Source organism: Dipodomys merriami, unplaced genomic scaffold (assembly GCF_024711535.1).
Source record: "Dipodomys merriami isolate MVZ:Mamm:240054 unplaced genomic scaffold, mDipMer1.0.p SCAF_45, whole genome shotgun sequence".
Classification (NCBI taxonomy): Eukaryota; Metazoa; Chordata; class Mammalia; order Rodentia; family Heteromyidae; genus Dipodomys; species Dipodomys merriami.
Window position 1 is genome coordinate 9754398 of NW_027206013.1, and position 107329 is coordinate 9861726.

Genomic DNA, 107329 nt, shown 5'->3' on the forward strand with positions numbered 1-107329 from the left:
ACAAGTCAGACGGAGGGGCGTTCATCACCCGCGGGCCTGTGTGAATGGCCCTCACCAGGCCGGAAGGGTGGAAGCCTGCCTCAGCACTCCATCCCCGTCCCGGGGGCTGGTCCAGCACAGGGGAGTGGAAACCGCCCCCCCCTCCAGAAATCCTAGGTACTGATTGGCTAACTCAGGACAGGTGCTGGGAACTTGGATTTTAGTGTCCAGGTGGGCCTGAGAGTTCTGGTCTGGGAACTTCTCCTAAGGTCAAGAGTTATAGCTCTTACTTTTTGTCTTCCCTTCCACACACGCTGGGGGCAGAGCCTTCCTGGCCTTGGGGTGGGGGTGTGGAGAGGGGAGTCTCTGTCTGGGTCTCTTGGGGAAGATAAGGGGGGGCTGTGGCCCCGCCCAGCTAGGCCTCGATGACTGATAGGGCTCGGCTCCAATCAAGACCAGTGCCAGGAGCTGCGAACACGGCGCTTTGCTGACACCTGGTGGTCAAAATGGGAACCAGCTCCTGTGGGGAGGGGGGTGGTTCCGCACCCTGGGGGGTTCCACCGCACACAAAACCGCCTCCAGCAAGAACATGTGACATGTGGGTGCGTGTGGCGACGCGTACCTGTCACCTCAGCTACTCAGGAGGAGGAGACGGGGAAGATCAGGGTCCAAGGATCACCCCAAGTTAAACACATCAACCATCTCCAGACCTTCCACAAAGAAAAGCACAAGGGCGGAGGGGCGTGGCCCGGGGAGCAGAGCACCTGCTCACAAGCAGAAGGCCCTGAGTTCAATCTCTAGGGCCTCCATATTTTCCCCTCCCTTCCCTCAGCTCCAAGAAAAAGCCTTTAAATGTGAAGATCAAGGTGTTAACACGTTTAAGAAATAACGCAGTGGATACACTCATGCCCTGGGGTTTGCATTCTACTGAAAAAAACACACCCAAACCTATGGAACGGCGTGGGGGGGGGGTGCGGGGGAGCTTCATGGATAACAACGCTGGGGAGAAGCCAGCCAGACACACACCACCAACTCCTGCCCACAGTAGACACGTAGAAGCCGAGTCTCCAGAGACGGGCACCCACGGCCGGGGCCCCAGCCGCACCGTGCCAGTGCCAGGAGGCGCTGCCATTCTCCTGGCTTCCCCAGGTGGTGATGGCAGGGCTCTGGGAAAGCCACATGCCTGGCTGCCATCCCCCCAGCCCTACAAAACAGGCAGTCGGCCTCCAATCGCTGGCCTCTAGCAGCCAGGCCTCCAGCAGCCAAAGGATGAATGAGGGACCAGGGGATACACAGACACACAGGCAGGCGGTGGTAGGTAGGGTGGCATGGTGAGTTCTGGGCTCCCATACAAACCAACCAACCCCCTACCTCATAATGAGGAAAATGGCCACCAGTGGATGCATGGTTAAGGGCTGGAGTACCAGCCACCTGCTCCCTGAGGCTGATTATGCTCATCGTCCACATAGCACATGGCCTGGGAGGTCAGCTAAGCCAGCTACTTCAGAGGCAACCGGAGTTGTGAGTCTGGTAAAGGAACACAGGCTGGAGCTGGGCACCATGGCTCACATCTGTGACCCTAGCTACTCAGGAATCTGAGATCTAGAGGGCTGAGATTCAAAGCCAGCCTGGGTGGGGAAAATCCCTGAGACTCCATCTCCATGAACCTCCCCTCCAAAAAGAAAGACCACAGCCCGGCTGGAGGTGTGTGGCATTAACCAAGGGAGAGTGCCTGGCACCACCAGAAAACACAGAAGCTCAGAGAGGTGCATAATGTGGACAATGTCACACAGCTAAGGACTGTCTGTCTGTCTCTCTCACCAGGCCTTCGGTGGACAGAAGACCCAGAGCAGGCACATTGCAAGGCACGCTTTATTACTGGCTGGGGTGCGCCGCCGGGGGGCGGGGCGGGGCGGGGCGGGGCTCTAGTTGGAGGGGTGGAAGGCGCCCCGCTGGTGCCACTGCATGTCCCGGATGCGGCGCACCGACTGCACCTGGGGCTGCGGCGCCCCGAAGTCGCTGCTGTCCTTGTAGTCGCCCTTCTCCAGCAGGTACTGCAGCCCGCGGTAGCCGGGGAACTGGTAGCCCACCCACCTGCGGGGGGGGGGGGAGAGGTGTGGGGTGGGCCGGGCCTGCTCCTCCCCGCCCAGCCCCGCCGCTCGGGAGGCTGGGATCCGAGCCTCGCGGCCAGCGCCCGGGACGGGCACACGCGTGCGCACGCGCATACACACACACAGCCCTCGGCCCGGCCCGCTGTGTCCACGCGTTCTGCATCTACAACTCGAAGCAATGGATGGAAACCTCAAGGGAGAGCGGTTCTGCGCTCACTGGGCATGCGCAGACTCTACCGTGGAAAATAGACCAGCTCTGCACTCAGTGGGCATGCGCAGACTCTACCGTGGAAAATAGGCCCCCATCTCTGCGCTCAGTGGGCATGCGCAAACTATCATGGACCGCTCAAGACAGTGACTATGCTCAGTGGGCATGCGCAGACTCTATCATGGAAGGCTCAGGACGGTGACTATGCTCAGTGGGCATGCGCAGACTCTATCATGGAAGGCTCAGGACGGTGACTATGCTCAGTGGGCATGCGCAGACTATCATGGAAGGCTCAGGACGGTGACCGCGCTCAGTGGGCATGCGCAGACTCTATCATGGAAGGCTCAGGACGGTGACTATGCTCAGTGGGCATGCACAGACTCTATCATGGAAGGCTCAGGACGGTGACTATGCTCAGTGGGCATGCGCAGACTTTCTCTCGCCCTGTCCCTACACAAGCCAGGGTAGCCTCCACTCGTAGCGCGGCCACGCTGTCGGGAGTTCCGCGCGGGTGGCGGTGAGCGCAGGCCGGGCCTGTGCCGTGCCAGGACACTGGGGAGGCGCGTGGCCGGGTGGGAGGCGCGGGGCACTGGGGTGCGCGTGGCCGGGTGGGAGGCGCGGGGCACTGGGGTGCGCGTGGCCGGGTGGGAGGCGCGGGGCACCGGGGAGGCGCGGGGCACCGGGGAGGCGCGGGGCACCGGGGAGGCGCGGGGCACCGGGGAGGCGCGGGGCACTGGGGTGCGCGTGGCCGGGTGGGAGGCGCGGGGCACCGGGGAGGCGCGGGGCACCGGGGAGGCGCGGGGCACCGGGGAGGCGCGGGGCACTGGGGTGCGCGTGGCCGGGTGGGAGGCGCGGGGCACTGGGGTGCGCGTGGCCGGGTGGGAGGCGCGGGGCACTGGGGTGCGCGGGGCCGGGTGGGAGGCGCGGGGCACTGGGGTGCGCGGGGCCGGGTGGGAGGCGCGGGGCACCGGGGACGCACAGCTGGCCCGGCGCCATCCTTCCTGCCCGGGCTGGCTTCGAACCACAACCCTCAGGTCCCGGCCCCCTGAGCAGCTGGGCCGGCATGCGCGCGCCTCCCGTGGCCAGGCCGCGCCATCCCACGCCGCTGCCTCGACGTACCCCGTGGCCCCCAGCACCCCGGCCTGGGAAGAACTTCCGACGGCCCCCTGGGGCCTTGGCCCGCGCTGTGGGCCGTGGGGAGGGGGGTCGGCCGGGCCTTGGCCCGCGCTGGGGGGGGGGGGGGAGAGGGAGCACTCACGTGCCACTCTGCACGCGCACCGACGACACCTTCTCCTGGTAGCCGTGCGCGTGGAAACTCGGCACGTCGTCATCCACGATCTCCATCTTCTTCCCCGTGAAGTTGGGGTTCTCGTACAGAGTGATCTTGTGCTCCTGGCTGTCCTGGAGGGAGGAGGGGTGGCGACAGGTGAAGAGGGGTTCCCTCCCCCTTCTCTAAGTGGCAGCCGCTGCCCTCTCCACCCTCATGCTCCCCAGATATGGCTCTTTAGTCATTGCAGCCTCTCAGCGACTTTTATGAGCCGATGGGGGCTCAGAGAGGTAAAGAGCCTTGGCCAACGTCACACAGCTGGAAGCAGAAGGGCCAGTCACGCGGGATCCCTGCCCTGGGTGTGTGCCAAGGCCAATGTGGACCAGCCTTCCACAGGCCGGGAGGGGAGCTGGCCGGGCTTAGAAGGATGGTTGGTAGAGAATAGCAGGGCACTGCTGAGCCTTTGCTCCTCAACACCTCACACTCTAGTAAGAATCAGGACCAAAATGAAGGGACAAAGGGTCAACAAATGCAGCTGTGGTACTCACTGGATCCTATACAACTTGTGGTGGGGGTGGGAGGGAAAATCTGGGAGAGAAGGAAGGAAGAGGTGAAATGTGCTCTTTGCCTGACTTACATAACTGTAGCCCCTGTGTACATCACCTTTATAATAACAATTTAAATTTTAAAGAAAAAGAATCAGGAGGGAAGAGGTTTTGGAAGTTCTGGTGTGGAACACCCAGATTACTCTGTGCGTGCGTGCGTGCGTGCGTGCGTGCGTGCGTGCGTGTGTGTGTGTGTGTTGGTCCTGGGGCTTGAACTCAGGGCCTGTGCCTGAGCTGTTTTACCCAAGGCTGACCCTCTACCACTTGAGCTCTATTTCTGGCTTTTTGGTGGTTAGAGATAGGAGTCTCATGCACCCTGGGCTGGCTTTGAGCCCTGATGCTCAGATCTCAGCCTCCTGAGTAGCTGGGGTTATAGGCGTGAGCCACTGGCCCCCAACCCATCTTTTAATATTCCCATGGCTGTTTGTGGAGCAGCTGCTTTGTGACAGGATTCCTCCATCCCACGTCCACTTCCTGTGAAGGGAGCCAGCGCGGGATGGAGGCTGGGGAGGCCCACCTTGAGGAGTTTCCCTCGGAGGACATGGTAAGGTCAGCCAGGTGCCCCCCCCTGCCCCAGTACCTGGCCCCGAGGCACCCAGGGTGAGTGGAAGCAGTGAGCTCACCACTTTGATGGGCCTCAGGGAGCTGAGGGAGTCGGTCCTCCGGCTGCTGGTCCAGGAGTCCCAGCGGGGGTACTCGCCCTTCTCAAACACGAACTGCTCGCCCTTGCAGTTGGCCTGCTCGTAGCCCACCCAGCTGCCGAGGGGGAGGGAGGGGGGGTGCGGGTCAGGCATCCGCACGGGCAGGGCCCAACCTCTGCATCGCCCAGCAAGGAGAAACCCCATTATCCTTATCCAGAACCTGGGGCCTGGCTGCCGTCAACCCAGAGCCCATAAGGACAGGGTCCACAAACTGCCGCTCACCGATGCCTACTCACACCCTTCCCCTGCGCGCACGGCACGGGCGCGGCCAGGCTCAGAGCCAGCCTCAGAACACAAACCAAAACCGAATCGGTGGGATTGGTGGACCTGGTGGAATCGGCAACACCAGCCAATCCCCACCAAGCCCAGGCTCCCAGCCGCACCCCGGCCCTCCCTGCAGAGTCCTCGAACTTTCTACAAAACCTCACACATACCACGAGCTGATTGTTTATCATGCCGGTCTTAGGGTTTGAACTCAGGGCCTGGGCGCCATCCCTCAGCTGTTTTGCTCAGGGCCGGCGCTCTACCACTTGAGCCACAGCGCCACTATCAGCTTTTCTGGTGGTTTATTGGTGATAAGAGTCTCATGGAGTTTCCTGCCCGGGCTGGCTTTGAACTGTGAGCCTCAGATCTCAGCCTCCTGAGTAGCTAGAATGACAGGCGTGAGCCACCAGCATCTGGCAATTTTTGGCTTAAAAGAAATTCTAACTATATACATAGTAAAAAGGCAACATTTACTCCAAAATCATCACCATGAGTACTTTTGAATGGTAAAGTTGGCGTCTGTGTGGTGCTCTAAATCCTTAATTTCACATATTAATTTTGAACAATAAACAATGGTTATTTGCTTTAATCATGCCTCTCAGGAGGTTGAAGCAGGAAGATTCCATGTCTGAGGCCAGTGTGGGTCAAAGACAAATGAAAAAAACAAAACCCAAGTCAAAACAAAGTGATACTGATCTTAAAATTTTAAGATTTATATTTTCAGAAAGAAAGGTGTGGAAAATCTGAGAGGTTTGGGACGTCTGGGGCAGAGCATTCATTCAGCCAGTATGAGCTCCACGAGAACCGCCCCCAAACCAACCACACACACCAAAACACCTCAGGTAAATCATGTTGGAGAAATACAGCCACCAAAATGTTAAAAGATAACTAAAGCAGCGGGCTGTAATGGCTCACGCTACTCAGGAGGCTGAGATCTGAGGGTCGCAGTTTGAAGCCAGCCCAGGGAAGGAAAGTCTGCAAGACTCTTCAATAAACCAGCAGAAAACCAGAAGTGGCACTGTGGCTCAAAGTGGTAGAGAGCTCGCCTTGAGCTAAAGAGCTTAGGGACGGCGCCCAGGCCCTGAGTTCAAGCCCCAGGACTGACAAAAATATTTTTAAAATGACTGAAAGATAATGAAAACTCAGATAACAGCACTCCTATGAGCAAGGCTTCATTTGTCCAGAAAGGGGGGCCTGGGGTGCCACCTACCACTGGGGCATTTCCCTTGGGGGTCCCGCATCTCCCAGGCTACACCCATGGGACCCTGTCCTCAGCAAGTTCCCCTGGACCTCAAGGCGAGGTGCGGGTCAGCCTGGACCCCAGTATTCCACTCTCCTCAGCTGTTGGGGGTCCCGGGTCCCCCCATTCCTGAGGATCCCACAGAAGATGGGGCCTGAGCTCACACACCCCCTCCCTCACAGACCTGAGCCCCCGATGTGCCCTGAAATCTGTGAGGGCTTGGGTCGGAGACGCGGGGGGCTCCAAGCTGGGGCTTCCGGCTGTGAACCTCCCCAGGGAGAGACAAGCCCACAGCCAGAGTCCGGCCATTCGAGACATATCCAATGGCCGTTCTAGAAACATCCAGGATGTGTCTGGGAAGCACACCCCACAAGGGGCAACAGTTTTCCCACCCCCCCCCAAATAAAAAGGCCTAATAACTCCCCTCCTCTCAGGGACACCCCTCCACCCCCAAGTGTGCGGCTGAGATTCAAACCCAGTGCTGTTTGCTCCCAAAGCATCAGTGCTTGCCAAAGGCCGCCAGACCCCCCACATCCTGACCCCCTAAGTCAGGCATCTACGGGCTCAGAGAGGGAACTCCCGCCCCCAGCCCCCCAGCCCTGTACACACGGTCCGGCCTGCACCAGGACGGAGCCCGCCTTCTCCACGCCCGTGTCCTTCAGGTTGGGGCAAGGCCCGCTGAGCTCGTGCGAGTGGCCCTGGAAGTTCTCCTGCTCGAACACGATGATCTGCAACGGGAAGGGAGGACGGTGACGGGAGGGAGGGGAGGGCGACCAGGGAGGAGAAGGGCCCGGGGCCAGGCACCTGCAGGGAGTCCCAGCCTGAGATGTCACCACAACCTTCCAGCTCTAAGGCAGAAAACAGAAGCGGCTTGCAGGGCACTCGTGGGGGGGCCGCTGAGCCCGAGGGCCTGGAGACAGCGTTTCCCCCACCAGAGCTGGCCTGGTAGAATCACACACGCACCTGCGCACAACTGCGCACCTGAGCCTTTCCTCTAAGCCCCACCCCTCCGGGGTAGTCCTCTACTGCCTCCCTTCCTTCCTTCCTTCCTTCCTCCCTCCCTCCCTCCTTTCCTTCCTTCCTTCCTTCCTTCCTTCCTTCCTTCCTTCCTTCCTTCCTTCCTTCCTTCCTTCCTTCCTTCCTTCCTTCCTTCCTTCCTCCCTCCCTCCCTCCTTTCCTTCCTTCCTTCCTTCCTTCCTTCCCTCTTTCTTTCCTTCCCTTCTTTTCTCCTCCCTCTCCCTCTCCTCCTCCTCCTCCTTCTCTTTCTTCTATGTGCTCTACCGCTTGAGCCACACCATACAGCATTGGTTATTACTCAATCATGTCCTCAGTCTGCCCAGGCCCAGGTGGCCTGAGCTGCCATCCTCCTCCAGTGCGTCCTCATGTTGCTGGGGATGATACACACATAGCACCTTGCCCAGCCCTTGGTTGAGATGTATGTATGTGTGTGTGTCTGTGTGTCTGTGTGTGTCTGTGCATGCCAGTCTGGGGCTTGAACTCAGAATCCTGTACTCTTGTGTGGCTCTTTTGTTCAAGGCTAGCACTCTACGGCGTGAGCCACAGCTCTGCTTCCAGCTTCCTGGTGGTTCATTGGAGATCGGAGTCTCACAAGCTTTCCTACCCAGGCTGGCTTTGAACTGCGATGCTTGGATCTCAGCCTCCCATGTAGCCGGGATGACAGGCCAGAGCCACCGCACTGCACCGGGCGACCTACCAGGAACATGACTCCGAGTCATGGCAGCAGCCCTGAGAAGGGAGCCCCGGGATCCTCCATCAGAGAAACAGAACGGCTCCCCCCACAAAACAAAAGGAAGCGAGAGAGTCACCGACGACTCCCAGCCAAGTGCTGACTGGAGGGCCCGTGAGAAGCAGGGGCCAGGGCTGCCCCTACCTCCCCAGCATGGCCTCTGGAGAGAGAAGAGAGCGCAGGGCCCCGGGCTGGGAGGGGGCACAACACGGAGCCACTGAGGCAGCCAGGGGCCGCGCCAAGCCCCAGATTAGCAGAACAAAGGAAGCCCAGAGAGCGGCCTGCATTCCAGGCCGTCTGTCCAGCTCTGGTGCTCGCTGACCTGGCCGCCTGGGGTCAGGAGAGGGGCGCGGCGGCCTCCACCTGCTGTGCAACCCTAGGAAGAACTTGACTCCTCTGGGCCTCACTTCTCCCATCGGCTGGGCGGAAGATCGAGCCTTAGAGAACAATCTGGAAGCATCTGGGGGCTTTTGTTTGTGGTGTTCCTGGCCCGGGAGGTGCTGGCCCTGAGGAAGTGCAGCCAGCCCAGCATTTGCCTCTGAAGACCATGAGGATGGATCTAGAATCTTCCACACTGTCCAGGCATTTTGGTTTGTTTTTTTTTGGTGCCACTGAGGTTTGAACTCAGGGCCTTGCATTTTGCTCAAGGCTTGCTAGCTCCATGGCGGGCACTCTACCACCGAGCCACACCTTCAGCCCAGGTTTTTGCTGGCCCATCCAAGATGAGAGACCTTTCTCAGACCTTTCTAGGGTCCTCAGATCTCAGCCTCCTGAGTGGCTGGGATTACAGGTGTGAGCCACTACCCCCTGCCAAGTGGCTGAATCTTCTAAGCCTGCAGTTTCGAATATGGTATGACCAACCAGGTCCACGTGGCTGGTGAGCAGGGGAAGCCAGCCCACGTTAAGATGTTCTGTAAGCAGAAAAATCCACATCTACTTTCCTTAGACGTCGTGTGAAGGGGGAATTCTTAGGTTAATTGTCCATTAAAGGCTCACAGTCGGCTTGTGGTGACTGTGAACAAACTATTAGGTGAAAATTCATTTCACCTGTGTTGGTTTTCTTCCTTTTTTTATTTTGGTGATGTGACTTCTGGAAAGCTCTGATTAAGCTCACAGCTTCAAATGAGTTTAGAGCCTGTTCGCGCTGTTCCTCAGATCCACCCATGCTCACTAGCAACCCCGGGGCCTTTGCACATGCTGCTCACCACCCTTACCAGGATTCTCATCGACCTCTGCCTCCAGTTCTCCTCACATCTCCAGGCAGGTCTCTGTGCACATGTCATCTCCTCGGAGGGCCTGGGACCCCTCCCTACCCCCTCCCTGTTGGCTCTGGGGAGACTCTTACCCTGTGAAGACTTCTCACTCCTGGTATTTGTTTGCTTATTGTCTGTCTGTCCTCTGAGCACACAGAGCCCAAAGGACAGACAGAGCAGGCGGGGGCTGGACCAGCTCTGCCCAGCCAGGTCAGGCACGGAGGCAGACATGGCGGGGGGAGGGGGGGAGTCCTCGTGGGACCCTCCCCCCCACCCCACTCTGGAGCAGAATAACAGAGAGGCAGTGGGTTGGGGGGCAGCTGGCAGGGGCCTGGGGTCACCAGGATCCACCCCACCTCCTTAGGAGGGGGGCTCTCGGCGGGCACTGGCTGATGGGCACTGAAGGCAGGCCAGGTGTAGGCTCAGCCTGATCTCTCCACCTCTTCACAGCCACCCTGCCTGTCAGTCTGACAGAGGCAGGAACCAGGGCCCAGAGAGGTCAAGTGACTGGCCCTGGGTCACACAGCAGGACCGGGTCTGAATATCGCATGCTAACCTCCATCTCCAACAGGGACATAGAACCAAGCCCAGTGCACAGATCAGGGAAACTGAGGCCCAGAGAGGAAAAGGGGTGGTAGGGGTACTGGCAGAAAGGAAACAGTCCGTAGGAGGATTGCTCGTCCCCTCCCCCCCAGTACCTTGGGGTTGAGGGGCTGCGGCTTGCCCGCCTGGGTCTGATGGTCTGCAGCCATGGTGGGGTATCCGTGCAGGTGTCACCTGGAAAACACAAGAACTGTGGGACCCCGGGGGACCCCGCTGCTCCCAGCCCATCCTGGAACACGGCGTTCGGAGGGGGCTGCTGCCTGCAAACCTTGGCTTCCCTCCTGACTGACCAGACCGGCACTGGGCGGACGGGGAGTGGGGTCCCCCAATAGTGCGGGGCTCAACTAGAGCCCCCGGTGAGGTCCCGGCCCCCCACTTGCCAAGGAGAGGCAGAGCCCGGGGGGACACACCCCACCCGCGCCCACAGTGAACCCCTGCCTCTTGCCCCCCCCATTCCTCCCCTCTGCGCCTTTGCCTGTCTCCCCAACACCCAGACCCGAGACAGGATAGAAGGCCAGCCCGGGGCAGGTGGGGACGGGGACTCCTCCATCAATCCAGGGCTCCCACACACACACCCAGCCTCCCCCCCCCACAGAAAGAAGAAAATCAGTTCAATGGCTTGGGAGCTGGTCCATCCTGGAATCCAGCCTTCGGAGCTGTGGGGTGCTGGGTCCCAGCCCACCCCTCTCTGTCTCTGTCTCTGTCTCTCTCTCTGTCTGTCTCTCTCACACACACACAGCTACGGGAGGTTCCTCAGGCTCAAGGTGGCAAAGCTCCATTGTCCAACGCGGGCAGCGATCCTGCCACCTTGGGCGGCCCCGGCTCCCTTCCTTCCTCCCTGATCCATCTGCACACGGGGCTGCAGCGGCGCCTCAGAGAATCTGTGCGCGGGGCCGAGGCGCCTGGAGGCGCAGCACCCCCACCCCCACCCCTGCTCAACACTGCTACGTGGCAGAGCTCGGTGGCACCGAATCACCTGCCCCCCCAGACATGCGATTCCCCAAGACTGCCCACAGAGGGGGCATCTGGGGCGGGGAGTGGGGGCACGGCCCCGGGAGCCATCAACGCCGATGGCAGGCTCGCCAGACCTTCCGTGGATTTGCCCGCACACGGGCCAGGAGAACGCGGGTGTTGGCCAAGGGCTTTATATTTATAAGGGGGTCCCCAGGCCGTTCGCCCAGGGCCCCCCATCCCCCGTGATGGCGGAGGAGTGAGGACACACAAAGAAGGAGAGGCAGGGCCAGCCCTGAAGTCTCTGCCCAAGCCGGCCTCTAGGCGACAGGCAGGCGGGCCCCCGGGAAGGGGAGGGAAGGAGGGCGGAGGGGAGCTTACCCGCGTACCCGAACACCAGCCCCGGGAGTGCCCTGGAGCCCGGCGGCAGGCGGTGGCCTTTATACCTTCCCCAGCGGCGCCCATGCCAAGACGGGGATCGCTGCGTGCCCGCCGAGCGCAGGGCGAGAATGCGGGATTAGCTTCGCATCCAAGCGCGGTCAGCAAATGCCCGCGGCCATTGTCTCCACACAATAATGTCATTAGCTGTCAGACCGGCCGCGCCAGGGTGGTCATGCGGATGGGCAAGGAGATGCCCGCTTTGCATGCATCAGCCCTCCGGCTGCCAGGACAGGGCCGTGCCAGGTTCACAGGCCCGGTCACCGCACCCCCCGGGGCATGGAACACAAAAGGCATCTCAGGGGCGCTGGGTACAGACGATGGGCATCCCCCAGAGCCCCACATTTACCCCTCCACCTGCCCATGCAAAACACATGAGTCCACCCACCCCTGACCGTCCATCCACTATCCATCCATCCACCCATCCATCCACCCATCCATCCATCCACCCATCCATCCATCCATCCATCCATCCACCCATCCATCCACCCATCCATCCACCCATCCATCCATCCACCATCCATCCATCCACCCATCCATCCACCCATCCATCCATCCATCCACCCATCCATCCACCCATCCATCCATCCACCCATCCATCCATCCATCCATCCATCCACCCACCCATCCATCCATCCATCCATCCATCCATCCACCCATCCATCCACCCACCCATCCATCCATCCATCCATCCACCCATCCACCCATCCACCCATCCATCCATCCATCCACCCATCCATCCATCCACCCATCCATCCACCCATCCATCCACCCACCCATCCATCCATCCATCCATCCACCCATCCATCCATCCACCCACCCATCCATCCATCCATCCATCCACCCATCCACCCATCCACCCATCCATCCACCCATCCATCCATCCACCCATCCATCCACCCATCCATCCACCCACCCATCCATCCATCCATCCACCCATGCATCCATTCACTCCTGTCTACCCACCTGTCCACCTATCTGTCTATCCATCCATGTCCATCTATTCATCTATACATCCTTCCACCCACCTGTCCATCCACCCATCCACTCACCCATCTGACCAGCCATCATGTCCATCTGTTCACTTGTCCACCCATCCATCCATCCACCCACCTGTCCACCCATCCATCCATCCACCCACCTGTCTATCCATCCATATAGTTACCTGTCTACCCACTTGCCCATCCACATACCCACCCATTCATTCATCTATCCACTCAGTGTCCGTACATCTATCCACTGTCTGTCTCTCCACCCACCCATCCATTCACCTGCTTGTCTGTCCATCCATCCACCTATCCATCCATCTATCTACCCATACAATAAATAATACCTCTTGGACTTGCAGTCTGTGCAAGCTGTGTTCTAGGGGTCAGGGTTAGGCAGGAGATGGCCCCCCGCCTGGCCCATCCAGGGAGAGAAGTTAGCCCAGAAACACAGCATGGAGGAGAGCTGGGGAGCTGGATCTGTGCGTTCAGAGAGTCTCCCAAAGCAGGTCTCATTGCTTAGATGTGGCCTGCAAAGCCCAGAGCCACGGTGGGCAGGGTCCCGGGCATGCAGGCAGGGCCCAGGAGGCCCGCTGAAGAAAGTAGACTTCTTCAGGGCCCCTGGGATCCTGGACACAGAGGTCTGGAGAAACTTCCGGGATCTCTTCCCACTGCACTGTGCTGGTGGACACTTCCTGTCCCCCACCACGCTATGGCTGTGGGCACTTCCTGTCCTTCCCCCCACCGCACTGCACTGGTGGGCACTTCCTGTCCCTCCCCCCACCACACTGCACTGGGGGGCACTTCCTGTCCCTCCCCCTACCACACTGCATTGGGGGGCACTTCCTGTCCCTCCTCCACTGCACTGCACTAGTGGGTACTTCCTGTCCCTCCCCAACCGCACTGCACTAGTGGGCACTTCCTGTCCCTCCCCCCACCACACCGCCTCTGCAGACCAGGCCTTCGCTTCACCTTGAGGCCAAGGTCAGGAGCCATGCTGGGTTTGGAAACCTAGGATTGTAGATACCGCTTTCCACCCCCACCCCGTCCACACGTGCATGCTCACAGCACGCACGGACACACACGTGTACCTCACATTCACGTGTGCACCCGCGTTCCTTCTCTCTGGGCCCCTGTCGCCCTCGATTTTCCTTTTCTCCATCAGCAGGTGGGGTCTGCAGATCCCAGGACCGACACATCCTAAGGGCTGTGTCCTGTTCTAGATGATGACAACACACCACAGGCTGGGGGGGGGGGACAACAGAAACCTGGGGAGGGAGGGGGCGAAATATGGCAGCTGCTGTGGAGAGCTGTGCACAGAACACACACAGGAAGACTGCAGGACCCAGGAACCCCACCCACGCTGCCCCGAAGAACAGAAGGCAGGAAGCCTGCGTGCCCACCTTCCAGGCCCCCCGTCACAGGAGTGGACAGGCGGAGAAGGTGCGAGTAAGCCCTTGCTACACAGAACTAGTACGCGGAGTGGAATATTACTCGGCTGTTAAGAGGGAGGGAATTGGAAGTCATGCGATCACCTGGCTGCACTGTGCCAAGGTTTTGTGGGAGTCAGTGTCGTGGGCCCCCAAGAACAATGGAGGATGATCCATGTTAGAGTGAATTAGACTTTTCCAGAGAACCACGCAGACATCCAGGTACACAGAACAAAGAAAAGGTTTATTGCTGGGAAAGGGACGGGCAAGACCCCTTCTCCCAAGAGAGACGTAGTGCTGGCTATTGTCTGAGGCGGTCTATCTAGGAGGTTTAGAAGGCGGAGACCTGGTGTGGACTTGAAGGCCAGGGGCTTCATCATGGTGGATTAGGATTCATGGCTACCGTCCACCTAGTAATAAGGAGCTTGCAGCTGCCCAGACCTGAAGGTTGCTCTAAGGGGCTCTTGCTGCTTTATATGGGGTAGCAGCCCCAGAGCAGTGCATCCCAAGGTAAAGGGGGGTGGGGGCTGATTATTTACTGCCTTTACTACATGGACCTGGTGTTGCTGGGAAGGGAGCGTGCGAAGCTGTGGAAAGGAGCGTACTGGGCGAACATTCTGCCTATTGGGGGCTGCTAGAGAAGGAGAGCTCCCAGCCAGGGTGGTACACGCAGCCGGGGGGGGGGCAGGTGCCAGGGACTGAGCTTGCGTTTGGAAGGACGGGGCTCTGGGGGCCAATGGTGGAGATGGCGGCCCCATGTCACAGACCCTTGAAGGGACACGCCCTGCGAGTATTTTACCATGAAAATCCACTGCCAGGCCCCCCCGCCCGTCCAGTTCAGTGTCTGCAACAAGAGTGAAGCCGACAGCTTTGGACTTGGGGACTAGAAAAGCATCGGTTTCACCCCAGCCCTTCCCCCGCCTCGGTTTCCTCCCCTCCCCACGACAGAAGACTCCTCTTCCTTCCGCCTGGGAGGGTCCAGGTATTCCAGAGCATGGAGACGAAAACTCTCAAGGGGGATTCTTTGGGAAACCTGCTGCTCTGTGGCCCCAATACAGGAGCCCCAACCCCAGGAAGCTCCCACAGCCACAGCTGACTCATTCACCCTCCACGTGGTCAGAAACATGGGGCTAGGCCTTCTGTCTCTCCTTCCCTCCCCTCTTTCCTCCCCTACCTTTCTTCCTCCCTTCTTTCCAGCTTTCTTTGTGTGTGTCGATCCTAGAGCTTAGACTCAGGGCCTGGGCGCTCTCCCTGAACTTTTCCACTCAAGGCTTGTGCTCTACCTCTTGAGCCACAGCTCCACTTCTGGCCATGTTGCTGGTGAACTGGAGATAAGAGACTCATGGACTTTCCTGCCTGGGATGGCCTCAAACCACAATCCTCAGATCTCAGCCTCCAGAGTAACTCCTGGCCTGGTATTTTTCTTTTGCAGCCTCTAGTTCAGAATAGGCGTCAGGACAGAGATGACCAGCAAACAAAGCCTTTCTCTCCACCCATCCATCCATCCATCCATCCCCCATCCATCCACCCATCCATTTATTCACTCATCTATTCATTCATCCACCCTCACACACATTCACCATACATCGTCTTTCTTTCCTCTGTCCAGCCAGGCCTTGACTGCTGGCTGGTGTTAGAGGCGTGCCTCGCCACACCCACCTGTGGGTTCTTCAGATCTCCAAGCCCTTGGCTTTTAGCGTGACCTGAGCCATTGGCTTATTTAAACAACGAGCTGGGTGAAGCAGAGCCGGGGGCTGCTCCGGAGCCCTCTGGGCTCGGTGCACAGAGCAGGCTGGGCGGGCTGAATCCACGATAAGGCAGAGGCGAAGCGGGAGATGCCAGGTCCCGGCTCTTCCAGGAGGATGAGTCATTTGGGATGGGAGGGTGGGCGGTAGGGGTCCGGGGAAGGGAGGCAGCGCGGGGTCTTCCTGGGGTTTGATCCCAGGCTGGGGAGCGAGCTGTGGGGAAGCTGCGGGGAGGCCTCGTGGGGCGGCACCCGGGAGAGGAGCCGGCCTGGGGCTGTTTGTTACGCAGCAGAGCTGGGCCGATGCACCGAGGAGAAGTGAGGCCCGGCAGCAGGGAGGACACCGCGCCATCGCTGCGGGGGAAGGGCACGGAATGGCCTCCAGGGCTTTCCCAGCGTGGATGGAGGCCTCCCCCAGCCCCCAGCCTCTGACCCCCGCGGGGGGGCCGGGGTACCAGGCAGCACGCCATCGAGTTGGCCCTTGGAGCCCTTGGCTGTGTGACGCCAGCGCTTGGTTTGCCCTCTCTGAGCCTCCCACAGGGAGGGCCGAGCACGGTCAGTCTCGGAGGCCTCGCTGGCAGGTCGTTATGGTGGGAGTTGGAGGCTTTGGGCGGGGGTGCTTGTGCACCACTGGCCACCCTGAGTTGTCCTAGATTTGGGGGTCCCACTGAGCCCCACATCTAGAGTCAGCCCAGCTCCAGCCCTAGCACTGCCCCTGGCCGGGGGGGGGGGGGGAGGCCACCTCCCTGCACCGGCCCCCCATCGAGCCTCCCTCCAGCCGCAATGCCTGGCCCGGGCCTGGGGGCTGTGCACGGAGACCAGGCGCGGGGGAACACAGGTTGGCCCATTACCGGCACTGACACCGCAGTGTGGAAGGCCTCCGGCCCGGGGGAAGGCCCGCGGGACCCCCCCCGCTGGCCCTCAGCCCTCTCCCACCTGATGGCTGGGCGGCCCCAGTCCATCCAAACCCCCCCGAGGCCGCCCGGCCTGCCCCGCCCACCGAAGCACACAGCCAAGCGGCTGCCGGGGTGCGAGTCAGCTTCCCTGCCGGGTGTCCTGTTCCCTGGGGGTCTCCCGTCCCCCCTGCACCCGCCGCTGCCGGAGGGACCGGGGGGGGGGGCTGACGGGGGCTCCAAGGGAGAGCAAGGCCGCAACACACGCAGGCTGGGCTCGAACCGGTGGGCAGACGGAGGTCCCTGAATGCGCTGGAAAAGTCAGCCCTCAGCCGCTGTCAGCCCCCACGGTGTCCCCCCCCGGCCCCCACCACCCCACGGGACGCAGAGGCTCCGCAGAGGCCGGGGATGGGGGGGGGACCGGCCTCCACCCCGGCCCCCAGCCTCCCCCTCACTCCATCCCAGACCCATCGGGTCCCGGGTCTTCTCCCCACCACTCAGGCACCGTCCTGCCTCAGGCTTCCACCGGCTCTTTCTGGAATGTTCTGGAATGTTCTCCCCCTCCATCGTGTCTTGCGCCCAGTGTCACCAGCACACCCCACAACTGCTGCTCTCCCTCAGCACTGGGGACTTTCAAACCTACTTGGTCCAAACCTACGTGTTCGCGCTTCTCCCTCGCCCCCACCCAAAGGCCAGGTCCTAGTACGCTGGGCCCGAGGCCTTGGACAGACACCCACTGCGGACATGATGCCCAGCAGTGTTGGTGACGACGGAGATCCGGGAGAGGAAGACAGGTGCATGGGGGGGGGGGTGCGGGGAGCAGGATTAACAGATGGTGGATGGTGGACAGATGAGTAGATGGATGATGGATGGATGGATGGATGATGGACAGATGATGGATGATGGATATGTGTGATGGACAGATGGGTGGGGGATGGATGGATAAGTGCGTGGGTACGGGATGTCTGGAAGGACGGGTGGACAGATGAGTAGAGGGAGGGATGGATAGTTGACGGACAGACCGATGTGTGGGTCAGGAATGGAGGCACAGAGGTTCCGGTGGAGGGAGACAACGCTACAGTCATGGCGGGAGACGCACGAGCCTTGCTGAGAACCGGTCCCCGGCGTCCACCCGGCCCTCCACGTGTGCTTGGGGGGGTCTCCGGACCCTCCAGCCCGGCCCAGGAGAAGAGACAGAGCGGCATGGCAGGGGGGGTGGGACCCCAGGCTTTATTGAGCAGGTTCTGGGCGGGGAGGAGGTGGGCGGGGCGCGGCCGGGGCGGCCCTGCGCGGCGGTGCGCTGCGGTGCGGCGGCCCGGGCTCAGCTGCTGAGGAAGCAGCCCCGCTTGTGCCACTTCTGGTCCCGGATGCGGCGCACGGACTGCAGCTGCGGCTGGCCCGCCTCCCACTCGTTCCAGTGGCGCAGCTCCCCCCGCTCCAGCACGTACTGCCGCCCGCGGTAGCCCGGGAACTCGTAGCCGACCCACCTGCCGGGGGAGGCCGCAAGGGGTTAGCCCCCAGACACGGTGCCTCTGAGCCCTGGGATTCTGTTCCTGCTGCCTTTTCCTTCCCATCCTCTGGTTTTGTTTCGTTTTGCTGGTCCTGGGGCTTGAACTCAGGGCCTGGGCGCTGTCCCCGAGAGTCTTAGTGCTCAAGGCTAGCGCTCTACCACTTGAGCCATTGCACCACTTCTGGATTTTTCTGAGTAGTTCATTGGACGTAAGAAGCGTGTGGACTTTTCTGCCCGGGGCTGGCTTTTGAACCGCGATCCTCAGATCGCAGCCTCCTGAGTAGCTAGGATGACAGGCGTGAGCCACCGACAGCCTGGCCCTTTCCATCCTTCCTAATGCAGTTTTCTTGTCTCTTTCTCCATGTGGCCCCTCCTGCCCCCCATCTCCACCCCTAGGCTGAATCAAGATCCCCTTGGGGTTCTCAGAACTCCGGGGTGTCCGCACAGTAAGCCTGGAACACATTTCCTCATCCAGCCCCAACACCAGGCCCAAAGGACAGAGTCGCTGAGCGGATGACCAGGGCCCAGGAACCACGCCCAGCAACGTGACCCTGGGTGACATCACGCCTAGAAGGAGGGTGGTGAGAAGCCTGTCCTGTGTCCTGCTCAGGTGATTGACAGCTGTCAATCTCCACGGGACCGTGGGTCACAGACCCTGCCAGGTGGGGGCTTTGTGGTACTCAAAGTGCCAGGGATCGAATCCCAGGGCGTCTCACATGCTAAGGAAGCACTCTACCACTGGGCTACCCCCCACACGCTCTGGCTCTGTCATCTAAACTGGCCTGCGACTAGAGATTCTCCTGCCTCAGCTTCCCAAGGGCCGGGATGACAGGCGTGCACCGCCACACTTGTCCAACATTCAACAGTCTGTTGAATGGATAGTGTGGCTGGCAGGAGGCCGGGGCGGGGGAACACGTGGGGACGGGGTCCCTTACGTCCCGTTGATGACGCGGATACTGGCCACGCGGTCCTGGAAGCCGTGAGCCCACAGGCTGGGCACGTCATCGTCCACTATCTCCATCTTGCGGCCACTGAACGCTGGGTTCTCGAACAGGTGCAGCTTGTGATCCGGGCTGTCCTGGGGGGCGAGATCAGATCCCGGGGAAGAAGGGCTGGGTCACCCCCAAACCCACTGCAGGAGGGAAGGGGGGGCCCAGGAGACACCCTGAGAGCAGGCGCACCGGGAATCTCAGAGCCACAATAAGAGGGAAAGGGGCCTCTGGGTCTCAACCCAGAGAGGGAAACTGAGGCCCAGAGCAGGTGGCAGAAGACCATGATGTTGTAATGATTGGTTTCCCGGCCCATCCCATTGCCCTCTAAGGGGACGGAGGGCTGGCCCGGGGCTGGCTGTGTGGCTTCCGGTGAGCGATTTCTTTTGTCTTTGGTGGGTCGTGGGGCTTGAACTGGGGGATGGGCCCCCCACGGGGAGGGGCAGGGACCCCCGGGGTGGGGCTCACGATGCTCAGCGGCCGGAGGGACAGCAGGCTGTCGCTGCGGTGGCTGTTGGACCAGGCGTCCCAGCGCGGGTAATCTCCCTTCTCCAGGACAAACTGCTCCCCGCGGAAGGCCCTGCGCTCGAACGCCAGCCACCTGCCGGGGCACAGGCAGCAGCTGGGCGTAGGGGACCAGGACTAAGGGGAGACCCCACCCTCCCCCCCATTTTTGCCTGTCCTGGGGTTTGAACTCAGGGCCTGGGCGCCGTCCCTGAGTCTTTTTGTTCCCCAGACTAGCACTCTACCACTTGAGCCGCAGCGCCACGGCCAGCTTTTTCTGAGTAGTGTACTGCAGATAAGAGTCTCGTGGAGGGCTGGGAAGGTGGCTCAGTGGTAGAGCGCTTGCCTGGCATGCATGAGGCTCTGGGTTCGATTCCTCAGCACCACATAAGCAGAAAAAGCCGGAAGTGGCGCTGTGGCTCAAATGGTAGAGCGCTCGCCTTGAGCTGAAGAGCTGAGGGACAGTGCTCAGGCCCAGAGTTCAAGCCCCAGGACTGGCCAAAACCAAAATACAAAATAAAAACAACAGAAGAGTCTCGTGACTCATGGACTCTGCCTGAGCTGGCTGCGAACCATGATCCTCACTTCTCAGACTCCTGAGTAGCTAGGATGACCGACGTGAGCCCCGGGCGCCCCGGCTGAGCTGCGGCTTTCGGGCCTGGAGACCCCCCGCCCCTGGCCAGGCATCTGCTGACACACAGGCGCAGAAGCGTGTAACACCACACCCAGCCCCTAGCCCGGGTCTGGCCCTGCGGCGTCCGTGTGGGGCGGGGAGCTGGCTGCCCCCCGCCGGGCCCGCACGCCCCACAGACACGGGGAGACCGCCGGTGGTGGTTCCGTGCCCTCCTTTCTCGCAGGGGGAGACTGAGGCAGGGAGGGGACCGCGCGGGCACTCACGGGCCGGACTCCACTTGGATGGAGGCCACTTTGTCCAGCAGGCCGTCCGTGAGGTTGGCGCACTCGGCCGACAGCTCACACCGCCTGCCCTGGAAGTTCTCCAGCTCGTACAGGGTCACCTGGAGGGGGGAGAGCAGGGGGTCACCCCGCCCTGCGGGGGGGGTCCTCCGCCGCCGCCCCCCCCACCCCGCCCCACCACGCCCCCTGGTGGCCGCCGGGCTCCAGGCAGGCAGCCATCCACAGACTGGAAATTTGCCAGGTGGGGCGGCCTGGACGGGGAGGGAAAAGCAGAGAGTGGGGAGGGGCCCAGGGGAGCCCAGCCTCCCCCCCACACCCCCCAGGCAAGCAGCTCTGAGTGTGCAGGCTCTTCAAGGGCTCTGCCGCCTTCGGAGGCCCTGGGCCGGCTCAGCATCCCAGGAAGAGCAGGCGCCAGGCTCTCTACGATGGCCTTTCCTGGCTCCGTCTCATTCCTTCACCCCCACACCCTCACACACACCCCCGCATGGATGGGCTCACCAAAGGCCCCGGAGATGGCCAAGCCACCAAAGGAAACTCAGAGAGGGTGAGGAACTAGGCCGGTGTCACACAGGAGAGACAGAGCTCAAAGCCACATCTGCTGGAACCCAGTGACTCTGTCCCCCAAAGGGGCGGGCAGGGTGTATGTGACACCCTCCCTCCCCCCCACCGTGTGGCGGGGAGGGAGGGCTGGCCGGAAGCGGCCCCCAGGCCCGGGCGCGCTCCCCTCCCGATGGATGGTGGAAGGGCGTTACCTTGTAGCTGCCCCCCAGGCCTCCGTGGCTCTTGCCGGCCGCTGCCTGCTCCTGGGCACCGTGCTGCTGCTCCGCCATCTCCCCGGGAACTCTCGGCCTTCAAGGTAAAGGGGAAGGTGCGGGGACACGGGGCCCCGTGGGTGAGGCAGCGGAACTCCACGGGCCAAGAAAGGACTTCCGCTGCGGTCACCATGATCGACACTCAACCACTCAGTCATTCAACAAACACCCGTGGAGCCCCTGCTGGGGGGGGCTGCAGATGAGGCTGAATGGTGGGAGCAGGGACCCCATTTTCTAGAGGGGGGAAGGAAGGGACCAGAGCTGGGGCCTGAGTTGGGGGCTCAGCAGACTCAGCCCGAGGCGCCCCCGCTGGGGCCCCTTCCCTCCCCCTGCCGTGCCAGTGCTGGGCCAGGGCCCTCAGCCTGCGGGGGGGGCCGGGACGCGGACACGCGGAGAAAGCCGCGTCAGGGCGCGGTCCTTGCACAACTGCCCTAGGCCGCGCGGCCTGTGACTCGTTCCACGAGCAATTCTGGCGTGTTTGCTGTGCACAGGCCACCGCCAGACAGGCGGCGACACGTGACCCAGGCCCCTGCGGGCCCCACGTGAGAGGCCTGGCCCGGTGAGTGTGCACTCGGCAAACACACATCCCTGCACACACACATCCCACCCATACACACACACACACACATGGGCACCCACATCCGCGCCTCATTTCCATTCCTCAGCTACTCACTCTTTGAACCACCCCCCTTCTCAGTCTTTAAACCACCCCCCTTCCCAGCCTGTGCCCGGGGTTCAGACCCCAGCCCCCACCCTCTGACATACAGGGGATCTCCCCTTCCCCGTCTTAGGCCCCCTCTGTCGGCCCCACCCACGAGCGATGCCCGGTCTGGGCCCGGGTCCAGTTCCCACCCCTGCCCCGTGTCCCCGAATGCACCTGCCGCTGGAGCTCAGGAAGGACCGGCAGAGGGGCGGCTCACGCTGGGCGGCCTCCAGCACCCAGCTATTTATGGCTGCATCCTGACAGCCCAGCACATCGGGGCCTGCTGAGCCAGCGTCCTGTCCGCCCCATTCCTCCCGGGCCACTGCACCCCAATAGCAAGCCCCGGGCGGCCCCCCGCGCCTGTCTCCTCTGTCAGGGCCTCTGAGCGCTTCCTGGGGTCAGGGGTCTGGGGTACACAGCTCTCCTGCTCCCCCGAGCCTTCTCCCTTTGCGTTCTCAGTGCTCTTAGGATACCTGACCCCCCCTAGAAAGGAGTTCTGAAATAAAGGGGACCCCAGATCTCCCCAAACTCATCATCCAAATTGGGCATGCACCTGCTTCTACAGTGAGAGGCTGTCACAGAGCCTTCTTCACAGCGGCCACTCGGACAGACAACAGCAAGCATTTCTCAGAGCCCTACTACGTGCAGGGCGCCGGGCTGGCCTTGCTCACCTCGTCTGAGCCTATTAGAGAGCCAGAGTGGTCTTCACCTCTGAGGACACTGGGGGGACGGGAGACGGGGAGGGAATCTGCCACAGGGCCTTGGGCTCGACCCTCTACAGAGGGAACTATAATGCTCAGCCTGGACAACTTATCCAATCAAGTGTAACTTTGCCTCCAACAGGTGGTGTGTGTGTGTGTATGTGTGTGCACGCACACGCATGTGCATGTGCATGTGTGTGCTGGTCCTGGGAACTTTCAGACGTTTTGCTCAAGGCTGGTGCTCTACCACTTGAGCCAGCATTCCATTCTGGCTTTTTGGTGACTAATTGGAGACAACAGTCCCCATCTTTGCTGCCCAGGCTGGCTTCCAACCTCAGTCCTCAGATCTCAGCCTCCCGAGGAGCTGGGCTGACAGGTGTGAGCCATCAGCACCTGGCCTGCAACAGGCACTTAATAAGCGATAATTCACTCAGGGAGGAAGAAAGTTGTGAATGGGTTAAAGGAACTGGGTTTCCTTTTGTAGGTTTTGTGTGCTCTGGATGACATTTGACCCCCAACCCCTTTGTCCATCCGCGAGTGCCTGGATTCCTTCTGCACAGCTTTGATGGACGCCTGACAGAAACAACTAGATGCAGAAAAACTATATATTTGCCTGGTTTCAGAGGGCCGGGTTCAAGGTCCTGGGGCTCCATGAATGTGGACGGAACCTCAGGGTAGGGCCCCAGGCCCCAGGCCCCTGCGACAGCGCAAGGCCAGACTCCTGCTGCCATCTGGTGGACACTTCGGGAGATGGCAGCGGCAGGGACCACATGGCCGACTGTCGGGTCCCCAGAGGACCCCAGGAACCATTGCTGAGTATTTGCTCCCCCCCCCACAACCCGGTTGGGGGCTTGAACTCAGGGCCTGGATGCTGTCCCTGAGTGCTTCTGCTCAAGCCTAGCGCTTTACCACTTGAGCCACAGCACCACTTCCAGTTTTTGAGTGGATAACTGGAGATGAGTTTCACGGGGACTTTTCTGCTCAGGCTGGCTTTGAACTGCGCTCCTCCGATCTCAGCCTTCTAAGTAGCTGGGGTACCGGGTGTGAGCCACCGACACCCAGCTGTGTTTGTGGGTACATTTGTGAGGCGTCTGTAGGAGCCAATCTGCAACCTAAGCAAAGCACTTTTGGGGGTGAGCATGGGGGGTGGGAGACGGGGCTTCCCAGTACATCCTGGCGTCTCCCGGCATGCTGTGGTAACTATGCCTCTGTCCTTGCCTGGATCTCTGAGGGCACAGCCCACCCCGAGGGGGGCGGGGATGCCGACACCTGATGCAGTCTGGAGGTGACAATGGAAGGCAGGCCTTGGTAGGGCTCCATTCTGAGATGTCCACCCCAGAACCCCATGCCAGCCAGCCAAGCTTGATTCCTGCCCTCCTCCCCCCCCCACCCCACTGCCCAGCCACGGAAGAGCAGAGGGCAGGCCCAGCCGGGCACACCCAGGCACAGACCGGCTTTGTCCAACATAAACATGTAACAAAGCTTTATTTGCAATTTTCAGAGTCGGATCGCAGCGTCCTAACACACGGGGCTCATCATCACATGGACACCGCCGGCCGGATTTCCGGCTGCTCATCCAATCCACAAAGAAACTTCTTTATAGAGATGAGAGAGAAAGAAAAACCAAAACCAGAAAACAAAATTCTCTTGCACAATCAGTAGTACTCTGGGAGCTCCAAGAAGCCACACTGCGGTTTTATTATTTTTTCCCATTAAAAATATAAAGTTTTGTTCTGTTTTCCTAGGGGGATCGTCAGCGGTGCAGGCAGGCTGCGGGTAAAGTAGCCTGTGGCTTTGTCTGCCTTCCGTCCGTGATCCTGGAGCCAGGAGCTTGGGGTCATGGCATGTGTAGTCTTTTGGTGCCAGAAGAAACGATTAGGAAAATATAGACTATATGTATGGCTCGCCCCCCTCCCCCATCCTGCTTCACAAAGCGTGGGGCCCGCGGCCACTGGGGATGCGCTGGGCCCCCGGGGCTGTGGCGTGAGTTAGGAAACGACACAGAAGCATCTTGTCTGGTGGCACGGCCACAGCGGTCCCGTGAGCCCCTCCTGCATAAGGCGGTGGTGTGGGACACGGGTCAACATCACAAGCTCTCCTCAGGCCGCAGGCCTGATTTGTAGGTGACAGGATGTCACCAGTGATTGTCACGGGTCAGTCACGGAAGAAGGGGGGAGAGGCCTCCAGGCCCAGGGGCCCATCCCGGCCCCCGTAGCTGAAGGGGCACTGATGGGAGGGGGTCCTCGGGTTTTCAGGCACTCCGGGGGTACCATCTGGGGGAGGGGGGGCTTCGGGTGAAAGAGTTCAAAAGCACAAGAGGAGACGGTGGCGATGGGGGCCCGGGGTAGAAGAGTCTGCCCTGGCCCGGGCCGCGGCTCAGGCCTCGGGCCTGCTCTGTTCTTCCTTGTGGCTTCCTGCTGTAGGCCTCACTTCCCAGACACGTGGAAGGAAATGCACCTGGGTGCCATCGGAAGGTGTGGTTGGCTCCCCTGGGGATGCTCTTGGCCTGGCTTTCCCCCCACACCACCCCAGCTGTCACATTAGCACCTCACCCCACCCCCATCTTCCCAAGACCCTGAGCTTCCCTCCTACAAGCTCTGGGGGTTCACTTGCCAAAGGGATCCCCCCCCCCACCATGCCTCTCAGCCAGAGATGGTAAAGGCAGCAGGGAGAAGATACAGACATATGGAAAGGGCAGCAGCTGTCCTAGCGGGGAGGGGCAGGGGGAGGGGCAGGGGAGGGGTCTGCGGGAGGGGGGAGGGGCGGGGGGAGGGGCAGGGGAGGGGCCTGTGGGAGGGGGAGGGGCCTGCAGGAGGGGGAGGGGCCTGCGGGAGGGGGCTGCCCGCCAGTCTGCATTCTGCACCAGGCTCTCTCCTCTGAGAACAGCCATCTGGAGGAGCGTCACACGGGGGTAGGCTCGATTAAGGCATGTTACGCAAGGCATAGTAAGGGGAGACACAGTTCCAAAGGCAAAGGGAGGACAATGAGCCTGCATGCAGCCAGAGGCTCAGACCCGGGGAGTGCGCCCAGCATAGAGGAGAAATCAACAGCCCGCTCATCTGTGCGCCTGGGTCTTTGCAGGGCCCCTCAGGGGTCACCAGCACCCTGAATTGTGGGAAGAGCCACAGAGGGCCTCAGAGGTCACAAGGACCCTGGCTGGGTTCCAGGCGATGGATACAACCAATGCACCTGGAATCAAACATGTCTGCCGCCAGCCGAGCCGTGCAAGGATGCCCGAGGCCCCTCTCACTTCCCAGTGGGTGTTTTCCTCACTGGGACAAAGACACAGCTCCCTGGACACGAAGCATCCTGCAGGGCACACAGGACAATCTCTCCTTCCCGGGGGAAGGAGAGGATGTGGGGGTCAAACACCAGCCATGTGCTCAGAAAGCCACTCTGCCAAAATCCATTGAAGAGCAAGCACAGAATGGGTCTTCGAAGCAGATACACAAAGCAAGTGTTGCTGTGGAATCCCATTCCCCTAACGGCTACAGGGGACCGACTGGCCCTGAATTCAGGAAAGGAAGGAAATGCAAGCTGGCACTGAGCTGGGGCAGCGAGGCTGGGTAGGTGATGGGGCTTTTAGGGGCAGCAGGGGTGGTGTGTGTGTGTGTGTGTGCACACGTGCGCGTGCATGCGTGCACACCTGCATGCCTGGCACTGCACACAGGTGTTTGCTGAGCCTGGAGGAAATCAGGATTTGCTATCCCTGTCCACTCCACCTGAGCGGGAGAAAAGCAAGAAAAGAGAGATGACAGAGGGAGATGTGACAGAGCGGGAAATGGAGACTCGTGGGGAGGTGGGCAGGGGGAAAGAGGGTGAGTTTTGACACTTGTAGCGCAATGACCAAGGCCGGCTCCGGGTCTCGGGAAGCCGGGTGGGGTGGCCGGGGGACCCTGTGCAGGGCTCTAATGAGCATCATGCACAGGTCCATCAGGATGCCCAGCCCGAGGCCACCCCAGGGCCTCCCCGGGTTGTGTCTCCTGGGCAAGGCTGGCACCCGGCAGATAGCAACCCCAGGCCGGGCAGGTATAGGTGAGACGTCTTTACGGATCTGGGTTTGGGGGTACAGGAGGCTGGTGCTTATGAGTCCCCAGAGGTATTAGCCACTCCTCAGAGCTTGCCGTCAGCAAGAACAGACAAACAAGAAAGGAGGCGAGCTGAGCCTCACATCTCATCCCCTCTCCTTTGGTACCTCTGCTCAGAGTCTCTGGTCTGGGGAACCCTTCGCTCCCCCCAAAAAGGGCTTTGAATAAGATGATGGAGTTGTAATGTGGCTGCCATTTGTGAACCTAGATGTTGAGGGACAAAGGTCTCTACCCAGAAATCAGAGCCCCCCGTGCAAAAAGCCTGGGGGACAGTTACAACGTTTCGGCAGCTCAGAGAAGAGTAAGATAACCTCAAGTGGACACTGCGAAACCCAGGACTCGAACTGCCGTCTCCCCGTCGTCTAATCTAGCGAATGTCCATTGTCAAGTTTCAAAGAGGATTGCTCAATTATTGCTTCATCGCCTCCAAAAGCCAACAAGCAGGGTACCCGCAGCGCCCTGCCTGCTGGAGGGACTCAGACTCTGGAAAGGAAAATCCATTTCAGATGCTGAAAAGAGAACCTGTTGGGGAGACTTAAAAAAAAAAATCAATCAAAAGTCCCATGGCAGTGTCCTGGGCCGAGACCCCCGCAGGACGGGCACAGTTGGAGCCCCCTTAGCAATGTCTTCCAGAGAGCCCTGCCGGGGAGGAGCAGGTGTCTTCGGAGCGGGCCCAGCCCCGGGCGACGGCCTGGTGTCGATGAAGGCGTCGAAACAAGGTAGAAATGCAAACGCGTCTTTTTGAGCTAGGGTCTCCGTAGGTAGGCCCAGGTCTGGCTGGCACTGAACCTGAGATCCAGTCCTGCTTCGGTCTCCTGAGCGGCCAGGATGACACGCGTGCACCGCCCTGCCACAAGCGCTGTCTGCGGGGCCCCGCAGGTGAGTGCGGAGGGCGGGCCTTCCTGTGTGAGGTGATCTGCGGAGGGCGGGCCTTCCTGTGTGAGGTGGTCTGCAGACCACAGGAAGGGCCCAGGCACATGACGCTTGGCGCAGGGAGGAACGGTGGCTGTGGCCTCTTCCGAGGGGTCTGATGGTCACAGTTAAGGCTTCTGTTGATTAGGTTGGCGGTGTCCCACACCTGGAGTAGAAAGAGCAATCTGGGTTCAGCAGACGGAGCATCCCCCCCCCACCCCCATTTCTCTCCATCACTAGGCCTCTGGCCTTGGCCTGGGTGTGTGATGTCACTCGGGGGCATGCTCAGCGTGCAGGTGCTGGCTTCCCATCCCCAGCACCGCCGTCAAAATAACTAGACCAGGTGCCGGTGGTCCCTCACGCAGGTGATCCTAGCTACTCAGGAGGCTGAGATCTGAGGATTGTGGCTGGAAGGTAGCTTCGAGAAACAAATCCAAGAGACTTTTTTTTTTTTTGGCGGTAGGGCTTGAACTCTGGGCCTGGACGCTGTCCCTCAGCTCTTCAGCTCAAGGCTAGTGTTCTACCACTTGAGCCACAGCACACTTCTGGTTTTCTGGAGGTTTGTTGGAGATAAGAGTCTCTCGGACTTTCCTGCCCAGGCTGGCTTTGAACCATGATCCTCAGATCTCAGCCTCCTGAGTAGCTAGGATTACAGGCATGAGCCACTGTTGATTGGCTTCAAGAGACTTTTATCTCCAATGAATCAACAAAAAGCTGGAAGTGGCTCAAGTGGTAGGGCACCAGCCTTGGGTGAAAAAGCCAAGTGAGAGCAAGAGGCCCTGAGTTCAAGCTCCAGTACTGGCACAAAAGGAAAAAAAAATCATGTGGATCTTTTTTTTTGTTGGTTGTTTTTTGTTGTTGTTGTTTGTTTCAGATTCTTCCTCCCCAAGAATGCATCCCTTACAAATCTCAAGTCAGGAGGAGATCTGGGCTGGGAGGGAGGATGGGAAACAGGGGAAGTCTGATTTCATTACAAGAACTTGAGGTTAATTTTCCTGAAATGGATTGTGGGGGATAACAGTGAATTCTGGATCTCAAAACTGCCACAAAGAAATGAGCCACGGCTGAGGTGAGGGGTTTGCTAATTGGCCTGGGATGAGCCCTGCACCCCAGAGGATCGCTGTTCACCACACTGCTGCACACTGCGCATGCTGGCACCAGATCCTGGACTCAGGGCTCCATGTCCCCCACCCCCTTGGCTCTCAGCTAGTGCTCAACCACTCCAGCCATATCTCCAGCCCACATTTTGGCTGGTAAATTGGAGATGAGAGTCTCACGGGCTTTTCTGCCTTGGCTGGCTTTGGACTGCGATCCTCTGTATCACACTCTCCTGAGAGGCTAAAGATTTGGGTCAGGGGCCATCCTTGCTTGTCTGGTTACATTTTTTTTTAACTTAATTTCAATTACACCATTTGTACACGAATAGGTCACTGCCTCGTTCCAGATGCAGCCTCGGACCTCCCCTCCACCTCCGCCCCCCGCCTTTTTCCCCGGATCCGGCAGCGCCCGGCCCACCTGGTCAGGCTTGGTTCTCACACAGGCTCTGCCTCTTCTTGGATTTCAGCTCCCTTAGCCACTGGGGAGACGGCTCTTCCGACCTGCCACCATAAAGCCATGGGGGAGCCAGGTCACGAGGGGGTGGGGGCACGGGGCAGGGGCGATGGGGGACGGGGGCAGTGGGGGGGATGGGGGATGGGGGCGGCGGGGGGGGGAGGGTTCCCACTGAGCCCAGCATCCGGCCCTGAGCACACAGCCCGTCATGACCCTCCCAGCATGGCGGAGGCTTGTGAGCCCGAGTGGGGACCGCAGCCCTGGCCTTGGCTGAGGCTGGGAGGCGCGGGGCACTCTGGGCCGGGCTCTGTGTGGAGGGGGCCTGGCAGGGGACCAGCAGCTGCTCCCCCAACTTGCCCCAGAATCCCCCCCTCCATGCTGAGGGCTCCCTGGAGAGAAGGTATTCTGCCCCAGTGTCCCCTTAGGGCTGTGTTGGTTCGTGGTTCCAAGCAACAGAGCTGGGTTTGGGGGCTGGGGTGGCAGGAATTGGGGAAAAAGAAGCAGGGCCCCAGGAACGGAGCCGCTGCTGTCCGGTGGGAAATCAGAGACTTGTGGCCAGTGCAGAAGCCAGCAGATTCCTGGGGCTCTCGGGTCCTGGGGGGGGACCCCCTGCCCCCCTCCCCCCCGCCCCCCCCCCCCGTCCCCAGGCCGCTCACCTCTCATCCTTATCCACACTGGAGGGCAGCACACGGCCGCCCAGCACTCCAGGCTGGAAGGGGGACTTGGGGGTCCTGGGGGCCCAGCCGGGGGTCTCGCTGGGACCGTGCAGCCGGGCCTGGAGGGAAGAGAGCCGGGGTGGAGCCGCCTGCTGCCTGGGGAAGGCCTCACTCCCGACGTGAGCAGACGCGGGGGGCCCTGGGGAGGTCCTGAGCGAACCCCGGCAGGAGCTGGGGGTCAGGGCAGAGGCCAGCAGGGGCCCCTCACAGAAGGCGACCGCCGGAGCCGGCCAGCACCGGCTGGCACCGAGGCTCCTGCGGCAATGTCCTGCCACGCCACCCATCCTCGGCCTTCCAGAGAAGCCCCCAGACAGCACGCACGTGCACGCGCACGCGCACACCCCCCGCAGCCCCGTGGCCTCCTCGGACATGCACACGCATGCGCACACTGCTCCCAGCCACCCGCTGGCCTCCTCACTGCTCCAGGGCTCTGACCGGAGCCTGCAGGACCCTGACGTGGCCTGACGCAGCCGTGGTCAGAGTCTCCACCTACCCTGCCCGCTCCACGCGCGGCGCCCAGCGGCACCCGGGCGGCTTCCACGCACGCCTGCCCGGCACGCCCAGGGCGCACGGGGCCTACTCAGGGCGGCCTTCACATGTGGTTTCTTTGTCAATAAGGCAGAGCAGAGACCTCCCATGTGCGAGGCTGCAGGGCTGGAAGGAGTGAGGGAGGTGGGGAGGGGAGGAAAGAGGGAGGGAGGAAGAAAAGAAAAAAAGGAAAGGAGAGTGGGAGGAAGGAGAGAAGGAAGGAAGACACAGGGAGGATGGAGGAAGAGAGGAGAGGGAGGATGGAGGAAGGGAGGAGAGGGAGGAGGTGAGAAGAGGGAGGAAAGGGGAAAAGGGGGGAGAGGGGGAGAGGGAGAGAGGGAGGAGAGGGGAAGAGGGGGGACAGGGAGGAGAGGGAGGAGAAGGGGAGAGGGGGAAGAGGGGGAGAGGGAGGAAGGGGGAGAGGGAGGAGGGGGAGGGGAGGAAGGGGGAGGGGAGGAGGGGGAGAGGGGGAGGCAGCGGCTGGGGCCAGTCCAGTACCTTGAGAGCCGCGGGGTCCAGGCCCGGGAAGGCGGGCGTCCTGTGCAGGGGGCCAGTTGGCGTCCGCTCCACGCTGGCCGGGTTCTCCTCCTCATCTGACTCCTCCCTCCGGGGCGATTTCTCTTCTGTGGCAAAGTGAGGGAGCCCAGTGGCCGGCGTCCGCCACGCCACGCCACGCCATGCCACGCCACGCGGGGAGCAGGGAGGCCTGTGCCTGTCCCTGCCACCGCAGCCTCTCCACGGCAGCCTGGAGCGGGCAGGACGCTCCCAGCTCCTGTTTCTACCAGGTCCCCCCCCTCCCCTCCCCCTCCCTCTCTCTCTCAAGCTCTACCTCCTGCTAGCTGATACCAAGCGGATTCTCTGCTAGGAAAGAACAGACAGACAGACAGACAGGCCACATCCGGGTCAGGGAAGCCGGTGGACACCCTGGCAGAGGCTGAGGGTGGCCTGCCAGCCAGGGCCGCGTGATGCATGCAGGGTGGGAGGTGGGAAGGTGGGGAGTCCACTGCGTCCTGCCCCTCCAGGCCCCTGGGGCTGCTCCATCCAGGCCACCAGGACGCCCCTGGGGGCGCTCTGCATTTTTATCCTAACTCTGGTTTATCTGCTCCAAGTGGCTCCAGGAAAACCCAGGAGGCTGGGGGAGACATCTGACTCACTGGCGGGCACAGGGGATGGGAGAGAGGGACCCGACCCCCCTCACTCAGAAGCGAGGCCCTGCAGCTAAGTCCCCAGAAGGACTTCAGGGGTCTCCCTGGCCCCGGACCACCCTTCCCTCTGCCAAGATTCCCAGCTCCTGCCACACAGAAAGCTCTTCCCACCCCGGCCACCCGTTGATGGCTGGGTCCACAATGCTCTTCCCTAGATCATTCTTATCTGCCTCAAAATTCTGCTCTGTTCTTAATATGGAATGCAGCCAAAGCAGTGCCCAGAGGAAAACATATAGCCTCTAAAAATGTATTTAGGAAAGTTAATTAAAACAAGAAACAAAAACAAAACCTGGTCTATCCATGCAAGAACCTAGGGAAGGATCAGCAAGCCTAAAGAACGAACAGAGAAGGGCGACTTTCACAGGGATCACAAACCAATGTTAAGTTGTGTCTGCGCCCTTTGTATCCCAAAGGGCCCGATTTGATTCTCTCTCAAAACACTTATCAGCTCTGTAGAAGAAGAAACCCCCCATCCTACGTGGTCGAGTTCTGCTGTCTGGGAACCTCCTCCCAGGGTTTGAGGTCAATCCTCCCCGCAGTTCCGGGTGGTGGGTGGGTGGGGAAGGGCGTGGCCTGCGAACCTGTGGAGTCCTTGAACATCCACAGGCTGTCGGCCTCCTCCTCCACGGGGGTGGGGACCCCGGCCTCCCCGGAGCGGCTGCGCAGGGCGTGGCCGAGGGTGGGTGCCCGCCGGCGGCTGCGCTTGCTCAGCTGCACCCGCGTCTTCAGAGCGCTGGAGTCCAGGACCGAGGTCTGCTGCGGGGCATAAGGGGGGAGAGGGGGAAACAAGGCGTGGGGCGCCGGCCACGGGGCCGGGGCTCAGGGCCGCGTGGACGCCTGGCTGCGTCTTCCCCTCTTCCCCTCTTCCGAGAGCCCCGGCAGCCCTCAGGCTCTTCATCACCAGAACGGGGAACCCACACAGACCTGGGGGCCGGAACGCAGCCCCCCCCCAGTCTCCATGGCCTGTGAAGGCCGAGAGCCCGCCCCACCCCTGAACGCGTCCGAGCTGTGGGCACTGGTCACAAGCACGCAGGAGCTGAGGACCAGAGAGGCCGGGGGAGCTGCCCCAGGACACACAGCTGCGCGCGGCCGGCCCAGGAGGGGCCCTGCTTGCCTGAGCAGGGGTCCCCCGCAGGCAGAACCTCCTGGAGGGACAGTTCAGGAGGGGCCTGAGCCTGTGTCTGTCTTTCTAGATACCTGGGAGGCTGAGGTGGGGAGCTCGCTTGGACAAAAAAGCTGTGAGCCTCAGGCTGGGAGGGGTAGCTCGGGTGGCAGAGCGCCTGCCCACGAGCACAGATTGCAGAAGAGAGGGACGGGGAGGAGGAGGGGAGGGGAGGAGGGAGGGGAGGAGGGGAGGGGAGGGGAGGAGGAGGGGAGGGGAGGAGGGAGGGGAGGAGGAGGGGAGGGGAGGAGGGAGGGGAGGAGGAGGGAAGGGGAGGAGGGAGGGGAGGAGGAGGGAAGGGGAGGAGGGAGGGGAGGGGAAGAGAGAGGGGAGGAAGAGGGGAGGGGAGGAGGGAGGGGAGGAAGAGGGGAGGGGAGGAGAGAGGGGAGGGGAGGAGGGAGGGGAGGAAGAGGGGAGGGGAGGAGGGAGGGGAGGAGGAAGGGAGGGGAGGAGGGAGGGGAGGAGGGAGGGGAGGAGGAGGGGAGGGGAGGAGGGAGGGGAGGAGGAGGGGAGGGGAGGAGGGAGGGGAGGAAGAGGGGAGGGCAGGAGAGAGGGGAGGAAGAGGGGAGGGGAGGAGGGAGGGGAGGGGAGGAGAGAGGGGAGGAAGAGGGGAGGGGAGGAGGGAGGGGAGGAGGGAGGGGAGGAGGGAGGGGAGGAGGAGGGGAGGAGGGAGGGGAGGGGAGGAGGGAGGGGAGGAGGAGGGAAGGGGAGGAGGGAGGGGAGGGGAAGAGAGAGGGGAGGAAGAGGGGAGGGGAGGAGGGAGGGGAGGAGGAGGGGAGGGCAGGAGAGAGGGGAGGAAGAGGGGAGGGGAGGAGGGAGGGGAGGGGAGGAGAGAGGGGAGGAAGAGGGGAGGGGAGGAGGGAGGGGAGGAGGGAGGGGAGGAGGGAGGGGAGGAGGAGGGGAGGAGGGAGGGGAGGGGAGGAGGGAGGGGAGGAGGAGGGAAGGGGAGGAGGGAGGGGAGGGGAAGAGAGAGGGGAGGAAGAGGGGAGGGGAGGAGGGAGGGGAGGAAGAGGGGAGGGGAGGAGAGAGGGGAGGAAGAGGGGAGGGGAGGAGGGAGGGGAGGAGGGAGGGAAGGGGGAAGGGAAGGGGAGGAAGGAGGGGAGAAGGAGGGGAGGAGGGAGGGGAGGGGAGGAGGGAGGGGAGGAGGGAGGGGAGGGGAGGAGAAAGGGGAGGAGGAGGGGAGGGGAAGAGAGAGGGGAGGAAGAGGGGAGGGGAAGAGGGAGGGGAGGAGGGAGGGGAGGAGGAGGGGAGGAGGGAGGGGAGGGGAGGAGGAGGGGAGGGGAGGTGGGAGGGGAGGAGGAGGGAAGGGGAGGAGAAAGAGGAGGAGGAGGGGAGGGGAAGAGAGAGGGGAGGAAGAGGGGAGGGGAGGAGGGAGGGGAGGAGGGAGGGGAGGAGGAGGGGAGGAGGGAGGGGAGGGGAGGAGGAGGGGAGGGGAGGTGGGAGGGGAGGAGGAGGGAGGGGAGGAGGAGGGGAGGAGGAGGGGAGGAGGAGGGGAGGGGAGGAGGAGGGGAGGAGGAGGGGAGGAGGAGGGGAGGGGAGGAGAGAGGGGAGGAAGAGGGGGAGGGGAGGAGGGAGGGGAGGAGGGAGGGGAGGAGGAGGGAGGGGAGGAGGAGGGGAGGAGGAGGGGAGGGGAGGAGGGAGGGGAGGAGGAGGGAGGGGAGGAGGAGGGGAGGAGGGAGGGGAGGAGGAGGGAGGGGAGGAGGAGGGGAGGAGGAGGGGAGGAAGAGGGGAGGGGAGGAGGAGGGGAGGAGGGAGGGGAGGAGGAGGGAGGGGAGGAGGAGGGGAGGAGGAGGGGAGGAAGAGGGGAGGGGAGGAGGGAGGGGAGGAGGGAGGGGAGGAGGAGGGAGGGGGAGGAGGGAGGGGAGGAGGAGGGGAGGGGAGGGGAGGAGGAGGGGAGGGGAGGAGGGAGGGGAGGAGGAGGGAGGGGGAGGGTGGGAGGGGAGGGGAGGGGAGGGGAGGAGGGAGGGGAGGAGGAGGGGAGGGGGAGGGGGAGGAGGAGGGGAGGGGAGGGGAGGAGGAGGGGAGGGGAGGGGAGGAGGAGGGGAGGGGAGGAGGAGGGGAGGAGGAGGGGAGGGGAGGAGGGAGGGGAGGAGGAGGGAGGGGAGGAGGGAGGGGAGGAGGGAGGGGAGGAGGAGGGAGGGGAGGAGGGAGGGGAGGAGGGAGGGGAGGAGGAGGGAGGGGAGGAGGGAGGGGAGGAGGAGGGAGGGGAGGAGGAGGGAGGGGAGGAGGGAGGGGAGGAGGGAGGGGAGGAGGAGGGAGGGGAGGAGGGAGGGGAGGAGGAGGGGGAGGCTGCCATCTGCAGTGCGGGCACTCACGTGGATGAAGGGGAAGTGGTCCACCGCGTGGGCGGGGCGGGCGTCGGGTGGCAGGGGTCCCCCGGGGCCGTCCGTGGTCTCGAGCTCAGGGTTGGAGCGGCCAGTGCTGGTGCTCCCGGGACCCCCGGGGCGGCCGTGCTCCTCGGTGGTGGGCCCGGGCGGGGAGGACGGGGAGGACGGGGAGGACGGGGAGGAGAAGCGGGAGCTGGCGGGCGGTCTCCGCCCCGCTGTGCCGTCGGGGGACGGGGGTCCCGGGGGCCACGCTGCGAGGAGCAATGGAGAAGCCCCTGAGAACCGAGCGCAAGCACAGGAGCGGGCGGGTGGGCACCGTGGATCTTCCACACCAGGCACCCGGAGCTCAGGCCAGCAGGTGCCGGTCTGTGCCGCTCGCAGCGCCCCCTGCGGGGCAGGTGGGGGAGCTGCCCCGTGCCCATCACTACCTCCAGGGCTGCCGTGGGCTTCAGCGCTGGGGGGGAAGGGCAGCCGAGGGTGGGGGCGGGGGCAGCCGAGGGCGGGGGGGGGGGGGCAGCCAAGGCAGGGGGGCGGTGTCCCTGAGTGTAAGCACAGTCTGGGAGCAAAAAAAGAATGTAAAATGTCCTATTAACAGCTTCCTGAGAACCCGCAGACCTGGAAGGTGGCTCAGTGGTAGAGCGCTTGCCTGGCATGCACGAAGCCCTGGGTTCCAGTCCTCAGAAAAGGCAGGAAGTGGCACTGTGGCTCAAGTGGTAGAGTGCTAGCCCTGGGCAAAAGCAGCTCAGGGACAGTGCCCAGGCCCTGAGTTCAAGTCCCAGGACTGAAAAAAAATGAACAATAATGGCATGAAAACTTGTGAAGATTAAAATGAATGCATTTTACTCATCCCTCAATACTCTGCACAGATGGGTCTGTGTGTGTGTGTGTGTGTGTGTGTGTGTGTGTGTGTGTGTGTGTGTGTGTGTGTGTGTGTGTGTGTGTGTGTGTTCCAGTCCTGGGGCTTGAACTCAGGGACTAAGCGTTGTCCCTGAGCTTTTTCACTCAAGGCTAGCACTTTACCACTTGAGCCACAGCTCCACTTCTGGCTTTTTGCTGGAGATTAGAGTCTCACAGACTTTCTTGCCTGGCTTGGCTTTGAACCATGGTCCTCAGATCTCAGCCTCCTGAGTAGCTTGGATGACAGGCCTGAGCACCAGTGCCCAGGAAGATGGAGGCTGGGGAACTTCTGCACAGCTCCCCCTAATTCGCTCGTGTCTGGGATGAGGGAGGGCCGGCTGACCGAGCAGCTCCGTGCAGCCGTGGGGCTGACAGGCACGGCCGAGCCTCCCCACTACCCTACAAGGATTGCATCAAACCCTGGAGCCCTGCAATCTGACCATGCAAAGTAACTGCTGGCTTCGAGTCATAATCCTCCCCCTTCCTACTGCCCTCTCGTAGCGGGGCCTCCAAGTGTGCACCACCTCACCCGGGCTGTTTGCTAACATGGGGGTCTCGTGATCTTTCTGTCTGTCTTCCCGGGAGCTGGGTTTACAGCAGGACCCTGTGGGAAATGCATCAACAAGCCCAAGCCCAGCTAGGCACATCTCCACCACACACACAGGAGCACAGCGGAGCTTCTAAGCCAGGACATGGGCCTGAATCGTCAACCCTGGCATCCTGGTGCTCTCATGCCTTGGCCACTCAGGGAGGAGGATTCCATGACAGGTGGCAGACTTGTCCACCGCGGGTGATGCTGCAGTACCGCTGGGGTACAGCAGGGGGCGCCAGGCCGCGTTCATCCCGGTCACACCCTGCCTCACTCAGCGGATGGGCAGAGCCAGGGATACAAACTCCCTACTACTCCTCTCCCGCCAGACAGGGCGCGAGTGAACGTTCACACGCGTAACTGACTCGTGATGGCTGGTTTGTGAGCATGGCTGCTGTCCCTGGGGATGGGAGATGTCAGGGGAAAACCATGGCTCACCCTTCCCGGGGCTGGCGCCAGCTGGGGCGGGGCAGATTCGCACCTGCCAGGCTCTGAATCCAATTAAGGCTCCAGAACCTGCAGCCAAGGTATTTTCTCCTAGCCAGGCTGGCACGCAAAGCCCCACAACACACGTGCCTTAGAGATGGTTCGGACACGGCTCTTAAAGAAATAAGAGGTGTGTCCAGCAATGCGTGCCTGTAATCCAAGCCCTCGGGAGGTAAAAGCAGGAAGACTGCAAGTATGAGACCAGCCTGGGCTGCGTAGCAAGACCCTGTCTCAAGAAAAAAAAATACGCCAGCTACGGTGGCTCACACCTTCAATCCCAGCTATTCAGGAGGCAGAGATCAGGACAATCATGGTCCAAGACTAGCCAGGAAATGGCTGTGCCCCACACAGTACACACTCACCTGCAGTCCCAGATACAACAGGGAGGCAGAGATGTAAAGGCTATTCATTCAAGGCCAGCCTGGTCAAAAAAGCGGAAGACCCTACCTGAAAAATAACCTAAAGAAGAAAAGGGCTGGGGGTGTGACTCAAATGGTAGAGTGCCTGCCTAGCAAGGGAAGGAAGGGAGGAAGGAGGGAAGAAAGGAAGGAAGGAAGGAAGGAAGGAAGGAAGGAAGGAAGGAGGGAAGGAAGGAAGGAAGGAAGGAAGGAAGGAGGGAAGGAAGGAAGGAAGGAAGGAAGGAAGGAAGGAAGGAAGGAAGGGAGGAGGGAAGGAAGGAAGGAAGGAAGGGAGAAAGGAAGGAAGGAAGGAAGGAAGGAAGGAAGGAGGGAAGGAAGGAAGGAAGGAAGGAAGGAAGGAAGGAAGGAAGGAGGGAAGGAAGGAAGGAAGGAAGGAAGGAAGGAAGGAAGGAAGGAAGGAGGGAAGGAAGGAAGGAAGGAAGGAAGGAAGGGAGAAAGGAAGGAAGGAAGGAAGGAAGGAAGGAGGGAAGGAAGGAAGGAAGGAAGGAAGGAAGGAAGGAGGGAAGAAAGGAAGGAAGGAAGGAAGGAAGGAGGGAGGGAAGGAAGGAAGGAAGGAAGGAGGGAAGGAAGGAGGGAAGGAAGGAGGGAAGGAAGGAAGGAAGGAAGGAAGGAAGGGAGGAAGGAGGGAAGGAAGGAAGGAAGGAGGGAAGGAAGGAAGGAAGGAAGGGAGGAAGGAAGAAAGAAAGGAAGGAAGGAAGGAAGGAGGGAAGAAAGGAAGAAAGGAAGAAAGGAAGACAGACAAAGAAAGCCTCTCAATGAGCCCCCTCACCCACTGGGGCATCCAGTTCTGTTACCGACCACAGTGGCCAGTGACAATCCCCTAACGTAGCCGGCCAACATTCTCATTTGACAGAAATGAATGGAATAGTGCAGAACAGAACTTAAAATTTCAAGCAGGTGTACATTTGGGCAATTGGATCCGCAACAAGATTAAAACATTGAACGACAAAATTCTGTTCTACGTAAGTGAATCTGGGATATTTTACTCGTTCCTTACCGTTCCTTACCATGTCTTATTATAAATTAGAAATTCAATCGTATAGCTATAGACCTGTGCCTACGTAAGAACTCTGTATCAGGAATAGAGGGATTGGGTTGAAAACCTAAATAGGTAAATTACTTGCTTACATTTAATTTTCCTCTCGGCTTCTGATGGGCGCGAGATATTGGAAGCCTAAAAGTTTAACAGTTCTCAAAGGACAAGTGAGCCCGTTTCTGTAGAAATGATCTTGGTCAATGCTGGAATACAGGAAGCAAGTAATTTCTACTTACAGGTATAATGGTTCATAATAAAGAACCTTAACTTGCAAAGCAAAATGTATTCGAGCTGTTTTAATTCTTAGCCATGTAACTCAAGGATTTTTTTTTAGGTTGTATTACTCTTCATCTGCCATCTTTATTTAATAGTTAACCTGGTTCCAAAGAGAATGTGAAAGTGCTAAAATGTTTGCAATTATGCCAAAACATACTAATGCAATTTTCTGCCCTGTATTTTAAAATTCTTCTAAATGTTTTATTCAAATTTCTATTAGCATTATTCTTTTGGTTGAATGCTTTTGTGGTAAGATAATAAGTATTCTTAACATTGTTAAAGAAGAAAGAAAGAAAGAAAGAAAGAAAGAAAGAAAGAAAGAAAGAAAGAAAGAAAGAAAGAAAGAAAGGAAGGAAGGAAGGAAGGAAGGAAGGAAGGAAGGAAGGAAGGAGAAAAATAGAAGTGTCCTAGCATTGGTAGACACACACACACACACACACACACACACACACACACACACACACACACACACACACACACACAGGAATACAGGGAACATCATCTAGAGAGGACAAAATCATTGCCTAAAGGTGTATCTGTGTGCAGGGATCACAAATGACTCATTTTCTCTCTAAGTCTTCTACTCATAAAATTTACACAGCAAGCCGTATGCTGGTGGCTCACGCCTGTAATCCTAGCTACTCAGGAGGCTGAGATCTGAGGATTGTGGTTCAAAGCCAACCCGGCAGGAAAGTCCATGAGACTCTATCTCCAATAAACCACCAGAAAACCAGAAGTGGCGCTGTGGCTCAAGTGGTAGAGCGCTCGCCTTGAGCTGAGGGACAGCGCCCAGGCTGAGTTCAAACCATGGCTATCAAAAAAGAAAAGAAAAAAAAACAAACCACCGAGTGTGTTTACATAGTGGACATTGAACGTCACACTTGCCGCCACTGATTTGCTGGAATGTTTTTGTCAACCTTTCAGGAAATCTGGGACCCTGGGACCTTTGCCTCCCGACCCCCAGAGGCCCTAGAAAGCCCCAACCTGCCTCCATGGATCCGTCTCCCTCCCCACATCACATTTCATTTTGTTCTTCTGTGCTTGCAACATTCTCTTTCCGTGACGGGAGGCTTGTGAGGCGCAGTCCCTGCCGTGCGGGGTGCCCGGGTGTGGCCCGCACCCTCCAGGCCGCGCCCCGCCCTACCTGTCCCCACGGGCGCGCGGCTCGGCCCACACGCCGTCCTGGCCGCCCCCGGCCTGCACCAGGGTGTCCGTGTCCTTGGCCTCGGGGCTCCGCCGGGAAAAGCATTGCTTCAGCTGGTCCTGCGGGGGACATGCGTGTCAGGGAGACGCTCGGAGCACTGGACACGCGAGTCACCGCGACTCATGGCGGCCAGCCTCCTGCCGCCCTCCCGGAGGGTCCTGCGGGCTGGACGCTGGGGAGCCCGGCCCTCCGGGGTGCCCCGGCTGCGGCTCAGGGGGTCACCCCGGCCCTCCGGGGTGTCTGCTTGAGCCTCAGCGAGCAGCCTGGTCCCCACGCCGTGTGTCACGGGTCCCCCACAGCCCGGGGCCATCCAGCCAACTCGCCACCCACCCTGCTGTCCCTCAGGAAGCCCAGGACGTGGGGTTCACCATGGCCCCCACTTTCCCCACGAGGAGGGCGGGTGACTCAACCCTCGCCAGACGGCCAGTGGCGAGGCCTTGCCTGGAGCCCCGCGCCCATGCTGGTGGCCCCGGGGCGCGGCCCAGCACCCCTGGCTGACACAAGGCTGCGGTCACCACAGAACTGGCCATGGGGCCACCACGGACCCCCCCAGCTCATCCACGTGACAAAATAAAAGTCCTGCCCGTGACCCAGCAACCACCCCTCCCGGCCCCCCCCGCCCAGTCTGGACACAATCGCACTCAGCAGCCGAGGAATCTGGAGATTCCCAGGCTGGGGCCCTGATTCCAGAAAGTTCCCACACAGCACACCCTACTCCCTCCTTTGGATCCATAGCTATGTGGTAGAACGCTGGCCAGGCACGTGCAAGGCCTGAGTTCTGTCCCCACCTGCGTACATACACAGCATGCATATGCACAGTGCGCGCGTGCATGTGTGCACACACAGACACACACACACACAGACACAGACACACAGACACAGACACACACACATAGACACACACACACAGACACACACACACTCACACACAGACACAGACACACACACACACACTCACACACAGACACACACACTCACACACACACTCACACACACACATAATCTAGTGTTCCACAGATCAGCTCCTTTCACGTTGGGATAAGAATGTGCAGAACAAACCCAGGTCACAGCCATACTCATCGACCTCCAAAAATCACAGGAAATCACAGAGAATTATATTTCCTTTTTCTTTTTTTTTTTGGTCTGTTGGAGGGCTTGAACTCAGGGCCTGGGCTCTGGGCTCTAAGCTCTTTTGCTCAAGGCTTTTTTTTCTTTTTCTTTTTGTCAGTTGTGGGGCTTGAACTCTGGGCCTGGGCGCTGTCCCTCAGCTCTTCAGCTCAAGGCGAGCGCTCTACCACTTGAGCCACGGCGCCACTTCTAGTTTTCTGGTGGTTCATTGGAGGTAAGAGTCTCACAGGCTTTCCTGCCTGGGCTGGCTTTGAACCGTGGTCCTCAGATCTCAGCCTCCTGAGGCGTTAGGATGACAGGGGTGAGAAGCCGGCTCCCTGCTAGAGCTCATACCTTTCCATTAATGATCAATGACAGGATGGACAGCCTGGTGCTAAATCCACGCATCTCCCGGTGAGCACCACTAGTCCCCAGTGCCGGGCAGGGCTGCCCAGGGCCGCGCTGCAGGGGGAGTGGTCGGTGCTCAGGGCAGTGGAGACACTGGGCCTGGGCTCCCGGCCCTGACGCACACCCCCTCCCCCCCCCTCCCCCCCTCAGTTCCGCTCCACGCAGGGGCCTGGGGGCCCTGGCTGCTGGAGGTGACCGTGACAGGTGACATCGCTGTCCTGAGCCACTTGCTGGGGACATGCAGGATGCCAAACTAAATGTGTGTGTGCGCGGGCGCAAGCACACGCATGCGTGCACCCCTCAGCTTGTGGGCGGGGCTTGCTGTGAGCCAACCGTCCCCGCCCTGACGGCCTCACTTTACTTGCTGCCACAAGGGCTGCTGGGAGGGGGGGGGTGATCATCTCCAAAGGGGGTGGCCCCTCCCCTGCCCTCCCCCAGTCCTCTCTCTCCCCTAAAGCAGGGGAGGAGGATGCAGAGGTCCTCTGGGAACCAGAAGGGCAAGCTCCAGAGTGCCGGGGTGGAGCCCAGCAAAGCTGGGGCTTCATTCCAAGACCTCTTTCCCATGGCCCTGGAGGGGGGCGGGGTAACAGCATTAGCCAAGGCCCTGAGGTCTGCACCCATCCCAAGTGCCGGCCTGGCTCGGAGCCCACCGGCCTCATCCAGGGTCTTCAGGCCCCAGACAGGGCTGGGAGGGATTTTCCCCTCTACCTCCTCATGCCAGATCAGGTTCCCAGGGCACCTCCCTGCCACCCCGCATGCATCCTCTGAAGGATGGACAAGTCTCTTTCTGGAATTTTCCATGGGAATTGAGGCACGGAGACCCTCAGCATCCATTCATGGCTTTGCCACATGGGACCCGGAGGCCCAGGAGTCAGACGAGCGGGACGTGGCTCCCGGTTCTGGGGGTGAGTGACAGGCAGGGCTGGGGCCCCCCAGTATCTGCCAGCCCCAGCCCCAGACTGTGCCCCTCGGCCACGAGGCTGCCCGGGCCCGGGAAGGCTTCACAAACCCAGGAGCTTGCAGCCTAAGCAAAACCCGCCTGCTTGGATTCGCTCATCACCAGAGCTGGCGGCCTGTAGAAGGTTCCGGTCTTGGCCCCAGCCCAGGTCCAGGGGAGACCAGTCTGTACAGCCCAGCCTGGAGACGGGGGCGACACATGTCTTTAAGGGTCACGTTCAAACAAGCCACACCCCAGGTCCCCAAACTCAAAACGGGCACATTCAGTTGAATCAGCAAATGTTCCAGAAACTTCTCTCGAGAGACGCATCTGACACGGTGAATACGGAGGCTCTGGGTGGGATTGGTAAGACCGGCACACAAGGAGAGCGAGCTCAGGTGTGGGCAAGATGGCGACTGGAATTCCCAGCTGCACAGGGAGACGGCTGGCCGGGGAAAGCCCCTTCCCCCAGAACACACACGCCACAAGAGAGACTCACGCTCACACACACACACACCCAGAGGCAGGAAGAGGAAAATACACCTCCACTGCGGGTCCTGACGCCAGCTGTGTACAAACAATCATACGTGGGAGGATGAGCAGAGACTAACATTGATTCTAGAAGGTTCCATAGCCAACGGCACACAGGGCTGGCTTCTGATTACTCATTTTATTCAAGATCCACACCTGTGGTTTGAGGCCCTGATAGAATCAATTGGTAACATTAAAATTAAATAACTCGGGGCTGGGAAGGTGGCTCCTAGCTACTCAGGAGGCTGAGATCTGAGGACCACAGTCAGTGCCAACCAGAGCAGGAAAGTCCATGAGACTCTGATCTCCAATGAACCATCCAATAGCCAGAAGTGGAGCGGTGACGCAAATGGCAGAGCACCAGCCTTGAGCACAAAAGCCCAAGGACAGCGTGCAGGCCCTGAGTTCAAGCCCAGGATCAACACACACACACACACACACACACACACACACACACACAATCACCTATTTACACACCCTGAGTAAAGAACAAAGCGGCCTTTGTGAGTGGTGGCCAGGCCCAGGCAGCTCCCCTCTAGTAAAGGGGGGTCACGGTGAGTGAGCCCCGGGCCTGGTGAGCCACCATGGTCTCTGCGCTGAGCCTCACCAACTCCGCGGTCTACGGGACAGCAAAACACACGCTCCTGGCTGTGTGCCAAGAAAACTTTATGGACAGAAGGGACTGTCGGCTGGATTCGGCCCTGGGGCAGTGGTTGGCTGATCCTCACTCCGCAGCCTTCAGACAGAAGTGGGGGCGAGGCCGCCACTCTGCGCCCCAGCCTGGGGTGCACTGCCTGGGGGGAGGGGGGGCGGTGGGCAGGGGTGAGCTTCTAAACCAGAACAGGTGACATGGCGGGGAGAGAAAACACCGCGCCCCGACATGAGGACAGTGGGGAGCCCCGAGTCGGCCACCAGCCCACAGCTGACAGCACAGTTCCAAGTAACCCGAGACGTCCAGCCCGGCCCCCAGCAACTCCACACCCCCGCTGGCCAGGGAGCCCTGTGGTCACCCGGCATGGTCGCCCAGCACGGAGGACACCTGTTTGGAGTCAGGGCCTTGCCGGGGCCTCTGGCATCACCCTCTCCTCGTCCAGGTCCAGGTCGGTCTGAGCACATGGGGGGGGACTGAACCAGATCTCGCTTCCCAAGGCTGCCATGTTCTCCTGGCTCTGGCCAATGGAAGAGAGCTACCAGGCCCTCGGCAACCCTTTGTCAAATGGGGAAACTGAGGACCAAGCAAACAAAGAGAACCTGGCACATAGTAAATGCTGAATAAATAAGATCGGTGGGAGAAAGTTAGCAAAAATGGGTGGGACGGAAGAAGAGAAGGGAGGGGGGAGACAGGAGAGAGGAAGGAGGGACCGTTGGGGGGTGGGAGGGAGGTAGAGGAGAGGGAGGGAGCACAGAGGAAAGGGGGAGGTGGGAGGCAAGGAGGGCAGCCAACTGAGAGGAAATGGATGGTGGATGGATAAGTGGGTGGGTGGGTGAATGGATGGGTGGATAGATAAACGGTGAGTGAATGGATGGGTGGATGAATGGATGGATGGATGGGTGGACAGATGGACGGTGGGTGAATGGATGGGTGAGTGGGTAGATGGGGGATGGATGGGTGGATAGATGGATGGATGGGTGAATGGATGGATGGATGGATGGGTGGGTGGATAGATGGATGAGTGGATGGAGGGGTGGGTGGATAGATGGATGGATGAGTGGATGGAAGGGTGGGTGGAAGGATGTGTGGAGAATGAGGCTGGGCGTGGCCATCAGACCCATCTGCCAGCAAAACCTGGAGCAAGAGCCCCCCCTAGGGGCAGGGGAGAGCACTTCCTGGGAAAGGGCAAGAGGCCTGCCAGGGACCCGTCTGTGGCTCCAGCAACCATGACACAAGCGTGGCCTGGGGCCAGCAGGCCTGGCCTGCGTGGCTGGAGGTGGTGTCAGGACACGGCAGGCGTTACCCAGCGGGACGGGAGGCTGTCTCTCCACGGCTGGGGGGGGGGGGAGGAGAAGGGAGCGAGGAGAGACCGCGGGCCGGGCAGGTGAGCAGAGACGGCATGGCCGGGGTGCTCCCTAGTCTGCGTGAAAGGACGTGGCTCTGCCTCCAGGGGCCTGCAGGAGGTGTGCATCACGCCATCCATGCAGCCCACGGAGCCACGGGAAAGCCACGGAGCCCTCGGCGGACAAGCCGGGCCTCGGCAGCCGGACCACTGCCCCACAGGGCCAGGCAGGGCCAGCTCACCTGATGGCCTGGACGGTCACCGGTCACGTCCAGGTCCCCCACGGCGAGCAAACGCCACCGCTCCACATGGCGGCCACGGTGCTGCCATCCGGCTGAGTGTGGAGGGGCTGCCGGGCGCCGAGGGGCGGGGACACGCACCCGCGTGCAGCCATTCTGCACGGGGCAGGCTTGCTTTCTGGGAGGAAGCACCCCCCCAAAGCTCTCCACCGAGGACAGCCTTTCTCGAGGGCCATAAACGGAAATGATGAGTGGGCTCCCAAGCCTCCCGGGCCTCCGGATCCCAGGGGCCCGGGGGACACCCCGGGGCCTGGGCTCTGCGCTCCGAGGACGGAAGGTGTGGTAGAGCACCAGCCGTGAGCCAGGAAGCTGTGAGAGGCCTTGAGTTCGAGTCCTAGTATGGGCGCATGCGCGCGCGTGTGCGCGCACACACACACACACACACACACACACACACACAGAATAAGCTCTAGGCAGGACTGGAATACAGAAGCATCATGACTTATGTGGGCTTACAGCCAGAGAAACGGGATGAACGGGAACAACCGGCACAGATGTGCACACGGCGCCTGCGGGGTGGGAGCCCCCCTACGCCACGCTCGCGCCCGCTCAGAGTCCCGCGCTGTTACCGCCTCCCTTACTCCAGGAGAAGGGGGTGCAGAGGGGGAGGAGCTCCCTGAGGAGCGGGAGGGTGAGCAAATGGGTGAAGAAATGAAGGAAGGAACCAGTGAGCAGAGGACGATGAATGAATGAACCGGAGAGTGGAGGCGTGAATACATGAATGAATGAACGATGAATAATCAACGGTCGCGTGTGTCCACGAATGAACAACTGGTTTAATGATCGAGCAAGTGAATGAATGAGTGACTGGCCCCATAGATGCTCTTCTGCCCGTTCTCGAAACCTCTGAGCCACGCTGTTTACTCCTAGGGCAGCCTGGCTGCACCCAAATAAATAGGCCCTTCAGTCAAATCCTAGTTAAACTTTAGAACGATGACCTTGTTTCTATAAAGCGCTCAGTGCAAAATCCTGACACTCCGTGAACAACGTGGCCAGCGTGAAATGCTACTTTACAGGTGTAAAATAGACGAGATCGACCCTTAGAGAAGTGGGGAGGGCCCCCCAGAAAATCAGGGGTCCACAGGGGCGTCGGGGGAGACCAGAACACACGTCGCTTCTGTGGAAGCAGAATCTATTTGGATCTTAAGCCTGAAGTTTTTTAGTGAGCTCTGCAGTGATGATCGGCTGACATGTGTGGTGTGGGACAGGTACACCACCGAGTCCCCGGGGGAACAAACAGCTTCTTGGGGGACACTGGGCCACCATTTGCCAGTGCGTAAGCGGGCAGGTCACACAGAACAGGACAGGGAACAGGAAAACTGGGTGGGGGCGGGGCGGGGCGGGGACAGGCAAGGGGCAGCGGTGGAGGGGGCAGGGACAGAGGGACAGGGACCCCTCCACCTCCTTTTCTATTGGCCAAGGCTTGTGGCCTGGTGCCAGGAGGACAGGGGGTGACAGTTCAGAAGTGTGGTTTCAGGCAAGCCCACCAGTGTGTCCTGTCCCGCCCCCCTTCCTCCTTCCTCCCTCCCCTTCCCTTCCCCACCTCTCCCTCTCCCCCCCCCTCCCCTCCCCTCCCCTTCCCCCCTCCCCTCCCCTGTTCCCCTCCTCTTCCCCACCTCTCCCTCCCCCCTCCCCTCCCCTCCCCTTCCCCCTCTCCTCCCCGCTCCCCTCCTCTTCCCTGCCTCTCCCTCTCCTCCCCCCCCCGCTCCCCTCCCCTTCCCCATCTCTCCCTCTCCTCCCCACTCCCCTCCCCGTCCCCATCTTTTTGGAGGGTTCTTAAAACAGCCTAAGCCACATTTGACTGCACTTTTTTTGGAAGCCACAAGCCGAAATATCCCTGTCCTAGTTTATTTCAGGCCAGGGACCAACTTGTCAGGCGACAGCAGCAGTATGCGGGCCTCGGTGTGAGCAGGGGCGGGGCGAGGAGGGTGGGCGTGTGCAGGTGTAAGTGCAAGGCAGAGGGCGGGCAGAGTGTGGGTGTGTGAGATGGAGTGGACAGTGTGTGTGTGTGAGTGGGGGGGGTGGGCAGCACGTGGGTGTGAGTGTGAGCGGGGGTAGACAGTGTGTGTGAGTGTGAGCAGCGCGTGGGTGTGTGCACGGGGGTGAGCAGCGCGTGGGTGTGAGTGTGTGCAGGGGTGGGCAGTGTGCGGGTGTGAGTGTGCGCAGGCATGAGCGGCGTGTGTGAGGGTGCGCGTGGGTGGGCAGCGCGTGGGTGTGAGTGTGCGTGGGGGTGGGCAGCATGTGGGTGTGTGTGCAGGGGTGGGCAGCACGTGGGTGTGAGTGTGCGCAGGGGTGGGCAGCGCGTGGGTGTGAGTGTGCGCGGGGGTGGGCAGCGCGTGGGTGTGAGTGTGCGTGGGGGTGGGCAGCGTGTGTGAGTGTGCGTGGGCAGCGCGTGGGTGTGAGTGTGCGCGAGCGTGAGCAGCGTGAGTGTGCGTGGGGGAGGACAGCACGTGGGTGAGTGTGCGCGAGCATGAGCAGCGTGTGTGAGTGTGCGTGGGGGTGGGAAGCGTGTGGGTGTGAGTGTGCGTGGGGGTGGGCAGCGCATGGGTGTGAGTGTGCGTGGGGGTGGGCAGCGCGTGGGTGTGAGTGTGCGTGAGCGTGAGCAGCGTGTGTGAGTGTGTGCAGGGGTGGGCAGCACGTGGGTGTGAGTGTGCGTGGGGGTGGGCAGTGTGCGGGTGAGTGTGCGTGGGGGTGGGCAGCCCGTGGGTGTGAGCGTGAGCACCACGCTGGGTGGTGCAGGACAGGATGGAGGGTCCTGCAGGCTGGACGCCGTCCTCAGGCTCAGGGCCCACGCCCGGCGGGCAAGGCGGCCCAGGGAGAAGCGTCAGGCCAACGGCTCTGCTTCCCAGCCAGGGGCCGTGGGCACAGACCTGCCCAGGGCCCGGGGGCCAGACCTCTGGCCGGCCACGCCCGGGCCGGTGGGACAGAGCCGCCTGGCCCCAGGACAAAGCTCACTGGGCAGACGGGGTACACAGACAAACAAGAACCCCTTCACGCCAGCCCTGCTCAATGCCCACAGGGAAGACTGCAGACCCCAGCTGAGTGCCGGGGGCTCACGCCTGTCATCCCAGCTACTCGGGAGGCTGAGATCTGAGGATCACGGTTCAAAGCCAGCTTGAGCAGGAAAGTCCGTGAGACCCTTGTCTCCAATGAACCACCAGAAAACAGGAAGTGGTGCAGTGGCTCAAAGAGGTAGAGCGCTGGCCTTGAGTGGAAGAGTTCAGGGACCAGGCCCTGCAGCCTGTGAGCGTGAGCCAACCCAGCCAGCACCCTCCGCGCGCAGAGCCCAACGGACCCAGCCCTGAGCTCAGAGCACAGACACGAGGCGGGATCCTTCTGTACACTGTGAGCCCCTCACCTCAGTGGGGCCTGGGCACAGTTCCCAGCCCTGGGCTCGGCTACAGGGTCCTGGGCCTGGCACGGCGATGGGCAGTGCCCCTGTGGAGCCCACCTGTGCCGGTGTGCACCTCCCCATCACGATCACCAAGAAACGGAGACGTGGAGACGCGAGACAGCAGGGTACTGGCCAGGCGTCCCCCCGACACAGTGACCGGGGATTAAAAACTCCGGGTCAGCCGGGCGCTGGTGGCTCACACTTGTCAGCCTAGCTACTCAGGAGGCTGAGATCTGAGGATCTCAGTTCAAAGCCAGCCCGGGCAGGAAAGTCCGTGAGGCTTTTATCTCCAATAAACCACCAGAAAACCGGAAGTGGCGCAATGGCTCAAACGGTAGAGCGCTCGCCTTGAGCTGAAGAGCTGAGGGACAGTGCCCAGGCCCAGAGTTCAAGCCCAGGATCAACAACAACAACAACAAAAACCCTTTGGGTCAAGGACACACATTTTTGCACTAGTGTGCCAGGGCTGAAACATGGGCAGATTATGTGTGCATCAAGCTGATCTCTGAGTGTTCAGGAAGCATGTGTTTACCCAGGGCGGGTGGGCAAGTAGGTGCTGGATCTGTGATGCTCAGTCCTCCTGGGGAACGTGCTGAGCCAGGCCCTGGGTGAGCAGGAACAGAGGAGACGCACCCTCAGGCAGAGCGGCAGGCGGCTGTCGGGCCACGGGGTAAAGGAATGTCATTGGCGATCTCTGTGCCCCCCCCCACCCGAATGGGAGAGAGAAAACTGGGCTTCCGTTCACAGGTGAGGAAACCGAGGCTCAGAGAAACCAAGCAGGCCGCCCATGTGCTGCTGGTGCACGCACGGGCGCACACGTGCCTTGTTTGTGTGTGTGCACGTGTTCACATGTGCTCCGTGTGTGCATTGTATCTGCGTGCATGTGTCCTGTGTGTGGACATGTGTGTGCCTGCATGCACATCCTGTGTCTGTGTGTGTCTGTGTGTGCACACTCGTGCACAGTGCTCTACGGTAGTCCCAGCTGGCGTCAGGGGATTTAGTTGCCACCCAGCGAGCAGTTGACTCAAGCCCAGGCCCCCCACGTACCACGGACCCAACTCTGCAAATGCTCCTTGCGGCCAGCCCAACCGATGGCGCCAGGGACATTGCTGCCCTGCCATTAGTGAGACGCTGGAAACGCTCTTCCTGCCCCAGACTCAGCAGGACCGCGCCCACATAACCTGAAATCTGGGGGCCGGGTGGCCTCGGAACAAGACCACAGATCTAGAGCTGGTTGGCCAGGGAAGACTGGACGGCTGTGAGGCCCCAGATCTCCCTCCCTCCACCTCCCGCCTAGCCAGGATTGCAGGCGTGCACCACGGTGCCTGGCCTGAGGGGTTGATGTAGATGGACCTGCGTGTACAGTAACGCCGCGCCTGCTGCAGGAGCCCGGACTGAGGGATGAGAGGGGCCTGGGCAGAGCAGAGGTGAGACGTCACCGTGGCCTGACCCAGGCAGAGCTAAGGGGAGCAGCTGCAGATCTGAGCCGGGGTGGGGGGTGGGGTGATGGGGTGACCCCTGATTTCCAGGCAGGTTCCCGGCCCTGCTGGAGGAAGTGTGCGGAGCTCCAGGGTCCAATCTGCAGAGGGGCAGGATGAGGGAGGCCGGGAAGGAAGGGAGAGGCTGGGGCCTGGTGGGAGGGAGGAAAGGGTGGAGGGGGAAAATAGGCCACCATCTGAGCGGCTCAGACTGCAGGCTTCCTGTTGCTAGGCAACAAGGAATGCCCCCCCCAGGTGCATGTGCTTGGGCCCTGCCCCTGGGGGCGGGGTCCAGATGCTGGGGCTCCACCCCCAGGGGCAGAGCTGGTGCTCAGGCCCCACCCCCGGGGGGGTGCAGGCGACCGGAGCACAGGAACGGCCTACTCCACCTTGCCCAACTTAACTTCCCCCTCTGTGGGCCAGGATCCTAAATGCCAAGTCTGACTCGGGACCGAAAACACAAGTCAGTTCGGCCAGCCGGAGCAAGAAGTGTAGCAGGCTGTGCTGTGTGACCTGGCTAAGTCAGCTGGCGTCTCTGAGCTTCCATGTCTTCATGGAGAAGCAGGAGGTGGAAGGCGGGGGGACGGAGGGGTGTGTGGAGGGGTGCATGCGGCGTCCCCCCTTCCCCACTCTGGCTCACCGTGGGAGACCCGGTCCCCTCCCTGCTTTCCAGTGGAGCCCCTGGCAGCTGCAGAGATGGCGGCTCTGGCCCAGCCTTGCGGTTCCAAGTTCCAGGCCCATGTCTGGCCCCGGCCCCGGCTGTGGGACCCCGCCAGCCCCGCCCGTGGACGGGGCACTGGGCACAGCAGGGCTGCCGTGGCTCCTGCCACGCCGTCCTCCCGTGGCCGAGGCTCAACCCTCCCCGGCTCACCCGCGGGGCCACCGGCAGGAAGAGCCCGCTGCCATTTGGGGGAGCTAACACCCCCAGACAGAGGGCCGCGGAGAGGGGCAGCGCCCCCCCACCCCGGCCGTGGGCTGTTACTTTAATGACTCGGAAAAGGTCCTATTTCTCCAATCGTAGGTGCTAATTACTCACACGTCTGGCTTGAATGCGTTAGACGAGAGCGTGGGAAGGAAATGGGGAGAGTGAGCGAGGGGTGGGGGTCACCAGCGAGACGCCACCGCCACTGCGCGGTCGCCGTGCGGCACCACCTCCCCGGGTCCGCCCTGCGGCCCGGTCACAGGCCCCGCGGCCACGGACCGCGCGTGGGACGCAGCCCCGCGCCCCGCCCTCACCCCGCGCCCCTCACGGCGGCCGTCCGGGCTGGCCCCCTGGCATTTCTCAGAAGGTGGATCCCCGTCACCAAGCGCCACGCAAGCGGGGCATGAAGGGCAGCGAGGGGGGCCGGGCCGGACAGGAAGCAGAGAGAAGAGGCTAGTTACGAGGGCCAGGCCAGCCCTCTCCCAAGTGCGTGAATGGACTCAGGACCGAGAAACCGAGTCGAGAGAAGTGGGGGCGGGGAGTCGGTGCCAGGCGGAGCTGGGACGCGCTGGGCTGCTCCTGGCGTCACACTCTGCCTCTCTGAGCTCAGCCGCCGCGGTGTGTGCCGGGCGACGGCGCAGATGACCCAGCTCTCACCTGCTCTGGGCGCTGACCCTGGGTGGGTTGGTTTTCAGCAACTTGATAAAGAACGGAAAAAGGAGCCCCAAAACGAACCCCCCCCCAATATACCACACCAACAAAAACAGAAACGAAACCGGCATTTTGGGAAGAGAATAAAGGAAAGCGGGCGGGCATCACATTTCAGGATCTGCCTTCCCTCTCCTTCCCCAGCTCTCTCTGGAACACACGCATGCACGTGCACACACGTGTGTGCGCACCACCGGACCCCCTCCTCTCCTCCAAGTTCTTCCTGAAGGGCCTTGGAGCCATGGCTCCCACAAGCCGGCTGCCCGGGCAGACACGCTCATCCCGCTCATCCCGTGCCAGGGGGCGCCTCCCCCCCCCTTCAGTCACAGACCCAGGCTGGCCAGGCTCAGGCTGGAAAGCTGATCCGACCCGCAGTCCTCGGCCCCCAGGAGAGCGTGAGGACCCCCAGATCCCTAGTGACGCCCCACGCCCGGGGCCTGCTGCTGAGGGACCCGATTCCTGGCCGGCTCTGGGGCTCCGCTGTGTGTCTCCCTGCCGTGGGGTGGCCCCTCGGGTTAAGGATCGCGGGGAGTCAAGCGGCACCGCGGAGCAGGTCTGTGACGTGCCTGGGCACGGCTAAAGCCTCTGGAAAGTCCTGCGCTGAGAACAGGGACTCAGGCCTGAGCCCCCGCCCGTGAGTCCCCGCTCTCGAATCGGGATTTGCCAACGGACGCTGTGCCCCACGCACAGGCCCGACCGAGCCCCGCACGGCCCTGGGTGACAGCCAGGGTGACCATCGGTGGCCCCCGGGTTTGGCCCCTTGGAAGGCCAGTCCCCATCTGCTCCTGGAACGGCACAGCCCTGTCACCTCCGCCGCCAGGGCCACCGGCTGGTGGGTCCCTCGGGGGCAGGTGGCATCACCCCGTGTCATCCCAGGATGCCCCAAGGCTCCGCCCGCCCCCTTCTGAGCGGAAAGCACTGGAAGCACAGACACATGTCACCTGCACGCCACCACCACGCCAGGAAGAGGTGGCAGGGCTGGGATTTGAACCTGGGCCATCTGCTTGCAACGTGAGACAGCTTAGGTGAGAAGAGACGGGGCGTTCCCGGCGGCTGGGCGCGGGCGCCCCTCCCTGCCCTGTGCTGGCTTCCAGGGCGATGTCATTCCCACCTCCCTTGGGCGGCATGGCCTCCCATGGGCCGCCAGGCCCCAGGGAGGGCCCTGAACCCAACGTCCGGCCCCCAGAATGCGAGCAACACTGTCTGTGAGCCAATCAGCTGCCAGGCACACGCTGCGCACCAATGCTCACCTCCCAAACCCAGGTGCAGCAAAGCCCTGGAGCTCCGGGGGCGGGGAGGGCCTGGGGCCCGGGCACGCCGTGGCGCGTCCCCAGCTGTGTGGGGAGCCCCCGCCCTGCCGGGGCGTGCACACCCCTGGAAGACCGTGTGTCTGTAGCGGCCTGGCACCTGGCAGCATGCACGTTTTGCACATGAGGGGCGCAAGGCTGAGGGCGCAAGGCTGAGGGTGCAGGGCTGAGGGCGCAGGGCTGAGGGTGCAGGGTTGAGGGCGCAGGGCTGAGGGGTGCAGGGCTGAGGGCGCAGGGCTGAGGGTGCAGGGGGCGCAGGGCTGAGGATGCAGGGCTGAGGGGCGCAGGGCTGAGGGCGCAGGGCTGAGGGCGCAGAGCTGAGGGCGCAGGGCTGAGGGCGCAGGGCTGAGGGCGCAGGGGGCGCAGGGCTGAGGGCGCAGGGGGCGCAGGGCTGAGGGGTGCAGGGCTGAGGGTGCAGGGCTGAGGGCGCAGGGCTGAGGGCGCAGGGGGCGCAGGGCTGAGGGCGCAGGGGGCGCAGGGGTGAGGATGCAGGGCTGAGGGCACAGGGCTGAGGGTGCAGGGCTGAGGGTGCAGGGCTGAGGGGTGCAGGGCTGAGGGTGCAGGGGGCGGAGGGCTGAGGATGCAGGGCTGAGGGCACAGGGCTGAGGGCGCAGGGCTGAGGGTGCAAGGCTGAGGGTGCAGGGCTGAGGGTGCAGGGGGCGCAGGGCTGAGGATGCAGGGCTGAGGGGCGCAGGGCTGAGGGCGCAGGGCTGAGGGCGCAGGGCCGAGGGCGCAGGGCTGAGGGTGCAGGGGGCGCAGGGCTGAGGGTGCAGGGGGCGCAGGGCTGAGGATGCAGGGCTGAGGGTGCAGGGCTGAGGGCGCAGGGCTGAGGGTGCAGGGCTGAGGGGTGCAGAGCTGAGGGCGCAGGGCTGAGGGCACAGGGCTGAGGGGTGCAGGGCTGAGGGCGCAGGGCTGAGGGGTGCAGGGCTGAGGGCGCAGGGCTGAGGGGCGCAGGGCTGAGGGCGCAGGGCTGAGGGGCGCAGGGCTGAGGGCGCAGGGCTGAGGGGCGCAGGGCTGAGGGCGCAGGGCTGAGGGGTGCAGGGCTGAGGGCACAGGGCTGAGGGTGCAGGGCTGAGGGGCGCAGGGCTGAGGGCGCAGGGCTGAGGGGTGCAGGGCTGAGGGCGCAGGGCTGAGGATGCAGGGCTGAGGGCGCAGGGCTGAGGGGTGCAGGGCTGAGGGTGCAGGGCTGAGGGGTGCAGGGCTGAGGGGTGCAGGGCTGAGGGTGCAGGGCTGAGGGCGCAGGGCTGAGGATGCAGGGATGAGGGCGCAGGGCTGAGGGCTCAGGGCTGAGGGGTGCAGGGCTGAGGGTGCAGGGCTGAGGATGCAGGGCTGAGGGCGCAGGGGACGCAGGGCTGAGGATGCAGGGCTGAGGGCGCAGGGCTGAGGGGTGCAGGGCTGAGGGGTGCAGGGCTGAGGGCGCAGGGCTGAGGATGCAGGGCTGAGGGGTGCAGGGCTGAGGGGTGCAGAGCTGAGGGTGCAGGGCTGAGGGTGCAGGGGGCGCAGGGCTGAGGGGCACAGGTCTGAGGGCGCAGAGCTGAGGGGCGCAGAACTGGGGGGGCCTCAGCAAGCCCCCTGAGGAAAAGCCACACTGGACAGGGGACCACCCTGCCCTGGGGCCCGCAGTTCCTCCACACCAGCCCCTAAACCCACACCCTCCACACCTGCAGGCCCAGCCTGCTCCCCACCAGGGCCTCAGTTTCCCCAGGAGAGGCAGGCTCAGAGGCCGTGGGGGCTAGGCAGCCCAGACACCAGGCAGGCAGAGCTGGGGGCCCAAGCTGTGGCCTGGCTTCTGGCATCCAGGGATGACAGCCCCCTCCCAGCCCCCCGCCCAGCCCCCGCCTAGACCCCCTCCAGCCCAGCTCCCACCCAGCCCCCTCCCAGCCCCCCCAGCCCCCTCCCAGCCTCCTCTGCCCCAAGCAGGACCCGGCCTCTTCCTCAGCAATCTGTCTTCTGGATCCTCCACAGCATTTATTTAAGTGCTCAGAGTATGACACCTTGTGTGCTCCCCGCCTGGTTCACACACTTATGTAACACGGGCAAGCGCAGGCAGCTCAGAGGCCAGGATCAAACACACTCATCCATTCATTCACATATTCACGATTGCTCAGCCATCCACCAGTTCATTCATTCACCACACACTTGCTCACTTCGTTCACGCACACACTCATGCACTACCACCCACCGGGCCACCCATCCACCCATGGGATCACGCACTCATTCCATCAACCGTTCAGTCATCGGCTCAAGAATCGAGTGCTGGGCCCCGAGCACGGTTTGGGAAGGGGATCAAGGAACTCTGGGATGGTGATAAGGTTCTAGATCCTGGCAGAGGTGGTGCGTGTGCACGCGCACACACACACACACGGGCGCATGCACACACAGACGCGTGCCCCGTGCCCGGGCAGCCGGCCTGCACCAACCTGGTTGGCGACTTTTATGGGTGGTGAGTCTCTGTGAACCCTCCAGGGAGGCTGCTTCCCTGCCAACTTCAAACCCGGTGCCAGAGGTTCCAGAACCTTCTGGGCTCTTCCCGGCAAGACGTCCCCGGAGGGCGGAGAAGGCAGCTGCCTGAACACGACCCTGGCATCCACCCGGCAGAAGGAAAATACCAGAAACGCAAGAAGAGGCTTCGCTCACCGACTCAGAACACGTTGGCGAATGATGGCGGCCGGACGCTTTTTCTGGCTTTGGCACAAAGCAAATATCTGGGATCCCGAGCCGGGGGGTTGGGGGGGGGGAGGGCTGGGAATCAGAGAGCCATGAAAAGTATTTCTAACCGCTGAAAAGTACGCACCCCCCCCCCCGCCCTTCTCACAGCTTGTGGCCCACCCGCAATCCGGAGGTTAGCGGTTCAAAGCCAGCCTGAGAAGTGTCACAGGTTTTCCCGTCCAGGCTGCCTCTGGATCTCAGCTCCTGAGGGGCTGGGGTGACAGGTGAGCCGAGGGTCCCCGGCGGTAACTGTCCCCATCACCGCCCCAAGGGCGCGGGGAGCTAGGCCTGGAATCCTCCACGCCCTGCGGACCCACACCCCTGCGTCTGCTCCACCGCCGTTCACCACCAGTGCTGGAAGGGATGAGTTTAGTGGGCTAGTGAGCACTGAGCACCCAAGAAACGGATTCTGCTCCATGCAAGAACATTTTGAGTGGTCCAAAGCCCCTGATGCTGAGCCCACAGAGGGGTGTGGAGCCCTGGGGGAGGTGGGTGCCATGGGGGGCCGTCAACTTCCCGCTGGGGCTGAACACCTCACCCTGCCCGCCCTCAGATCATGGCTTACAGTATGTCATCGCCACCACGGCTGCGTAACAAATAGCCCTGCAACTGACAGTCTCACCACAGGGTGGCAGCAGCCCGCCCCTGTCATCCTAGCCCCTCGAGAGGCTGAGGAAGGAAGGATCCTGGTTCAAGGCCCACCCTGGGCAGAAAAGTCTGCAAGACACCACTGAGATGTTGGGTGGAAATCCAGACTCCGTCTCAAAACTAAGCAATGGAAAATGGAGCTGGTGGTGTGGCTAAGTGGCAGAGCGTCCGGCTAATAAGTACAAGACCCTGAGCCCAGATCCCCAGTGCCACACACACACACACACACACACACACACACACACACACACACACACACACACACACACACACACACACACACCCTACCTCAACCACAGCCTGCCATGCATGGGACCCCTCAGCGCCCCCCCCCCCCCGCAGCGTAGGTGAGGGCTGGCCCAGGACAGCTGGGGACTGTCAGGGCCAGCGGTGCCCAGCTGTGAAGCATGGCCATCACTCACTAATTACAAATCACAACACCACCAACCAGGTAAGACATACAGGCAATAAATATTCAGGCGTTCACTTTATTTCGGGAGTCTCAGTGTGTAGACCAGGCTGGCCTTGAACTCACAATCCTCCGGCCTCAGCCTCCTGAGGGCTGGGATTACAGGTGTGAACCACCACGCTCAGCCTTAATATCCCTTTTTGTTTTACCTTTCTTTTTTTGCCAGTCCTGAGCTCAGGGCCTGGGCGCCGTCCCTTGGGTCTTTTTGCTCAAGGCTAGCACTCTACCACTTGAGCCACAGCGCCACTTCCAGCTTTTTTCTGGTGATTCATTGGAGAGATAAGAGTCTCAGGGACTTTCCTGCCCGGGGTGGCTTTGAACCTCGATCCTCGGATCTCAGCCTCCGAGCAGCTGGGATTCCAGGCGTGAGCCACCAGCGCCTCACAGCCTGGACCTTTTCTCAGTGGCTTTACTACGCTCTATTAAGGGGCCCGCCTGAGGCCCACGGAATCATTCCGCACGCGACAGGACAGCCAAAGCCACGTGTGCCTCTCACTGGCTGCCCCCAGCCACCTCCATTCGTTTATGACCGTGATGATTTTTACAAACATCCAAATCACCTCTGGCAGGGCCTGGTGTAGACACCACAGGATGAAAGGATACGAGATCGAGGCTCCTCCCCTCCCAGGGCACAGATGGCGCCCCACCCACGGCACACAGACCCAGGCCGGCCCGCGTTCCTCTTTGCAGAGAATCCTCCCCTCCCCTCCTCACCCAGTCCCCCCACAGCCCTCCCCGGGTCCCGCAGCAAACCACACTTCCTTCCTTCCCTACTTCCTGCCCGGAAGTCCCGCATCTGTCCCAACAAAGCTTCTGAGGTTTGGAGCCCCAGAGAGAGCCCTGAGCAAGCACAACAAAGGTCCTGAGGTCCCGGGGAGGCACCGCCCCAGGGCCGGACAGGAAACGACCGGAAGGTCCAACAGCTTGCGGGACCCACAGACACAGCCCAGCCGCACGCTGCCCCGAGGGACGCTAAAGGCGTTTGCTAGACGCGTACGCAGCCTTTCTTTTAGGTTTGCTTGTTGTGTGAGATTTGAACTCAGGGGCCTCACACTCTGTCAGGGCTGGCGCTCTACCACTTGAGCCACGCCTCCAGTCCAGCTTTTTGTTTGCTGGCAAACTGGAGGTAAGCGTCTCAGTTTCTGCCCGGGCTGGCTTTGAACCTGGGGATCTGAAGTTTCCCAAGTCACTAGGATGACAGGCTGTGAGCGACCACACCCGGCCGTTCTTTTATTATTATTGTTATTTTGAAGGATCAGAGGAGACAGAAGGTGAGCACGTGTGTTTGGGAGAGGAAGGGAAAGGCCAGGAAGGAAGCTGGCCGGGTGTCCAGGCGGGACTTCCTCCTGGGGGAGGTGTGGGTGGGTTTTGTTTTCTTTTCATTTTTTTTTTCCTGTGCACCGGCTCCTTTTCCCACTGGGGACCAGCCTGTCCTGGGTCACCTGTCTCCCGCAGTGGCACCTGAACCCGGGCCTGGCCCCCGGGGTCCACAAAGAGCCCTTTGTTCTCCGCTGACATCATGCCGAAGGGTGAACGGAGGCCTGAGACGGGGTGAGGCCAGACCCCGAGGGAGGCCGGCGGCCCAGCCCGCCGGCGGGAGGACACGGTCACCTCACGCTGGCCTCTGGGGCTCCAGGCTAAGCCCTGCTCCCCAAGGTGCGGCCGGAGGTCAGACACCTGGCAGGACCCCCGGACGGCCCTGGAACGGGGATGCGCAAACCTGCAGCGGTGACTTAGCTTCTGATCTCGTGATATAGCTCGGGCCGGCCTCAATTCACGATCCTCCGGCCTCCGGCTCCCCAGAGCAGGGATTACAGGTGTGACCCCCAGGCTGCTCTGATCTGTGAGTTTGCAGTGGAAACCATTTGAAAAGCAAGCTGGGACTCCCTCCCGGGTCACCGGTGAACAGCACGGGGGAAGAACCCGCGGCGTGGCGCGGACGGGGAGCCACCGACCCAGCTCTGCAGCCACTGGGACCCGGCGGAGGACCTCAGTCTGAATCCACCCTCCTGGGGGGTGGGGCAGGAGTCCCCCCAGCCCCAGCTTCCGCTGGGCTCCGCCCCTCTGCAGGCCCCGGCCCCCAGGCCTCCTCCTGACTTTCCTTTTTCTGGCAGGAAAAGCATGTGGGGTGCACTTAGGAGGGTGCTCTTGCCTGCCAGGAGCCGGCTGGCTGGCGGTGGCCCGGCCGTCCCGGCTGAGCCAAAGGCCGGGATCGATCGCGCTGGAGCTGGGGCGGGCCCAAGGCCCCTCCGAGGGCGTGGCCCCGGCACACGCTCCCCGGGCCGCCGTGCCTCCCCCCTCCCCCAGGCAGATTTGGGAGGGAGCAGGCGCGCTCCGCTTTCATTGGAAGAAAGAAGTTGACTGTCCCAAGGACCTGTCTGTACAGAGTTGGGAAGTGGAGCACAGAGAGGTCGGGTGCCCAGGAAAGGTCACCCAGCCAGGCCATGGCGAGCACTGAGGCCCCTTAGCGGGGCATGTGCATGCGAGCCGCTGCCCCCCACCCTGACGCATGTCCAAACCCCACAGTCACCCCGCCCACCTGTGTTTGCAGGGCCACACTGGACAGCACCAAGGGGCCTGCACACCAACATCATCCATTCACTGATTCGTTCACTCATCTGCAGGGGCAGGGGCCTGCCCGGAGGTGCTGATGTGTTAAAGAGCCACAGGGCCTGGGCTTCCAGGCCCTGGGCACCTGAGGTCACCTGGGGAGCGGGGGGGGGGGGGGTGGGGAAGGGGGCGAGCGGAGCTGGGGGTCACCCACCCGAGGATCAGAGAGATGGACAGAGCCAGAGACACACAGGAGAGACAGAGAGCCCCACTCACACGCTCAAACCCCACCCGCGTGGGGCCACAGAGAAACAAGCAGGGACCAGCAAGACCAGAGGGTCCCACTGGAGCAGGAGGGAGCCCCGGGGCCCGCCATTTGCTGTGCCGCCTCAGGCCGGTGGCTTGCCCTCGCTGAGCCTGAGTCACATATCATGTCCCTCTCAGGACAGAGCGTGCTTGGTCCCCCCCCCACACTGGCCTTCAAGCCCTCTGGACTCTTGAGACACGGTGTGTACCCCCTCAAGCAAGCCTAAAGACCCCTCCCCACCTGGCCACTCCCACCAAACCCACGTTCACAAGCCAGGACCCCCCACACACACACCGAACCCCTTCCTCGGGTCATCAGACCCGGCTTCTGCTATGATGAAGGGCAGAGGCCGGCGCCTGGGCCCTTGGCAGCGGGCCTGGGAGGGCCAGGCGGGCCCAGCAGGTGTCTGCTAAGCCTCCCTAAAAATAGGGAGCATGTGGGCCGCGGGCAGGAGCGCCACCGTGCTTAAATCCAGCCACCCCGCTCCCCCAGACCCCAGCCTGCATCTTCCCGGTTCACAGGGGCCGGGGCACCCGGCGCCCACGCGTGTTTATAAACCGGCGCTGGCGCTTACGCGGTCGGGGGCCTCGGGCTCCGCGCGCCCCCTCCGGAGGGAGGAGAACCGCTGCTGACTCCGGGCGGAAAAGCGGCGGAAGGAATCCCGGCCCCGGGAGGCCAGGTGCCGGACCGACGAGGCGCGTCGGAAGGGGGCGCGGCCGGCAGGCTCCCCGCGGGTCCACTCCTGGCGGTCGCCGGGGCCCGCCGTGGGGGTCACCAGGCTGAGGGCGTCCTGGAGCGACCGGCGCACGGCGCCCACCCACTGCGTCACGTGGGACTGGGCCACGGTGAGTCTGTCCCCCAGGTAATCCATGGGGCCAGCCTGGAGGAGGCGGCGTCCTGGGCCCGGGGCTCGCTGGCTTTGGAAAGCCCGGCAGTGCTCTTTAGCCAAAGCAGGAGTTGATGAACGTCATCGCTGAGCTGCAGGGCCAGGGTTGGGGGCCCGGGTCTAGAAGGTGTCCAGGGAGAGCCGGTCCAGGCCCGATGAGCTGCAGCCACTCACTCCGGGGCCTGACAGTCCCCACGAGCTGGGGCCGGGATGGGGGCGGGCGTCGGCGACCCCCGCTGCCGCTCCGGGCCAGGGTCCACTCACCTGACCCGGGCAGGTTTGCCGTCCTGGGCTGGAGTCTCCAAACCTGGCGTCCAGCAGGCGTCCGGCTCACTCACTTCCGAGACAGCCCCCCCCAGGGCCCCCGGGGGCCTGGCGGAGCGGCGGATGACATCACCCTGGGCCGGGCGGGCGGCGGGGGGCTGACAGCCCAGGAATGCGGGAGGGGCCTGGGAGGGAGCCAGGGCGCACGCCACCGCCACGGCGCTCGGTCCTGTCGCCGGCCCGCCCCCCACGTCCCCGGGGACCGCCGGGACTCACGTGCTGCCCACCTCCCGTCCCTGCGGCAGCCCGGCTGCGCAAGTGGGGGGCGTGGGTGGGGGAGGCGGGGGACCCCAAGAGGCCTGGGAGGGCGGCATCCTGGGAGCCTGTCGGTGCGTCTGTGTGTCTGTCTCTCCCTCTCTGATCTCTGTGGGTGTCTCAGGCTCTCTGCTCCTGCTGGGCTCTGGGTTTCCACAGCCTCACCTCTCTCCCTCCCTCTCTCTCCCTCTCTCTCTCTCTCTCTCTCCCTCTCTCTCTCTCTCTCTCTCTCTCCCTCCTTCCGTGGGAGGCAGCAGCTGTGCACCAGGAACCAGGTGAGCCGCCCGGACGCCCCCCTTCCCCCCTTCCCCCCTTCTCCCCCCTCCCCCCCCCAGCCCAAGCTGGCGTGTATTTTGGTTTGGGGCCGGGTTGCCATGGTAACCGGGCCCAGCGTCAGCCCACCCCGAGGGCGGCCCCGCCCCGCGATGGGAGGGCTGGGCGCTGGGAAGGATCCGCCCGGCCGGTCACGTGAGCTGGAGGGGCTTTAACCCTTAGGGCGCTGGAGGAACGGCGGCCGGGTGTGAGGGGTGGGGGGACGGGGCCGGGGGGGGGGTGCAGATGCGGAGGGGGGGCTGGATCCAAGGCTCCCCACAGTCCTGGGAGAGAAACAAAGGCCGGCTCCGAGAGGTAGCGCGGCCTGCGCGAGGCCCACCGGCCCCGTGAGCTGCGTTGCACAGGTCTGCCCGCGGCCAGGGCTGGCTGAGTACTTGTTGCTCGGATGCCACCATGTTTGAAATCCCGATGGGCCGGCCGCGCCTGTGGCCCCAGGGCCACCACCGCCCCAGCTTTGGGACGGGGCCTGGCGGTGCCCCGCCCTCCCACACCTGCGGCCTCGGGCGGGGCAGGGCGAGGGGGGGCGGGCACCAGGCTCCGGGAGGGCCGTGACCCCGGGGACGGTCACCATGGCCTGGCCTGGCCCCCGCTGCGCGCGCAGAATCTGAGCCCATTTGTCAGAAGAAGAGACTGGAGCCCCGAGAAGTGACGTCACCCGCCAAGCCGGGCCTCCGAGCCGGTCCCCAGGGACGGCCGCTCGGCCCTTTCGTCGGTGCCCTGCTGTGGGCGGAACGGGGTTGAGCGTGCGCCGGGGGCGGCGGGGCCGGGCGCGCTCCCTGACTTGCTCAGGGCCGCCATGCTGCCAGGAAGCTCAAGGTCTGCCCCGCGGACCCACCGCAGAGAAAAGCAGGGTGGCGGTCCTGCCGGCCGTCACCTGACCGGGTCGCCCCCCCCCATCACCAAACCACCCCCAACTTCCTGGCCCACACAAATCACAGGAAACACAAACATGCAGGGGCTGGGTGGGCTCTGGCGGGGAGGAAGCCGGGGCGGAGTGGCGTGGCAGCTCACCGCACCCGCGCACCCACGCACGCGACGCCCCACAGGGCCCACCGAGGCGGGAGAGGCCCTGGGGCAGCGCCGCCCGGGGCAGGCCGTGGCGTGGGCGCGTTCTCCCGCGTGGGAGCTGGCCAGGTGACGCCCGGCCACCGGGCCAGGGGTGGGGGGTGGGACGGGGCAAAGCAGACCGTGGGAACACGCCAGCGGCCGTGGGGTGGGTGCGCCGTGGGCCCCGGCGTGGCTCCCTGCCCACCTGGGGCCTGCATCAGAGCTGGGCACGGGCGGCGCGGGTGGACACCCGCGCTTGTCCACGCCGGCCTCTGCCCCAGGGCCCACAGGGCTCGGAACTATTAGTCAGAACCTAATTGTTGGGAAAAAAGAGGCTTTGCTCCTGGGCATTGGGCCAAGGGAGGCCAAGGCCGCGGTGCAGGGGAGGGGAGGGGAGGGATGGGGAGGGGAGGAGAGGGGAGGGGAGGGGAGGGGAGGGGAGGGGAGCCCGCAGCGCCAGGCTGCGTGTATGTCTGCAGCGTCGGCTCTGTTCCCCCTGCAGCCCTTTTATTCTCATTTCCTTGGTTCTCTATGTCTGCCGGTGCTGGCGCAGACTCGGGGCCGGGGCGCTGTCCCTGGACGCTCTCATCCACGGCGATCGCTCTGCCGCTTGGAGCCACAGCGCCACTTCTGGGGTTTGAGGGGTTCATGGGAGATGAGAGTCTCCCGGGGTCTTTCCTTCCCGGGCTGGCTTTGCACCGCGATCCTCGGATCTCAGCCTCCTGCGTAGCTGGGATGACAGGCGGGAGCCACGGCCGCCCGGCCATCTTTACTTTTAAAAACTAGACGGAACTAAAGTATTACTCGGCTTGGCGTAGGTACTGTCTTTCACCCCGGCCCCCTCCTCCCTGTGGGAGACCATCCGCGTCCTGATGAAGGATCTGGAGATTCACACACACATGTGTGCACACACACACACACTACCTGTTACTGTGTGGCCTGACCAGGTACTGGCCCCATCACACAGCACCAACCACGTCACGGCCTCAGCCTACTCCATCACCTGCCCCTCCCACCAGCGCCATCTGTCTGTGGGTCGAGGAGATGCGGAGCCCAGAGTGGCAAAGCCACCAGCCCGGGGCAGCACAGCGGCCACTGGAGTGTGTGTGGGGGGGACAGACGTGGTGAGGAGCACGGGGGAGGGGCAGAGTCGGGGCACCCCCCCCCCCCGCACAGTGTGCCCCAACTGTGGCTATAAGAGGCGGCCCTGGGCCTGCAAACTGGGGCAGCGTGGGCCTCGGGAGGCTCTGAAGTGAACACTGATCTTTCCAGAAAACTCTGGAGGTGAGGGAGAGAGAATGAGAACGAGGTTCAGGGGGGCCTCCACCCCTTCCTTACTGGAGGAATGGCGGCACGGAGCTGGCGGGGGTGGGCGGAGGTCAGGGGTCGGCACCTCTCCCCACGGCGCCTGGCGGGATGACCCCCGAATCAGAACGTGCCAGTCGCGTGGGCCGGCCGGGGGGGGGGGTGTGTGGGGGGGACAGGGGGGAGGGAGCCGGGGCCGGCTGCCACCTGACCTTGGCCCAGCCCCAGGCCAGCCTGGCTTGCTCTCCGTGGTTTGAACTCAAGGCCCGGCACTGTGCGCAGGCGCTCTCCTGCCCGGCACAGGCCCCGGCCCTTTCCCCTTCCATCCTTTCTCAGCTACAGGGGGAACAATCGTAAGAAGATGGCAGCCTGGGCCTAAAGCGAGACTTTACTTCAAAACCAGCCAGCTTGGGGCCGAGGCATGGCTCAGTGGTAATGCACCCACCCAGCAAGCATGAGGCCAAAACGAATAAAAGCAGCGAGTGGAAGTCTGCTTCCAGAAACACAGGGGCAAGAAGGCTGCCACTGCGCCTGCCCTCACAGCAAGGCCTTGGGGAGCGGGGAAGGGGGGAGTGGGTCAGAGCCGTCCTCCCTTCCACGGGAGATGCAGGTGTGACGCATGGATGTGCCAGGCCAGAGCCGGCAGAACGTCTGGTGTGCACAGAGCCCCGGCCCCTCCTGACTGGGGGGTGTGGGGGGAAGAGGGGTCCCGGCTGGGTCCCGGCTTCCTTCCCGGCCCAGCCTCGGGGCAGCCTTTGGGGAATGGAGGAGGATGGGCACAAAGGCTGCTTTCGCAGTGTGTGCATGTGTGTGTGCATGTGTGTGTGTGTGTGTGTGTGTGTGTGTGTGTAGGGCTGGGAGGGGGAAAGCAGGAGAAGGAGGGAGGGAGGCAGGAGGGAGGGAGGCCCCCCCACTCCTGGGAAGGGGGGGAGGCCGGGCAGGGCCCAGGCAAGCTGGGGCAGCGCCCCCCCTTCTCCTTCCCCATTAGGCCCTCAACAGGGTGAGGGCAGGGCGGGGCGGGGTTCAGGCACAATCGGAGGAAATGTCTGCAAATCCAACTGCTGAAGGTTAAAAACAACAACACACAGCAGCAGCGCGCTCCCTCGGGATCCAGGCCAGAGGACCCACACACATGAATAAGCCTAGCGCGGGCTGGGGGCAGATCTCGACTTCGCTGTCGGCGTGCTGACGCCGTGCAACCTTCTGCCAGTGACCTAACCTCTCTGAGTCTGTGGGGAGGACAGATGGAAGGAACCCCGTACCCTCAGCGCGAAGCCCTGCCCGGCACTGCGGAGTGTGGCTGTGACCCAGCCGGGGGGCGCTGCGTCCTCACAGAGGCTGAGACCCGAGGATCACGGTTCAAAGCCAGGCTGAGCAGGAAAGTCCCTGAGACTCTATCTCCTCCACTGGAAAACCTGAAGTGGTGCCGTGGCTCAAGTGGTAGGGCCCCTCCCCCTCCCCCCCCACTTCCCTACCCACACCCCCACACCCCCCCACCCCCCGCCCTGTCTGGGCAGGCTGGCCTCCCAGGCAGGCGGTGAGGAGCGGCTGATCAGAACAGCAATGGCAGCCCGTGACCACGAGGGGGCACCAAGCACCAGGCTCTGGTTGAGGGCCTGGCTTAGAAGCCAGGGCCACAGACAGGGGCTGGGCCGACCGGGCCCCCCAGGCCCCGACCCGGGCCGACCCCCCCCCCCAGGCCGGCACGCCAGACAGAAAGCCACTGAGATCCATGCTTCCAGCCCAGACACAGACACCAAGCACCCCTGCCTTCGCTGACCCTCATTCTTCCCAAGCCCCACCCACAGATAGGTAAACGGAGGCCCCGGGCCGGCCTGGCCTGTGACTTGGCAAAAGCCACAGGACAGCCAGAGAGACCAAGCCAGGCTGAGCCGGGACCCTGCCCCCCACAGCGCAGACTTCCCCACAGGCCAAGCGGCCTCCCACCCTGCCTAGGGGCCTCAGTTTCCCCACCGAGAAATCAGGCACCTGCCCTCCACAGGGGCGTGGTGGCAATGGCGAGGGGGACCTGGCTGGGGGGTGGGGACCTAGCTGGGGGGTGGGGACGTAGCTGGGGGGGATGGGGACCTAGCTGGGGGGTGGGACCTAGCTGGGGGATGGGGACCTAGCTGGGGGATGGGGACCTAGCTGGGGGATGGGGACCTAGCTGGGGGGTGGGACCTAGCTGGGGGGGATGGGGACCTAGCTGGGGGGATGGGACCTAGCTGGGGGGATGGGGACCTAGCTGGGGGGGATGGGACCTAGCTGGGGGATGGGGACCTAGCTGGGGGATGGGGACCTAGCTGGGGGGATGGGGGACCTAGCTGGGGGGATGGGGGACCTAGCTGGGGGGGATGGGGGCCTAGCTGGGGGGGTTGGGACCTAGCTGGGGGGTGGGGACCTAGCTGGGGGGGATGGGGGCCTAGCTGGGAGGGTTGGGACCTAGCTGGGGGGGATGGGGACCTAGCTGGGGGGTGGGGACCTAGCTGGGGGGTGGGGGACCTAGCTGGGGGGGATGGGGACCTAGCTGGGGGGATGGGGGACCTAGCTGGGGGGTGGGGACCTAGCTGGGGGGGATGGGGACCTAGCTGGGGGGATGGGGGACCTAGCTGGGGGGTGGGGACCTAGCTGGGGGGGATGGGGGCCTAGCTGGGGGGGTTGGGACCTAGCTGGGGGGGATGGGGACCTAGCTGGGGGGTGGGGACCTAGCTGGGGGGGATGGGGACCTAGCTGGGGGGGTTGGGACCTAGCTGGGGGGGATGGGGACCTAGCTGGGGGGATGGGGGACCTAGCTGGGGGGTGGGGACCTAGCTGGGGGATGGGGACCTAGCTGGGGGGTGGGGGACCTAGCTGGGGGGGATGGGGACCTAGCTGGGGGGATGGGGGACCTAGCTGGGGGGTGGGGACCTAGCTGGGGGATGGGGACCTAGCTGGGGGGTGGGGGACCTAGCTGGGGGGGATGGGGACCTAGCTGGGGGGGATGGGACCTAGCTGGGGGGTGGGGACCTAGCTGGGGGGTGGGGACCTAGCTTCCGAGTGTACCTGGGAGGAGGTGGTCCTGGGAGAGGGGGATTGGTGTGGAGAGGGGGGGAGGGATCACGCCGCCCCGTAGGACAGGAGGGGGCTGGCGCTGGCGCTATTTTTTACCCGGTTGCCAGGGCAACCACAGCAAGCAGCTGGGGGGCGGGGGGGGGGGCGCCCCCAAGGCCCTGGCTCGCGCCCACCTTATCTCACCGCCACGGGATTAAGTGGCTCCGGGGCGGGCGGGGGCAGCGTCAGGCTAGGGTTCCTGATGAGCTCAGGTGGAAACCCAGCCCCCTCCCGGAACCCGGGCGGCGGGTCCCCCACACCCAGCGCCGGGCACAGTCCTGGTGTGCCAGCCAGGCCAGAGGCCGCGTCCACCGGACACCGCGGCTGCCCGCCCTGTGGAGGTGGGGCTGGCGTGGGACCCTGTGGAGGTGGGGCTGGCGTGGGACCCGGCCGGCCGCAGGAATTCAGAGCTGGGGACTGGAGAGGGGAAGGGAGCGGGTGCCGCCCCGCCCCGCCCCCCACGCGGCTGGGGGATGCGGGCGGGGGGAGGGGGCAGCTCTCTGCGCTCCCCAGGCCTCGGCCCCCCCTACCCCCCCGCTGACCACCCTGCCCCCCGCCGTCTGATTGCAGTACCACTCTTGTGCGCCTTTCCCTTCTCTCTTTTTTTTTTGGGGGGGAGGGGAGTCTGGGAGCTGAACTCAAGGCCTCACACTTCTGGGCAGGTGCTCTGCCACTTGAGCCACAGCGCCACTCCCGGTTTTCTGGTGGTTACTTGGAGATCAGAGTCTCACAGACTTCCCTGACCAGGCTGGCTTTGAACCGGGAACCTCAGACCTCAGGCTCCTGAGGAGCGCGGGTGACAGGTGTGAGCCACCGGCGCCCGGCTATCTCGGTTATTTTTTGAGATAGGGTCTCGTAGGACGGCCTGGGCTGCCCCGACTCCTATTCATGCCGTGCCACCCGGGGTGACAGGCGCCCCCCCCGTGCCCGCCATTGTGCCTCCCGAGGCTGGGGGGCCCACAGAGCCAACCTCAAACTGCCACCCCTCAGCTCAGTCTCCAGGCAGCTGGGATTACAGGCTGGAGCCCCTGAGCTCCGCCTTTTGCTCTACTTTCTGCAGAGGTAATGAACAAGCTCTTTCCAGAGCAACCAGGTAAAGGCCTGTGGGCATTTCCCCCCTCCCTCCCTTCTCTGCTGCCTCTGGAACCTTCCCACAAATCAGAGGGATTCCAGCACAAAGCGTTATAAAAAAAAGAAAGTGAGACCCTTGCAAACAACAACAACCACCAACCACAAACAGCTGCAAAGAGATCGGGCAGCCGCTCCACCGCTGCGTGGGCAAAAGAAACGCAATCTGTGCTCCACGAGGCATGAAGCCGGCGTGGCTGCGTTCGCTGTGATCACGGGAGCCAGGCCGGGGAGGCTGAGCGCCAGGGGCATGCGAAAGGAGTCAGAAAACTGTGGACACACAGACAGACAGGCAGACAGACAGACAGACAGACAGGCAGGCAGGCAGGCAGGTGGATGGATGGACAGAGGGACATACAAACTACACAGGAGATGTCTCTGCTCTGGGATGGGCCTGGCGCACGGGTGGAGCCCAAGCGTCCGCCCCAGACAGCGAGGGGGGGAGAGGGACTCAACCCGGGCGGCCATCCCCCCCCCCAGCAAGGTGACCGTCAGGCAGGGCCAGGGTCTCCCAAGGAGCCCAGCAAAATCATTTACTCGGTTCGATGCGTGCCAAAGCTCCACGCACTTGAAACTGATTCCTTTAAAGCTGATTTTGAAACCCAGGCTAAGCTGGGCGCCGGCGGCTCACGCCTGTCATCCTAGCTGCTCAGGAGGCTGAGATCTGAGGATCACGGTTCAAAGCCAGCCTGGGCAGGAAACTCCCTGAGACTCTGATCTCCAATAAACCACTAGAAAACCAGAAGTGGGGCTGTGGCTCAAGCGGTAGAGCGCTGGCCCGGAGCCGAAGAGCTCAGGGACAGCACCCAGGCCCAGAGTTCAAGCCCCATGACCGACCAAAAAAACTCAGACTAACTGGGCCGGCAGCAGATCCCCGGAAGGGTCAGTGAGGCTCTGGGCTCAGCAACAGCACGGGGTGGCCGGCCGGGCACCCCGGCTCAGGGCAGGGCTGTGGCCTGTGGTCGGCCAGGAACTCCACGAGGCTCCCTTCCTGGGGAAGATGGCATCCAGCCTTCCAGCAGCTTCCAGGAGTCAGAGTTAAGCTCAGCACTCAGTGGCCTGGCGTGGAGACGCTGGGGGGGGGGGGGGAGGAGGTCTGCACCCCAGCTCTGCGGTCACGCAGCCGGGGTCTGGGGTGGCGGCCGGCCCTGGCCACGTGGCTGGGTCACACCGGGCTCACAGCCCGGGGAGCCACTGCATCCCCAAGCCTCCGGGAAGCTTCGCGTCTGCCACCACGGCACGGCGGCGGCGGCAGAAACCCCTGCAACACTGCACCCTCCTTCATGGTCCAGATGGGGAAACTGAGGCTCAGGGAGGACACGAGTTGCCCTTTGCACGCATAGACAGTGCTGCAGGATCAGAACCGCCAGAAAACCAGGCGCCAGGCACCTCTGACCCCACAGGGCCCAGCGGACCACAGCACCCCGCAGCCAGGGAGACCCCGGGGCAGGGAGACCCCAAGGGAGACCCCGGGGCAGGGAGACCCCAAGGGAGACCCCGCGGGCAGGGAGACCCCAAGGGAGACCCCGCGGGCAGGGAGACCCCAAGGGAGACCCCGGGGCAGGGAGACCCCAAGGGAGACCCCGGGGCAGGGAGACCCCAAGGGAGACCCCGGGGCAGGGAGACCCCAAGGGAGACCCCGCGGGCAGGGAGACCCCGGGGCAGGGAGACCCCAAGGGAGACCCCGGGGCAGGGAGACCCCAAGGGAGACCCCGGGGCAGGGAGACCCCAAGGGAGACCCCGCGGGCAGGGAGACCCCAAGGGAGACCCCGCAGGCAGGGAGACCCCACGGCCAGGGAGGCCCCGGGACAGGGAGACCCCAAGGGAGACCCCGGGGCAGGGAGACCCCAAGGGAGACCCCGCGGCCAGGGAGACCCCAAGGGAGACCCCAAGGGAGACCCCGCGGGCAGGGAGACCCCACGGCCAGGGAGACCCCGCAGTCCACCAGTTTCAGAGCCTCGCTCGGTGGCCCCTCTAGATTCTTCTTCTTAAAATGGACTATTTCCATTTTAAGCCGCTAATGAAGGGCCTGGGCCTGGGGGCGGGGGGCTCGGTTCCCTGAGGTTGTATTTTAGCTCTGTGTGCACTCCGAGCGGGCGGGGGGGGGGGGGGGAGAAAATAGCTTCCAAGCTTTCCTTTCTGGGCATTCTCAAAGCCGCAGCAAATGTTCTTGAAAACTCCTAGGCCAGGAGCGAGCTCCCAGTAGGTCCCGTTCACGCACCCCCTGCAAGAGGTCTCCAAACCCACTCCCGGCCAGGCCCGCCGGCTCGGGTCACCCTACACAGGGAGACAGAGACCCAGAGAGGGCAAGCGCCCGGCGGGGGACACACAGCCGAGCAGCCTCAGCATCAAAGCAAGCTCTGAAAACCACTTTGTACCCCCACACACACACACAGTGCCTGCAACGGGGCTCCGGGGACTGGGGTATTTTATTAGAAAAGCCCTCCCCCCCCCCGCATCTGCTCCAATGAGGAGAAAACGCAACCTAATGGGAAGGGGGGGGGGCTTGCTAATCCTGCTCCGCAAACTTAGGAAGCAGAATCCCCGGCTGTTCAGCTTCAAGCCATCAAAGATGGGGCCTGTCCTGCACCGTGGAGCCAGCAGGACCCCGTTTCAGAAACACAGAAGAATCCTTGAGATCCAAGACCCCTCCTCCCCCATCCGTGTGTGGGCCAGGCCTGGCCTCCCCCCCAAGCCCTCCCCGGCCGCCTGCACCCCTCGGCAGAGACAAGGCACTGTGGGTGAACCCCGCAGAGCCTGCCCCGCGTGGAGGGGGGGTCCCCACTCACCCACAGGGCACGGAGTAGCTTCAGCAGGCCGGGGCAGTAGTAATACTCCATGGCCGGCCGGCACCGCGCTCCGCTCCCGGGCTCGGCTCCGGGCTCGGCTCCCAGGCTCCGCTCCGGGCCTCCCCCCCCCCCCCCCCCCCCCCGCCTCCGGCAGCCGCCCCCAGCGTCAAGTTCAAGGCATGAATCATTCAACGGCAGCGCGGCTGGCAGCCAGGACCCGGCCGCAGCCTCCCCGCCTCCCAGGAGGAGCTGTGCGCTGGTCAGAGCGGGCCGCAGCCCCACCCGGGGGCGGGGGGGGGGGTCCTCCAGGGCTGAGACCCCAGACTTCGCCCACAAGCCAGCTCTCTGTAGACCTCTCTGTCACTGCACCATCGGGACAAGAAATCAGCCATGCAGCTACCAATCGAATTACCCAGGGAAGGCCTACTGTGTGCACTGCTCTGGCGCCCAAGGGCGCCCCGAAAGCCAAACCTGCAGTGACTCCAGGCCTCCGGAGGCCAGGGCGCAGACGCCGGGAGGGGCCATGCTCAGGGTGCTGAGTGGTGCCATGGCTCGCTGTGTGGCGCTGGGCTGGGGACGACCTCTCTGTGTCCCAGTCCCCTAGAGGAGGGATGGGAGCTGACCACACACACGAGGAAGGGAAGAACCGCAAGGGGGAGCCCCAGGCGGGCACGGCCAGGGCCAGCCGCTGGACCCCGAGCCCCTCAGCCACACCCCCCACGCCTTCAGGGGCTGCAGGGTAGGGGAGAAAGGGACCCCTGGGCCTCAGTCTGTGAGAGTGGGGGGCCCAGACAGGGAGCTGGTCCTCCAAGGCCTCACGCTCCACAGGGACAAGGGCTTCAAACCGGGGCCTGGAATGGCTGAGCACAGAGAAAAAGGTACAATCCCGGAGGGCTTCTTAGAGGAGGGGGCCTGCAGCCGCGGCGGCTTCCAAGACATTTTCAAAAGTTTCTCATCTCAAGGGACCCCCAACTCAAGAAGAAGACTCCCTATCTCTGCAAAACCGAAAGTGACCTCTATTCCTTGAATTCTGGGGTACCCATGCCTTTCCCGCTTCCCCCCCACCATACAGCAAAAGACAACATTACTTCTGGGCCGCTGGGGCTGTGGCGCTGCCCAGGACTTGTGGAACCCAGGGGGGCCTTGGCGCCAGGTTCATGAGCTGGAAGAGCACGCCGGCTGACAGGCCGGGGCAAGACACACACAGACACAGACACAGACACAGACACACACACATACACACACACACACACACACACACGGAAACTAGTTCCCGAGCTACGCAGACAGAGCCCCTAAGTGGCCCGAAGAACGGAGGCCGGTCACGTTCCGAGGAAAGGCTCAGGCCTAACGCAGAAGGAATTCAAAGCTGGTAACAGCTGGGCGCCGGGGGCTCACATCTGTAATCCCAGCTACTCAGGGATCAGGGTTCAAAGCCAGCCCCAGCAAGAAAGTCTGACACTCTTTTCTCCCATTCGCCACTAAAAAGCCAGGCTGGGGGCAGAGCCCAAGTGGTAGAGCACCAGCCCTGTTAGCCAACCAGGCAACCGTGAGGCCCTGAGTTCTAACTCAGTACCTGCAAAACAAACCAAAAAACGACCAATAAAACCCAATGCTGGCAATGGGCCTCCTCCTCCCTGCCCCCTGGTGGTCATTTCTGTTCACTGCGCAGGAAACGCGGCGGGCCTGGAGCCTACTGGGGGCCGCGGCCGGGCAGAGCCCAGGAGGCTGTGCCCTGGCCCAGATCGCCTGTCCCCCCCACCGTGTGTCCCCAGCCTGTCCCCCCCACCGTGTGTCCCCAGCCTGTCCCCCCACCGTGTGTCCCCAGCCTGTCCCCCCCACCGTGTGTCCCCAGCCTGTCCCCCCCACCGTGTGTCCCCAGCCTGTCCCCCCCACCGTGTGTCCCCAGCCTGTCACCCCCCAGAGCTGTGGGCCCCCCAGGACTGGGTGGGCGTCCGAGGGTGGCTGGGGGCTCGCCTGTGTCTGCCTGCCTGTCAGCCTCCTATTTATTGTCTATCACCTATCTGTTCTAGTCCATCATCCGGCTACCCTAGCATCTCCCCATCTAGTCTATCACCGGTCTATTGCCTTCTATGATCTATCCATTCTGTTCCATCATCTATGCTATCACCTATCCTACCATCTGTCTATTCTTTTTTGGGGGGTCCGGTCGTGGGGCCTGAACTCTGGGCCTGGGCGCTGTCCCTCAGCTCTTCAGCTCAAGGCTAGCGCTCTATCACTTGAGCCACAGCGCCACTTCCGGCTTTTTTCTTTTTGCTTATGTGGTGCTGAGGAATCGAACCCAGGGCCTCAGGCATGCAAGGCAAGCGCTCTACCACTGAGCCACCTTCCCAGCCCCTCATCTGTCTATTCTATTCTATCATCTGTGCATTCTATCATCTATTTATTCTGTTATCTATTCTGTTCTGTCATCTATTCTATCATCTGTCTATTCTATTCTTTCTATCATCTATTCTAGTCTATTCTGTCTGTTCTACCCTAGCATCTATCTGCTCTAGTTTCCGTCTACTCTATCCTAGCATCTCTCTGTATTTGCTCTAGCACATGAAAATGACAATGTCACATTCAAATCTGCATCATCAGTTCCGCTTGGAAAATGGGACCCCTACTTTGGACAAGGAACTGAGGAGACGGTGACCCCCCCTTGCTGCCCGGAGGCCCCTTCCCCGCTGTCCTCCCAGGCGGCTCCAGGCTGGGGGTCTGCACCGGCTGCCGCTGGGAGGGGCTGGCATTTGGGATTCAGCGCAGTGGCCTCCCGCTCTCCTCCCTCTTTGTGCTGGTACTGGGGCTTGAACCTGGGGCCTGGATGCTGTCCTTTGAACTCAGGGTTGGGTGGGGCTCTACCACTTGAGTCACAGCTCCACTTTTGGCTTTTTGCCCGTTAATTCTCCAATTGAGATATGAGCCATCTCGTGTTTTATCTTCTCTCTCATGGACTTTCTTGCCTGAGCTGGCTTTGAACCCCGATCCTTGGATCTCAGCCTGCTAAGTAGCGGGCATTACAGGCGTGAGCCACGGGAGCCTGGCTAGCACAGGAGTTTTGTTGGGCAGTCTGGAGGTGGGCTGTGTGGGGTCCTCCCAGGACCACCCAGGCTGTGCAGTCCCGTCCCTACCCAGACTGCCCCCCAGGGGTCACCTTTCCTGTCTCCCCCGTCCTGTCTGCTAGCCTGTCAGGACTCCACCCTGTGGCCCCCCCCCATGAAGGACAAATGAACCTCCCTCTCATCGGGCTAGTGGGGGACACAGTGGCCCCCCGACTTGGCTGTGGGTGCACAGAGGTCTCATGCATGCAACAAGGATTTCCAGTGTGACCCGATTGGATACAGATAAGGAGAGCCCGCCCGACAGCCTGCAATTCTGGAATGAAGGGAGAAGGCGGAGCTGACAGACAGGAAATCAGCAAACAAACACACCAGAGAGTCAAGCCAGGGAGAGAGGGACACCGGGGCACAGGGCCGGACAAAGGAGGGGATGCAGACAGGAAGCCCGAAGTGGAGCCCACCCTAACTGCCATCACACCACACACTCACTTCCATGGGGTGTTTACATGGTAGACTATTACTCAGCCTCCGACAGGAATGAGCTGGGGGGCGGGGGGACACTCAGCTCAGCTCAGCGTAGTGAACAGGAAGAGCAGCACAAAGACCCTACCTGAAAACTAACCAGAGCCCAAAGAGCTGTGGGTGTGACTCTGTGGTCGAGCACCTGCCCAGCAAGAACCAAATGATTTTGAGTTCAAACCCCAGCGGCGCCAAGAGGAAGGTGGAGTGGGAAACTGCTGGGCGCAGGTTTTCTTTGGGAAGTGGTGAGAATTCCTGAAATTACAATTCTGAACATCAAAAAAAGAAAGGGGGCAGGAGGGGAAGAGAAGGAGGGAGGAAGAGAGGCTGGATGACAGATGGAGGATGGGCGAACTAATGAATATCAGAGACAAATTTGTGCCCAGATAACCACCACGTTCTCCCGATACCAACACCTCAGCCCGGCCGGGTGCAGCGCGGCGTCTGTGTTGGGGCCCTGGCTGGGCCTTCTCTCTGGACTGGCTGGTTTTCAACTGGCCGGGCACCGGTGGCTCATGCCTGTAATCTAGAAACTCAGGAGGCTGAGAGCTGAGGATCATGGTTCAAAGCCAGCCTGAGCAAAAAAGTCCATGAGACTCTTATCTCCAATAAACTACCAGAAAACTGGAAGTGGTGCTGCGGCTCAAGTGGTAGAGCGCTCGCCTTGAGCTGAAGAGCTGAGGGACAGAGCCCAGGCCCAGAGTTCAAGCCCCATGACTGACCAAAAAAAAAACAAAGAAAGAAAATGAACCTCGGAGGGCTGAGCTTTGAGCTGCCTAGCTCTCAGCCTCTCCAACCAGCAGGGGACACACAGAAGCAATGCGCAGGACTTTCCCGCGTGTCAGGTGAACTTGGGTCTTACCACAGCCAGCCTCGGCCCTGCTCCGCCTCCCGCCCCAGCTTTGCAGGGTGGAGACCCAGGCCCAGCAAGCGCGCGCACCACATCCCAGCACGTGGACTTATTCTTTCAGCGTGGACTCTGGTGCGGACCGACCCTGCCAAGGATCTGCCCATGCGTGTGCTGTGACCTGTGGTCTCTCCGAGCCTAGCCAGCGTCCAGGCCAGAGGCCGGGAGACTTGGGCCCTGAGGTTCCCGGCTGCCCGTGCTGTTGGCAGGCCCTGTCACCCAGATCTGCCCAAGACACACACACACACACACACACACACCGACGTCTCCAGCAAGGAGCTCCAGAGAGAGCTGAGACCTTCCAGTAGATGAACACACTCAGTCCTTGTGAGCAACGCAGGCCTCTCTCCAGCCCAGCTCCACGCACCGCGCCATCCTGCCCACCCCCACCAGGGATGTGTCCTCTCTGACACAGGGCTGTCAGTCACCCACGGCAGGCAGCCTTCCTCGGGGTCCCCTGGGCCACCCCGGGAGGAACAGGGGTGGCCACAGGGGCCAGGACCCCCAAGCCAGCTCAGGCCTCTGCCTGGGCCTCCGTTACACAGAGTCAAACAGCTGGAAAAAGGGAGAGGAGGAAGAGAAGAGGAGGAGGAAGAGGAGGAGGAGGAGGAGGAGGAGGAGGAGGAGGGGAGGAGGGGGGAGGAGGAGGAGAAGAGGAGGAGGAGGAGGGGGGAGGGGGCAGAGGGGGGAGGGGGAAGAGGAGGGGAGGGGGGAGGGGGGGAGGAGGAGGGGGAGGGGGAGGAGGAGGGGGAGGGGGGAGGAGCAACAGGGACAGGAAGCAAACGCACCCACGAAGCTGCGGCACTGAGCATTCACCACCAGGGGGCCTCGCTCAGCTCCCACACGCACCACTTCCACCTTGTGGAAGGAGAAACTGCGTCTCCAGGAGACCGGCTCAGTGCCTGCCTGCCCCATGGCAGAGCTGGGGTTCGAACCCACCTCTCTGAAGCCCCTGGAGGAGCGTTGCAGGCACAGGGAGGGGCGCCCCTTGTGGCCGCCCCGGGGACTGCAGGCAGGAGTCCCAGCCTCCCAGGAGCTCAGGAAAGGGGCGGGGCTCCGGGGCCTGGGGGAGGGGCCAGGGTAAGCCCCGCCTCCTGGGCCCCTGAGTGGCAGGGGGAGGAGCCAGGGCCTGGAGGACCCTCCTCCCCATGACCTCTTCCTTCTCAGTAAAGCTCAAGCCCCGTCAGAGAAGGGCGGGCCTGGGGCTCCTGGAAGCCAGGGGCAGGAAACTGAGGCAGCGGAGCTGGAAGGGCACAGGATGGAAGGCTCCATCCAACACCACCCGGAGGCCACAGACGTGGCCGGCCTGGCCTCACCCCAACCCCCAGGACCCTCGCTTCCTTCTAGAAACCAACCATCAAGCCTGGCCCCCGGCGAGGGCCAAGCCAGAGGCCAGTGGGGACCAGAGACGCCACACCACCACCAGGCAATAACCGCAACGTGGGGAGAAGCCGCTGGGGGTGCGGGGGACCACGCCGAGCCCCCCGGCCCCCGCCACGTTGGTCAGCGCGGTGGACACGATCGCCCCTCACAGCCCAGCACATGGAGGCCAGAGGCTGCCCGGGAAACGGCCCCCCCACGCGCCACGCGGAGCCCTGAAGAACCAGGCTCACGGGGATCTCACGCCCCCCCCCGGGCCAGGCCCACCACACAGCCCGAGCCAGGAGCCGCGCCCACGGGGGGCCAGGCCCACCACCACCACACAGCCCAAGCCAGGAGCCGCGCCCACAGGCTCAGCGCAGAATCTCCAAGACGCAGAAACAACCAGGCCCAGGATTTGAACCCAGAACCTTCAGACTGCAGAGCTGCAGGTCCTGCCCATGGCTGGGGTGGCATTCCCCCCCCCAGAGCGCCTCCAGGTCCCCCCAACCCGCCCCACAGGCCTGCCCAGCCCCCCTGGCCCCAGGACGCCAGGATTTTTCGAGCCTACAGCCACGCGCCGGCGGGCACCACTCACCACGCACAGCACAGCCCGCTGGTCCTGGCAGAGGCTCTGGCTTCTCCGGGGTCCGGCAGCCCCTGGCGACAGCGTGCGGAGGGGCTGCTCACTGCCCCGGGGGCCGCCGCCGCGGCTCACACCCCACGGGGACACCTGAGAACACAGGAAAGGGCCGTGTGGGTCTCCCGCCTGCGGGCCAGGTTCCTGGTGCCTGCCTGCGGGACTGGGCGCTGTGTGACCTCCGAGAGCGTCTCAACCTCTCTGTGCCAGCCACGTGAGGGAGTGACGCCATCACCAGCCAGCAGGGGGCAGGTCCTCTCCCGACCTGGCACAGTGGGGAAGGGCCTCACAAGTGCTAGCCACCCTCCTTACCATGAGGTTCACCACTGGGAAGCTGGGCTGGGAGCTGGGGCTCCAGGCTTGGGTGGAAAAGCCGTGAGGCCCTGAGGTCAAGCTCCAGGACTGGCACAGTGAGACAGACAGACAGACAGAGACAGAAAGAGAGAGACAGAGAGAGCACACAGAGGCTTTCTGGGGTTAAACCCGGCGTTGTCTAAAACGCATCATCATGTGAACATTTTTTAAAAGAAAATAGAAAGGCAGGTGGAAGTCTGTCGCTAGCAGAGATCTCCAGCCCAAGGATTGGCTCTTGGAAGCTCCCAGAAATCACACAGGGGACTCCTGCCAGTGGGGGCGGGGGAGGTCCGGCCAGGGTCCCTCACACACACACACACACACACACATGCATGCACACACACGCGCGCACACACACACGCACGCACACACACACGCACGCGCGCGCACACACATGCACACACGCACATGTACACGCACACACGTGCACGCACACATGCGCACGTACACACACGCACACACATGCATGCACGCGCACACATGCACACACGCATGCATGCACACACACATGCATGCACACACACACGCACGCGCACACACACACGCACGTACACACACACGCACGCGCGCGCACACACACGCACACACACATGCACACGCACACACGTGCACGCACACATGCGCACACACATGCATGCACGCGCACACATGCACACACGCATGCATGCACGTGCACACACGCATGCATGCATACACACATGCACGCACGCACACACACACATACACACATGCATGCACACACACACACACACACACACACACACACACACACACGTCCCCTTCACCTGCCACCCAGGACCCAGCCACTTGGCCCACACAGCCTTTGTGGGGAGGGAGGGGAAGAAAATGCTGTGGTGAAAGAAAGCAAGGGAGGGAGGGAGGGAGGGAGAGAGAGAGGGAGGGAGGGAGGGAAGGAGGGAGGGAGGAAGGAAGAGAAGGAAGGGGTCTCTGGTTATAACACATCCTTTGGGGTGTACACTCCCAAAACACAGCATGATTTCAGAAACCCTCTCCCAAGAGTGAGGGTGGGCCGGGCAGGGAGACTCGCTCACACCTGTAAATCCCAACAGCCCACGAGGCAGAGAGCAGGAGAGGCACAGACAAAGGCAGCCTGCAGGAAAAGCCAGCCAGACCTGTCTCGGTCAGCAAGCCGGGCTGGGCGGCACCCCCTGTAATCCCGGCTGTGAGGAAGGCAGAGATAGGAGGATGCCGATGGAGGGCCCGGCCCTGGCTCCTACCGGGAGATGCGGCAGGCGGCGGGCGGGCCTGGAGAGCGAGAGGCTGGGCCCAGGGACCCATTTCCAGGCTCTCTTCCTTCTCCGTCTGCTCCCAGGACAGCACCCCGGAGCAGGGTGGGACCCCGCGCAGGAGGCCAGAGGCATGAGCCTCCCCCTCTGCTCAACTCGGGACAGGAGGGCGAGATTCTGCCCGGGGAGACGCGGGTTTGAATCCCAACCGCCCCCAGCTTCCAACTTTAGCGGCACCTCCGTCCTGAACCCACTGCTCTGCCCACCACACTTGGTCTGTGCGGTGCCCCTCTCTGATGCTCCGGATCTCTGCCTCCTGGGTAGCTGGGATTACAGGCATGCACCGCTGTGCCCGGCTTCAGATTCTCTTAGTAAACGAGACCCACCGCTCCGCGCCCCAGTGGTCACACGTGGAGAACTGGCCAATGAGCAGCGGGTGCTGCGTCCCACGGGACCTGAACCCTCCATCCGCTACCATCCCCCCACCCCACCCGCAGAGGCCCAGCGGGCCCCTCCACTTGCTTTACGGTTTGGGGGACCTGAGAGGCTGGACACTCACCGGCTGGCTGTCCGGAGTGGGGGGCTCCCGCCGGCACGCGCCCGCCTGGGCCTCGGGCCGCTCTGGGGGGAGGCCGGGCCTCCCCCTCGGCTGCTCTGGCCGCCTCTGCGCAGCCTCCTGGACGGCGGCCAGGCCCTCTCGGACCCTGGCGGGGGGCCCCTTCTCGGAACAGGCCCTCCTCACATCCAGCGGCCTTCTGGGGTCACACGGGGGGCCACTCCACGGGGCCAGGCCGTCCCCCTGCCCCCGCCTGCTGGGTGTCTGTGGGGTGCCTTTCTTCGCCTCGGCGGGGGGTGACGTGGGGACCACCCGGGTCCCGCTGCCGGCGTCCTCCCCGCCGGGGGGCTTCGCCCCTGCCGGCTGGCTCTGGGACTTGGTGGCCGCCACCGCGCCCTGTCCTTCCTGGGTGAGGGCAGACACTTTCCTCGGGGGGCTGGAAGCGGCCTGGGCGTGAACGGACAGGGGCGGGCCCCACAAGGGCGAGGTGAACTTGGGGGGCCCCGGGTCCCCCATCTGTGGCTTGTTGGGGCCAAAGGTGGGACTGTCTGCCATCTGGGCCACGCTGGCTCGTTTCCAGGCACCCTGGGCTTCGGGAGCCACGCCGCCGGGCCGGGCCGGCCGCTCCGGGGGCCAGGCGCCGGCCTCCTCCGTGGGGCTGGGCGGAGGGGCCCGGGGCTGGCCGGCCGGGCTGGCGCTCTTGGCCTTGTACTCGGCCATCAGGGCGTCAAGGTCGAGGACGCTGGGCCTGTAGGCATCTTTCGCTTTTCCAGGGAAAGTGTCACTGATCACACCGGTCTTCCTCCTGCCCGGCTGCCCGCCGGCTTGCCACTGGCTTCTCGGGTCAGGAGAGGCCTGGGGGCCACTCGGGGTCCCCTGATGCCAGCTATCTTTCTTGGGGTTTGGGGGTGCAGAGCCGTCCTGCAAGTCCGGGGGTATCCACAGAGCGCCCATGGCCAGCGGCCTGTCCCCGGGCCAGTCCCGAATCCTGTCCCCCACGGACCAGGGACGCTCCGTGGCCTTCTTAGCCTTGGTGGCCGTGGTGGCGTGGTGCCCTCCGCTGCCCTGAGCCCGGGGTTTGCTGCCCGGGGGCCCCGAGGGCTGTTCCTGACTTGGAGAAACCACAGCAGAAGGGAAAGCATGAAGGGACGCAGCCAGGGCTGTTTTTCGAGAATGTTCCGGCAAGTTCTCAAGCCCCAGCTTCACCGTGCTCTTCGCCTTCTGAGTATCAGGAATCTGGTAGGTCACGGCAAAAAACGTGGCCAGGGGCTCGCCGGGTGACCCCAGGGGCCCTGGTGAGCCGGGGGACCGCGAGGGGCCTGCGGGCACCCCCCGTGGCCCCGGGGGCTCCTGGGGGGCGCCTGCCGGGGGGGACAGGGGGCGTCTCTGCTCCGCTTTGTGCGAGTTCTCTGGGGGGAGGAAGTGGAAGACATCGAACTTGGTGTCGTGGGGCAGAGTCCGCCTCCTCCACCTGTCCGTTCTGGGGACCCCGGGGTGGGGTTTCCGCAGCTTGACCCCGGGCTCTGGCCCCCGGGCCGGCGGAGGGTCGCCCTCCGAGGCGGCTGGGAGGGGCTCCTTGGCCTCTGGATGTCTTCGAGATTGGGGTTCACAGGCCTGGTCCTTGCTCCAGGCCGGAGGCTCTGGGGTGCCACCCTGAGCTGGTGCCCGGTCGGCTCCAGGCTTGTGCCCAACCCTGTCCGGGCCCTGGCGCTGGGCCTCCCAAGGGGCGGCTTGGGCCACCTTGGTGGAGATGTCCCGGCGAGAGCAGGGCTCCTGGGTGTGGGCCGCCGTGGTGCCGTGCCAGGGTGCACCCGCCCCGCCGGTCCACCTGGGTGCCGAGCAACTGCTCCCTGGGGCGGCCCCGGGCTCCTGGAACTCTAGCCTCGGCCCGATGCTCTCTTGTCCTCGAGCCTCCCAAATCAAACTGGCCCTGTGCACGGCGCCCACCGGAGCCTCGGGCCCGTCCTCGGGGGCAGCAGGGCTGACCTCCTGGGTCAGCCGCCGGCCCTGCAGCGAGCGCCGGGACCTGGCACTGCGCAGGGTCAGCGCCTTGTCCCCCATGGCCGTGGCCACCGCCTCGCTGTGAGCCTTGTCCCCGATGGCATGCACGATGTCCAGCCTGGGCTCCACCCTCTGCACCCAGGGGAGACTGGCCGGGTGCTTGGGGAAGGGAGCCTGGCCGCGGCTGTCCCCCACCGTCGGCTTTTCCGGTGCTGGCGCGGGACACGGTCCGGGAACACAGTCAGAACGCACGGCCTGGCCCGCCGGCAGGTCCTGGCGCAGCCACGATCCACCCTCAGGCCTGGATCTGGGACTCGCGAGGCAGGCTGGGAGGTGGGCACCCTGCTCGGCCACCGAGTGCCGCTCCACGTGGTGCTCAAACACAGTGGCCCATACCGTCTGGAAGCTTCCCTCGCCCTCAGGGGAGACCCGAGAAGCCTGCCCAGGGCTGTCGGGGTCCTGGCTGGAACCGGCGGGGCACTCTGTCTGTCTGGATGCCTTCTGGGGGTCCCCAGGCTTCCAGGGGCTTCGTGGGGTGGGGATGTTCTCCATCTTCTGCTGGGGAAGAGCACACGGCAGTGTTAGAGGACCAGAGGAGAGGAAGAGGCCCGGAGGCAGAAATGGTTGCTTTTCCTGCAAAAACCAGGAGCCCCTAACACACCCAAGGCTCCGCGTGGGAGTACGGGTGAGGGCGCGGGCCAGGGGACCACGCGGCAGGCCTTGAGCGACATCATCGCATTTTACCTAATGGTTGACGTTTGCCTAGATAACTTCTTTGATTACTTAGACAGTGCTAGGTCTGGCATTTTGTTGTGTTTTTTTTTTTTTTTAAATTTCTGTTCATGTTTTGTGCTGTTCCTGAGGCTTGAACTCAGGGCCTGGGCGCTGTCCCTGAGCCTGTTTGGCTCAAGGATACCACTTGAGCCACAGCACCACCTCCGGTTTTCGGTGTAGTTTACTGCAGATAAGCGACCCACGAACTTACCTGCCCAGGTTTGCTTTGAACCTCGACCCTCAGATCTCAGCCTCCTGAGAAGCTAAGATGACAGGCGTGAGCCACCAGCGCCCGGCTGTACTTACTAGGTTTTGAATTCAGGGCCTTGGCATTTGCCAGGCAGGTACTCTGCCACTTGGGCCAAGCCAGCTACTTGCATAGCCACACCCCTGCCACAGTCACGCCCTACCTGCATGGCCACACCTGCAGGAATCACACCCAGAAGGACACCCCTGTGTAGTGGCCACGCCCCTAACTCATGGCTGGCTCCCTATTGGACATGGAAGTCCCTTGGCAGGCCACGCCCCTACGGGAAGCCGGGCCCTTTTCTGCTAAGCCACGCCTCCAGTCCCTTTTCCCTGCATTGTTTTCAAATGTCACCCTGTGTAGATGCCTGGATCACTATGTGCCTATTTATGACAAGCATGTGCCTACGGGCCAGGCTGTTGGAATGGGATCTTTCATTCATTACCTGGCCTCGGACTGCAAACTCTCCCAATCCCCACCTCCCTGGAAGGATTACAGGTGTGAGCCACCTGCTCCCGGCTAATAAAGCTGCCCCAAAAAAAGAACTTAAACTGCCTAAACATCAACCGCAAACCAGTTATACCAAGCAGTTATTTTGCAAGTTCTTTCTTATTGAACAGGCAAGAGAGAAATATTTTCAACTCCTTTCTCTTGGAAGGCAAACTGAGGTGAGGATTACACAATCATTAAGAAGAGAACAGGAGAGAACATTCTAAAGCGAAGGTTTAGTGGTGTAATAAAACAGAAGCTCAGCCGGGAGAAGGAGCTCAAGCCTGTAATTGTACCTACTTGGGAGGTGGGAGGTCAGGGATCCTGCTTGTGAGCCATCTGGTGATCACAAACTCAAGAGACTTCATCTCCACCAATGACTGAGCATGGTGGCACGTGCTTGTCCGCTCAGCTCTGAGAGCAGCACCATGGCTGGGCACAGTGGCATAAGCCTGTCATCCCCAGGCACACGGGGAAGAGAACCACAGCTCAGGCTGGCCCAAGGGTAAAGCAGGATTGTACCTTGAAAGTAATTGATGCAAAAATAGGAGTGGGTGGCGTGGCTCAAGTGGTAGAGCGCCTGCCCAGGAAGTGCAAGGCCTGGACCTCAAACCTCAGTAGTGGCAAAAATCAAAACAACACAGGAGCTCCTAACACGGCCCCATCCCTCTTCTTTGCACACAGAAAAGAGAAATACGTGACAGTTTCAGTTGCTGACAGAATTTGACACCAGGAGGGAGAGAGTCCCAACGTGCAAGAGGTGTCCTCTCGTTCACGCGAGAGTTGGCCTGAGGTCTCCCGGGTCACAGTTGCTCTCTGTCCACAGGAGTCACCTCACCCTGGGAACCAAGCGGTGGGAAAATACCCGCGGCTTACCTTTTCTCTCCGATCTCCATCCAGCGCAGCACATTTCTCATATCTGATCTCGCTGCTGGGAGCCGAGCTTGAAAACCTGAGACAGAGATGAAGGTCCATACGTGGATGGATGGATGGATGGATGGAACCAGAAGCTGTGAGACCCCTTAGCCCAAAGATCTCCAGGAGCTCAGGGGCCCAAGGGAGAATGAAAGATACCTGGATGTCCATAAGCCACACTGCCCCCACCCCACCCCCATTTCCTTGTGGAGAAGAAGGCGGTGCCCCTTTTTTACCGTAAGCAGAGCATCTCTGGCGTGGAAGGGACCCTGGGCTGGCCCCGGGGGAGACACCCGCGGGGGTTCAGGGGAGCCGGTCCCAGCGGCTTCTCGCGGTGGGAGCTCCGCGGGGCGTGTGACCTCACCTGAGTTCCGCCTCTATAAACTGGGGATAATTAGCACCTCCCACTCTCCTCATACGAGGCTACCCGTGACCCTAATAGCTACGTGGAGGCGTCCGGGAGAGACTAAAGATGCCTGGGGAGAGATAATGAATGGTTCTCCTTAGCAACCCTGGGCTCGGCCAGACGCCCACTCTTCCTGGTCTGCACACTGGCCGGAGACGGGACGGGGGCAGAGGGCTGCTACGCAGCAGGGGATGTCGGGGGGTGCTGTCCCTGCCACTCTGGGTGACCGGGGTCAAGCCAGTGTCTGTCTCATCTGACCCAGTTATAAACGGAGGCGGGGGAGAGATCTAGAATCTCTGGGGTACATGGCTGAAGAAGCTTCCTGAGAGGCGTGGGGCTGAGAGGTTGGAGCTCACTCTGGAGCCTCGGTTTCCCCATCTGTCACACAATCCCATGTGTTGCCCCCCACCCCGGGCACACAAGGCACAGTGGCAAAGGGTCCCCAGCCCAGAGGTTCCGCGTCTTTGCCGTCTTGAGCTCAGCGGTGCTTTTAAAAACTTACCAAAACATTAGCCTTCCCAGGAGAAACTGAGGCAGGGCCTCGTGGGGGGTCAGCGGGGGTGGGAGAACTGGGTAGTCCTGTGTGACTGTAACAGGGTCTGACGTGGGCCCTGCAGGCTGCCCCTCCCGGAACAAACTATGTGGTGACACTGCCCCTGGGCGGAAGGACACCCAGGGAAACCGGGCAGGGGAGGCAGAGGCCAGCCAGGCTGAGAACCATCGCCAACCAACAGGACTCCCTGCTTGGCCAACGTGTTAGGGGTTTTTGCACTGATTGGCCAGTATACTGTGGGCTCCGTTGCTGATTGGCCGGCATCTTATGGGCTTACTCACTGATTGGTCAGCATGTCACAGCATTATTCACTGATTGGCCAGCATATTACAGGCTCATCTGCTGATTGGCCAATGTTTTTCACACTTATGCGCTGATTGGCTAGCACATTATGGGCTGCCCTGGAGTAACTTGGGAGTCCTCAGCCTACTCCCAGGTAAGGCCTCCAAAGTGGAGGGAGGGGCGGGGAGGGGAGGCAGGCAGGGGGTCACCCAGGCTCCCCAGGCTCTGCTCATCGCTTCCCACAACATCCACGGCGGGTGTGTGTGTCACCACTTACACTTTGGTCAAATCCGCTGACCTCGGCCGAGCCTGGAGCGCCCTCTTCCTGATCTCCACCTTCTCCTCGGCACTCTCAGCTGCCCAGCCTTTGATCCGCTCCTGGACACTCACACCTGCCTTCGCCAACTTCGGTGCTGCCAGCGGAACCTCGGGAGTGGCCACGGTGGCTTCAGAACCTGCTGCCGGCGCCAAGGCTCTCTCTTCCCCAAACAGGCTCAGACGTTTCTTGACGCCGCTCATGGGCACCCACTCTGCCCCCACGGAGGCCTCCCGGTCAGCCCTTTTGCTCTTGGCCTCGCCGGGTCCCGGGCCTCTCCCTAGCCAGACAGGAGGGGACTCAGGCACTGTCTCGGGCTCAGGGTCCGGCCGGTCTGTCTCTTCCTCAGGACTCTGGTCTCCTCCCGAGATGGCCCTGGCATGGCCCCCTCGGGTTCTGGGGCTGTCTGTCTCTGCCTGCTTCAAGAGCATCTTCTCCTTCCGGTCTTGGATTTTCCTGGCCACTTCCCAGAAATCTGCGTCCAGATCCAGCCGGGAAGAAGCCGCTGGGATGGCGCCTGGCCCGTCCCCTGCGGGCTCAGGACTGGCCCCTTCTGCGGCCCGGCGCTCGGGCCCGGCGCCCCTCCTCAGCAGGACCTCCCTGCTCTCGAAGCGGCCTGTGAGGTCCACCGACAGGGGCCGGGGCTTCCTGACCCAGGTCTTCTCGGGAGGGGTGGGGGGTGGCTTCCCCCCGAGGGCCGCCCCACCCGGGCCTGGTCCGGGAAGCAGCAAGGACTCGGTGAAGATGGCGGACACAGGCCTCCTCCTGGGTCGCTGCCAGGGCCCAGGTGCGTGGCCCTCCTCCTCGTGCTGGGAGGCAGCCGATCTGGCATCCAGGGACAGGGAGGCCGGCCGGGGGAGGCTCCCGGGGGGCTTGTGAGTGGGCAAGGCCGGCTTGGCGGCCAGCTGGGGCCTGGAGCTGCAGGGAGGATCGCGGGGCACACTTGCACGGGTCCCCAGACACAGCTCCCCGGTGCCCGTCCCCACCGGGGGACTGGCAATGTGGGTGTCCAGGACAGCCACAGAGGGGCGCAGATCGGAGGCCTTGTGAGGGGAGGCCGAGCCGGCCCGGGCGGCCTCCCCGCCGCCCACCTCCTGCCCGGCCAGGCTGGGCATCCTGCCGTCCGGGCCCCGCGAGGCCGCCTGGGGGACCCCGGCGGGACCGGGCCTGGACGGGCCGGGGGCTCCCCAGCGGAGGGCCTGCTCTTTGGAGAAGGGTTTGGGGGTCAGTCGAGGCAGCGGGAAGCAGCGGGCGGGGGTCCTGAGGACGCGGGCCGAGGGGGCCCTGGCGGGGTCCCCGGCCGGGTAGAAGTACGTCCTCTTCAGGGCCTCGTCCTTGGCGAGGTCGCGGAGGCCGGGCACCGCCGTGAGGAGAGAGCCCACCTCCACCATGGCGACCGCGGCAGACCCATGGGCTCCGAGGACACCACAAGCGGACAGGCGACTGTTCACACCCACAAGGAAAAAGAGAAAGAGCAGGGATGTAGCAGGCCACCGCCATGCAGGCCCGGGGATGGAGCCGGAGGCCTGGGCCCTGGGCATCGGATCCTGACTGGGAGCCAGGGGCGGGGGTGGGGGGGGACCTCCTCCCACAGGCACCCAAGTTCTCCAGGCCTTTCCAGTCCAGCAGAGCAGGAATCAGCACAGAGAGGCAGAGCAGAGGGCTTGAGCAGGCTCAGCAACCAAGAGGCAACCTGGGATTCGAACCCAGGTCCGCCTCTATGCTGGAAGTGTACTCTCCTCACATAATGTGGGGAGGGGGGCATGCACTCATTCTTCTACTCCAAACCCACATCTCAGATCCCTGCCGAGCCTCTTTCCCTGCCTAGAGCACCCAGCACAGAGAAGGTGAGTGACCAGCCTCAGCTCACACAGCAATGTGAAGCAGGCTTTTCTGGAATCCCAGGGTGTCTGGTAGCTCATACATAGGCCCCAACCGCACGCCCCACCAGGCTGCCCCTCCGCCTCCCACCTTCCCTCCTCCATTCTCCCAAACTTCACAAAACAAAAGCTGTCACTTTCTTTTTGGTCCATCCTGGGGCTTGAACTCAGGGCACTGTCCCCTCAGCTCTTCAGCTCAAGGCGAGTGCTCTACTGCGTGAGCCACAGTGCCACTTCTGGTTTTCTAGTGGTTTATTGGAGATCAGGATCTCATGGACTTTCCTGAATGGGCTGGCTTTGAACCTCGATCCTCAGCTCTCAGCCTCCTGAGTGGCTAGGATGACAAGCGTGAGCCACCGGCGCCCGGCGAGCTGTCAACTTTTCTATGTCTGCAGGTGTTGAACCATCTCGGGTTGGATGCCCTGCTTTCTCAGTCCCCCAGTCCCCCAGCGCAGGCTCACAGAGGGGGACGAAGGAAAGGGGGCCAGGGAGATGGTCCAGCATTTCCATAATCACACAGCAGAAACTCCACCTCCAACCCTGACCCACTCAGTCCTGCCTTTGGGAACAGGATTTCTAAGTCTCTTCTGCTCCTAAAATGTGACAGACAACTGAGCATGCCCCCCCCGGCCCTGGCTGCCCCCCCTCGGCTCCCCATCTTTGGTGCCCGGGAAAGGAGAAGGGGTTTTCCTTGAGCCCAGCCTCAGCTCTGACTCACGGGCCTGCGGGAGGAGAGGCAGACGGAGTGGGATATTTTTATGTTGTGATGCTGACGGATTCCATCTCCCCCCAGCCCAGACACAGCCCGAAGGGCTGAGACCGGAGACGCTGCGCACGGAGGGCTCTATCTGCGGAGTCCCCGGCTGGTGACCACGGCGTCCGGCGACGGGCCCAGCACCGGCCTGGGCATCAGAGAGCCGGGTGTGGTCTGATCGCCGCCTGGGGGTCTCCCAGCCCAGGGGACCTGCCGTGGGGGACCCGAGCCGGCTCTGAGGACAGAGGGGAAGCCGCCTGGCAGGGCCAGCGGCGCCCCCAGTGCCCAGGCACCGCGCGCCCCAGGCCCGGCCCGAGCGGGCGGGCGCCCCACTTACCAGAGCAGGGGAACGTGGGGGCCAGGGAACACGGGGAGCCAGGCGGAGGGAGTTCAGGTCAGCGCTCCCGGGGCACGGCAGGGGCTGGGGGGCACCGGGGACAGCTGGGTCCCCTGACTGGCTGCCGGCAGGGCGGGCGCAGACGGCGAGCGCGTGCTCCGCTCCCTGCGCGGCCGCTGGCACCGACTCCAGCTCCGAGACGCACACTCCTTCCGCTCTGCAGACACACATCCTCACACCGCGCGCGCGCACACGCACACACACACACACACACACGGCTGCTACACTGCACACTCAGGGTCCTCACTCACAGTCGGGAGGGGGGATGGCGGTCCCCCCTCAGGGACCCCTCCAGGGGTGCCCTTGCTTCTGCCCGGCTGCCAGACAGGGCCTCCCAGATGCGGACCCACCTCGGGGGCCACAGCTCCCGCATCGGGGAGGAGCGTTTGCTGGGACACCGTCCCTCCCATCACCAAATGCGCCACTGATGAATGGAGGAGCACACGCGTGAGCGAGTGAATGGGTGAGTGAATGGGTGACGCCCGCCAGCTCCACTCCGGGAAGATACGAAGTCCTGACCCCTGGCCTCCGGCGAGCTGTGCGGCGGGGCCGGGCACCGAGCGCGCGCTGCCCAGCAGAGCCGCCCCGGCCGGCCTGCCCCTGTCCCACCACAAGGGGGCGCTCCGGGCTCGGGAGAGGCGGCACGGGGCGCAGGGGCGGCCGCGGAGACCGCGCGGGCCTCGCGCTGATCCCCCCACGCTGACCCCCCCCCGTGCCCCCACCAGGCCTGTCAGGGCCGCAGAGAACCCCGGAGCCCTGAGGAGCCCCGGCCCACGGGGAGGCTGCGTCTCCGGGGAGGGGTCTTGGGGCTCTGACACCCCCTGCCGCCCTCCCCCCCACCTGTTGGCACCGTGAGCATCCCCCCCCCCGCGCAGGCCCGCCGCCCCCCCCCCCCCCGGGAGCCTGGCATATGTTCATGCCGAACACCAGGGGCCCACGCACGGCGCGGCCAGCTGCTGCCGGTTCCGGGCTGGCCTCGCTCCTCCTGCTAAATACATCCGTGACGCACGGGGGACAGCGCCACGGAGGCGTGCAGAGCTGGGCTCTGAACTCAGGGCCTCCCGGCTGCTAGGCAGATGCTCTACCCCCGGAGGCCTTCTTTCTTTTACAGGGAGCATCCGCATTTCTTCTAGGGATGGCCTTGGGCAGCGATCCTCCCCCCTGGGCCTCCCACACAGCTGGGACTACAGGTGTGAGTTGCCACACCCAGCTGATGGACTGAGATGGGGTCTCGGGAGCCCCTGGCCGGGTCTGGCCATCCACCCATCCACGTGATGTCCACTATCCCCCGGGTGCCGTCCTTCCCTCTCTCCTGACTCAGTGTCCCTGGGTCCTCTGTACCCAGCTCCTCCCATCCTTCCTCTTCGACGGCGATGTGCCCCCGCAGGAGCTGGGGGCTGGCCTGAGCTCCGCCCCAGGCTTCAGCTCAGCAAGGCTCACTCCTCACACAACACAACCCTAAACACAACCAGCGCCAAGGAAGGGCTGCTGAGGGCAGGAAGTCTGGGACTACAGGCAGCGCCTCCTGGTCCGGCCTGAGACACTCGGAGGAGTCTGGGTCTGCACAGTGGTGAACGGGGGCGGGGGGGGGCTCCCTGCAGCTTTGTCTGAGACCCCCACCCCCACCCCTCCAAAAAGCAGGCCCCACACTGCCACCCCTGGCGCCCAGGCCACATGGGGCTTGGGGGTCACGGGAAGAACGTGACAACTTCCATTCCAGCTCCTTCCTGCGGGTCCTGCTGTTTGGGGTGGGCTGACCGGGGACGTCACCAACAAAAGACGTGGCCACGATTGCCGTGGCATTTCATAAACAAGACGGCGGATGCCCGCCCTGGACGCCCACCCCAAACACTCGGCTCCCCGCCCCCAGGACACCCCCCCCCATCTCCTCCGGATCTCTACCAGTGCCCTGGTGGTGTGGCCGTTCCAATCATGCCAGCCCGAAAACAGTCCCTTCCCAGGACAAAGTGCACCTGTGTGCCGCTGGAGCCACACCCCAGCCATTCGCTGGAAGGCCTCAGGGTTTTTCTAGAAGATTCTTGCTTTTATTCGGAGGCCATCCTAGACCTTACTGCTACCTCACACACAGCTTGGATGGCCGATGGGCCCCATTACACCTGGCTTGTACGTTGAGGTGGAGTCTGGCCAATGTCCGGCCTTGTCTGGCCTTGAAAGGCGATCCCCCCGATCAAGTCTCCGGGACTAAGGGCGTGAGCTACTGCGCCCAGCCTGAAGTCAAGGACCGAGCGGGCACCGGCCAACGCTGCTGGAGTCCACTCGGCTCTCATGGGAGTGGGGTCCGCAGGCCCCACTGGGGGGTGTGCCACATAGGAACCCAGAGTAGGAAAAGAACCGGCGAGCCAAGCCCCCCCTCAGCACTGGCCACCGCGGGGCAGGGGGGCCAAGCCCCCCTCAGCACCCCTAAAGCACGCTGGCCACCGTGGGGCAGGGGGGGCCAAGCCCCCCAGCACCCCTAAAGTGCGCTGGCCACCGCGGGGCAGGGGGGCCAAGCCCCCCCTCAGCACTGGCCACCGCGGGGTAGGGGGGCCAAGCCCCCCCTCAGCACCCCTAAAGCACGCTGGCCACCGCGGGGCGGGGGCAAGCCCCCCTCAGCACCCCTAAAGCACGCTGGCCACCGCGGGGCAGGGCCAAGCCCCCCCTCAGCACCCCTAAAGCGCGCTGGCCACCGCGGGGCGGGAGCAAGCCCCCCTCAGCACCCCTAAAGTGTGCTGGCCACCGCGGGGCAGGGGGGCCAAGCCCCCCCTCAGCACCCCTAAAGCGTGCTGGCCACCGTGGGGGGGGGGCATTTCCCACGTGAATTCGAAGCTGGGGTTAGACCAGATGAGGGGCCGAGTTTTGTTTTAAACATCTTAGAACAGCGTGGAGATCTTCAGCACAGCTACGCCCTACTCAGCAAGTCCTGGGGTTTGCACTTGGGGCTCTGCGGGCAAACCCTGCCTCCAGCCCTGGGTTTTGCTGCTTAGTCTTTTACACGGGCACCCCGGGCTCGCTCCCCAGGCCGCGGTGCCGGTCACCGGCTCTCATCACCACGGCTCTTCATTGAGACGAGGTTGTGTGAACCTCCGCCTGCGATCCTCCCAACCGCAGCCTCCCGATGGCGGGCACGGCAGGTCTAAGCCACGAGAGCCATCCTGTAAGGCCAACTTCCTAGTGTTCAACGCTGTGACGGGAACCTCAGTGTGATGATCCCCCCTCACCATGGATGCTGGGGTTCGGGGGAGGCCGGAGTCCTGTGTCCCCTAGGGACTCAGTCCCCAGCTGCCCCAGGTCAGGAGGGATAAACCCTGGGAGGACCCATCAGGGCAGAAGTGACCTGGAGAAAACGAACAGATCTCCAATATCCTTTAGGGGCACGGTGTGGTGGCACACGCATGTAATCTCAGCCACTCAGAAGCAGGTGGAATGACCAAGCCCCTGTCTAAAAAACTAAGAGCAGAAGTTGCTCAAGTGGTAGATGGCCACCCTGGTTCAGGGTAAGGCCCGGGGTTCAAATCCCACTACCATCAATTGTTTAATGACTGTCTGTAACTGCACTGTTATTTTCTCTTTAAGGAGGTGACACAGGGTTGCCTGTTTATAATCGCTTCCGCCTCTCCCTCCCCACCAAAGGGTCCTTTATGTAAACCATTTTAACTTTGGAAGAAAAGTTTTGAAAAATAAAACAGTGGCTCAAGGGTTAACGTTCATGCATTCTCTGATGAACTTGCACGGCCAGGGAAGTGGAAAGAACACAGGGAGTCGCTGGGGCGGGCCGGAAGCCGACCGGCCCCTGAGAGGCTTTTCCCAGCTTCCTTTACAACTGGGAGTGGCTGCGTGACCCGATTTTGACCCAACACACACACACACACACACACACACACACACAATACATGTGATTTCCAAGGAGTCTTTTGCTTTCCTGATAAAACAGGCACGTGTAGCTTGTGGTGTGATGAACAAGGGTGTGATACCCGGCGTCTGGGCAGCCATCTTGGGGCCGTGAGAACCACACGTCAACGCTTTAGGGGCAGTGTCACAGTGAGGAGCCATTACACTAACTCCAAACTGCTCCCACGGAAGGACTTTATGGGAAGAAATCAAAGCATTTGTTCGAAACCTGTCAGGGTCTCTGCGTGGATCCACCCAGGCACAGCTATGAGTGATGCCCTGGGACTGGGGCAGCGGCCAGCTGAACAAGAGGCGCATCTCCAGGGAGAGGTGGGCGGCAGCTCTGGGCCTTGGGGAACCATTCTGCCCCTCGCGGGACAGTTTTGTGCCTGGGGGTTCATGTTTGGAAGTGCTGGGGTTTGAACTCAGGGCCTTGTGTCTGCTAGGTGGGTGCTCTACCACTTGAGCCAGGCCCCCAGCCCCCAAAGCTCAGTTTCTGGGAAAACCCCAGGGACGATCCTAAGAAAGCAGCTGCTGTTCCCCCTCATTCCTGCTCCCCCCTTCCCCCCTCCCCCTTCCCAACCCTGCCAGCACCCACCTCCCAGGGCCCTGGGCACAGGCCGGGGCCAGGCCGCTGCTCCGGGCAAGACCCCGGGGGGCCCGCCGGCCATCCTGCGTTGCCTTCTCCCCCTCCTCTTCCTCCCATCAGCCATGTGGGCCCCTCCTCTTCCCACTGGGGTCAGACTTCTTGGGGTCTTGGGGGACTGTACTGAGTTTAAACCCCCGCCGGGCTGGGCAGGTGCTCTAGCACTTATGAAAAGCTGGACCCTGATCCTCCTACGAGGCTTCCCTGGAACTGGACGACAGGCCCGGCGGGGATGGGGCCTCGGAGTGTGACAGCCGGGCTGACCTCAGCCCCGTGGCGCGGGGGTCACGGTCTGCCAATCCGTCACTGGCCCCCGCGCGGCCCAGGGCGCCGAAGACGGTCTAGGACAGGGAAAGGCCCAGGCCCCGCCCCTGCCCCACCCAGGCCCCGCCCCTGCCCCACCCAGGCCCCGCCCCCAGCCCCACCCAGGCCCAGGCCCCGCCCAGCCTTTCCTGGCCGTTCCCCCAACAGAAACCTGGACCACACACATTCCTTCTCAAGGGACATTAACAGCACTTTGACCCTCAGGACCTCAGGACCTCTAACAGTACCAGGGTGGACTTAAGTACTGCACTTCCCTGGTGGCTACTACAAGGCAAACGTCAGTTAATGAAAATCAGATCACCCCCTAGATCCCACCCCCCTTTCTGTCTTGGACTCCCATGTCCAGTGTCCCTGGCGCACAGGCTCCCAGGGGGCTTGCTGGACCGCACAGGAAGCTTGTTCGGTTGGGGCCTGGCGTGGCCGTGCACACTCACCACCACCACCCACCACCCGCGAGGCAGAGGCAGGAGGACTGGTCTGAGGCTGGCCAGGCCATAGCGGGAAACCCCACCCAGGAGCAAAGGAAAGGGGCGGGGCACGGCTTCCAGAGCAGCACTGGCTGAGCAAGATCAAGGCCCCGGGTTCAATCCCCAATAGTCACACACACACACGTGCACACACACACATGCACACACACATGCACGCGCACACACATGCACACACACACACGCACGCACACACACACGCATGCACATACACACATGTGCACGCGCACACATGCACACACACATGCACGCGCACACACATGCACATGTGTGTTTGAAGAGCACTGAACAACCTTGATCTACACGCAAATGTGAAAACTGAATCTTGCGAGATGAGGTCACATGGTCAGAAGGAGGCAGGCAGACCCCGGCCTCCTAACCTGTCCTGGCCCGGCTGCCGGGACCCCGGCCTCCTAACCTGTCCTGGCCCGGCTGCCGGGACCCCGGCCTCCTAACCTGTCCTGGCCCGGCTGCAGGGCCACGGTGAGCGCTGACATCTTGCAGAAGGGCGTCCGTTCGCACTATGTGACAAGTGCGGGGCAGGGGACGGTGAGCATGGAGGAATCGGGATAACAGAGGGTTTCAGGGGACGGGGGGTGAGCATGGAGGAATTGGGGTAACAGAGGGTCTCAGGGAGGGGGTGAGCATGGAGGAATCGGGGTAACAGAGGGTCTCAGGGGATGGGGGGTGAGCATGGAGGAATCGGGGTAACAGAGGGTCTCAGGGAGGGGGTGAGCATGGAGGAATCGGGGTAACAGAGGGTCTCAGGGGACGGGGGGTGAGCATGGAGGAATCGGGGTAACAGAGGGTCTCAGGGGACGGGGGTGAGCATGGAGGAATCGGGGTAACAGAGGGTCTCAGGGAGGGGGGTGAGCATGGAGGAATCGGGGTAACAGAGGGTCTCAGGGGACGGGGGTGAGCATGGAAGAATCGGGGTAACAGAGGGTCTCAGGGGACGGGGGTGAGCATGGAGGAATCGGGGTAACAGAGGGTCTCAGGGAGGGGGTGAGCATGGAGGAATCGGGGTAACAGAGGGTCTCAGGGGACGGGGGGTGAGCATGGAGGAATCGGGGTAACAGAGGGTCTCAGGGAGGGGGGTGAGCATGGAGGAATCGGGGTAACAGAGGGTCTCAGGGGACGGGGGTGAGCATGGAAGAATCGGGGTAACAGAGGGTCTCAGGGGACGGGGGTGAGCATGGAGGAATCGGGGTAACAGAGGGGTCTCAGGGGACAGGGATGAGCATGGAGGAATCGGGGTAACAGAGGGTCTCAGGGGACGGGGGGTGAGCATGGAGGAATCGGGGTAACAGAGGGTCTCGGGGACGCACAGCCGAGGATTATACAAGGAGCCACCCAGGGTTCTAGGCACAAACCAACAGGATCTGAACCCCGAGCCAGCGCCCAGGCCCCGAGTCCGTTCCCACGGCATAACCAGCCCTCCACGATCAAGTCAGGGCGCCAAGCCAACCCCCCCCCAGCCTCTCAGCCATCAGCCGTGACCCCTGACACAGTCCTGGAGGAGCCACTGGGCAGAGGGGGTTCCCCCTCCCTGTCACGGTGAGCCCCTCCCTGACTACCCCATCCCAGGCCGGGCAACACAGCCACTCCTAAGCTCAGCCACACCCGCTGCCCTGGGCTCCCCCCCCCCATCTCACCAGACCCATCTCATGGTGAGCTCAGAGGACACGGGGCGCTGGCCAGGGAGCCCAGCGCCTCGCCCAGCCCGCACCCTTGTGCCCGTGCCCTGGGCAAGGGCTGCGCCCGGCTGTGTCTTGCACCTGTGTGACCCTGGGCAACGTGCTCAACCTCTCTGGGCCTCGGCTGGGTCCCGTGCCCATGTCCTGTGCAGAGTAGACGGGCTTGTGGGAGCGCCAGGGGCTGGAGAGTGCCCCCCCAGCACCCCTCTGGGCAGGCACAACACAGTTCTCTCCCCATTCACACACAGCTCTCTCCTGGGACGGAGGGAGGCAGAGGCGCCGTGGGGGATGGGTGAGTTTGAGGCCCGGCCTCCATCTCCGATCTGCTCTTGCGCGCAGGGCAGGTGGCGTTACCGACCCCCTGCCAGGAGTCTCCTCTCCCCTGGGACACGGCTCACATGTCAGCTCTCCTGGGAGGGAGGGAGGGGACGGCAGGGACCGCTGGCGGGCATGGAGGCTGGCAGGAGGGAAGGCAGGCAGGTAACGGCTGGCAGGCGCCCATGGCGCCTCACAGTGCTCGGACTCGCACCCACGCCCCAAGCCCACCCCGCGTGGATGATGAAGACTGCCTAGCGGGGCGCTGGTGGCTCACCCCTAGAATACTAGCTACTTAGGAGACTGAGATCCAGAGGATCACTGATTAAAGACAGACAGAGAAGTCTACAAGGCTCCGTCTCCAATTAACTAGCTTTAAAAAAAGAACAAAGCGGGGCCGGAGGGATGACTGAAATGGTAGAGTGCCAGCCGGAGTGAGCCATGAGGTCCTGAGTTCAAACCCCAGCACCACCATGTGAAAGAAAAAAAAAGAGCAGGAGAGCAAGCTCTGTCCCTTGGGACAGCGGCTGCTGGGGTGACACATGGAAAGGGCCTTGGTCTTTCCTGGGAGCCCGGCTCGCGGCTGTGAGGGGGAGATGGCCGCTGGCCGGGGGCACACAGGAGGTGCCCTGCCTCCCTCCCGGATGGTGTCCTCGATGTTAGAAAGCCTGGGCGCAGCAGCGAGGCCGCACGCAGACGCGGCGAGCCACGCGCCCCGTCTCCCACGGCAGGGGTGCACCAGCCTGGACTAAGCCCTGGGGACAATCTCCCAGCACTTCCTGGGGTGTGACCGGCTCTGGCCCCGGCGGATCCGCGGGTGAGTCACCATCCATGATCCTTGCAGCAGGGCGAGTCCGATAGATCCACACCCAAAGGCTACCCAGGGCACGGGGCACAGCCTGGCCCAAGCCCTGCCCCAGCGAAGAACCCGGGCCACCCGGCCAGCCAAGCCACCGCCCAGGCTCGGAATACACCCAGCAGAGATTACCACCGCGGACAGGAGACTAGAGGATTGCTTCTCTCTCCCATTTGCACCAGGGGGGAAACTGAGGCTCAGCATCACCTCATCCACGGTCGTGTAATTGGCAGTGCTGGAAATAAGGCTGAGGGGCCAGGGCAGGCCCCAAGATCTCCGGGCCTGGGCTGGTTTCCCCCGCGGGAGAGGAGAGTCTGGCTCAGCACTTGGACTCCAGTGGAGCCCTTGGCCCGGCCCACTGAGGAGAAGGAGCCGGACATCCGGCCTGCAGCCGGTGTCCCAGGCCAGCACGAGGCTGCCCACCACGGCCAGCCACTGCAGGGCGATCGTGGTGCCGGAGCCAGGCCAGGCCGGCGTCCGTGCATTCACACTCGGTGCGGCTCCACGGTGGCTGGGGTTGGAAGCACTGGGTGGTCCCGCAGCCAAATGCAACACTAGGGCAGGGTGGACCCCTGGCTGGGCACCCACGCGCGGGTCACGGTGGGCACACGGCAGGGAGAGGCCCCGGGAACAGTCAGAAGGCGTGAATTCGGGCGCCAAGCTGTGGAGTCCATGCCCAAGGGAAGAGCAGTGTAGTTACCTCCTGCCAGCCCAGCCTGCAAGGCCGGGGACTTGTCCAGATGGCTGTGAGATCAAAGGGGCGCTGGCTGGCGCTGGCTGGCGCTGGCGCTGGCTGGTTACGGGAGGGGGGTGCAGGGGGGGAGGCCTGTGCACACCCCCCCGGCACAGGGAGGCAGGAGCTGAAGACTCAGCAAAGGCCAAGGGCTCCACAAACCCTGGCCGCATTCCCCGCCCTGTGCGATCGGCCAAGGGCCCCGGGCCTCTGAGCCTCAGTTTCCCCAGCTGGAACGTGACAGGACAGAGGCGTCCCCGGAGATTCTGGGGGACTGAAGGGGGAGGTGCACACCAAGCCCTCAGGCGCTGCCGGCACGGCTCCTCGGTCCCGCCAGCAATAACGACCGGCTGAGTCTCCACCGCCGGCATCTCGCATCCCAGGGGGTGAAAGTTCAAGTTCACCCCACTCCCCATCATCAAACACAGGCAACCCGCCCCTCAACGCGAGGCTGGAGGTATGGGTCGAGCAGCGCAGGGCCCTGAGTTCAAATCCCAGCGCGCGCGCGCGCACGCACACACACACACACACACACAGAAGAGGACGGAGGCAGAGGCCGGGTTTACACACTCTGGGGTGAACGTCGGTGGGCACAGCGTGGGACCTGAACTCCCAGAGGCCCTGTGCCCCATGCAGGGGTTACAAACATCTTGTGAGGCGGGGAGACCCCGGGGGAGCTCGCCCGGGAAGGAGCCCCTTTGGCGGAGGATGGGCCCCTCCGGCTTGGCCTGGACTGGCGGGGTTGGGGCCCTGTCCCCCAAGTTCCCAGACTCACCCAAATGCTTTCCTTCCCCACCCGGACCCTCCCTTTCCCGTGGCTGGGGTTGGCCTTCCCCCACACTCTCGCCCGGAGCGGGGCTCCCCCGCTCTCCCCCCACAGAAGCAGCCAGCCCTCAATTCTGGAATGTTCCATGGGAGGAACCATGCTGTGTGGTCCCAGCAGGCTCAGCGTGGGAGGCGGGGCGGGGCCGCCAGGGAAGCTGCCCATCCCCAAACCCGCCGGTTACTCCACGCTGCCCAGGCGCACTCACGAAGCACCCACTGTGTGCCAGCGCGCAAGACAGCCAGCTGAGGCCGTGAAGGCCTGGGAAGGAAGCTTCTGGAAAGACGCACCAGGAGGCAGGGCTGGTGGAGAACGTGAGGCAGAAGCTGGATGGGCTTCACGGTGGCTTCAGCAGGACGGTGGCTCGGGCCCTGGGCACTTGGTAGGGGATAAAGTGGAGAGAGAGCCTGTGCCCCTGACGTTCACGGCGCACACTGCCTGAGACACCCAGGAAAGGCTGGGCAGCCCTGTGGTCTTAGCACTCAAGTCTGGTACTCCAGGTTCTGCAAATGCTGGGTAACGACTGGAGGAGAGCGAACACAGGCCCTGCCCCAAGTGGGCGGGGCACCCACCAGACTGCCAATGGGCAGGCTTGTAGAGGAATGGATGATGGAAGATGGATGGGTGGGTGGGAAGATGGGTGGGTGGATGGTAAATGAGTGGGTATAGATGAATACATGATGGATAGGTGGGTGGATGGGTGGGTGGGTGGAAGGATGGATGTTGGTTTGGTAGATGGATGGGTAAGAGGATGGATGGGTGGATGGATGTTGGATAGGTGGATGGATAAATGTTGGATGGGTGGATGGGCAGATGGATGGTTGGGAGGATGGATGGGAAGATAGATGGGAAGATGGATGGATGGATGGATGGTTGGGAGGATGGATGGGTGGGTGGGTGGGTGGGTGGGTGGATGAGTGGGTGGGTGGGTAGGTGGGTAGATGGGTAGATGGGTGGGTGGATGGATGGATGGATGTCGAATGGGTGATGAGATGGGAAGATGGATGAGAGGATGGATAGATGTGAGGATGGATGGATATTGGAAGGGTGAATGGATGGCAGGATGGATGGATGGGAGGATGGATGGATATTGGATGGATGGATGGGAGGATGTATGGATATTGGATGGGTGGATGGATGGATGGATAGATGTGAGGATGGATGGATATTGGAAGGGTGAATGGATGGGAGGATGGATGGATGGGAGGATGGATGGATATTGGATGGGTGAATGGATGGGAGGATGGATGGATATTGGATCAGTGAATGGATGGGAGGATGGATGGATATTGGATTGGTGGATGGATGGGAGGATGGATGGATATTGGATGGGTTGAATGGTTGGGAGAATGGATGGATATTGGATGGGTGGATGGATGGGAGGATGGATGGATATTGGATCAGTGAATGGATGGGAGGATGGATGGATATTATTGGATTGGTGGATGGATGGGAGGATGGATGGATATTGGATGGGTGAATGGATGGGAGAATGGATGGATATTGGATGGGTGGATGGATGGGAGGATGGATGGATATTGGAAGGGTGAATGGATGGGAGGATGGATGGATGGGAAGATGGATGGATATTGGATGGGTGAATGGATGGGAGGATGGATGGATATTGGATGGGTGGATAGATGGGAGGATGGATGGATATTGAAAGGGTGAATGGATGGGAGGATGGATGGATGGATATTGGATGGTGGATGGATGGATATTGGATGGTGGATGGATGGGTGCAAAGCTCCTCTAAGAGCCACAAGCGGCCCTATAGCTGATTCCAAGCCCCTCCACAGCGCAAGCCCGAATCTGACACCCCCGGGACATTGACATTTTGTAGGCGCACGGCTGTGAGACAGGATGTGATTCATCCCATCCCAGGCCTTCCACCGGGAGGAAGGAAACGGGCGCTCGGATCCGGGACCAAATTTAACTCCATCCTCCAACTCCCCCCCCAACCACTCACAGGCACGCACGCTGGGCCCGCCACCACCCCCCCCCCCCCGGCCCAGCCAGCCAGGGTCGCTGCTGGGGTTTCTCCACCCCACGCCCCTCTACACACGGCCGGGAGAGCCAGCGGCCCTCAAAGAGGGTGCGCCTGCGCGAGGCTGCCGTCCTGGCCCCAGGGGACCACGGAGGAGAGTGGAGACCCCGGGAACCACCATCTGCACACGAGGCTGCTGAAGATCTGCACCCTGATCCCTGGCCGGGGAGGGGGGGGGGCCCCATGGGGGGGAGGAAAATCGTGTGGGCAACGGACGCCTTTCCCGCTGTTCTTGTGTCGGACGGCGGCCACGGAGCCCGGGGTGGCCCGGCGGTCCAGCGGCCTCCCTTCTTCTGGGAGGCCGAGCACCGTGGCGGGGTACACGAATGCGACTCATGGAAGACTGCAGCAGCCTGGGGGAGCTGAGCTGGTGGGGCTGGAGCCCTGCCCTGCCCTGCCCTGCCCGGAGACCCTGGCTGTGTGCTCTTGGGAAGATGGCTCCACCTCTCTGGGCCTCCAGTCCCTCGAGGGGTGACCTTGCTCCCCGATCTGAATTGGGGAGGGGGAGTGTGCCGAGTAAAGGCAGGGTGGGGGAGGACAGATGCTGGGGTGCAATCTGCTTAAGCCACTCCCCACCCCCAGATCCAGCCCAAGTTCCCCACAGGCCCCCCCCACCCCAGGCAGCGTCTCCCCACCCCAGCCCCACCAGCCCCGGGCCTCAGCACAGGACTCTAGCTCCAAATGGGGTGACAGCGGGGTCTTACACAGGTGGCACTGGATCTGGGGGGCCGTCATTCCATGACTGCTGTCCTCACAAGGGGAAAAAAGGCCCAGCATTCAGCCACAAGCCAGGAGATGGCAAAGATCGCGGCAGTGCAGGAAGTCCGAAGAAGAAAGGTCGGGCTGCAGCCTGGGTCAGGCCCCTCACACGGGGGCCTATAAATATTTCCTGGGAGGAGCCCGGTGGGGTGACTCACACCTATAATCTCAGCTGCTCGGGGCAGACATCGGGAGGATCAAAGTTCCAAGTCACCCAGGAGGAAAACTTGGCACAGCTTCATCTCAACCTACCAGGCTCTCGCCTGCCACCCAGCTATGCGGAGGGCAGAAGTACAATAAGGACCGAGGTCCAAGGCTGACCTGGACAAAAAGCTCAAGATTCAGCCTGAAAAATACACTAAAAGCGACAGGGCAGGGGGCATGGTTCAAGCAATAGAGCACCTGCCTCAAAGTGTGAGGCCCTGAGTTCAATTCCCCAGCACCACCCAGAAAAGGTCCATGTCACTGTGCACATGGGGAAACTGAGGCTGGCCACCGAACAGTCCCGGCCACCCAGGGATCCACTACAGCCCCATCGTATGACAGGGTCCCCCCTGCGTAACGGGGTCAGGGGCTGAGCACCCGTAAAACTTCCAGCAGCCCCGTCCGTGCCTGCCGTAGACACATCCATTTTGTAGACGAGGAAACTAAGCAGGAGGAGGTGATTCGAACCCAGGTCCAGCTGGGCCCATCCCGACACCAGGCCCTGCTCAGCCCCTGCTGCCCACGCAGGCCCCAGGCCCCTGCACAGACCCCCCACACACTGTGCGACCCGAGCAGGGAGTCTCCCCACACACACACACCCCTCCCTGCCTTTCTGTTCCCTCCCCAAACGGCGGAGCCGAGACGCAGACAGCAGTGAGGGCTGCCGTCCAATGCCGGGCCTGGAATCCTGCCACGGTCCACCGTGGGATCAGGGGACGGGCTGCGATGTGGGCCACGGGGCCCCCAGGGGACGATGGGCCAGCCCGCCGAGCCCGCTGCCCGGAGCCGCGGCCTCGGGGAGCGGAGGGGAGGGACCGGGCCCTGGAGACCCACCGAGCCGCCCTGCGCCTCGCCCGCTGCCGCCGGACATGGCACCTGCCCTGGCGTGGCGCACAGAGGCCACCCGGGAGCCCCAGGGGGAGGGGTGGGGCAGGGAAACGGGAAACAGTGCCTACCCCCAGACGGACAGCAGCCCCGCCCCTGGGTCTCACATTTGGCCCCAGCCAATCTGGACCGCGATCCTCCTGTGCACACTTCTCATCCCACTGGGATGACAAGCATGCCCCACCATGCCCGACAGTTTCTGTTAAGATGAGGTCTGCAGAACTATGTTTCCAGGACTGGCCTTAACCATGATCCCCTTGATCTCAAGTAGCTAAGGATTGATTACAGGCATAACCCACTGTAACAGGCTTATTTCCATTTTAAAAAAAAAAAAAAAGGAGCCAGGCACCGGTGGCTCACGCCTGTAATCCTAGCTATTTGGGAAGCTGAGATCTGAGGATCACAGTTCAAAGCCAGCCCGGGCAGAAAAGTCCGGGAGATTCTTATCTCCAATTAACCACTAGAAGACCGGAAGTGGTGCTGTGGCTCAAGCAATAGAGCGGTCATCTTGAGATGAAGAGCGCAGGGACAGCGCCCAGGCCCAGAGTTCAAGCCCCACGACCGACAAAAAGAAAAGGATCTAGAGATTGACCTCAGTGGTAGAATTCTTTGCTTAGCATAGGTTAGACTGTGAGTTCGAGTCCAGCAATACAATAAATAGTATCTGTCTATCTGTGCGCGCATGCGTGTGTACTTGAAATGTGGCATGTCTATAAAGGAGTACTACTCAGGCATAAAAAAGGAAGGTCATACCCTGATCTCCTGCTTCTCAGTCAAAGAAGTGGGTCACAAAAGACCATGGGCCACACAAATCCATTCAGATGAAATGTCCAGGGCAGACTAGTCCCCAGAGGGCGGCTCAGCGCGGCGCCATGGGCCACAGGGCTGGGATTGCGTTCTGTGAGCCTAGCAAGGTTCTAAAACTTGATCCCAGTACTAGCTGCCCCTGTGTGTGAAAACCACCAAAACCACTGAATTATACAACTTGAATCGGATGGTATGCAAATATTATCTCACTAAAACACTTATTTAAATAGTTATTTAAATCATTATTTAAATAGAAAACTAGTCAAGCGCTCATGCCTGCAACCCTAGCTACTCAGGAGGCTGAGATCTGAGGATCATGATTCAAAGCCAGCCCAGGCAGGAAAGTCCATGAAACGTTTTATTTATTTATTTTCTTTTTGGTCAGTCGTGGGGCCTGAACTCTGGGCCTGGGCGCTGTCCCTCAGCTCTTCAGCTCAAGGCGAGCGCTCTACCACCTGAGCCACAGCCCCACCTTGTTTTCTAGTAGTTTATTGGAGATAAGAGTCTCACAGACTTTCCTGCCCAGGCTGGCTTTGAACCGTGATCCTCAGACCTCAGCCTCCTGAGTAGTAGCATTACAGGTGTGAGCCCGGCTCCATGAAGCTCTTATCTCCAAGGAGCCACCAGAAAACCAGAAGTGGAGCCATGGTGCAAGGGATAGAATGATAGCCTTGAGCAAAAGCGCTCAGCACCAGGTCATGTTCAAGCCCCAGGACCAGAAGAAAAGGGAAAAAACGGAGAAAGGAAGTCATGGTGGCGGCAGCTGGAGGCAGCGGCGGCCGGGCCAGAAGGCACCTCCTTCTCCACATGCACCCCCGCAACGTTCACCTGTGCAAACCCTGCCCGGACCCGAGCAGGTTCACAGGCGCGGTGTTCACCGAGGGATCTGGCAGCACTAAAACAGGAGGCCTGGGACACGGCTAACGCCAGGGTCCTGGGGAGCCAAAGCCCCGGCACTGGGGCATCGCGGACAAGGGAAAGCTGCAGGGTTGCCCCAGGAGGGGCTCCTGGGGCGCCTGCCTCCCCTCGCCCAGGGGGAGCCGGCCCAGAGCTGCCGCTTCCACCGACAGCCTGGGACCACACAGGCAGAAGCCGTAATTGCTAGGATGGCAGGGATGGCCAGGCATGGATCCCACACACCATGATGCACACGTGTGCACGTACGCGCACATGCATGCACGCGCACACACACACACACACACACACACACACACACACACACACACACACACACACACACACACACCCTATAAAGAACGGGATACACTGTGGTATTACTAGCAGTGATTATGATGCCTGAGGCAGACTCACTGAATTTACTGAGATGATGCATATGTTGGGTTCAGGTTCAGTCAGCACGGCTCTCAGTGGACTCAGGCTCAGTCAACACTGCTAGTAATGGACTCAGGCTCACTCAGCACAGCTGTAAGTGGACTCAGGCTCAGTCAACACTGCCAGTAATAGACTCAGGCTCAGTCAGCTCTGCTCTCAGTGGACACAGGCTCAGTTAGCACTGCTCTCAGTGGACTCAGACTCAGTCAGCACTGCTAGTAATGGAATCAGGCTCACTCAGCCTTGCTGTAAGTGGACTCAGGCTCAGTCAACACTGCCAGTAATAGACTCAGGCTCAGTCAGCTCTGCCCTCAGTGGACTCAGGCTCCGTCAGCACTGCCGTTGTCAGTGCAGATGTGCTGGGTGAGAAAGCAGTTGGGGAGCAGGCACTGAGCACACACCTGCCCGAGAGCGGTCTGCACACAGTATGACCCTGTTGGCTGAGCCTACATCACCTGGTTCCACACAGGGGAAAGTGCACTTCGGTCATGCAAGATCACAGGGCTAGCGGTGCCGAGCGATGTCCCCGCGCCCCGCTCACCTGTGAGGGCACGCCATCGCTCTCCCCGCCCTGCGGCTCCCCAGGCCCTTTCTTCTCCGGCCTTCCGGTCCCCTGGGCTGCCAGACCTGGAGGCCGCGTCTGTCTTGTCCCTGTTCCCCGGGGCAGAGCCGGTCTTCCGGAAGCGGCGGCGGCTCCAGGCTGGTGAGCTCAGCTTACTCGGCCACCTCCGGGCCCTGGACGGCCCGCAGCTTTGCCTTGGCGGGGGGCCAGGCCTGGGCAGGGACAGGAAGGCTGGGTGATAGTGATCGGCTGGCTGGTGAGGGCCAGTGTGCAGGTGGGGGGCGGGGCTAACCCGGGGGGGGTCCTCATCACCACAGGCCCTGGCCACAGGACGGAACTGACCCCCAAGTCACGCAGGACTGGACCCCACGCCCCCCAAGAGCCACGCACGCGGTGTGTGCCCCCAAGACGCGGAGCTCAGTCTGATCGCTCACAGCCCGAGCCGAGCGGTGGCGCAAGCCCGCCACCCGCAGCAGAGCAGCCATGGCCCCCCGCTGGGGTGAGTCAGGCCTCAGCGCTGGGGACACTCGGTGGACCCCCCACCCCGGCGGCAGCGGCTCTGCAGGGTCCCCTGGGATTCTGGACATTCCCAAAGTTCCCCCCCACACCCCGTTTTGGGCTGCTCAGCCTCCCTCACCAGCTCTGCCTTTGAAATGAATTCAAGGGGGAAAAGTGGGGGGCTGGGGTCAAGACAGGATAGAAGCCAGCCTGGCTGGCCACGGGGCCCCCCCAGCCTGTCCCCCAGATGCTTCACACCGCAGTCCTAAAGTGCTCCAACGCGGCTGGCTCTAAACTGAGAGCCAGTGGCTCACGCCTGTAATCCCAGCTACTCCGGAGGCTGAGACCTAGAGGATCACAGTTTGAGGCCGGTCCAGGCAGGAAAGTCCACTAGACTCTGATCTCCACTCAGTGGGGCGACGGGGGTGGGGGCAGGCTGGGTCTGGGGGCCTCTGGCCTCCACCACTGCAAAGGCAGAAGGAGCCTTGTCGCTGGGGAGGGGCTGTTTCTCCTGAGGGGTCCGGGCCCTCTGCAGAGCTGGACTTCGTAGCCCCAGCGGGTGGCGGGGACGGCTCTGCCTCCCTGAGCCCATTTCCAAGACTACAGAGGGCTTCACCACACCAACCGCCTGAGATACTGAGGATCTGGTGAGAGGAGACACCACCCAGCACCCAGCACCCAGCGCCCAGCACCCAGCACCCAGCGCCCAGCACCCAGCGCCCAACACCCAGCACTCAGCACCCAGCGCCCAGCACCCAGCGCCCAGCACCCAGCGCCCAGCGCCCGGCACCCAGCGCCCAGCACCCAGTGCCCAGCGCCCAGCACCCAGCGCCCAGCACTCAGCGCTCAGCGCCCAGCACCCAGCACCCAGCACCCAGCGCCCAGCACCCAGCACTCAGCACCCAGCACCCAGCGCCCAGCGCCCAGCACTCAGCACCCAGCACCCAGCACCCGTCTGGCCGCAAAGCCAGCACCGCAGGGAGCTAGCACCGGCAAGTGCTGCTCTTAAACGCTGGCATTATAAAGGACTGGCAAGGATTCTTCCAGAGGGTACAGCAGCATAATGTCTGCCATCTACTATCCAGTTGCCCTTTTAGTAAAAAGAGAGGGAAGGAGGGACAGAAGACAGAAGGAGGGAAGGAAGGAAGGAAGGAAGGAAGGAAGGAAGGAAGGAAGGAAGGAAGGAAGGAAGGGAAGGAGGGAGAGAGGGAGGGAGGGAGGGAGGGAGGGAGGGAATGGGAGAGGGAGACAGAGACAGAAAGGCTCGAGAGGGAAGGGGCTCTCCCAGGACACACAGCAAAGAAGCAGGCAGGTCCAGCGCCTCAGGAGGCCTGGAACTTTCTAGAACGTTCTATGTGCTCAGTCACAGCCTGGGTCCGGGGCGCCAGGCCTCATGCCGCCCAGCAGGCAGTAGCCGCCCCGCCCGGGCTGCTGCCAGGGAAGGGCAGGCGGCGGAGCTCGGAGCTCGGGGGCAACTCTGGTGTCCCCGGCCCCGGCAGGGCCTCACCCACAGCCGGCGAACAGGCCAGAGGCCAGAGGCCAACCCCACGAGGAAGCAGGATGGAAACGGAAGAAGCCGGCAGGACCGCCAGCACGGCGCCTGCCCAGCCCAGGCCTCGGAAAACACAGCTGCGGCCGGGCCTGGTGGAGCACGCCTGCAGCGCGAGCCACTCAGGAGGCTGAGACTGGAGGATCGCCGTTCAAAGCCGGCCGGAAAGGCCGTGAGACGCTTATCCTTTGTGCCAGCTTGGAGCAAAAAAAAAAAAAGCCCGGGGACAGCACGCAGGCTGTGAGTTCAAGCCCCGGGAATGACCCAAAACTTGTGAGGGCCCAGCAGGCAGGGCAGGAGCCAGCCAGCCCACGCACCTCGCCTGGCCTCCACCACCTCCAAGGGGAAAGATGACCAACCGCACAGAGAGGTGGAGCAAGCCGGCT

The 107329-nt window shown here is 62.5% G+C and overlaps 3 protein-coding genes across 3 annotated transcripts; all 3 read right to left on the reverse strand.

The window, feature by feature from the left end:
- Positions 1-1883: 1883 nt before the first annotated feature.
- Crybb2 (crystallin beta B2) lies at positions 1884-10132 on the reverse strand. The gene is made up of 5 exons (XM_069994799.1): positions 10074-10132; positions 6985-7103; positions 4794-4926; positions 3557-3699; positions 1884-2073 (listed from the first exon to the last, which is right to left on the reverse strand). Exons 1-5 carry the CDS (start codon positions 10125-10127, stop codon positions 1905-1907), a joined length of 618 nt encoding a protein of 205 aa, XP_069850900.1. The 5' UTR covers positions 10128-10132; the 3' UTR covers positions 1884-1904.
- Positions 10133-17741: 7609 nt separating this feature from the next.
- On the reverse strand, positions 17742-21168 carry Crybb3 (crystallin beta B3). Its single transcript, XM_069994633.1, has 5 exons — positions 21091-21168; positions 20321-20439; positions 19388-19520; positions 18866-19008; positions 17742-17907 (listed from the first exon to the last, which is right to left on the reverse strand). Exons 1-5 carry the CDS (start codon positions 21166-21168, stop codon positions 17742-17744), a joined length of 639 nt encoding a protein of 212 aa, XP_069850734.1.
- A 2854-nt stretch (positions 21169-24022) lies between these two features.
- Positions 24023-88563, reverse strand: Kiaa1671 (KIAA1671 ortholog). Its single transcript, XM_069994632.1, is given in 13 exon segments — positions 24023-27720; positions 29070-29152; positions 29762-29880; positions 30848-30972; positions 32136-32310; positions 35032-35199; positions 35201-35294; positions 39891-40009; positions 77321-77455; positions 79523-82078; positions 83907-83982; positions 85464-86945; positions 88474-88563. Coding segments are annotated over 11 exon segments (5076 nt in total). The 5' UTR covers positions 86894-86945; positions 88474-88563; the 3' UTR covers positions 24023-27720; positions 29070-29073.
- Positions 88564-107329: the final 18766 nt, after the last annotated feature.

Excerpts from the sequence above, each read along its gene's own strand:
- Crybb2 (XM_069994799.1), bottom strand. The coding sequence starts at position 10,127 with ATGGCTGCAGACCATCAGACCCAGGCGGGCAAGCCGCAGCCCCTCAAC. Across the intron at positions 7,104-10,073 it reads CGCAGCCCCTCAACCCCAAG|ATCATCGTGTTCGAGCAGGA; the intron begins GTACTGGGGGGG and ends TTCCCGTTGCAG. Across the intron at positions 2,074-3,556 it reads GTGCGCGTGCAGAGTGGCAC|GTGGGTGGGCTACCAGTTCC; the intron begins GTGAGTGCTCCC and ends CCCCCCCCGCAG.
- Crybb3 (XM_069994633.1), bottom strand. The coding sequence starts at position 21,168 with ATGGCGGAGCAGCAGCACGGTGCCCAGGAGCAGGCAGCGGCCGGCAAG. Across the intron at positions 20,440-21,090 it reads GCCTGGGGGGCAGCTACAAG|GTGACCCTGTACGAGCTGGA; the intron begins GTAACGCCCTTC and ends TCCCCCCTCCAG. Across the intron at positions 17,908-18,865 it reads ATCCGCGTCATCAACGGGAC|GTGGGTCGGCTACGAGTTCC; the intron begins GTAAGGGACCCC and ends CTCCCCCGGCAG.